Genomic DNA, 143,304 nt, shown 5'->3' with positions numbered 1-143,304 from the left:
ACTGTTCTAACTGCCTTGTCCCTCCCACCTCCATCCCATTCACAGCCCACAAAGCACCTTTGCCACGCCCCCTTGGGACCTCAAAAAGAGGGGGCCCCCGTCATTCGATGCACGCTCACACTGTTTCATGAAACCATAATTTACGGAGCAGGTGACATCCTGGCCCTGGGAAAGCAAGGATGACCCAGGCAGACAGGCCACAGGGACCCACCATCCAGCGGGAGACGCAAGCAATCAATATGTGATTAGAGTCAAGTGTGGTATTGGGAGAGGGCGGCCTGGCGGCCCGTAGGGGTCAGAGGGGCTTCTAGGAGGAGGCAACATTTAAACTATAGGTGTGAAGGATGCGACAGAGTTAGCCAAGAAAAAAGGGTTTGGAAAAGTGTTTGAGTGAATGGGAACAGCATGCAGAAGGCTCAGAGGTGAGAGAGTGCACGGCGGGTGGGAGAGAAAGAAAGGATTCAGTGTGATGGAGCACGGAGGTAGTGGTGGTGGTGAGGAACCTCAGGAGGCAGGCTCAGGAGCGTGGACCTTCTCCTGAGGGCAACGGGGAGCCACCGCGTGTCTTAATCAGGTGGTGACTTGCTCAGATTTACATGTGGGAGAATTTGGGGACAGAGACCAGAAACACCCAACCTCAGCCCAGAGAGACCCAGGATCAGTCGTCCAAGGCAAGACCCTCCTCCACCCTCTTGCAGCTCCCTTGATAGATGAGGTGCGTTAACATCGCTTGCACCCCTCCATGGACCTAGGACTCACTACCTCTGGAGACAAGTCCCAACGATGATTTACCGAGCCCTCTGAGAGCTCCACAGGCCCTGGGAATCCGGTCTGGTCACTGGGATACCCGAGGGCATTGAACTCAGCGCGGCGAGATTGGCTGGGCGGCACCACGGCTTGGATAATGGCCCGGCGGCTGGCGCTGAGAGGCTCCAGAGCCACCTACGGGGCGATTGGTTCGTGGCGTGCGAGCGCTCCCGACGCCAGGTGGTGAGCCTGTCTCAGGATGCTGAAGAAATAAATCTGTTCACGAAGATGCGCCACTCCTTCCCCACCGCGACGGCAGCCCACTCCCTCCCACCATTACTCACGCCCCTTCCGGGAGCAGCTGAACCTGCCCCGCAGCGCCATCGTGTGGGCGACGCGGGTCAGGACATCAGGAGGTCGGTCACTCAGCTCCAGGTGCGGAGCGCTGGGCAGAGGAAAGGAACCCACATCCTAAACGGCCTTTCCAGGCTGTAAGGCATACCAGGTCCCATTCTCACTACGTTTAAAAAATTTATTTCTTCAGAATAGAAATATATTTGCGGCCTGTTTGTGATTGTAATTATTTGAGTAATACATGCTTACTGAAAAAAAATGTGCAAACTCCACAGACTGCATACAAGGCAGAAATTGACAGTTCCTCCCAGCATTCACGCACCCCCTTGCTTGCAGACACCCGCTGACTGCATTTTGGCAAATAAGCTTCTAGATTTTTTTCCTACAGAAAAAATATATGTATATATTTCTGTTTGTCTCACCTATTTTCTGTTTCTTTTTTTTTTTTTTTTTGCGGTACGCGGGCCTCTCACTGTTGTGGCCTCTCCCGTTGCGGAGCACAGGCTCCGGACGCGCAGGCTCAGCGGCCATGGCTCACGGGCCCAGCCGCTCCGCGGCATGTGGGATCTTCCCGGACCAGGACACGAACCCGTGTCCCCTGCATGGGCAGGCGGACTCTCAACCACTGTGCCACCAGGGAAGCCCTCACCTTCATTTTTAAAGGGTATTTTTTCCCCGTGGATGTAACTTCAGGTTGGCAAGAGAGGGCAAGAAAGGAGAGAAAAGTAACAGAAAAAGTGGGACAAATAGAAAACAAAGAGTAAGATGGAAGACCTACAGCCGAATAGATCAGCAATTATATTAAATGTAAGCAGATTAAATACTCCCATTAAAAGTCAAACATTAACACATTGGATTAAAAAAACAAACAAAAAAACCCAGTCATATGCTGCTTACAAGAGAAAGATGTCCAATATAAAGATACAGAAACGAGAAGAGTAAAAGGATGGATAGTTACGCCATGCAAATAGTAACCGTAAGTAAACCTGCGTAGCTACATTAATATCAGCAAAAGTATAGTTCAAGGGGGAAAAAATGCTAAAGATAAAGAGAGTTATTCACAGCAGAAAAAAAATGTTCACTATAGCAGGCAGATACAACGATTCTAAATTTGCATGTCACCTCAAAAGGTATAAAGCAAAACCCAAAAGAATTAAAAGGAGAAACAGACAAATTCACAATCCCTCTTTCAGTAATTGATGGTACAAGCAGATAAAAAATTAGTTAAAACTTCAAATATCTACGGGAACATCGCAGAAGTGACGAACGGATGCTTTGGCCTCGGGGCAGAGGCCAGGCAAAGGTACTCAAGGTAGTCAACCTGGGGCTGAGTACCTTGACCTTTTGTAGACAGCACCTCCCTCCCCATCCCTGCCCCAGGTGGAAAGATTCAAACCTGGTAAAAGTCTGCTCCTCTCTGAGCTTCAGTCACCTCCAAAGAAGGCAACCAGAACTGCCTCCCAAAGTTGCTGGGGTAGCACTGGGCCAAGGGGGAATAGCACGCAGGCACTGGAGCGGACAAGGGTGGGGGTAGGTGGGGGCCCTGTGTGCGACAGGACACTCCCTGGGGTTGCGTTCTCCCAGACCTGGGGGCTCAGAGCCAGGAGTGGGGGAAGGGATGCAGAGTGGACACTGGAGACTGGCAGCTGGGGGAGCCTTTGTCATGGATGTGAAGGAGACTTGGAAGCAATCCTTGTTGCATCTTTGGGGGATGAAAGCAAAGAGTTACCATGGAAACCATCTCACAACAACCCACTCCAGTTGGAGCTCATGGAGGTTCCCTGAATAAGGATTCTCATGTCTTTAGAATGCAGTTTCTTAGCCACATCTACACCTCCGAAGGGTGTGTGTGTGTGTGAATAAGCCTGCCTCTCTCTTCTCCAGGCTTTTGCACGTTGCCGGCTCCTCTGCCTGAACACCCTTTCCCTTCCCCACCTTCACTTTTGCCTGGCGCTCTCTTGCTGATTCATTAAGAGTAGGTAAAGGAGTCTTCTCCCCTGGGAAGCCTTCCCTGAACAGCCCCCCATGTCTGCTCAGGGACCCCTCTGGTCCCACAATGCCCCACGCTGGCTTCCCTCTCCCCCTGCACTGGTCCTGCTGGGCTGTAATCTCTGGGTCTTGCGTCCATGAGTTCCTCAAGTGCAGGACTGAGTCTTGTCCATCTCCGCATCCCCAGCACAGGCAGGGACCTGGCACACAGAGAGGCCCAGAAAATGCTTGTTGAATGAAAAGAATGAGGGACAGAACAGCCACTTCTGCGGAAGGGTTTGGAACCCTGCCAAGTCTTCCTTGCTCATCTCGCAAAACCAAACTGCTGTCAGAGCTGGCAGGTCTCTCAGAGGTACATCCAAGAACCGGCAGCGTGGGCACCACCGACCGGGGGAGTTTGTTAGACATGCAGCTTCCCAGGCCCCACGCCAGACCCAGTGAGTCAGAATCTGCCTTGTAAAAAGATGCCCACGGGCTTCCCTGGTGGCACAGTGGTTAAGAATCTGCCTGGCAATGCAAGAGACACAGGTTCAAGCCCTGGCCCGGGAAGATCCCACATGCCACAGCGCAACTAAGCCCGTGCGCCACAGCTACTGAGCCTGCGCTCTAGAGCCCACGAGACACAACTACTGAGCCCATGTGCCACAACTATTGAAGCCTGGGCGCCTAGAGCCCGTGCTCCACAACAAGAGAAGCCCATGCACTGCAACGAAGAGTAGCCCCCGCTTGCCGGAACTAGAGAAAGCCTGTGCACAGCAACGAAGACCCAACACAGCCAAAAATAAATAAATAAATAAATTTATGTATATAAAAAAAAAAGATGCCCAGGTGATTCACATGCACATCACAGGGTGAGAAGCATGCTCTGTGGACTCCACCTCCCATTTTATAGACAGGGAAACAGCTGGCAGAGGGGAGGGCCTTGCAAGGCAGTGGCAGGGTTGGGACTTCAAGCCCGGTGACCTTCTCCCAAGTGCCATGCTCCTACCCCCCGCCCCACCTTCATCCCACCCCTCCTGGCATGCACCACCTTTCTGGTTGACTTGGCCTCAGATGTTAGACCCTTCCTTTTTCACCTCGAGGTCTTTGCAAGGAGCTCATACTCCCCCTGGTGGAAGGAGAAAGGGATGGGCTGGTCTGAGTGACCTGGACATTTGTCTCTGGGTTTAACATTAAGGATTAGAGTTGGGGGGTTGGAGGGCGGGGGACACAGAGAGGGGGCAGCGTGAGGCAGAGGCTAAGAGTGTGAGGGCAGGGCTGGGCTAAGACACTTGCTTTGGAGAAGGCTGAGTTCACGCTGGCTTCGGCACATCCTAGGTGTGCAGTCTGGGGCGATCTGATCATATTCTCTGAGCCTCCGTTTTCTCATCTGCAAAATGGGGAGAGTAAATAATGGTGCCCACCTCATGGGCCATTGTGAGGATTCCAAGGAATGATGTTGGGAAAGCTCTTAGAACAGAGTTAGGGGACCAAGTGGCAGGAGAGCCTGCCTGATGTAGCCCCTCCCTTTCTCCCTGCCCAGGGCCCAGCTAAGCCCTGCACCTCGCCCCTCTCACCCTCCCACCCCTGCAAGGAGGCTCTTAGAGACCACCCAGGCTACCCCTCCCTTCCCAGGGGGAGATGGAGGCCCAGTAAAAGGAGGCTATAGAAATATCCACTCCCAGATGGACCTGGAGCTTATCATACTAAGTGAAGTAAGTCAGACAGAGAAAGACAATAACATATGATTTCACTTATATGCGGAATCTTTAAAAAATGATACAAATGAACTTATTTACAAAACAGAAACAGGCTCGCAGACTTGGAAAACAAACTTATGGTTACCAAAGGGGAAAGGGAGGGGGAAGGGATAAACTGGGAGTTTGGGATTGACATATACATACTATATTTAAAATAGATAACCAGCAAGGACCCACTGTATAGCGCAGGGAACTCTGCTCAATATTGTGTAAGAACGTAAATGGGAAAAGAACTTGAAAAAGAAGAGATACATGGATATGTATAACTGAATCACATTGCTGTATACCTGAAACTAACACAACACTCTTAATCAACTATACTCCAATATAAAATAATTTTTTAAAAAGTAAAATAAAAACAAACAAACAAAAAAGAAATATCCATTCCCACTGGTCAGGGCAGGGGCTGTGGTGGAGAGGTGGTCCAGGCCCTGTCCCTGATGCCTGGAATCTGAAAGGTTGAATTCTGGAGGGAGAGTGACTTTGGGGGGACAGGAAGCCAGGAAAAACACATGCTCTGCAGTCAGACAGATCAGCCTCAGACCAGCTGGATGAACCTGAGAAAGTGACTTTGCAGCTCTGGGCCTCAGTTTCCTCACCTGGGAACATCCTTCCAGGACTGTTGTGAGGTTTACAGGAGATGGTTAACACCCACCCAGAAGGCCCCAGGGTCGCTGTTGAAACTGACGCAGAGCAGCTGGGAGGCCAAGGGAAGGAACCCAGTCACACCACAGCAGCTGCCACCCCTGAGCACAGGGTGGTAGGGTCTCTGGGTCCTTCCTGGGCAAGGCTGTGGTATCAGGATGAGGGAGTGTGGGGGTCAAAGACCGGTAACCAGGCTGAAACGTGGTCTTGGGTTAAGAAAGGGTGCCCTGGGCTGGGGTCTGCTTTCAACAGTGCCAACTTCCAAGACTGGTTGTCTGATGGTCAGGTTGGCACAGGTCAGGGGCTGTCAACCTCCCCAGGTGGGTCTTAACTGGGAACCATTCTGACGTCTGCCTCACCTACGGTGCCGTCAAAGGGAGGTCCCCCCAGGTGATCAAGGGTGAGCCCTGGCTCCAAGGAAATCCTCTGCGGGTTTGTTAGTGACCTGGCTTGAAACGATGAGCTTGGACCAAACCGACTGTCCCCCTGAGTTCTGGAACTGACCAACAGAGGGAAGAGAGAGTTAGAAGGTGAGGTGACCAACCCTTCTGGCTGCCAAGAACTTTCCTGATTCGGGCACCGAAAGTTCTGCATCCCAGGAAACAGACACTGCAGTGGGAGCAGATGCTAAAGAAACGTGAACAATGCTATGAATGTTGATCGCAGCTACTGCTTCTTGAGTGTCTACTGTGTATCAGGTTCTGTGCTAAGCATTTTTTCTTTTTAAGATTTTTAAAAAACTTTTCTAAAAATTTATTTTTAATTGGCCATTTGAATCATTTTTAAGTGTAAATTCAGGGCCATTAAGTACATTCACAGGGTTGTGCAACTCTAACCACTATCCACTTCCAGAATTTTTTCATCATTCCAAGCAGAAACTCTATTCCCATTCCACAGTAACTCCTCATTTCTTCTGCCCCCTGACCCCTGATGACCTCTATTCTACTTTCTGTCTCTATCGCCATTCTAGGTACCTCACTTAAGTGGAATCATACAATATTTGTCCTCTTGTGTCTGGCCTATTTCACTTAGCATAGTTTTTCCAAGGTTCATCCATGTTGTCATATGTCAGAATTCCAGCCCTTTTTAATTGAGGCTGAATACTATTCCATTGTCTGGATACACCACGTTTTGTCCATCCATTTTTTGTTGGACTTGGGTTGTTTTCGCCTTTTGATTATTGTGAAGGATGCTGCTATGAACGTTGGTGTACAAATATCTCTCCCTGATTTCAATTGTTGGGGGTATATCCCTAGGACTGTAACTGCTGGGTCATATGGTGATTCTATATGTGCCTTTTTAAGGGGCCGCCAGCCGGTTTTCCACAGCAGCTTGTGCTGAGTATTCTTAGTGCCTTAGCTCTGGCAGTGCCACCCAAAAGGCTGGCCCTGCTATTGGCCCAGGTTCCTAGGGCAGGACACTGAGATTCAGACAGATGAAGTAAAGTGTCCCATGTCCCTCAGCTAAGAAGCAGAGAGCCGGGATTCAAACCCACCCTGAATGACTCCCTGAGCCCACGTGGCCCAGCTCTGGGTTGGCCTGGGTCTCCAGATCATCGACGGAGGGGCTGCCACAGAAAGGGGAGGGAAGATGCCCACAGCTCTGCAGGGCCTGCCTCAGCCCTCACCAGCTCCCTGGCTCTAGCTCCTGGAAGGCCACTGATACTGCACTTCCTGTATGGAACATGTCTGTCTTCGCCCAGCATTCTCTTTTTTGGCCATTAGACAACCCCATCTCCCCCATTTTCCTTAAGGAGCTCCTAAAATTTCAGTCGAAGTGATTGGATTGGTTAGAAGTAGGCAGGAGGCCCAGACCTAGCCAATCAGTATAATCCTTTCCTACTGGCCATGGTGATTGGTTCAGAGATGGTCATGTGACTTACACTGGCCCAGTGAGACCTGAAGCTGTTCAGAACTATGGTTAGAGCTGATGGGAAGAGGGAAACTTTCTGTTCCCTGGGATGCCAGAGGGTGGCTTTGAGCCAGGCATGCTGCGACCACCTTATTCCATCAGGGGGCGCCTTCTGAGACCGGAGCCAGACGGGAGGGAAGCAGATGGGGGTACAAGACTGAGTTTTAGTGCCAGTGTTTGAGTCTCTGGATCCAGATGTACCTGATGTCAGTTCTGAACCAATTATCTCCTCCTCTCCTCTTCCTTTTTTTTTTTTTTTTTTGCTTAGGGTTTTTGTCATTTGCATCTCAAAGAGCCCTGATCTGGTTGATCTTGGGGTGTCAAGAGATTCTCAACTCCCTGGCCACACCTCCTGTGTTTGCGTCATAAACCTCCCTTTCTGTGAGCTGGTCTGAGGAAATATCTGTTTGTTTCAACCAATTCAGCCAGAGGGAAACAGAGGGGGCCTCCGCACAGCCTGGAAGGGACCCGGGACGCAAGAACCTGACTCAGTGGTTATAGGGCTGGGACCCTCGGTGGAGCCTGGCCCAGCATCCAGGGGGCAAGGCTACCTAGGCAGGGTCCCCAGAGGCATCCACTCCAGGGAGGAGCCCTGGAGCCAGGGATGCTGAAAGGCAGGGGAGCGGGACTCGGTTTTTCTCACAAGCTGAAGGGCTTAGCAGGGAGATTTAATCTCCTGGAGGAGAGACCAGGAACAAGGCTTCCACAGGGAGCCCAAGCTCAAAGTACTCACAGCCTGCCTGTAATCAAACCCTACTGAGGGGAACAAACTTGCCTGACAGTCGAAACCTCTCCAGGGGCCAGGGCAGGTCAGTGTGGTCTTGGCGCCAGCGGAAGATCTGTCCTGTCTTCTGATCTGGCGTGATGCCCCGTGAAGTGGCTCATGGGGGAAACCACCACCAAGGACATCACTCATCTTCGCTCTGTCTTCTTCCCGTGGTACCCCTCACCCAGCCTGGGAGCAACTTATTCCTATCATAGTGCCAGAGTCATTCTCCTCCTGAGAGACTGGTTCGTCTTCATTCCCAGACCGGGGATTGTGCAAGTGGCTACAGTTCCCTTTTTGTGACCTCCATAGCAAGTCTATAGTGATGAGGGAACCCAGCCCCTCACATCAAAAGAACCCCGTGCCTCGGCAAAAGTTAAAGCTCACCTAACAGAAATACCCTTAATGTTTACACCTTCTCAGTTACACTCCCTTTGTTTTTTTTTTGAAAGAATACTGTCTTTTCAAAATGTATATCTGAATCTTTTTTCATGTGAATAAATTACTCTGTTTACAGTGACTCTCCTTGTTTTCAAAATATATACCTTGAATACTTCTCAAATCCACATTATAAGGGTCTCCCCCTGCCCTGTGCATTCCAACATGATTTCTGGAAAGATGCAACGAGTGTGTGTGTTCCGTGCGTGAAATCGTGGACTGTACCCATGTATAAAGAACCTGTAAAGCTGATAGGGTGAGAACTAAATGATTGAGCACTCAGCCGTGGCTACAAGATGCTCCCCTCATTTCTTTGTGCCTTGAGTAGATGATAAAAGCCATCTACAAAATTTCCTGAGTCTCTGGTGTTATTCCGCAACAGTGAATCTTTATGGTCAGTATTTTAGCTTCATTTCTGCCTCTTTTGTGTTCCCATCCTTGTGTTTCTTTCTTCTTTTTCCACACTCTAATTTTCTGCTCTGGTTGTATATTATGCACCCTTGGAAGCTCCCCGAAATCCTTTCTGCAGCAAGGCAGGGAGCAAATCAACCAGCCAGCCCACCTACAACGAGACCGCTGGACTCCTGAACCTGTCCCTTTGTTCTTCCAGCATCAGCCAGCAGGTGGCAGTAAGGTGCTCCCAAACGTCATACCAGGGCTGGGGAGGGCATCCTCACGTATTAAGTGGGCAGTGGCCGCAGATGGAGACCTTGGGGACTGTAGAGAGAAGGCGCTGGGGTAGAAGGCAGCTGAGAAACAATAGCATCTACTGCATTATCTCTTTTTTGTTTGTTTGCCTGTGCCGCACGGCTTTCAGGATCTTAGTTCCCCAAGCGGGGATCGAACCCGGCCTCCTGTAGTGGAAGCATGATGTCCTAACCACTGGACCGCCAGGGGATTTCCACATCTAATGCATTAATTAGCTCCAGGCTAGGATGATCCTCAGGCCTCCTGGGCTAATTAATGTCAGGTCAGTATTCTAGGTCAATGTCAGCAGTAGGGGAGAGACTAGATTGAATGTGCTCAGTGCTTGGTACGTAGTAGGTGCTCAGGAAATGTTGGGACCTTCCTTCCCCCTATTGTCCTAGAGGAGTGGGTGGCTTTGCTCCTTCACGGACCAGGGTCTGGGGCCCAACCTAGGACTATGCTCTCTCCACTGCATTTCTCCCGCCATGTCACGAGCCCCTCTCTCTGCAGGACAGACCTCTGTCGGACAGGGCCGATCCTTCTGTTGTAGCTGCTCTTTCTGTGATGAGATTCAAGGGTGGAAAGAGATGGTAGGAATGGATGCAGCTTCTCCCACTTCCCCTTGTCCTCTGGCTCTTCTTCTCCCAGAAGGGGAAGCCAGTGGGAAGGGCACTTTGTCAGGAACCTGCGCTGCCCCAGCAGCGATCTATAGTGGAAAGAACAACAGACAGAGCCTGAAAATCTGTGTTGGCAGCTCCTGCTCTGGTTAAGAGCCTGGACTTTGATGTCAGGCAGACCTCAGACCTGGCATCTAAACACTGCTGCTTACAGACTTTCTAACCTTGAGCAAATCACCTATCCTCTCCAAGCCTCAGTTTCCTCATCTGTAAAATGGGCAGGGTAATACCTACCTCATAGAATAGTTACGAGAATCCAATGAATTAATGCATGTAAGGTGCCCAGCCTGACATCTGGTTCCAGCCAATGCTGCCCATCACTATCGCTACCTTTTGTGAAGTCACCTGGGGCAAGCAACTTGGTCCCACCGAGCCTTGGTTTCCTTATTCACAAAATAGGGCTATGGATAACCTCCTCCCTGGGTTGTTGGGAGGATTAAGGGAGTCAGCAAGGGTAGAGTCCCTTAGACAGTGACCAGCAGCGATGATGCCCTCTCGTTGTGTGCTGAATTGGATTCTAAGACACTGGAGCTGGAAGGAGCACTTATTTAATCCCTTTACAACATCCCCTCTACCTAGGTGCCTTATGTCTGCTTGAATGCTTCCAGTGATGGGGGACTCATCACCTCTGAGGAGCGTGCCCCTTCTTGCTCTGTTCAGCTCTGGCTATGACAACACCCTTCTTTATGTAGGGCTAAGATTCATCTCCCAGTAGTTTTCCAGCCGAGAGTTGAACGTGTTCCAAACCTTAATTTCCCATCACTAACCCTGGGGGCAGTCACTAACTCCTCACTTCCCTTCCCCATGACTTCTGCTAAATGGATTAGTCCTCTGGCCTCTGCAAAATTAGATTCTGCATCTGGCCAGCAGGGGAGGGCAGGAATGCAGGGGAGGGGGAGGGGTGCAGCTGAAGTTTTCCTGCCTTTTAGGAGGGCAGTTAACTGCTTCCATGCCAGGGCTAGGATTGTCATGCAAAGCTGGTGATCAGCGTGAGAGGCTGCTTCTGCTGGGATGGGTGATGTCCACATTCGGTGTTCTGTTCATCGAGCCACTGTACATGATGTGGCTGCCTGGCGTGGCTACTCTGTCATGGTCAGAGCAGCACCCGCTGGCCGCAGGTGGGGAAACTGAGGCTCAGAGGATAAGTGGCCAAATGGGGAGCTCTGCCTGTAGTTCATTCATTCATTCATTCAAATGTTCTTTGAGCCCTTACTGGGTACCAGGGCCTGTGCTGGGTACTAGGGATACTGCAATGAATGAAACAAAGATAGGATTTTGCGCGAGGCGAGTGGTAAAGGTAAATAAAGAGGAAGACACCGAGGAGGAAATAATTTATTCTCCCAGCAAGCTGGAAGGATGGCTTGTTCATCCATCCATCTCTCCGGCCAGCCAGCCAGCCCACCAACATGTAATGAGGGTCTAAAATCAGGGGTCCCCAGAGTCCAGAGGTGCCCAGCATCAGGACCCGGTGACAGATCTAGACATCAGTTACCTTTGCTGTGCAGCATCCTCTCTTTGCTTGGGGCAATAGTATCCTGATTTGGCTTTGGGGGACCTTGTGCCCCTACCCACGTGTTTCACAGTAGCAAACTCCATCTCCCGTCTTGGGGGTGAAACCCATCACCTAGTCTAAGCCCAACAGTGCTTTCCATGATTCCCGCCATGTCGATCAGTTCAGGGATTGAGCCTATGTCAGGCTCATCGGGACCAACAGATCTCAATCCCAGGGCTTTGATTTGAGATATAGAGGAAGAGCACTGTGCCTTCCATTGGACTTGGTGTTGAGGTGATGGGAGCTGCTGGGGGTCACGCCCAGGGAGCTGGAGAACGGAGCCAACCCAGGTGAGGCAGGCAGGGGCCAGCGACATCGTTTGAGTCCTGAATTCATTTATGCCTGAAGCCAGATCTATCCATGATGGAAGCCATTGTTTTGTTTAAGGTAGTCTGGGTTTTGTGTCATTTTCAACAGAAGAGGCCACCTGATTCCAGCACAGTCCCCGTCCTCCCAGCTGACCCTGGGCGGGCATCAGTCTTTGGTTTCTGTTGCCCACTGCCACACCCACAGTGCTGACTCTGACTCCCCACTCTCCAAGATGAAGGATGCCTCTCTCAGCCAGCCTCAGGGAGTCAGGCTTCTCAACCAAGTTCAGTTCGTGGCAGCTTAGCTTCCTCCTCTGTTCTCCTCTCTGCTGCAGAACTTGCAACACGCCCCCTGTCACGGAAGTTCCCTTCCTTGGGCTGTCCCCTGAGGATCCTTCTTGCTGAAGATGCTTCCTGTGTTGGGAAATGGCCCCTCCATTCCCACGAGTCCCTCTCACGAGAAGTCAGCCCACCACCTCCTCCCCTCCCAAAGTTTGCCTCCTAAATACCTCCAGAATCCACCCCGCCTCTTCCCGCTGAGGATACCCCGGCCCAGGTCCCATCCCTTGTTACCCGGACTGTTGCATCAACCTTCTCCTACTGGTGTCCTGGCCTCATCAGCAGCAGCAGAGGCCCATCATTTGGGACTTCATAGCTCCAGAGAAAATTCCTTCAGTTGCTTGCTTGGGGGTAGGGCATGAAGGAATACTTCCGGCTGTTGGCATTCTAGGAGCAGGACAGGGGAAGAGGGCTAGAAGTCCCATCACTCAGGATGCATATCCCTTAATCCCTGTCTCAGTCTTATTCTCTGCTGTGCCTGATATCTGCAAGCCTTTGCAGTTCCTCCACGAAGAAACTAATATTCTTATGCCTGTGGGTGAAGTCATCTATACCTATAAGACCTGAGGAACACCTGTTCTATGTCCAAGCTTCCCACCAGACCTGGTCCCTCCATGACCCGGGGCTCTGGGATGTTCAGGACCAACTGGCTGGTTCTCCCTCCTCTCCTCTGCGGGCACGTCAGGTTGTAGCCACGAATTTACATGCTACTTCTCTGTTAGCATCCCATCTTCCAAAGGTTTGTTGAAATCTTTTCTGCTCATGCCTCCTCTCCCAGCTTCTTTGTCATCATGGGCTGGTATATACCTGCTTTTCCCCTTCACTGTCAGTTTGGTGGGGCCTGAGGAGGGACAGGGGACAGATGCTTGGCTCAATACCATGTCCAAGTGGCTCTCAGTCAAAGTCCTACCTCCCACTCCCTCCTCATCCCTTCCCACCTGGTTCTGCCCCCAGCCCTCCCCTGAAACACCCCTCATCAGGTCTCTAGGACCAGACCCATAGGACCACTTTCTGTTCTCACGTGACTTGATGTCTTCGTAACGTTTGGTACTTTCAGATTTGTTCTCTTTCATCTCTGTCCTGCCTTAGCTTCCGGCAGGGGGGCGGGGGGGGCACGGTGTCACGAAGACCCTTCCTGTGTTTCTCCAAACCTCTGTGCAGATCTACTTTGCTGGCTTCTCTTCCTTCTGCTTCCTCTAAACAATTATTATGTCTCAGGGTTCTCTTCTCAGCCTCCTTTCCTTCTCACCCCATAGGCTTTCCCCGAGCACCTCTTCCATTCCCATGGTCCCAGTGGTTTTGCTCCAAAAGCCGCTCTCTTCCAAGTGCTGACTTCCAGCCCTGGCCTCTCACCTGGACTCCATCACCAGCCGTCTCCTGGACCTCTCTTCTTGGATGTCCTCATGTCGAAAGCTGGCCTTGGCTTCTCCCTGCTCCCAAACATGCCTCACTTCCTAGGAAAGGCCACCATCATCTGTTTAGTTGCCCAGAACTAAAGGTGTCGTCCTTGCCTCTCCCGTTTTCTCAATTTGCACACCCGATTGCTCACCGAGGCCCACTGACTCTACCTCTTCAATAAACCCCTCTCTGCCCACCCACTCTTCATCCCGAAAGCTTCTCTTAACTGATCTCCCTGCCCCCTGCATTCCACCATCTCCTGTTAAAATGCAAAGTTCACCACATCATCCCCCTTCTGAAAAGTCTCTAATGGCTCCCCACGACTTAGGTATTAAGTCCAAACAGCCCCCAAGGCTGGAGTTGCCAGACTCAGCGTATCAAAATACAGGATGTCCAGTTACATTTGAATTTCAGATAAACAATCTTTTTTTTTTTTCTTTCAAGTGTACGTATATCCCATGTAACACCTGGCATCTGTACCCTTTCCACACCCCAACCTCAACCTCATTTCTTGCTACGCTGTATTTCACATCTGACATTCAGGACAGACTGAACTGTTTGACCTTGCACTGCCCAGCTGGGTCAGACATTTCCTCATCAAGAGGCTCTTCTTACCTGCTGCTCCCCCAACCAGAAAGGCCATGTTCCCTTCTTGTCCTGACCAACCTCTGCTCATCACTGGGGTCCCCTCCCCCAGGAAGCCTCTGTGCTCCCTCCTAATGGACTGGGTTCCTTCCCTGGGTGACCAGAGGCCCCTGTTTCCCTGGATGGCAGCACTTTGTCAGCTGGCTTGTCCCATCGGTTTGCTCTTTTTCTCTCTCCCCTGCAGACAAAGAGCTGCCAGCAGCTCTGCCGATTTCCCCGCCCACATCTGGCCCAGCCCGCTTGGCTCCGCCCAGCTGGAGGCTCCCGTGGGCCTGGAGTGTTGGCCAAGACCCCAGCTTTCTTTCTGGTCTCTTGGCCTGGGTCCCAGTCTGATGGTTCACACTGTCTCCTTGCTTGAGTTCCCATGAAAAGTGGCCTCCACCCGTAGCCCCCTGCCCAGGGCCAGATTACAAGCTGCTGTGACAATGGAGGCTCCAAGCCAAGTTTCCGACGAGCCTGCCATGATATCCCCACAGCATCTGCCTGTGCATCTGGGGGCAGATGCTGGCAGCTGAGGCCACAGAGAGCACGGCTCCTCTCACACTGGGCATGCCCAGCCCTGATGGGGGTAAAAGGGAGGGAGCTCAGACTTAAAGTTAGGACATTGGGTTTGAATCCCAGCCCTGTATCTTTCTAGCTGCCTGGAGATGGGCCAAATGAGCACACACACACCCCCCCTCCCCGCACCTCATTTTCTTGTCTGTAAAGTGGGGATAAAAATGCTTATCTCACAAGATATGCTATCAAAGAAGAGTGCTTAACACATGCAAGAACACGCAGCAGCAAACAGGGTGCTGCTCTCACCTTCACCTGCCTTGCTCAAGGCTGGTGGTAGCAGAACCCCGGGGACCAGAGCTCTCCTGGCAGCTTTCTACTCCCAGCATCACTGACTGGGCATCACTAATTGGTCTCGAGGGGCTTTATTCAGAGAAGAGAGGAAGAGGGTAGTCAGACCCCACTCTCCACCCCCGCACTGGCTCCACACGGAGGAGACAGCATCTCCACTGTGAATCAGCAGCCCAGGTGAGCGCAGGACAGCTGAGGAAGCAAGCTGAAGGTGAGGATGACTAAATAAGGAGGTAGTAGGGCTTCCCTGGTGGCGCAGTGGTTAAGAATCCGCCTGCCGATGCAGGGGACACGGGTTCGAGCCCTGGTCTGGGAAGATCCCACATGCCGCGAACAACTAAGCCCGTGCACCACAGCTACTGAGCCTGCGTGCTGCAACTACTGAAGCCCGCGTGCCTAGAGCCTGTGCTCCACAAGAGAAGACACCACAATGAGAAGCCCGCGCACCGCAACGAAGAGTAACCCCTGCTCGCCGCAACTAGAGAAAGCCCGCGTGCAGCAACGAAGACCCAGTGCAGCCAAAAATAAATAAATGAAAATAAATAAATACATAAATTTATTAAAATAATAAGGAGGTAGTAAAGGACAGAGGACAAGGCATTGGGGAGGGAGAGCTGGAAAAGCCGGAGCCTCCTCCCTCCTCACGTTTGTCCCCCTCTGTCCTTCCTCTGTGTCCCTCTTCTCTTCCCGAGCACGCTTCAGACCCCAGCTGAGCTGTTGTTGCCGCAGTGCTGGCTATGCTGACCCGGCCTCCGCCTCGATGGGGCAGGTTCCCCTGTAAACATTCTTGGGGCACTTCTCAGCGCTCCGCACTATTTATATCATTTATTTACTGATGTCATTATTTATGTCCCAAATTGAACATGCAAAGAGAGAAAAGAATGGGAAAAAGAAGGGAACAGAATATCCAAAAACTGTGGGACAATTACAAAAGCTGTAACACATGTGTAATGGAAATCCCTGAAGGAGGAGAAGAGATTTTGGAAGTAAGAATGGCTGAGAATTTTCCAAAATTAATGACAGACTCTCTCTGCCACCCCCTTCCAAACTGTGAGTGCCTCAGGGGCAGAAGTCTGTCAGTTTGCAAATAACAATAACCAAAACTGTTTAGGATGACATGTATGAAGTGTTTTGTAAAAATTACATATATACACACAGACGTTCAGTTCCAACTCCAATGTGTGGAGACCTCAGGAGAGGACTTCCCTGGTGGTCCAGTGCGGCTAAGACTCCGCGCTCCCAGTGCAGGGGGCCCAGGTTCAATCCCTGTAGTCAGGGAACTAGATCCCGCGTGCCACAACTAAGAGTCTGTGTGCCACAACTAAGAGTCTGCATGCCACAACTAAGAAGACCGCATGGGGCTTCCCTGGTGGTTCAGTGGTTGGGAATCCGCCTGCCAATGCAGGGGACACAGGTTCAAGCCCTGGTCCGGGAGGATCCCATATGCAGCGGAGCGACTAAGCCACAGTGCCACAACTACTGAGCCTGTGCTCTAGAGCCCACGAGCCACAGCTGCTGGGCCTGCGTGCCACAACTGCTGAAGCCCGTGCGCCCTAGAGTCCGTGCTCTGCAGCAGGAGAGGCCATCGCAATGAGAGGCCTGCGCACCACAATCGCATCACTGCAACTAGAGAAAGCCTGCGCACAGCAACGAAGACCCAACGCAGCCAAAAATAAATAAAATTAATTAATTAACAAAAAATAGAAGAAGACCGCATGCCGCAACGAAGACTAGTGCAGCCAAATAAATAAATATTTTTAAAAGAAAAGAAAAGAAAAAAAAAAAGACCTTAGGAGGCATCATTTCCATCCTTACAGAAAGACCAAGCTGGAGAAACTGCAAATCTTAGATCCATCAGAGAATTGAGTTCACAGGGCAAATCCCACCCCCAAAAACTGGAGAAAAAGGAGAAAAAAACAGAACCACAACATGATTAGCCTCCTGGGGGAGCCTCTGGAGCCATGATGGGCAGAAACCTTCTGATAGTAATTGATGGATTGCTGGAGGCTCAGTGTGGACTGGGTTGAGAGTTTAAAACTCCTAGATAAAATGTGTGTGGGTTTTATCTCCAGGAGCCTAGCGGGTTCTCACCCTGAAGACAGGACAGAAATCTCCTCTTGCTTCCGGAGGGGGCAGAGGAAGGGTAACCGTTTCCAAACACACCCAGATCTTTGTCTCTAACAAAGGTATGCCCCCAAGGAAAACTGCTTAACCATAGTCTTATCTGATCTGGGTAAAGGGCAGATTTCTGTATCACATGGGGGTGGGGAGTTAAGAAGGTCACAGCACAGGCACTCAGAACCACTACAAAAATGAAACAGCTGGGTTTTAATCTTAAGACTATAGCATGCTTCCCCTCCCCAACTCCATAACACACGTCAACAGGTATAATAACTAGAGTTTATAGAGCTGCAAGACAAAGAAGTTATTTAAGAAAGAATTCTTAGGGAAACCCAAAGACAATAGGAGAAAAAACAGCCTGGAACTAGAAGAAACTGAAGCCTATGGCACCTATAGCTGCAGCAAACATTAACAGCCCAGCTCTTAGCCAGGTGAACATAAAACCTCACCCTAAGCCTGATTACCTCAGTTCCTAGTACCAGACACCTCATGGCCAGCTTTCAACAAAACATTACAAGCCCTGCTAAAAGACAAGAAAAAGCATAGTATGATGAGACAAAGCAAGCATCAGAATAAGACTCAGATAGGATACAGAGCTTGGAATTGTCAGATAAAGAATTTAAAACAACTATGATTAATATGTTAAGGGAATGCTAATGGAAAATTAGACAACATGCAAGAACAGACAGATCATGTAAGCAGAGGTAGAAACTCTAAGAATCACAAGGAAATGCTAGAAATCAAAACCACTAACAAAAAAGAAGAATGTTTTTGATAGGTTCATTAGTAGACTAGACATGGCCAAAGAAAGAGGCAGTGAGCTTGAAAATATGTCAATAGAAACATCCCAAATTGAAATGCAAAGAGAAAAAACTCTTTGCCACTTTTATTCAACGTAGTGTTGGAAGTCCTAGCCACCACAATCAGACAAGAAAGAGAAATAAAAGGAATTCAAATTGGAAAGAAAAATAAAACTGTCACTATTTGCAGATGACATGATACTATACAAAGAAAATCCTAAAGATGCCACCAAAAGACCACTAGAACCACCAATGAATTCAATGAAGTTGCAGGATACAAAATTAATATACAGAAATCTGTTACATTTCTATGTACTAATAACAAACTATCAGAAATAGAAATTAAGAACACAATCCCATTTATAATTGCATCAGAAAGAGTAAAATACGTAGGAATAAATCTAACTAAGGAGATAAAGGACTTGTACTTGGAAAACTATAAGATGACACAAATACAGTAGATGGAAAGATAGATTGTGCTCATGGATTGAAAGAATTAATATTGTTTAAATGACCAAACTACCGAAGGCAATCTACAGATTCAACGCAATCCCTATCAAAATGCCAAAGGCATTCTTCCACAGAACAAGAACAAATACTACATCAAACTAAAAAGCTTTTGTACGTTGAAGGAAACTATCAACAAAACAAAAACACAGCCTACTGAATGGGAGAAGGTATTTGCAAATCATATATCTTATAAGGGTTTAATATCTAAAATATACAAAGAACTCATACAACTCAACATCAAAAAAAAACAAACAACCCGGGACTTCCCTGGGGGTCCAGTGGTTAAGAATCTGCATCCCAATGCAGGGGATGTGGGTTCGATCCCTGGTCCTGGAACTAAGATCCCACGTGCCACGGGGCAACGAAGCCCGCGCGTCACAACTACTGAGCTCACGCGCTTCAACTAGAGCCCGTGTACCGCAACCTACAGAGCCCACGCGCCCTGGAGACCACGTGCCACAACTAGAGAGAAGCCTGCGCATAGCAACGAAAGATCCCATGTGCTGCAACTAAGACCCAATGCAGCCAAATAAATAAATACTAAATAAAATAAAATAATGGGTAGAGGATCTGAAAAGACATTTTTCCAAAAAAAGACATACAGATAGGCAACAGGCACATGAGAAGTTGCTCGAGATCACTAATCATCGGGAAGTGAAAATCAAAACCACAATGAGATGTCACCTCACATCTGTCAGAATGGCTATTATCAAAAAAAACAACAAAATAGAAGTGTTGGTGAGGGTGTAGAGAAAACGGAACCCTTGTGCACTGTTGGTGGGAATGTAAACGTCTAGAGCCAGTCAAAACAATTGTTTCCTAAAGTTGCTTCAGTTCGTTGTTTTCTTCCCTATTGCTTTCAGTGTGGTGATGTTATTCATTTGTCATACTGTTGGGTTCATCTGTTACTGTTTGAATAACTTTGGGTGTTTCCCCTGCATCCCGGTTGCATCTATTTATTTAGTCAGCTTTGGGGTATGTGAAATATTGTCATAGCTCTATGAGTCAGAGCTACACAAAAAGTCAGAGAAATTCCAATGGTCTTTCTCTTCTCCACCCTGTCTTCGTTTCCCTTTCTTTCTGCCTTGTTCACACCTACCCCCTGCAGATAACCAAGCCCATTAGCTTCTGGTTTATTCTTACTGTATTCCTTCTGCTCAAATGAGTAGACACATGCATAGTTTATTATGTCCCTTTGAAAAACATCTTTATCTTTCTTTTTATAAAACAAGCTCCGGCCAGTTTTATTAAAGAAAAATTGTACATAAGTTACTTTACACCAGCCTGTTCCGGCATGCTTCTAATGATATCAGAATCACCTGGATCAATGATAGCAAGTGTCCATACTCTGTAGTATTTTCCACACGCTGTGCCCAATTCAATATTATTGCCACTGTAGTGATGGACACCAGTTTTGGCCAACATGGCATAATACTCTATTTCAGATTTCCTCAAGGCTGGGCAGTTGTTGGCAAGGATGACCAGTTTCGCTTTGCCATGCCGGATTATTTTCAGAGTCCGCTTGTACCCCAGCACGTACTTTCCACTTTTCACAACCAGTTGGAGCCTAGAGTTGATCGACTCCAGTGACATTTTCATCTTCTTTGCGGCCACCATCTTCCTGCCTTAGGTGCGGGACACCCCCAGCCCACTGCAGCCGCCAAGATGGCCGGAGAGCAAGAAAAGGCCATATTTATCTTGATAGATATTTCTCCCAAGAAGATACACAGATTGCCAACAAACACATGAAAGGATGCTCAACATCACTAATCATTAGAGAAATGCAAATCAAAACTACAATGAGGTATCACCTCACACCAGTCAGAACGGCCATCATCAAAAACTCTACAAACAATAAATGCTGGAGAGGGTGTGGAGAAAAGGGAACCCTCTTGCACTGCTGGTGGGAATGTAAATTGATACAGCCACTATGGAGAACAGTATGGAGGTTCCTCAAAATACTGAAAATAGAACTACCATATGACCCAGCAATCCCAGTACTGGGCATATATCCTGAGAAAACCATAATTCAAAAAGAGTCATGTACCACAATATTCATTGCAGCACTATTTACAGTAGCCAGGACATGGAAGCAACCTAAGTGGCCATTGACAGATGAATGGATAAAGAAGATGTGGCACATATATACAATGGAATGTTACTCAGCCATAAAGAGAAACGAAATTGAGTTATTTGTTGTGAGATGGATGGACCTAAAGACTTCATACAGATTGAAGTAAGTCAGGAAGAGAAAAACAAATACTGTATGCTAACACATATGTATGGAATCAAAAAAAAAAGGTTCTGAAGAACCTAGGGTAGGACAGGAATAAAGACACAGACATAGAGAATGGACTTGAGGACGTGGGGAGGGGGAAGGGTAAGCTGGGATGAAGTGAGAGAGTGGCGTGGGCATATATATACAACCAAATGTAAAATAGACAGCTAGTGGGAAGCAGTCGCATAGCACAGGGAGATCAGCTCGGTGCTTTGTGTCCACCTAGAGGGGTGGGATAGGGAGGGTGGGAGGGAGACGCAAGAGGTTGGGGATATATGTATACGTACAGCTGATTCACTTTGTTATACAGCAGCAACTAACACACTATTGTAAAGCAATTATACTCCAATAAAGATGTTAAAAAAAGAAAAAAAACATATTTATCTTGAAAACATTTTGCAAATATTTCTATAAGGTAAATTCCAAGCCTGAGATTTCTGGTGTGTGTTGCATGTTTCCTGAATTATGCAAATTGCCTCCGCATAGTGGAGTAGGTGCTCAGTGAATATTTGGGGAATGAATGATTTCTTGGCTTGACACTAACACACTGTATGATTTGGGGAAAGTCTCTTCGTGCTTCTGGACTTCAGTTATTACAACTTTGTAGGCAAGGGAAGGCTCTTCCAGCTCTGATGTTACAGCACACTGTGATGAAGGTAGCAAAGTGTACAAGTGCACCTCGTTTTATTGCGCTTCGCAGATTTTCCTTTTTTTTTTTTTTTTTAACAAATTGAAGGTTTGTGGCAACCCCGCATCAAGTGTGTCTATCGGTGCCATTTTTCTAACAGCACTTGCTCATTTCGTGTCTTTGTGTCACATTTTGGTGATTCTCCCAAAGTTTCAAACTTCTTCATGCTTTTTTTTTTTTTTAACATCTTTATTGGGGTACAATTGCTTTACAATGGTGTGTTAGTTTCTGCTTTATAACAAAGTGACTCAGTTATACATATACATATGTTCCCATATCTGTTCCCTCTTGCGTCTCCCTCCCTCCCACCCTCCCTATCCCACCGCTCTAGGTGGTCACCAAGCACTGAGGTGTGATCAGTGATCTCTGATATTACTACCGTGACTCTCTGAAGGCTCAGATGATGGTTAGCATTTTTAAGCAATAAGTTATTTTTTAACTAACGTACACATTTTTAAAGACATAATGCTATTGCACACGTAATAGACTATGGTATAGTGTAAACATAACTTTTATATGCGCTGGCAAAGCAAAAAATGTGTGTGACTCGCTTTATTGCAACGTTGACTTTATTTCGCGATACAGGCTTTGCTCCAATGATCTGGAACCCAACCCGAATATCTCCGAGGTCTGCCTGTGTCTTTGGCCTTTTCCCTCCCCGCCTTTCATGATTCCCCCCCACTTCTTGCTACCCCTCTGTTCCATCTCCATAAACAATAACAAAAAAACAATAACAACCACAGTAACGATGGCTACAGCTGTTCACTGAGCACTTGCCTCGTGCACTCATCTTCAGTCCTCACAAAAACCACCTGTGAGAGGAGCTGTTATGATTCCTACTTTAGGGGTGAGGAATTTGAAGCCAGGGAGGTTTCAGTAACTTGCCTAAGGCTGCATCGTTCTAACTTGGGGAGGAAGACTTGAACTCTTAGCTGTCTGACGTCTGAGTGCACGTGGTCGTGCACTTGGCACACCTTTCTCCCTGTCCCCGTGGTGCATTCCTGTAAGCCTGGTTCTTAACAGATCGTTGGCCAAATCTCCCATGCTGGGCATTTCCCATTCCTGGTGAATATAAATGACTGCTCTACTCGCAGGCCAGTCAAAGCCTTTCTCCTTCATGGCTACTCAGGTCTGTACTGGGCTCTGTGATTTTCCACAGGGGATGTCGACTTGCCTGAACTTCTGTTAGCACGCAACTGGTTTTGTTCTTGCAACATTCGTCACATCCCGTGTATTAATTCTTTGGGCCACAGCTTAAGTAGCATCACCCTTGGGTTTTCAGAGGCCGTGTGCCCCAAGAGCGTCTTTCTTCTTAGGAACAAAGAGGCTCGCAGCCTGGAAAGCATCCGTGGACCAAAAGGTGGCTCTGACAGTGAGGACTTCCAGCCCTGGAAGAGCTGTCAGGAGAGTAGGTGAGGGCAGCAGGACCTGCCTGGCCCCCTGTGTGTAACACTCAGTCAATGTTGCTTCTGTGGCTGGTTTGAGAGGCAGACGATCCCCTTTCTGCACGGGGTGAGGGAGCTTGGTCTCAGCTGCATTTCCTGTGGCTCAAGAGGCAAGTGCTAAACGGGGTTTCACGTGTACCTACTATTAGACGATGTCCCCTGGCAAGGCAGTACAGGAAATGCACAAAGGTCCCAGAGCTAAGGGGGCTCTCTCAGGACACCTCTTTTATTTTTTTATTTAACATCTTTATTGGGGTATAATTGCTTTACAATGGTGTGTTAGTTTGTGCTTTATAACAAAGTGAATCAGCTATACATATACTTATATCCCCATATCTCCTCCCTCTTGTGTCTCCCTCCCACCCTCCCTATCCCACCCCTCTAGGTGGTCACAAAGCACCGAGCTGATATCCCTGTGCTATGTGGCTGCTTCCCACACCTCTTTTTGATGATAAATGCTGCCCAGGGCCGCTGCCTCACATAACTCCTGAGGCTCTGTTCATATAGAAGGAAGCAATTCGACTCCAATAAAGATCTGTTAAAAAAAAAAAAAATTGTACATGAAGTACTAAGAATGCTGCTCCGCTGGCCTCCATGCTGGTAGAGGCCCCGGAAATCCTGCTTCCATTTCCTGAGCCAAAACTGAAGGCTTAGTTTTGCTGAAAATGAGGAAAAGGGAGAATTTTAAGAAACACTGTGGCCTCCAAATTCTTGCAATTCCTGCATTTTTCAAAAGGTCTTAATGAAAATTAGTACCGAAAAAATTATTTGGAAAAGAAACAAGAGAGAAATGCCCCATCAGGTCTTTTCAGGAAATTCCAGATTAAATAAAATGGAACAGAGTCCTCTGCTACAGGACTTATCAGAGCCTTTCATATACTGAAGACTCTAAATCCAAGAGGAAGAGAGGGGCTATGTGCGCGTCTGGAGCCTGTGCTCCTCAACGGAAGAGGCCATGACAGTGAGAGGCCCGCTCACCGCGATGAAGAGTGGCCCCCGCTCGCTGCAACTGGAGAAAGCCCTCGCACAGAAACGAAGACCCAACACAGCCAAAAATAAAATAAATAAATAAATAAATTTATTAAAAAAAAAAAGAGAGAGGGGCTATGACATTTCTCAAACTTGTTTCACTAGAGAATTTCCTTTTTCCTCTTTTTTGAAACTAACGTTTCAGGAAACACATTGGGAAACTCTGGCGTAGGAATGTGTTTTCCCCCCAAAAGTCAACTTTCCTCAAGGATGTGCAGAAAACATCATTGTCCCCCTCGCGTCCCTCTCAGCTTGAAGCACCATTCCGTCCCTGAGACGGCCCAGCCCACCAGACCACGGGTCCTGGAATAAACTGTAGTATTTGTTGAATTCCAGTATGAATGGTTGCTCAGCTTGTCCAGTCTGTGTGGCTGAGATGCCTCAGTTCCCTGCTTAGTGCTGTAGCTCCCAGCCTGAACGGGGCTATCAGGAAACTGCTATAAAGGGCATGACTCCATAGACTTCTGTTCTAAGCGGGGCTCTGCCCCTCCCCCCCCATACCGTATGATCTACTGTATTTTTTTGCTCAAGCTTTGGCATTAAACAGAAATGGGTTCTCGTTTTGACTCTGCCACTCCCCAGCCATGCGAACTCGGGTGTTAGAAGACCCCTTCTGGGGTCTTAATTATGCCCACATTACCAGACTAGTACTAGATAAAGTGTGTGATGAGCTTAGGCCAGTGCTAGGCACACAGTAGGTCTCATAAGTCCTCTTTGGTTGAGTGATCCCAGCTACGCTAATGACGGGCTGTGTGTCCTTGTGCAATGGACTTTTTTTTTTTTTTGACATTGAAAATAGAAATCTCACTTTTATTGACAAGATGGGGCCACCATGGGCAGCTCCACAGAACACAAATCAGCAGTCCCAAGACAAGAGTATAAAATTACAGCAGACAGGTTAATATTCTTCACCCGCATCTTCTCCCTCAGCGCTATCGGCTCCAGTCCCCTCACAATCCTTCTCAAGGACAGCCATATCCCCACGGGCCTCAGAACACTCTCCTTCCTCCATGCCCTCACCCACGTACCAGTGAACAAAGGCACGCTCGGCATACATCAGGTCAAACTTGTGGTCCAGGCGAGCCCAGACCTCAGCGATGGCTGTGGTGTTGCTCGGCACGCACACAGCTCGCTGTACTTTGGCCAGGTCTCCACCAGGTACCACAGTGAGAGGCTAGTAATTAATGCCAACTTTGAAGCCAGTGGGGCACCAGTCCACAAACTGGATGGTATGCTTGGTCTTGTTGGTGGTAACGGCAGCATTGACATCTTCGGGAAACATATCACCACTGGACAACAGGCAGCAAGCCAGGGCAAGGGACTTCCTGACCCTGAACTTCAGTTTTCTAATTCCTAAGGTAAGAATGATCATGCATATTTCAGCAAGTCATTGGGAAGTTGAACAAGACGATGCGTGCAAATGCTCTTTGGAAGCTATGCAGTCCTGTAGAGTTATAGTAACCATGGTAACAACAATGCATTAGTGAAATGTAAAGTTGCTACACCACCAGGAACCCATTCTAAATCCCCGAGGAATTCTGTGTGCTTGGCACTAATTCCTATGGATTGACAACTATTCAGCCCACAGATGCTGTGAGCTGCCAGTTCTAGGCCAGATTTCAAGCTCAGGCTGGGGACACCTATCGAGAACTGGGAGAAGTATGAGATTTTGCCCTACTTATGAGCTAACTAGGGTGCCCGCAGAAAACACGAGAGCCTTGGGCCAGAGACAAAGATCTTTATTACTCACGGCATGGCAGATGGCATAAACATCAGCATATTTGCCCCAGTTCCTCTGGCCCCCAGGTCCCACGGCGGAAAGGCTGCCTGATTTAAAAAATAAACAGAGGGCACCTGGTTAAATTTGAATTTTAGATAAATGATCAATACCTTTCTTTAGTATGTCTCAAATATTGCATGGGACATACCTATACTAAAAAAGTAGCTCATTGGGAATTCCCTGGTGGTCCAGTGGTTAGGACTACATGCTTTCACTGCCGAGGGCCTGAGTTTGATCCCTGGTCAGGGAACTAAGATCCCACAAGCCTCACAGCATGGCTAAGAAAAAAAAAAATTTTTTTTTAATTAAAAAAAAAATGTAGTCATTGTTTATTTGAAATTCAAACTTACAAGGGTGTCCTATATTTTACTAGGCAAGTCTAGACGAGGATGACAGAGATGGGTCCAGCTGGATGCCTCACATGCAGTGGGTTGCAATACAAGAGATGAACACCAAGCTTTTACAGTGGGCAGTAAGCATGCCTGCCCTTCGATTCAGAGAGAAAGACTCTCCATCTTCCAAGGCTGTTTGCTATACAAACATTCTTGAAAAGATAGTCTAAGGCTTTCCTGGTGGCGCAGTGGTTAAGAATCTGCCTGCCAATGCAGGGGACATGGGTTCGAGCCCTGGTCCGGGAGGATCCCACATGCTGCGGAGTGACTAAGCCCGAGCGCCGCAACTACTGAACCTGCGCTCTAGAGCCTGTGAGGCACAACTACTGGAGCCCATGAGCCACAACTTCTGAAGCCCGTGCGCCTAGAGCCCGTGCTCTGCAACAAGAGAAGCCTGTGCAGTAAGCCCGCGCACCGCAATGAAGAGTAGCAGTGAGAAGCCCGCGCACCACAATGAAGAGTAGCCCCTGCTCACCGCAACTAGAGAAAGCCTGTGCGCAGCAACAAAGACCCAACACAGCCAGAAAAAAAAAAAAAAAAAAAAAAGATAGTCTAGAACAGTTGTCAGTGTCTCTGCTTGCAAGATTTGAGAAACCCATGGAGATTCATCTCCTAAAATATCCTGGGTGAACAGGTGTGGGGAGGAGGGCATGGCTGTGGCTTCCGTTCCCTGGAGTCAGTATCCTGAGGTAAACGCTTGTCAGGGGGGCTTGGTTCCACCCATTTCGCTCCCTAACCTCCCTCCCCCACTCCCTGTTACAATATGCCTCCTTTGCAGGAGCAAAGGGGGTTATATGATAATTCAGGTGCAGTTCTAACAAAGTAAGAGATGGATGCAGGAATTCCCTGGTGGTCCAGTGGTTAGGACTCAACGCTTTCACTGCCATGGCCCGGGTTCAATCCCTGGTCAGGGAACTGAGATCTCCACAAACCACATGGCGCTGCTGGAAAAAGAAAAAAAAGAGAGAGAGAGAGATGGATGAGAATACACATCCTCCCCCTTTCCATTCATCCAGCAACTGTTTGTCCAGTGCCTATGGTGCATGGTTCAGGTGCCAGTCTGGGCACTGGGGCTGCAGCAGGGCAGGAGACTCACCTGGTCCTTGCCCTCACGGAGCTCACAGTCTGATGTGTTTGTGAAGGGGACCGAGAGAAAAAATGACTGCTTTCTGTAAGGAAACAGCTCCACTGGTAAAGCCCCTGCTCAGTTCTCTGCTTGGGGCCCTCAGCTGCAGCCACATGGGTTTGTTCTCCGACCCCCCTCGTGTGTCTCCACTTCCCCGACTTTGCTTCCACTGCAGCCGCTGCCTGGCAATGCCTCCCCTTCACCCCTTCCCTCCTGCTGATATCCTGCTTTGTTTGGGAAAATTTCCCCTCAAATCCCTCTGCCTCCAAGAACCTTCCTCAGAATGATGCTTCCTTGCTCCACGCTCCCACTTATGTCTCGGCCTCCCTTTGAGCACCGTTGATACACAGCCTGCTCTGAATCACAAGTACAGGGAGGGGCCGAGAGCCTGGACTCTGAGGTCAGACCACCTGGGTTCCAGGCCAGGCTCAGCCATCTTAAAGCTGAGCAACCCTGGGAAAATCACTCTGCCTCTCTGGGCTCTGCCTCTCTCATCTGTCGAGAGGGGTCATAGTGAGGACTGAATACGAAAAGTCAGGAAAAGGACCCAGCATCGAGCAAATGCTAACTCATTAAGTCACAGTGAGGATGATTGTGACAAATTGCTTTACATTTTATGTCTGTTGATTCCTCACCACAGCCCTAGCTGGCAAGTTTTATAATCCCCATTTCACAGATGGGGAGACTGAGGCTCAGAGACTTGAAGTGATTTGCTCAAGCAGTGCTAGCAGGTGCTAGAGCTGGGACTCAAACCCTGGCTGGCCTGACTCCAGCGTCTGTGTTCTTCCAGCGACAGAAAACCTATGGGGCCTGGGAGCGAAGGGCACTGAGAATACTGTCTGTGGTCTCTGGAAGGCAAGGAACTATGGCACTGAAAAGATGACGATTTTCCATTCTAACCTTCTCCGTACAGAACTCTCGTTGTCTCCTCTAATATCTTTTCTTGCCGTTCTGAATCTCCAACGTGGGAGAGATGGGCCATCTGCAAGAGGAATAGACTTTGCGGACAGTTGAACCTCTGGTTGTCTCGGCGATGCTGTTCCCAACCTCCCCGGCTCCACCTCCGCCAAGATCTTCCCATAATAAGTCACTCTGAGCCTTCACAGAACGCAGGCAGCTCATTTCCTTCCACTCTTGCTCTGCCTCGCCATCCCGCCCCCTCTGTGTCCTTGCTCCGGAGCCCCAGGACACTGGTGTCGGAGCTGAGCCCTGCTCCAAGGCCTCCTGCTTGCCTGGAGCTGGTTTGCTCACAGGAGAGTTGGGGCTCTGAGTTTCCTGATGCCCCTGGATGCTGAGAGCCACACTTGGAGCAGAACTGGACAAAGGAAAGTGCTTGGCTCGGGCCGGTGGAGACAGCCTGCCCCGATCCCCCCAGGCATCCCCGGGGACCAGTACCCTCTCTCCTTCTAAGTCCTAGCAACAAATATGGACTCTTCCACTCTCTCTGGCAGCAAATCCTGTCCCATCTCCCTTCTTCAAATTTAGTGAAGCCCAGCTGCACCCCCGCTTACCCTCCATTGACAGGAAGTCCTGTGTCACACTCTGGAATTGCTGGGGAAGTCCTGGGATGCTTTGGATGGCTTGTCACTGCTGCCAACGCAGCTGCGCGGCGCTGCTAGGGTGCTGGTCTCATGTCTGTCCACTCGGGCTGCCCCATGTTCCCCGGGCTTCTGGTTCAGGCCACCGTGAGCCTCCCAAAGTTGGGGTGCTGAGCCGGCAGCTTCACCCCTACTGTGGTGAGCTCTAAACCTCCTGCAAGCTTACTGTTTTGAGTAGGCTAAACTTCTTTAGCCATTAGACCCAGAATGTAGTGACCTAACACAATGGAAGTTTATTTTTTTCTCTCATGATAAGATCTAGGAGGTTTGTTCCAGGTTGGTGGGATGGATATGGGGCCCAGGCTGATGATGGATCAGCCATTGTCAACACAGGGCCCCCAAGGTCATCCCACACACAGGAAGGGGATGAGCAGGGAGGGGCTGGGATGGGAGGTTTTCGGGGCCAGGCCTGGAAGTGGCACTCATCACATCCTACCGGCTCCAACGCCATCATTTGGCCAAACCTGACCTCGAGGAGGCTGGGGAATGTAGCGAGCTGTGAGCCCAGGAAAGGAGAGAGTGGATGTCCATGGACCCAGCGGTCTCTGGCAAGCCAAGCTTTCTCAGGTCCTTAGCTTTTTCTTCCTTGCATATGATCTCCGTTTTGTACTGCCTTGCCTCAAACAGGAAACTTAGCTCTGTCTGAGTTACACACACACACACACACACACACACACACACACACACACTCTTTGTATCAAGCACTCCTGGGACTGGCAGATGTTACTGATGATTTGTAGGTCGAGAGGGGACGGTGTTACAAACCACTTCTGGGGAGGAGTGGAGAAGCATCATCAATTCTAAAGCTCTCCTTCGGCCACTCCTGTTTACCTGGAAGTCTGGCTGGTCCCCCCTCCTTGGGGCTGGCTTTCTCCATCTTGCTGGGTCTTCTGTTTGCCCCTTCCTCTCCCTTCCTCCACCCCATCTCTTATTTTCCCTTTCAGGAACTCCCACCCCAAACAAAGCCTTTCTGTTGTGTCTTATCACACCCAGCCTCAAGAGTCTCTCCAAGATGTTTATCAAGGTATTTCCCCCAAAGACAGTTCCCAGCTCTTAAGATAAGAGCTTTGTTCACATTTCCAGTAACCCCTCATGAACTTGACGTCTGACACCAAGAGAAGGAAAGAACTTGCTTAATTAGAGAGCTGATAAGTAATAGACTCCCCACTTGGCCAATAGACTTGACTCTAGGACTGCAGGCTGCGGGCTAGGCGTGGCTAAAGAAGGGCCCTGACATTTCTTAGGAGCTCTGCGCAGTTCTAGGCCTTGACGTTTCTTATTTGACCTGGAAGTTCTCCCCATTTCACAGATAAAGAAAGTGAGCATCAGACACAGAGAAGCCGCTTGCCTGAAGTCAGCGGTGGGCTGGGCCGCTCTCTCCTGCCCAAGTCCCCACCTGGGGGCAGAAGCCTAGAAACCTGGGTCTCAGCTCCAGCTCTTCTGTTTGCTCTGTGACCTTGGCTGCATCCCTTCCCAGAGTTGAGCCAGTCCGGTTGGACGGAGCAGTTCCTCCCAGCACTGACGTTTCGGAGGCCAGGATTCTACCTCTATCGGCTCTGCTGATGCTTCTTCAGCCCAGAGACTCCCCCGCCTTTTGCAGGCTCTGTGGCTCCCAGTTTCGACCCCAGGTTGCAGGCTTGTGATGGACTTTGTAGGAAAGGAAACGGTATTCCCTGCCACCCCTGACCTCACACTTCCTCCTACCACCGTTCTATGTGCAACCAGCAAGCCCCGAGCTCTGCTGGCCCCAAATTGCTTTCCAAATAACCCAGAGGGCTGAGTTCCTGAGGAAGGAAGAAATTAGACAAATAAAGCCAATCCAAAAACTTTCTTCTTCTTCTGGTCTTGGGGAGTAGCATAAGTTCAGTGCTTCAGAATGTCCCCTCCCTGGCTTCCCAGTGCCTCTCCCACCTTTACACAGACAGAGCACTTTGCCAAAGGTAACCAAGGCGTCCCAGTTTGCCTGGGACTTACGCCGGTTTTCAAACAGAAAAGCTAGCATTCCAAGAACCCCCGCTCAGTCCTAGGCAAACCGGGATGTCGGTCACCCCACGGTCACCTTTAATATTTTCTACCTTAAGAATTGCTTAGTGATTAAGACTTCAGTCTCTGGAGTCAGATGGACCAGGATTGAGTCCTGCCTCTGCCCCTTATGAGCTGTGCATCACTGGGCAAGAGACCGCTCTTCCTGGAGTCTTAGTTTCCTCCATTATTGTAAAATAGAGACAATAAAAGCATTTTGCTTCAGAGGGTTGGTGTGAAGGTTGACCGAGATGATGTTTAGTAGCATCTAGTCCCTTGGGTCACAGAGATCATACAGATCCAGCCTCACACGTGAGCATCGAATAGATGTGAGGTGTCTGATGGAAGCTGGTACTCAGTGTCGCTGGGGCACGAGGAGGGGTTGATGAAGTCGGCCCATGGGTGACAGGAGACACTTGAGGGGTGGAGAGCCATTTGGGTGGGGCCTTGATAGATAAGTAGGAGTTACTCAGCAGGAGAATGCAGAAGAACATTCTCAGCAGAGGAAACAGGCTGGGGAAGTGTGTGTCTGGTCAAATTCAGCTGAGCCGGAACTACGTTTCTGGAATTACCTCTGGGCTGGGGTTGGCCGTAAGAAAAATCGCATGAGGCTTGGAAAGTGGAAGTGAATGTTGGAAGTGGCCGTGGTGTTTATGGTCAGATGATGAGGACGGACACTGTTGCAGCTCATGCACGCTGGCATGCCTCTACAGGGTCTCCTCTCTTTTTTTTTTTTTTGGTGTGATGTAGCAGCCAGGCCCGCACCTGCTTCAGCTCCCATTGGATTTTCTCCTTCAGTTTCTTCTTCTTGTTGTTTTTTGTTTTTGTTTTTTGGTTCGGTTTTTGGAGGGTTCTTATTTATTTTCTTAGGAGGTAATTGAAAGCAGGTTATCTCAGAGTCACTTTTGTGATTTAGCTAAGAAACTACTACCAGGACATAGAGTGAAAATTTTCTTCTTTTTTTTTTTTTTTAAATTGAAGTATAGTTGATTTACAGTGTTGTATTAATTACTGCTATACAGCAAAGTGATTCAGTTATACACATATATATACATCCTTTTTTAATATATTCTTTTCCATCATGGTTTATCATAGGATATTGGATACAGTTGTCTGTGCTCTACAGTAGGACCTTGTTGTTTCCCTTCCATTTCTTCTTCATCTCTTGGATCAATTTCTTCAATGAAGGCTCCACTTCTGCCGGTCAGCCCCTTGACGGAAGCTACAGGTTCGGACACAAGGAGAGACAGCGTGGGTTCCAGTTCCTTCCCGTAAGCACCAGCTTGCCCTTGCTCTCCCCAACTCCTGACGATTTTCCCTCTCTAGTGCCTGCTCTGCTGCACTAGATGCAGTGACCACGGCTATGCGTAAACAACTGATACGCTGTTACACTCCCATAATCGCATCAATCGCTCCCTGTAAGATACCCCAATTCTCTCCCACGCCTAGTGGTTCTTCACCCAATGGACCCAGACTGATTCACTGAGTCCCGTGTGACTGGAAGCTGGAGAACCGGCAACACGGGGGCAGCAGGAGTGGTGGGAAATGAGGATAGAGAGGTGGGCTGGAGCCCCGGGAGCTGAAAGGCATGAATGTCTGGGCAAGGGGCTTGCAATTTTTCCTGCCATTAATGAGGAGCCATGAGGGGGGGGTTTGAGCAGGGAAGTGATGTGGCCGGATTCCAGATGTTCTTCCCCTCCCTCACATGCTTGGTTCCTATGATTATATGTTTATGATGAGCCAAGCCCCAGGCTGGGTCCTGGGAGAGAAACAGAGAGGGTCAGACATGGGTCTTGCCCCCCAGGGGCTCATAGGCACATACGAGTTATTTCTCTCACTTGAAGAAGGACTTCAAGGCAAAGAGTGGTCAGAACAACAGGAGGAGAGCTGGCAAGATAGTGCATTTCCTCCGCTAGAGTATGACTTTCTTAGACCACATTTCTTCTGTACTTCCTCTTCCAGGGTTGAGTAAAAAGCAGTTGCTTCTTGGATTAACTTGAAAACTGCTGGTTCTTTCTTATCAGAGGAGACCAAAAAAAAATCTTAGGGGTTTATACTTAACAAACAGAGGTTTCAAAAATTGTCTTTCTTTTCTTTGTCTTCATTTACCTAAAAGGGTGTGTGAATCTGGTTATTAACAGGGGATGGGACAGGGAGACCATCAACCCTGTGTCCTGGGGGTCCTGACTGATCAGAGTTGGGATTCAGACACCTTAGTACGTGTGCCCACTTAGGCAACATCTTCCACCCAGCGCCATGCTGTTGTACCCACTGATTTACATGGGGTAGAGGGGCAACCTGGGAGGGATATCTGTGTTCACAATCAAGGTTCAGACGTGTACGGGTATGTGTGGCAGAGCGGGGCGGAAGAGGGGGGGATCGGCTGGCAAGGCGCGCAAGGGCAAGGGATCTGGTGTGGTGTAGCAGACTCAGCCCCAAGGCCAGGGAGGGGGACACAGGGGATTAGTGGCTGCTGTTGGAAACTGCCCTCCCCCTAGTGGTCCTGGGGGGAATGTAGGAGCTGCCTCTCTAAACCCTGTAACACTCGAGGGCCCAAGCAGCCCTGCTGTGGGTCTCTGAGCGCAGCCCAGAGAGGAAAGAGCCTTCTCCTTTACAGCCACATGACAAGCTGTGGTGGCACTCTGAGGTCTGTGAGTGTGGGCGGCAGTGCTACAGGCTGAATCGTGGTGGCGGAGCCCTGGAGAGGATAGGGGTGGCTGTGTCAGATGATGTCTTCTGCTCAGTTAGTGGCAGTGTCACCGCCGGCATTGGTCACTTTCTACTTCCGAGAGCCTTGGCCATGGCGGTGACGTGGAGTGGCAGCCAGGACTAACTCTTTTTTTAAAAAAAAATTATTTATTTATTTATAGCTGCATTGGGTCTTCATTGCTGCACGCGGGCTTTCTCTAGCTGCGGTGAGCGGGGGCTACTCCTCGTTGCAGTGCGCGGGCTTCTCATTGCGGTGGCTTCTCTTGTTGCAGAGTGTGGGCTCTACGCGCGCAGGCTTCAGTAGTTGCAGCACATGGGCTCAGTAGTTGTGGCGCGTGGGCTCTAGAGCGCAGGCTCAGTAGTTGTGGTGCATGGGCTTAGTTGCTGCACGGCATGTGGGATCTTCTCGGACCAGGGCTCGAACCCATGTTCCCTGCATTGGCAGGCACATTCTTAACCACTGCACCACCAGGGAAGCCCTACCAGGACTAACTCTTAAGCGACTGTATCACACTCCTTGGGACTGGAGTTCCTGTGTGAGCAGGTAGAAGGTTTCCAACTTGCAGAATTGAAGGTTAACTGTTAGTGGAACATTGCTCATATCCAGAGTTGGCCAGATCTGGGAACACTGGGTTACACTAAGATAAGGACGGAGGTGGTGAAAGGATAGCAATCAGATGGGGAGAGAACTGGAACTGACGTCTTGGGTGCGGGAGGAAGAGGCAGGATTTGGTGGAGCCTGGGGAGTGGAAGCAGATACATAGGTTGGGGTAGGGGTGGGGGAGAACCATCGCTCTCTTGGTAGAGAAGGTGCAGACATTCGACAGCACCCAGGGGGTGGGGAGGAGTTGGAACCAATGAGAGAAGGCCATGGGGAGGCAGATTCTCCTTCAACTCAAGGAAGAACTTTTGAGAGCCCAGATGCCTTCAGGTTACAGTGGGTACCTGGCCCCACAGGATTCTAGCAGAGGTGGGACGACTGAATGATGGGAATGCTGAGGACCCGCAGACCCAAGCTCTGAGTCTCATAAAATTTAAAACATTATTCTTGGTATCAACATGTTTAACACCAAACAAGGGAGGAAGAACATACACATAGGTTTTCCCAAGAGAAGATTTATCAATCGTATACCAAGGAGGGAAAAAAACGATACGGAAGAGAACATAATTTATGTGTCCAGTTTCAGTTCCCACAATGGACTATTACAAAGCAGTGAATATGAAGGAATTACAACTGGAAACAGCAGCATGGATGAGCCTTAGAAACATAATATCAAAGGGGAAAGAAGAATCTCAGAAGACATACAACATGATACCATGTGTATAAAAGTTTCAACATGAAGCAAAACCAAAGAATATATTGTTTAGGGATGGACACATCTGTGGGAAAGCTATTTCTGAAAAGCAAAGGTATCAGAAACACAACTTTAGGTAGTGGTTATGCAGGGTGGGGAGGAAGCCGGGGGCTGGGATGGGGGAGCACACAGGTGGCACTGACAGTATCAGCAGCTTCTAGGGTCTAATGCACGTGGTTGAAGGACAGACGTTTGCTTCGTTGCAATGCTTCATGACTTCATAATGTGATGTATGTTTTCGTCTGTGTAACATTTGCAATACAAATTAGAAAAAAAACAAAAACAAAGGATATATGCAGAATTACACAAAAATTAGTATATGTATTATTAAACTTTTTTTGGGTACTTTCATGTTTGGTAGTTTTTTTGGTAGTAACGGTTTTAAAGAATTGTTTCAGACACAGAATTCTTTCCACTTGGGCATTGACATTGACAGTGGCACAGAAACAAAGCTTGAATGTCCAACTTGTTCTATAACTTCTACTTTTGCCAGTCCTTTTCATCAATTCAGTGTCACGTGGGTATGCGGATGCCCTTTTGCTCACTTGTGCAAACGTAGGAAATTGAGGAACCATAGCTCTGGCTGGCAGAGCTGGCAGGAAGGGGGCCACAGGGCTGGCTGGGGACGCTGTGCAAGGTGAAAACGTGAACCCAGCTTGAAACTTGGAAACCATGGTGGCGGAAAGGAAGAGAGCGGCGAGGAAGGGGCAAGGGGAGGGGATTGCTAAATGACCTTCAGGGAGGTGCTCTTAGACCCGGGGCAGAGTCCATACTGTGTGCTGGTCTTCCTCCAGCTGTGCCCTCTCTGTGGGGTGAGGAGCCTCTGAGGCCAAGGGGACCCACCCTCTCAGAGCTTGCATCGTCCTTTTCTTGGAACCATATGCTGGGTACGTGGAACCCTGGAATTCTCTGCCCAGTGGTCCCCCTGAGAGCAGAAGACACTAGCCCACGTGCCAGCGTGCACAGGCCTCGGCCCGTGGTGGCTGTGCAGGCTGCAGGTGTGGACACGGCTGAGACCAACTGAGGTTGCCCGTGCAGGTAGGCAAGGCCCCTGTCGTGGTAGGGATGGGGTCATAGGTAGGGAGAGGGGCAGGGGCGAGGGCTGGGGACCTTCACTGGTATTCCTGGCCCAGCTCCACAACTCTTAAGAGTGGGCTTGTCCAAAACTGTCTCAATTTCTAATATTGTCCCCATGTCTGGGAGCCAGTCCCAATAGCTGAAGGCAGGAGGTTGGATTGAGGGATCGCTCAGGCCAACATGCCCATTGTCAGAAGCTTCAGGGGGCAGAGGTGGGGATGTTCCAGGTGCCTGTGTTAGCTCTCGTCCACAGGACAGGACAACTTAGGTATGAGCTGTTCTGTAGGTCCCAGCCAGACGTGGGTCAAGGGCCCTGAGCTCTGGGTTCTCCCTGACTCTGTCACCAACAAGCTTGGACATGTCAGTTGCCTTCTCTATACAGTGAAAGTGTAAGATGGCAGGAGCCCCGGCGGGTGCCAGGGAAGCGTTTCAGTGGGGGAACTGCTGTCCACCCAAGCGTCACCCCTCTGCAGCCACCCGTCTCTCACTCGGGTCTGCCCTGTCCCCTTCCAAGATGGCTGCCCCCAGCAAGCTGAGCCCATTGCCCTCTTTACACCCCGTCTCAGCACCATCCCGAAGAAATATTTCAGCAGCAACGATTAGATGGCTGTAGCAGACAGCCTCTAAGATGACCCCCAAGAATTCCCACTTCTATATCCATTTCCTCATGCAATCCTCCCTCTGAGTGTGAACTGCACCTAGGAACTCGCTTCTAGTGACCAGAATATGGAAAAAGTGATGGATGTTCATCTGAAATTAGATCTCAAAACACCCGTGGCTCCCATCACTCTCCCAGTAGGGATGGCAGCCCCAGCCAACACCTCGATTCCAGCCTCCAGAGAGATCTGAGCCAGAGGCACCAGTTAAGCTGCTCCTGGCTTTCTGAGTCTAGAAACTGTGAGATAATCAATGTTTGTCATTTTAAGCCACTAAATGTTGGGATCATTTTTAAGCAACAATAGATAACCAATCCAATGGCTTTTTCTGTCCTTTTCCAGCACCGATGGCCCCTGGTCTTCTACTTTGCTTACCGTCATCAGAGCAGCTTTCCAGCCATCTGTCCCTCTATTTTCTGGGCTCTTCTGGGTCAGGGTCAGAACCTGTCTATCCAACATGGTCTGTCTGTGCCAGCCTCTGACTCTGGGACATCCTACTTTGATGGAGGGTGACAGCCCAGCCCAGAGTTGCGTGGTGGGAGGGTGCTAATTCTGAAAACCTCTGCGGGTTTGCTGTGTAATGCTGGGTGCCGTCCATCCAGATCCCTCTCTCTGGGTGGCAGGATTGCCTGACCGCTCTCTCGTTACCATTGCAGCAGAGAGCACAGGAGTGTCCACAGCTTCTCTCTGGTTCACTGGTCTCCCGGGCCACCTGCTTCCACTGTTGGCACGGAAAGCAAGGATTATCAAGGGAAGCTCAGGGAAGTAGCCAAGTTGTGGGGCGTGGGGATGATACGGCCAGAGGCCAGCCTCCTCTTTTTGACCTGCAAAGGTAAGTGCCTTTTCCTCATTTCCTCAGAGATGCTCCTCTGAGACCACCTCCGCCTCATTTCTCTACCACCCTCTTCGCTGTTCCTAGCGCAGGGTCTACCTCAGAGCAGAAGGACTTTTGGAAAGAACAGAGGGAAGATATTAGGAGAAAAGGACCCTGGATTTAGAGTCAGACCTGGGTTCAAATCCCAACTCTGCTATTCTCTAGCTGTGTGATACTGGGCAAGTCAATCAATCTCTTTGAGCCTCAGCTTCCTCATCTGTAAAATGGGGTGAATCGCCTCTGCTTTGGGTATTTAAATTTTTGTATTGTGGTAAAATATATGTAACATTAATTTACCATTTTAGCCTTTTTTTTTTCATTTTAGCCATTTTTAAGTGTACAATTCACTGACATTAGTACATTCACACTGTTGTACAACCATCTCCATCCTCTATCTCTGGAACTTTTTCATCATCCTAAACTCTGTACCCATTAAATAATAATTCTCATTCCCCCTTCCTGTCACCACCTGGTAACCACCATTCTACTTTCTCCCTCTGTGAATTTGACTCCTCTGGGTACTTTATATAAGTGGAATCATACAATATTTGTCCTCTGCCTCTAGCTTATTTCACTGAACTCCTTTAGGGTGTTTTGAGGGATCATTGAAAACTATGTGTGTGGGACTTCACCGGTGGCACAGTGGTTAAGACGCCACACTCCCAACGCAGGGGGCCTGGGTTCGATCCTTGGTCAGGGAACTAGATCCCACACGCGTGCCGCAACTAAGAGGTCGCATGCCGCGACTAAGAGCTTGCGTGCCACAACTAAGACCCGGTGCAACCAGATAAATAAATAAATAAATACATATTTAGGGGGAAAAAAAGAATAAAACTGGCTAATTAGCTTTACAAGAAAAAGGAAAAAGAAAAGAAAATGTGTATGTGACAACTCCGACTGGGGGTCAGCACATTATAAGTGCTTGGAGACATTTGTGGATGAATAACTGTTGGGACTGTCACATCTGTCTCCTGTGTCTCCAGGCAGAAGGAAGAGGACTGGAAGAGGGAGGAGCCCACCCTACCTGTGGGGAATCCAAGCCCCGGGAAGGGAAGCCCAGCTGCCCAGGGATGGCCCTGTCCCAAGGAGGCCACGTGGTTGATGACGAAACCAGGGAGGTCTCTCATGCATTCAGCTCCACTGCCTGATATTCTGCCGTTAGGACTTCATTGTTCTGGGTCTTAATGGGGTTTGATTCCCGGCTTGTTCACATCTCTTTCTCCTCCTGCCTAGAAGCTCTTCAAAAGCTGGGGCCCTCGCTTCTTCACCACCGTGTCTCTGAAATCTTCAGGGCAATGCCGTGAATGGTACCTACCAGCATTAACCGGTGTGGACATTGCCCTTAATAGGATGCAAGTACTCCTGGGACAGGCCTATGTCCATTCGGGGCCCCTAGAGCAGTGACTCTTCAAAACCAGAGGCCTCTTTCACCAATCCTTCCCCTGCCTGGGCTGGAGAGGTGTATTCCTACAGCCAAGCTGGGCTGGGCACTGCGCCAGTGTTATCAGGGCTCTTGTGGGTTTGTTTTCTACTGCTGCCGAAACAATTACCAAACACTTACTGGCTTAAAACACACACATCTATTAGCCTATGGTCCTGATGGCCAATGTGTGATGCAGGTCTCACTGGGTTAAGATCAAGGCGTTGGCAAGACTGTGCTGCTTTCCAGAAGCTCTAGGGGACAATCTGTTTCCTTGTCTTTTCCAGTTCCAGAGGCTGCCAGCATCCCTTGACTTGTGGCCTCTTTCCACCCTCAGATCAGAGATGAGGGTTTGAATCCTTGCATCTCATCACCCCAACCTCTGCTTCCTCCTCAGCTGCTCTTCTGCCGCTGTCTTCCACTTTTAAATATTCTTGTCTTGGGCTCACCCAGACAGTCCAGAATTTTTACATTTTATTTTTAAGGTCAGCTGATTAGCAACTCTAATTCCATTCACTACCTCCGTTTCCCCTTTTCTTTTCTTTTTTTTTGGTACGATAGAATTTTATCGAAATTTTGCTTGAGACAAATGGAATTACTCTGCTAGGAACCTAATTAGAAATAAACTTTGAGAGAGTCAAGGATTATAGATAGATTTATACTTTAAAAAATGCCCATCTCCCCAATTAAAATTATTACATTGTCTTACTAAGAAAATACAATCTTTACGTAAACCCTTATGTGACATTTCCCAGAAATCAGAAGGAAAAAAGTTGTTAAGCCACAAGAAGTGAGTTGAGAATTTGCTGTGAAAGTTGCAAATGAGACTGTAAAAATAAATGGAAATTTTCTATAAATCTAAAACTAGGTTGTAAAAGATCTTAAATGATAAAACCACGCAGATTGGCTTTCCTTTACCTTTACTCTTAGAGTTTTTGTTTGTTCTTTCTTTCTTTGTCAGGTATATTGCATGCATTTGGGGGGGTCTGTTTTCATTTTATAGTGAGTTTATGATTTTCAAATTATTTTTGCCAAGTCTTTTTTTTTTTTTTTTTTTTTTTTGTGGTACGCAGGCCTCTCACTCTTGTGGCCTCTCCCGTTGCGGAGCACAGGCTCCGGACGCGCAGGCTCAGCGGCCATGGCTCACGGGCCCAGCCGCTCCGCGGCATGTGGGATCTTCCCGGACCGGGGCACGAATGCGTGTCCCCTGCATCGGCAGGCGGACTCTCAACCACTGCGCCACCAGGGAAGCCCAGGAGTCTGTGTTTTACACCCAGGCAGTGGGAGAAAGCCGACCAGGTGGAGCTGATGTGGGGGGCTTCCTGGTTCCATTCGCCTCCAGTGGGCCTCCTTCCCCCGTGGCCTCAGCAGCCGTGTCCTCCTCCCCCCAGAGATGGCCAGGGCAGGCCACGTGGTGGGTCAGTGAAAACCCAGGCCTTCTGTGTGTCTATGTTTTCACATGGGAGGTGGGTCATGGAGAGACAGACAGGGCGCCCAAGAGGAGAACCCCTGGCTTCTCAGGCGGGTTCTTCTGACTCCCGGAAACTTGCTTTTGCGTTCCCAGGCCCCGCATCACCCTGGTCTCCTTCAGGCTGTTGAAGAGACCTTGGCTTTCGATGCAGCGTGTGGCGGCAACAGTCATTTCTAGGTGTGTCTCTCTGAGATCTCGAGTTGCCTGTGCTCTGAGTCACGCAGCGGCAGTGAGGAGAGCCTGCCACGGGTCTGCCGGAGCAGGTGGAGGAATCCCGGTGGTAGAGGGGATGTCTCAACCAGGTGGAAAGGAGTCATTTTGTCACGAGAAGAATTGGAAGATGAGACTGATGATCTGAATGAGGAGGGCCCTGCCTAAAACCCTCAGGCCTCCTCTGCTCTCAGGGCCACACGCCACCCCCACCTTCCGACCCACCTCACTGTCTCCCTTCCAGGCCACTTGTGTGCCATTCTCCTTTCCTGCCCACCACTGGCCTTTGCCTATGCTGCTCCCTCCTTCTTTAACACTGTTCCCTCTCTCATCCCCTTGTTACTTTCTACTCATCCTTCAGAAACCAGCTGGGTCATCACATCCTCAGGAAAGCATTCCCTGTCCTCCCAACGCACATCTGGATTTCCCCACTGTGAAGCCCTCAAGGGCACCCCGGGCCCTCTCTCACACCCTGTACCTCTGTTCCCACACCTTGTAGGGTTGCAGTGTTTATCCCTGCAGTTGTTTCTCCTTGGTTTTCTCTCCCGCCAGTCCATAAGCTCCATGAGGACAGGAACGGAGCTGGCTTTAGCTCATCACTGCATCCTTGGTGCTTTGCATAGTGCCTGGCACACAGTAGGTGCTTAAAGAATATTTGCTGAGAGACTTCCCTGGTGTAGCAGTGGTTAAGACTCCATGCTCCCAATGCAGGGGGCCCGGGTTTGGCCCCTGGTCAGGGAACTAGATCCCACATGCATGCCACAACTAAGAGTTTGCATGCTTGCATGCCACAACTAAGAGTTCGCATGCCACAACTAAGAAGCCAGTGAGCTGCAACTAAGGAGCCTACCTGTCGCAACTAGGAAGCTCATGTGCCACAACTAGCCTGCTGCAACTAAGACCCGGCACAACCAAATAAATAATTTTTTTTTTTAAAGAATGTTTGCTGAATGAAGGAAAGGAGATGAATAGTTACACCCTCTAAAAGCAGAAGATGCTGCCTTGGAGGGAGTGAGCTCCCCAACATCAGGAGCATTCAAATACAACTGGACGTTTGCCTAGAGAGAACATTTGTGTAGAGAGGAGTCAAGCATGATATGCATGTCCCAGATGAGCTTTCAGGTCCCCTTTGATCCCAAGAAACTTGAGGGCTGGGGAACCCGCGATGGAGCGGCACGCTGGCTGTTGTCTGAGAGGCCCGCGTTGACAACTGGCTCAAGAGACATTTGTGGATGTCACTCTAAGCGCTTTTCCCCATTATTTCATTTTTTCCTCCATCAACTTTCATTTTCTCATCTTAAAAAGAGGATGATACCAAACATGCCCCAAACATTGGGGTGATTGTGTGTGAAAATGCTTTCATGCTGTCCTCAGCTAGGTTTCCTAGACGCAGAGCCTGGGAAGGGCTTCTTGTGAAAGCGCTTTATTAGGGGCATGTTCTCAGGAAAAGGGGGTTGAAGGACACAGGTCGGGCAGAGAAAGAAAGTGATGGAAGAGTATGGTCTTGACTGGTGGTTATCTTAACCTGTTCCCTTTGGGGACCTCTAGAGAGTGAATTGTATCGTGGAGCTGGTTGCATCTTGAGACGAGAGGACTAACTTTCTGTAGCTCATAGGAGTCAGGAGTCATTGGGTGCTGGGTGCTCTGAGGGGCGTGTGACCTCCCAGGCAAGCAGCCTGCATTTGGCCGAGGACAAGAAAAGGGCAGCTGAGACTTTAGAAGCCAGTACTCACGGAGGCTGGAGACAGGTGCACCAGAGGGTGTGATGGAGATCTGGGTGGGCTCCGGAAGCCTCCACTCTACATATTCATGGTCACCGGGACCAGAAGGGGTCAACCTTGATGTCAGGTGTCCCATTGTGCCACCAAGGAAGTGGAAGCTTGGAGACGTTCAGCCATGGGTGGAAGCTGAACTTGAAGTCAGGTGGTCTGCCTCCAAACCTCTTGCCCTGTTCAATCCTGCTCCGGACGCTGAGGCTCCCCTGGCGGTGGGAGGGACTGGTCAGCAGGGGAATCTGGGAGCACCACGGGATGGGGCACAACAGGGGCTCCCTCCTTGGGGCAAGAGCCATGGTGTTTCCTCCAGACCCTCAGCGTCAGGGTGTCAACCAGTCTCAGTGGAGCTCTTGCAAGCTCAGCCCTTCTGGTTCCCACAAAGAAGTCCAAATAGGCAGGTGAATGAGAGCTGCTAAGAGGCTACCCTGAGCCCCCATTGATATGAAAAGGGAACTGACTGATGGTACAAACCACAGGCATTTCCTGACTGAGGGGGAGGGAAATCAAGCCCAGGGCTACCGGGGTCCCTGTACACGTGGGTGCCTAGGTGCACACCCCCTCACAGCACACACGTGTGCACAGGCACGCACAGCCATACACCAAGACGCTTGCTCAGGCACCACCCTTGCAGGCAAGCTCACCACTGCACACAAGCACACACTCCCTGTCACTCAGCCCTGCAGCCGCACACACTGAAACACACACTCACCCTTCAAAGGCACCCACACACTTATGCGTGCAGACACACATCCAGACACCAATATGCATCCCTGCCTCACCTCCATCACAGGCACGAACAGGCACGTTCAGAAGGACATACAGGAACGCACACGCGGCCACACGTGCGCGCCACTCAAGGAGTCACACATGTACTCTCGTGCATATTTGTTCAATGATCAGAACCAGAGAGCAGTTAACGTGTGCCCGGCGCTGTCTAGGCGTGCGGAGGCATGGACTCACAGACACACATTCAAACGTATCTGTGCACATACACATGCATACTCAAGCATACACACAGTCTCAAAGGCAGACACATATATGCACACTCACACACACGTAGACAACAAATACACACAACTGCTCTCCAGGCACACAGCCAGGTTTTTTTTTTTTTTCCCCAGCTTTATTGAGATATAATTGGCCACACACAGTTTGATTTCTCAGTGAGTGAAAATAACAAGGGGTGTTGTTTCTTGAGATGTCTTGCCTTGGTGGCCTCTTCCTGCCGCCCCCTCCCTCATCCTTTCTCCCTTTCCTGCTCTCCCTTCCCCTTTCATCCCTCCTCTCCTTCTTTCTTCTCCCAAAGTCTGTCTCCTGTTTTACTCAGGAAATGGGTGGCTACAACCCTGTTACAGTTATAAGAAATTCAACCTGAAAATCTGTGGGCTTGGATTTCTTTCTTCTCTGGCGTTGCTCCAACACTTTTTCTTTCTTTTTTTTACTGAAGTATAGTTGATTTACAATATTGTGTTAGTTTCAGGTGTACAGCAGAGTGATTCAGTTATACATACATTTTTTTCAGATTCTTTTGCATTTTAGGTTATTACAAGGTATTGAATATAGTTCCCTGTGCTATACAGCAGGTCCTAGTTGATTATCTATTTTATATATAGTAGTGTTTATATGTTAATCCTAAACTCCTAATCTATCTCTCCCTCTCCCTCTCCCCTCTGGTAACTGTAAGTTTGTTTTCTATGTCTGTGAGTCTGTTTCTGTTCTGTAAATAAATTCATTTGTATCATTTTTTAGAGCCCATGTATAAGTGATACCATATGATACTTGTCTTTCTCTATCTGGCCCACTTCACTCAGTATGGCAATCTCTAGGTCCATCTATGCTGCTACAAATAACAATATTTCATTCTTTTTTATGGCTGAGTAATATTCCATCACACACACACACACACACACACACACACACACACACTACATCTTCTTTATCCATTAGTCTGTTGGTAGACACTTCGCCAAACCCTTTTTTGTTCAGATCAACCTGACTGCTTTTAGCTGAGGGTAGGGCCAGATGCTGATGACATCCTGGAAAAAAAAAAAAAAAAAAAGTAAAATCTGTCCTGGAACCCAAAGTTTGAAGAATTTGGTTGGAAAGCTAGAAGGACGAGAAAAGGATCTAATCTTTGGCCACAGGGTACACCTTTTGCCCCAACTGTCAGACCCAATCCCCTCACCTTAGGAAGAAAGGATTGAGGCTGTGGAAGACGCAGAAACTTTGCTTAGGCAAGGGCTTGTACCCAGGTGTCTCTGTATCCTGTTCTGAGCAATTTTCCTCACACCAGGCATACCAACCAACGGTCTAATGAGGCTGGATGATGAAGATGATGGTGGTGATAATGATGATGGTGATGTTGATAATGGGGACACTGATGATGGTGATGATGATGTTGATGATGGTGATGATGGTGATGATGGTGATGGTGATAATGATGTTGGTGATGTTGATAATGGTGACACTGATGATGGTGATGATGATGTTGATAATGGTGATGTTGATGATGGTGATGTTGATAACGGTGATGGTGATAATGATGTTGGTGATGGTGATAATGGTGATGGCAGTGATGCTGGTGATAATGATGATGATGGTATTAGTGGTGGTGATGAGGGTACCAACTCACATATAGTATCTACTTCATGCCAGGCTCTCTTCTACACTCTTTAGTAAATTATTACCCACATTTTCAGATGAGGCAGTTAAGGCACAGAGGTGACATCACTTGCTCAGGATCACATAACTAGTAATAAGGGCTGGCAAATTCAGAGAAGGTATTGCCTTGACTCATAAATGCTCCGTAGGCAGGACGCTAGACCGGAGAGGGCCTGGGGAGACCGCCCCACCCCATGGGGTCACTGTACAGACGGGGCATCTGGAGTCCAGGGGAAGGGACTTCCTCAGGTCACCCAGTAAGGCAGCAGCAGAATCTCTTTCAGGGAGACTTCCAGTGCTGACACTTAACAAAGCCAGGACTCTTCAAGATGGAGAGTCCCACTTTACAGAAAGAAGAAAGCCACAGTTACAGTCAACCCCAGTCTGGACGAAAGCACTGGCAATCCTCTAAAAATGATCCACGGTCAAGGCAGCCGTTCAGTTTTGTCCAGGACCCCAGCAAGTGCAGGTACAGCATGGGGAGAGACCAGTTGCCATAGTGAGCATTCAAAATGAGGGACTTCCCTGGCGGTCCAGGGGTTAAGGCTCCGCGCTTCACTGCAGGGGGCGCCTGTAGGATCCCACGTGCTGCAAAGCTCAGCCAGAAAAAAAAATGGAGGTCATGCCCCCACATTCTGTGCAAAAAGAGACACAGGACTGGATTCTTGGGTACCTTGGTTTTGCCTACGGTTATGATTTGAGATGACCCAAGAATGCTCATCCCCTGTATCTTCCCCTTCTAATTCCTGACATTCCACCATTTAAGGTTCATTCCTCTGTGTCCTGATAACCATCACAGCCATCATACACTGCCAGCTGCCTCACATACCTCATCTCATTGGATCCTGGGAGGGAGGCTTCCTCATTACACAAATACAGAGACTGAGGCCCTGAAAAGGGCTGCATCTTGATCAAAGACCCCAGCTAGTAATGGTCAAGCCAAGATGGGGGCCCAGGTTTGTTGGAATTCAGGAGTTTCTCTCTTTACTGGGGCAGCCACCGGTAACCTGGGGTCCTCCTGGGTATGACTTCTGCCTCTAGAAGTAGGGTGGCATGGAACATTCATGTGGGATGCCTCCAGGTGTGTGTGAGTCTGGGGGCATGAAGAATGGTAATATAGAAGGTGAAGCACTGGAGGAACTAAGAAGCTGCCTAATGGGGACACACAGAACCCGGCACAGAGCCTCAGGGCAGCGACCTCCTGACAGGGTTGCAAATCAGAAAAACAAACCAGGTTCCCAGTGCGTCTTTCTTTGACAAGCCACAGATCAAAAGACAAATGGACACAGATTTTAATCAACTTTTTTAGCTAAAGAAGGGTTTGTGTTTGGTTTTTAATTAAAAAAAAATCTAAGGGCTTCCCTGGTGGCGCAGTGGTTGAGGGTCCGCCTGCCGATGCAGGAGACACGGGTTCGTGCCCCGATCTGGGAAGATCCCACATGCCGCGGAGCGGCTGGGCCCGTGGGCCGTGGCCGCTGAGCCTGCGCGTCCGGAGCCTGTGCTCCGCAGCGGGAGAGGCCACAACAGTGAGAGGCCCGCGTACCACAAAAAAAAAAAAATCTAAGAAATACATGCTTACAATAAGTAGTGAAGTGACTATGGGTCGGGGGGAGCATCCCAGGCAGAGGGAACAGCAGGTGCAAAGGCCCAGGTTTGGATTGTACTTGACCAGTTTGAGCGACAGCACAGGGGAGGATGTGGCTGGAGCCTAGGGGGCCCAAGAAGCGTGGTGGGAGGTGAGGGACCAGGTAGCCAGGTTGTGCCTGAGCTGAGATCTACAGGGTGAGGAGGGGTTAACAAAGTACAGAGAGAATAGCATGGCCGGGGGGGTGGGGGGACCTCATTCCCACTGGGTTTAGTGATCCAAGAATTCAAAGAAAAACTTTATATAATTGATGATGGGAGCTCACATTTCTTTGATGCCTTATTATATTCCGAACCTCTTTTGTAAGAGCACGCTTTATCTCATTTTTTATCTTAACATACCCCTGGGAGGTAGAGATAATTACCCCATTTTATAGATAAGATAACTGAGGCTCAGGAAGTTTAAGTGGTTTTTTTTTTTCCCCTCAAGGTCACCAGGCTTGTGGAATTGCAGAAACAAAGCTTGAACCTGAGCTGATCCCAGGCTTGTTCTACTACAAATTTTATTTTTTAATTTATTTTGGCTGCCCTGGGTCTTAGTTGCAGCATGCGGGATCTAGTTCCCCGACCAGGGATCAAACCCAGGCCCCCTGCATTGGGAATGCAGAGTCTTAGCCACTGGACCATCAGGGATGTCCCTACAAATTTTATTTCTAATGCCCAGAAGATAACATTCAAACCCTTGAGAAGACCCAGGACATTAGCTTCTTTAAGTTGTGTTTTTATTTTATTTATGTGCTTAATTTTTAAAAATAGAGGAGAATTCCCTGGTAGTCCAACAGTTAGGAATCTGTGCTCCCACTGCAGGGGGCAAGGGTTCTATCTTTGGTTGGGGAACTAAGATCCTTCATGCCATGGTGTGCCAGAAAAATAAAAAAATTAAAAAAAATTTTTTTCTTAATAAAAAAACTATTAAAAAAATAAAAAATAAAAAATAGATAAGACATTCTCAGGGAATAACAATCCAGATGTATAAAAGGGTTTACAGTAGAAGTGTCCTCCCAACCCCTGCCCTTCGCTCAAGTGGATTATTTCTTTGATCTTTTTCGAAGGTTGAGAGGAACACACTTTTAACACTGGTGGAATGTAGCTTTATAAGTTTTGGTTGCAAAGGTAAAATTTTATTTCAACTGGTAGAATTCTTTGGCCCTGGAAGCACTAACTGTTTTCCAAAATGAACCCAAGAGCCTTAAAGTATTTGGCTTTCTCCCTGTTTCTGCCTTTTGAAATTAGACGTATATAAATGCCAGAGGTGGAATTTAATATCATTAGAAAACAAATGACTTCCAAGTACAAAACGAAGTAAAAAGGATATTTCCTCTCCTGGAGATGATGATTTTTAATAGCATTTCCTTGGATCAATAAAGGATGGAGAAGCTGATGGGCCTGAAAGGAGCCAAGTCAGCCTCTGCTCTCCTGGGCTTGTCAATTCCTCCCACCTTATTTATTGTCAAACTGGAAGGAAAGCAATTATCTGTTGCCAGTCCCAAGTCAGAAAGCCTTTCTTTCCTTCCCTCGCTCCCTCCCTCCTTCCTCCCCCACCCCCTTCCTTCCCTCAGTAGGGGAGGAAAACACGTTTCCTTTACCCTCTTATGTGCTGTTTGTGCAGCCTGCAAATTAAACTGACAAAGACAGATTAACAGGAGAAAAAGGCATATGTTCCTTCATTGATGCTAATATTTTTACACGTGTGGGGGCTTCACAGGAAAAAAAGTGAAAACCCAAAGAAGTGGTTAGACTTGAGGGGCTTATCCACCATTTTAACACAGGACAATAAATGGTGGTGAAGTGACTAGACAAAAGGGAAAGGAGTTGGGGCTACTAAGGGCGGTAAACTGCAGGAAGGTAAATATACCCAGGGTGGGGAAGCTAATGGAAGATAAGGGTAATTTCAATCAGGTTTGTTTATGCAGTCTCATCTTGATCTCTGCTGATAAAGGTTGTTCTCCTCCTCCTGGTATGAGTTGGAGGTGGGGAGGTGGGGTACCTCACAAGGAGAATTCATGTCACCTTTACTAAGGGAAATTTATGCCCTGCTTTTAGAAAGATAAGGGGGGAGGTGGTGGCAGAGAGTTTTTCCTGTGTCTGCTGCTTCTCACTTGCCTTCAGCTCAAAATAATCTTTATGCCAAAGTGGCATTTATTTTTTCTTTCTTTCTTTTTTTTTTTTTTGGCGGTACTCGGGCCTCTCACTGTTGTGGCCTCTCCCTTGCGGAGCACAGGCTCCGGACGCGCAGGCTCAGCGGCCATGGCTCACGGGTCCAGCCGCTCCGCGGCATGTGGGATCTTCCCGGACTGGGGCACGAACCCGTGTCCCCTGCATCGGTAGGCGGACTCTCAACCACTGCGCCACCAGGGAAGCCCCGAAGTGGCATATTCTTGAGGGTGGCATATTCTGATTGCCTTAACTAACTTCTTTCCTCCCTTCCTTCCTCCCTCCCTTCCTTCCTTCCTTCCTTCCTTCCTTCTTTCCTTCCCTCTTTCCTTTCTGGCTCCTGCTTTCTCCTTCCTTCCCTTGTGACCTTATTTTTCAGTGACTGTGACAGCACTGGTGGGACTATCCCTTCAGAGATAACCTCCATCATGCCACCCTCCCTTCCCAGGGATACTCCAGAGGCTCCCTTCTCAGGAAAGGGTAAAAGGCGAATTCCTGGTCCTCCCCTTCCAAGCTCCTCTGCTTCAGCCCCTCAGCCCCAGGCTGGTGGCCCCGTGGCCCCCAGGGTGGACCTCGCCTGTCCCGTCCTCTGACCTTTGCACGAGCCGCTCTCCTCCCAGCTGCCGTCCGGCATCCCCGCTTCCTCCTCTGTGCTCAATCACCTACTTCTCCTGACTAGCTCAACCACTTCTGGAAACTGCTTTAAAACGTTTTCCCACTCTAGCCCTGGGAGTTTCCCCTCCTGTCTGGGGCTGGGCAGCATGTGAGAGAATTAGGAATGAAACCCAGCTCCGAAAAGTTCTACTTAGTGATTTTGAGGCAGCCGCTCCCGCATCTGAATCTCATTTCCTCATCTGTAAGCGGAGCGCTGTGACTGGCCATCTCCTGGGGCGCCAGGGCCCTGGGTGTCTCTGGATCTGAGGAAGCTTCGCATTTCCTGGAGCCGGGATTCCTGTGGGAAGGGCTCACCAGACTCTGCGGACCCTGGTCCTCCCCACCAGACCACCCTCGCTGATAGGCTCTTCCCCACAAAAACCTCAACGAGGCAATTTTCCTTCCACCGAGAACCTTCTGGATTCACATTCCAAACCCTGCCTGCCAGAGGTCACCTCAACTCAGTGTTTCTGACACGGAGAATCTGAGGGAGAAAGGGACCTTGGCAAGAGGGGAGGCCAGGGTGACAGCAGGGAGGTTTGCTGACCGTGTGGATGAGGCAGCGTATGAAGACCCTAGTGAAGTGTCCTTCGTCTATCTGGGCACCCATCTCTCCACTCAGTCAGCACGTGCCCATCACACGTGTCTTGTGTGCCAGGTATGTGCTGGGGGTACGATGTCACAGGATAGATGTGGCCAGGGACGGATGCAGCCAAATGGAAAGTTCTGTCCATACACTGATGTTAAGTGACACGAAGGGGACACCTGGGAACCCTGACCCCGTGGCATTTCACTCAGGACCTTAACCAGGTGTGAAAACTGAAGAAGAAGATGTGTCTTTTCCTGTTTATTTGCAGGGGTTCCTTGTAGACTCTGGATACCAATCCTTTTCTGTTTTCTACGTTGCAAACATCTTCTCCCAGTCTCTGGTTTGCCCATTCATTCATTGTGGTATCTTTCCTGTACGTTTTGTATTTTAATATAGTCACGTATCCATATTATTCTTTAAGGTCAGCACACTGTGTGTGTGTGTGTGTGTGTGTGTGTGTGTGTGTGTGTGTTTAAATAAACTCTTACCTATCTGAGGTAATACTGATACTTTCCTCTGAAAGTTTTAAAGTTTCTCTTTTCTTTCAGATCAGTTACCCATTTGTCAGGTGGCGGGGTGTGTGTGTGTGTGTGTGTGTGTGTGTGTTAGGAATCTGATTTTATTTTACTTTTTGTATGGATAGCCAGTTGCTCAGAAACACTTTTTAAAATTGTGATAAAATTTGTAGAACATAAAATTCACATTTAAATGGGTAAGCCACGCTTACGTGCACAGGTCAGTGGTATTGAATGCATTCACCGTGTTGTGCCAGCCTCACTACTATCTAGTTCCAGAGTCCAGGAGGAGACCATGTATCCATTCAGCAGTCACTCCCACTCTCCCTCCCAAGCTCCTGGCAACCTCTTATTTGCTTTCTGTCTCTGTGAGTTTGCCTCTTTTGGGTATTTCCTATAAACTGAGTCATACAATACAAGGTCTTTCGTGTCTGACTTCTTTCACTCAGCATAATGTTTTCAAGGTTCATCCATGTGGTAGTGTGAATCAGTATTTCATTCCTTTTTATGCCGAATAATACTCCATTGCATAGATGTACCACGTTTTATTTATCCAGTCATTGCTTGAAGGACACTTGGGTTGCTTCCACTTTTCTGCTACTGTAAATAGCAATGCTATGAACATTCCTGCACAAATTTTTGTTTGCACACCTGTTTCCAATTCTTTTGGGTCCAGCAACACTTTCTGAAGTCTGTTCTTCCCCTGCTGATCTGCAGTCCCACTTCTGGTCGACACTGAGTTTCCACATGTGTGTGGGTCTCTTTCTATGCTCCTTATTCTGTCCCCGTGGTCCAAAAATCCATCCTGGCACCAACCCTACACTGTTAGAGTGATGCTAAGCTTTCCAGCACATACTTATGGCTCTTTTTCCTCCCACCTAGAGACTTTTGCACGTGGCTCTGCTTGGGTCACTCTCCCTCAAGTCTTCATCTAGCCAACTCCTCCTTCTCCTGGTCTCAGGGTCCTGTGCACCCTGTATTTATCCCTCAGAGCCCTGATCACAATGGTCCTGAAATCATTGATTGGGTGGGTCTTGGTTTAATGTCTGGGCTGCAGACTCCTCCAGGGCTATAATGCTGTCTCACTTGTTTGCCTGGATGTCCTCAGCTTGAAGAACAGGGGCTGACAGATAGTAGGGTCCCAATAAGTATTTGTTAAAAGGATGAAGGAGGTAAGGGAGGAAGGTCTTCTGGCCCCAGAGCACTTTGGTCATACCTAGAGAGAAGGTTGAACGAAATTACTTAAATTGCCTGTGCCTCGGCTTTCTTCCCTGGAAAATGGGGATGTGATTAGGGTGTGCAGAGGATGAAGTGAGCTCAGGTGTGTTCGAGGCGCTTGGAGCAAAGCCTAGCAAGTGATCAGAGCTACTTGTGTTTACCTGCCCCGCACTTCGCCTCCGTGAACTCCTCGAACGCGGTGATGATCCTGTAGGCTCTAAAGCCTTTTCTCTAACAGTTGATTGATCAAATCCCATTTTGATTTTGCCCCTCCCATGAACTAGTCATCTTATTCCCGTTCAGTATACGATGTAAAGGAGTCTGAGACGGGAAGAACGATTCATCTAAGGCCTTAAACCTAGACGCCCTGACCCCAGAGCTAACGTATGTAATCTTGAAGCTGTTTTCCAGCTCAGCGATCCAGTCGCTGGAACTGCCAGTTAGATTTTGAGAACTATATATAGCTCCTCCCAAAACAAAACAAGACCAAACAACAACAACAGCAACAACAAAAAACCCTTCCAGATCCATAGTATTGACTTAAATTATTTTTATTTTATTGTTACTGAAATAGGTATAAACCTGAAATTAAGCAGGAAGTCCTCATGCTCAGAGCTCTATAAACAAACCATAAAACCAAAACAAAATTTCTACGTAGATACAAACACAACCTCAAAACCAATAAGATCCAAACCAACAGCATTAAATTAATGTGATTGATGATGTGTTGCTGAAATCAAATCTCTTGCATCAAGTTTAATGGTAGCAGAGTGGTGTTTTTACATGTCTCATCTCCTGTGTCATCTTTTTTTTTCTTAACATCTTCATTGGAGTATAATTGCTTGACAATGGTGTGTTAGTTTCTGCTGTATAGCAAAGTGAATCAGCTATATGTATACATATATCCCCATATCCCCTCCCTCTTGCATCTCCCTCCCACCGTCCCTATCCCATCCCTCTAGGTGGTCACAAAGCACGGAGCTGATCTCCCTGTGCTACACGGCTGCTTCCCACTAGCTATCTATTTTACATTTGGTAGTGTATATATGTCCATGCCACTCTCTCACTTCGTCCCAGCTTACCCTTCCCCCTCCCCGTGTCCTCAAGTCCATTCTCTACATCTGCATCTTTATTCCTGTCCTAGGTTCTTCAGAACCTTTTTTTTTTTTAGATTCCATATATATGTGTTAGCATATGGTATTTGTTTTTCTCTTTCTGACTTACTTCACTCTGTATGACAGTCTCTAGGTCCATCCACCTCACTACAAATATCTCAATTTCATTTCTTTCTATGGCTGAGTAATATTCCATTGTATATATGTGCCACATCTTCTTTATTCATTCATCTGTCGATGGACACTTAGGTTGCTTCCATGTCCTGGCTATTGTAAATAGAGCTCCAATGAACACTGAGGTACATGATTCTTTTTGAATTATGGTTTTCTCAGGGTATATGCCCAATAGTGGGATTGCTGGGTCATATGGTAGTTCTATTGTTAGTTTTCTAAGGAACCTCAAACTGTTCTCCATAGTGGCTGTATCAATATACATTCCCACCAACAGTGCAAGAAGGTTCCCTTTTCTCCACACCATCTCCAGCATTTATAGTTTGCAGATTTTTTGATGATGGCCATTCTGACCAGTGTGAGGTGATACCTCGTTTTAGTTTTGATTTGCATTTCTCTAATGATCAGTGATGTTGAGCATCCTTTCATGTGTTTGTTGGCAACCTGTATATCTTCTTCGGAGAAATGTCTATTTACGTCTTCTGCCCATTTTTGGATTGGGTTGTTTGTTTTTTTGATACTGAGCTGCATGAGCTGCTTGTATATTTTGGAGATTAAACCTTCGTCAGTTGCTTCGTTGGCAAATATTTTCTCCCATTCTGAGGGTTGTCTTTTTGTCTTGTTTATGGTTTCCTCTGCTGTGCAAAAGATTTTAAGTTTCATTAGGTCCCATTTGTTTATTTTTGTTTTTATTTCCATTCCTCTAGGAGGTGGGTCAAAAAGGATCGTGCTGTGATTTATGTCATAGAGTGTTCTGCCTAAGTTTTCCTCTAAGAGTCTTATAGTGTCTGGCCTTACATTTAGGTCTTTAATCCATTTTGAGTTTATTTTTGTGCATGGTGTTAGGGAGTGTTCTAATTTCATTCTTTTACACGTAGCTGTCCAGTTTTCCCAGCACTGCTTATTGAAGAGGCTGTCTTTTCTCCACTGTATATTCTTGCCTCCTTTATCAAAGATAAGTTGACCATATGTGCATAGTTTTATCTCTGGGCTTTCTATCCTGTTCCATTGATCTATATTTCTGTTTTTGTGTCAGTACCGAACTCTCTTGATTACTGTAGCTTTGTAGTATAGTGTGAAGTCAGGGAGCCTGATTCCTCCAGCTCCGTTTTTCTTTTTCAAGATTGCTTTGGCTATTCGGGGTCTTTTGTGTTTCCATATGAATTGTGAAATTTTTTGTTCTAGTTCTGTGAAAAATGCCAGTGGTAGTTTGATAGGGATTGCATTGAATCTGTAGATTGCTTTGGGTAGTATAGTCATTTTCACAATGTTGATTCTTCCAATCCAAGAACATGGTATATCTCTCCATCTGTTTGTATCATCTTTAATTTCTTTCATCAGTATCTTATAGTTTTCTGCATACGGGTCTTTTGTCTCCTTAGGTAGGTTTATTCCTAGGTATTTTATTCTTTTTGTTGCAGTGGTAAATGGGAGTGTTTCCTTAATTTCTCTTTCAGATTTTTCATCCTTAGTGTATAGGAGTGCAAGAGATTTCTGTGCATTAATTTTGTATCCTGCTACTTTACCAAATTCATTGATTAGCTCTAGTAGTTTTCTGGTAGCATCTTTAGGATTAGAATTACTATCATAGTTTCCTTTAAAAAAAAAACAAACAAACTCATTTATTATCCAGTTTGATGGGCTGAGCAATTTAAACAATGCATTCTCAAATGCAATAATGAAAATTGGGAAATAATACACTTGGTATGACATCACTCATTGTATATTTACAGTGATACTCACCACGAATGAACTATTACAAGTGACTTCTCCAAAGACAATCATGGAGCATTTTATGCTTTTGCAAAGTATTTATTGTACTGATTGCCATGGAACTCCTCCTTCCTGAGCCACTGTGTGGGGTTGATGATTCAATTCTCCCACTGATTACTCCACTGCGCCCATCAGGAAACTTTGTTCTCCCAAGCTCCAAGACCTCACCTGGCCCCCTGCAGCCTCTGTGTATCCTTCAAGTATTCAATCAGGCCTCTGTTCTTTTCTCATTAGCACGGAACAATTAAAATTATACACCACACCCAGGCTCTGTGCCATTTTCATGGTGTCAAATTATAGTTCCAATGCATTAAAATACTTGAGAAGCTAATTTCTTAGTCTCTGAAATTGAAGTTCAATGGCAGATGATCCTGGCAAAAGAAAATGTTGAGTTTTGCACCAGCAAAATAGATGGTCTGGGAGCCCAAGAAGTGAGGTGACCGTCGTGGTTACCAGTGTAGGACTAAATGAGCCAGATGTACCTGCATCAACCCACCAAAGTGAATGGTTGTCATACAGGCCACAGAAGCACAAACTCTGAAATAGATTTTTTTTTTTCTTTAGTTCCCTTCTAAAATAATTCTAGTCGAGAACCCCAGGGCGTGTATAGAGTTCTGTTTGAGAAACTCTGGGCCCAAAGACCACTAAGTCTGCGAACAAACCTGGGCAGGGGCCGCGCTAGGTGCCCAGTGACCAGCCCCTCCAGTCGGGAGCTCAGGACTTGGAGGACTTGGGTCGGGGGGAGCTCAGAACTTGGCGGGGGGGTGGGGGGGCTCCAGCGAGAGCAGCTCCAGCCCGCAGGCCTGTCGCTGTCTACCTCTGCGCCCTTCCTTCCCCAGGAAACAAATGGTAGATCAGACCTCCCAGGCTCTCCGCTCCCCCCGTGTTTGGCGGGGCGCCAGGGCACCGGGGCCCCTTCCTGCGGTAAGGGGAGACAGACCCCACCCCACCCTCCGATGCTCCGGGTCCCCGCCACCCCTCCCCCACCACGTGCAGGCCCGGGAAGGCAAAGAGGCCCAGCCACCGTCACCAGGGATTTTCTTTTCTTTTTTTGCTGGTTTCAGGCTTTTTTCTGCCTGAGTGAAAATGAAACAAACACCCCCTGCGCCTCCCCGCCACCAGACACACACGCACACCGGCAGTCGTGCACTCGCGCGCCCGGCCTCCCAACCGCCGTGTCCGGGGCGGGACCCTCTCTGCACAAACAGCCGCGGGCCGGGCCGAGCGGGGAGCGCGCCGCCCGCTGCCCAGCGCTCGCCCGCTTCCTCGCGCCCCTGCCCGCCGCGCGCTGCCCGCCGCCCCGGAGGAGCGCCCGGCGGCCGGCCGGCCCGAGCGCAGGCGGCACACCCCGCCCCGGCACGCCCCGCCGGGCTCGGGCAGAGGCAGCGCGCCGACTGTTCGGGCAGCCGAGGACGACGCCGGGGCCGGGAGCCGAGGCGCAGGTCAGCCCCGAGCGCGCCCAGCTTCTGCGGATCAGGTGGGTCCCGCGGGGCGCCGCCCGAGCCCCCAGAGGCCGCGAGCCGAGCCCGGCCCGGCCCTGGGCGGCGGGCGCCGAGTGAGGGCGGCGCGGGGAGAGGACGGGCCACCGCGCTGGCCCTGCCCTGTTGCTGCCCTGCCTGTGTCCCCGCTTTTGTTCTTGTCGCTACCACTGCGCCCTACTCCGACCCCGTTTCTGTCCCCGCCTCTGCCCAGCCTTCCAGACTCGGGCCAGAAGGGCCGCGGGGTGGGCTTCCCACGGGGTTCGTGAGGTGGAGGCGGGAGAGGGCAGGCTCAGGGGCCGCGGAGCTGGACCACCGAGGAAGTCTCGAAAGGAGAGAGGGTCCTGCCCCCGTGTAAGGAGCAGGGTGGGGGAAGGGCTCCATCGCCCAGGACCAGATGGGAAGAGGATGCCTCCGGGAAGGGGGAGCCTGGGAGGGTGAAGTGAGGGGCGCAGGAACCCCCGAGAGCCGGGGCACGGAGCGGGAGAGGTCGGGGAGCTCAGAGAGCCGAGGAGCAACCCAACACCCAGCACCGGGAAAGTTTCAAACGTTGTAACTTTGGCAGCTACCAGGCCTGCTGCATCGGGGTGATGGGAGGCGAAGCCCTTCAGGTCTTCAGACCACCACGTTCCCACTCAAAGGGACACCACTCCGCGTTTGAAAATGGCAGAAAAACAGCTAAACAGAGTGATTGCACAAACTCTTGAAAGGCGTCCAAGAAACAGTAAAGTGGAAAAAAATGTCAGCGCGCGAAGAGAGAAAGCAGAGCGACTTGAGATTCCCCAATCTTCCCGCGGGCCAGGGAGGGAGGGAGGGAGGCGCGGAGGCTGTCGGCGAGCTCGCTCCTCCCCCAGGAGAGACCCGAGACCCCGGCGGCTGCGTTTGTAGCTCTGCTTGTGGTTTGCGCTCCTTCTGGCCGCTGAGCAGGCCTTGCTGCCTCCTTCATTTACTTAGAAATAGGTGGGTCTCAGGGGGCAGGAAGTACGGGGTGAGGGTGGGGGGAGCCCTGGCCTCGCTGCCTCCTAGCCGGGAAACCCTTTCCCAGGGAGAGCCTCAGTTTCCATAACTACGAAATAGAGATACTGCAGTGAGTAAAGAAATGCCAAGTGCCAAGGGGCTGTGTATGTGCGTGTGTGTGGGCGCGCGTGTGTACGTAGGGGAAGGATGTGGATGGTCTGTTGTACTTCTGCGCTTCTTTGGCTAAACTCAGCACTTTTTACCTTGCTCGGAGTTAATTCTGGGTGTACCTTGCCTCCCCTACCAGGCTGGGGGGCAGGTGCAGATTCCCAGTTATTGTTACATGTAACAGGTACGCAATGACTGAATAAGACAGAGCTGAAAAAGTCCCTAGGGTTTACCCGGTCAGGGAGATTTAAAACTCTGCCCCAGAGAAGACTAGGGTCCTCGCTCAAGGGGCACCATGGTGGGGGAGGGGAGCCTAGGCGGCAGGGCTCTGGTCCTTACCTTACCTCTTTCAGGCAGAACCGGTTCAGTTCTGCCTTTGCCTCTTCTATATATTAGGAAACCCCAGAGGCTGTTTTTGGTATCAGATTCTTCAGATCCAGTCTGATCTGGCCATCTTTGGTGGAGAAACTAAATCTAGAGGTGCGCACGGTGATCTGGGCAAGATCCGCCAGTGGCCAGGCCTGGCCAGGAAACCTGTCTCCTTAGTCCTAGGTCAGCAATGCCTTTTCCTGGCCCTGGTGGCTCTGAGCCACCGGCTCACCTCTGAGCACCAACCAGCCTAGACCCTAACTCCAGGGCCCCAGGGCTGCCTCCCTACCCTTGAGGGAGAAGAAGCCCAGGAGTCTCATCCTCTGAGCTTTCCAGGCCTTCAGTGGGCCTTTCACATGCAAGTTGGTTTCACAGGCTGAGGCCAAAAGAATTAGGTTCCCCAGAAACTAGTCAGCACACTGCCCCTTTCTTAGCCCAGCCCAACAGGTATCATCGACCTCCTTTATAGTTGGGGAGATGAAGGTGCAGAGAGGTCAAGTAACTCGCTCGTGGGCACTCAACTCCTAAATTGCAGCCGGGATTTGAAAGCAGCTCTGTCTGGCTCTAAGGCTTCTGCTCTTTGCATTACATCATCTCTCATGATGGCTAGAGAACAGCTAATGGACAGATGTCATTGAGATAGGGGCAAGGGTGAGGGGAGAATGGCCGAAAGGGGGGCTGGGTTAAGGGGGAGGCTGGACATTAATATAGGTGCATTCACAGCGTAAATATAATTATTGATATATTTGAACTGAATGTGTTTTCTGCCCTGTACATTGTCTTTATTTTAGCTTTTATTTTCTAGACACTTTAGAATTATTTTCTTTTCCTAATTTTTAACTGAAGTATAATTTCCATATGATAAAATCCACAGACGGTAAGTATTGGGTTCAACAAGTTTTGAAAGCTGTTTGCACCTATGTAACCACCACCCAAAATGAGATATGAAATATTTGCATCATCTTAGAAAGTTCCCATTTCCAGTGAATTTTCCTTCTGCCCTTCCAAGCAACCATTTTCTGATCTTCCTCACCATTGATTGATTTTGCCTGCTCCTGGACCTCACATAAATGGAATCATACTGTGTGTCTCTTTCACGTCTGGCTTATTTCACTCAACCTGATGTTTGTTAAATTCACCTGTGTTATTGTGTATATGAGTAGTTTGTTCCTTTTCAGTGCTGAGTCGTATTCCATTTTATGGATATACCATCATTTGCGTATTTATTCTCCTGATGATGAATATTTGGGTTATTTCCAATCTGGGCTAGTCTTTCTTTCTTTCTTTTTTATTTTTGGCTGCATTGGGTCTTTGTTGCTGCGTGCAGGCTTTCTCTAGTTTTGCCGAGCAGGGACTACTCTTCATCGAGGTACACAGGCTTCTCACTGCAGTGTCTTCTCTTGTTGCGGAGCATGGGCTCTAGACACGCGGGCTCAGTAGTCGTAGCGCACAGGCTTAGTTGCTCCGCAGCATGTGGGATCTTCCCAGACCAGGGATCAAATCTGTGTCCCCTGCATTGGCAGGTGGATTCTTAACCACTGTGCCACCAGGGAAGTCCCTGGACTATTATTTCTGGTAGAAATCTTTTGTGGTCATTTGCTATCACTTAGAAGTGAAATTGTTGGGTCATAGAGTATACCATTTTACATCCCCACAGCGATGTATACGACATAATTATTCCACATCCTTGACAATATTTGGTATTGTCTGTCTTTTAAATTTTTTTTAAACTTTTTTTTTTTTTGCAGTACACGGGCCTCTCACTGTTGTGGCCTCTCCCGTTGCGGAGTACAGGCTCCGGATGCGCAGGCTCAGCGGCCATGGCTCACGGGCCCAGCCGCTCCGCGGCATGTGGGATCTTCCCGGACCGGGGCACGAACCCGCGTTCCCTGCATGGGCAGGCGGACTCTCAACCACTGCGCCACCAGGGAAGCCCTGTCTTTTTTTTTTTTTTTTTTTTTTTTTTTTGCGGTACGCGGGCCTCTCACTGTTGTGGCCTCTCCCGTTGCGGAGTACAGGCTCCGGATGCGCAGGCTCAGCGGCCATGGCTCACGGGCCCAGCCACTCCGCGGCATGTGGGATCTTCCCGGACCGGGGCACGAACCCGCGTTCCCTGCATGGGCAGGCGGACTCTCAACCACTGTGCCACCAGGGAAGCCCTGTCTTTTTTATTTTAGCCATTTTAGTACCTGGATAATGGTGTCTTATACCTTCTGTTTTTTGGGGGTTTTTTTTTTTGCGGTACACTGGCCTCTCACTGTTGTGGTCTCTCCCGTTGTGGAGCACAGGCTCTGGACGCGCAGGCCCAGCGGCCATGGCTCACGGGCCCAGCCGCTCCGCGGCATGTGGGATCCTCCCGGACCGGGGCACGAACCCGTGTCCCCTGCATCAGCAGACGGACTCTCAACCACTGCGTGACCAGGGAAGCCCCTATATCTTCTGTATTTATGATGGAATTATAAGAGTTCTTGAGGAACACAACATGATCGGGGCAAAGAATATGAAACAAGATGGTGGTGTGGAGGCCACTGTGAGCCATGACTCCAGAGGGAAGGAACCAAATGGTGGCTGGAATTGTGACCTTAGGAACAGGAATTTACGAGCTCTGGAGAGCTCTCTATATATCAACTGAGATTTAAAGATCTGGTCCTTGTGCTCTATAAATACACAAGCTGACTCATGCTCATGGCTTTAAATGCTACCTGTATAGCAATCATCTTTACCTCCAGTTCAGATCTCTGTTGTAGGCTCCCAAGTCACATGTTTTTCTTGTTTTTTTTGTTTTTTTTTTTTTGCGGTATGCGGGCCTCTCACTGTTGTGGTCTCTCCCGTTGCGGAGCACAGGCTCCGGACGCGCAGGCCCAGCGGCCATGGCTCACGGGCCCAGCCGCTCCATGGCATGTGGGATCCTCCCGGACCGGGGCACGACCCTGTGTCCCCTGCATCGGCAGGCGGACTCTCAACCACTGCGCCACCAGGGAAGCCCCCCAAGTCACGTGTTTAACTGCCCTTTGGGTATCTCTTCTTGGATGTCTCAAAGGCACTGCAGACTGGACAAATCCAGAACAGAATTCATTATCTCCTGTTGGCATTTTGTCGTGGGTCATTGGATGGTGCCACTAGCTGAAAGAATATGGAAAGAGGAATGGGCAGGGAGACACTGAATTTAGTTCCAAGCTAAATGGTGTGGAGCAGTCAAGGAAGATAAAGACTGGGTTGCACTGGGCAATTAGGAGATTACTGAAATATACTGCGAGTGGTTTTGGTGGAGTGGAGGGCAGGTAAGCTAGATTGCTGGTAGGTGAGAGAGAAAGAACTGGAGATGGTGAGTAGAGTCAACTCTTTGAAGAAGTTTGTTTGAGAAAGTCAGAGGAGGGATTGAGCTATAGTTGGAGGAAGACAAGGTGAAGAAAAGGACTTTAGGATGGAAAAGATAAGTGAGATATAGGCTCAGGGGAAGGATTTAGTCCAGGAGAGTGAAGGAATGGCCAATACAGCAAGGTGCTGGGAGGAGTAGGGGGAGTGGGGAGGGTTGGCTTTGAAAAAAGATGGAGAAGCTTCATCAACTACAAAATTCTCTGTTGACTCTCCATGTGGACAACTCCTAATCATGACGTGTGAGGTTCTTCACCACCTGCTTCCGTCTCATCTCATATATATAGTGTATATCAGTTAGCTTTTGCTGCATAACAAACATCCCCCCCAACGCGTAGTTTATGACCACAAAGGTTTATTTATTACTCACACTACACGTCAGCTGGAGGGCAGTTGCAACTGCATGGTTTTGTAGATCTGCTCTGGGTGCCAGCCAGCCAGAATATCTGCTCCCTGTATCTTCTCCTCCCGAGACCCAGGCTGAAGCTGCTGCTTCTACCTGTTATCTGTTATTTTATGGTGAGAGCTGGAGGAAGAAAGAGATGATGTGATGCTTCTTAAAGTCTCTGAACTGGCTCATGATCACTTCTACTCATACTCCTTTGGTCATAGCCAGTCATATGACCAAGTCCAAAGTCAGTGGGACGGAGATATATGTCCTCTACCTATTGGCCTGGAGTGGATACTTGGGAACAGCAATCCACATATATTTGTTAGAAACTCCTTCACACAGGTCCCCACCTATCTTTCTCTCTCCAAACTAATCCCCATCACACTGCTCTTTGGTACCATTGTTCCCCTTTCCTGAAGCATGGCAATGGCCTTTCAAGTCTCTATATCCCTCTCTCTAGGCATCATCACCCCCGCCCCCACCCCTGGCCCAGCTGCCCCTGCTGAGTTGTTGTGCAGCTCTTTCAACCTGGACCCTGCTGCTGTGTGCTCCCTGTTCTCTGCTCCAGACTCGCGCCCTCCCGCACACCCTCTCCCTGCAGCCCAAGTCCTCTTTCTAGACACCAAATTGATTGGCATTTTCCATCTTTCCAAGACTCCCCTCTGCTCTCAGGATAAAGCACATATTCCTTTAGGTGACATCCAAGGTCTTTGAAATTCTCATCCCTCACCACCCCACCCCTTGGAACTTCTGCTCCAGCCTGAGGGAATGACTGCAATTCCTGAAACCCGCTCTGGGCTTTTCCCCATGCTGCTCCCTCTGCTTAGAACACCCGCCCCGCCTCCCCTGCAAGCCCACTCACAGACTCCTATTCATCCTTCAAGAGCCCCACAAACCTACTCACAGAATCCCACTCATCCTTCAAGACCCAGCTTAACCATCACCCTCTCTGAGATGGCAGTCTCTTCATCCTGCCCCCCATGAATTAGGCATTCCCTTTCCTCCCACCAGGTCTCTGGGCATCCTGCAGTACACACCCCAGATACATTCTGTCGCATGTCATCATTCCTCCCCTCCTCGACTATAAGCTGCTGGAGCACACTGTGCACATGACCACAGTGCTCTTTACCTGACCCACGCTGCTGGCTAAGAGTGGCCTCTGGAGGCCCACTGCCTGAGTTTGCACCCTAATGCCTGTCAGACCTGGGGCAAAATACCTCCCCTCTCAGCCTGGGCTGAAAGGTCTGCTGATAAAAGCTTCACCCTCAGTCCTGCGAGACGGAGGCCATGTAGGCCAGTCAGGGAAAACAAAAAGTAATGTACAGGGCTTCCCTGGTGGCGCAGTGGTTGACAGTCCGCCTGCCGATGCAGGGGACACGGGTTCGTGCCCCTGTCCGGGAGGAACCCACATGCCGCGGAGCGGCTGGGCCCGTGAGCCATGGCCGCTGAGCCTGCGCGTCCGGAGCCTGTGCTCCGCAACAGGAGAGGCCACAACAGTGAGAGGCCCGCGTACCGCAAAAAAAAAAAAAAAAAAGTACATTTGGACTGTGGACTGAAGGCAAAGGGGTCATCATTTAGTATACTTAACTCAATTATTTATAAAAGTCCTTGCAGGAACTTCCCTGGCAGTCCAGTAGTTAAGACTTTGCCTTCTAATGCAGGGGGTGCGGGTTCGATCCCTGGTCGGGGAGCTAAGATTCCACATGCCTCACGGCCAAAAAACCAAAACATAAAACAGAAGCAATAAGAAGAAAAAAAAAAAAAGAAGCAATATTGTAACAGATTCAATAAAGACTTTGAAAATGGTCCACATCAAAAAAATCTAAATAAATAAATAAAGTCCTTGCAGTTCTAAAAAGGGGAAGTAAAAATATGTCATCGAAATCTCCAGCCAAGGAACTAATCTGCTCACCTTGTCTCAATGCTGGCGTGGAGGCCACAGACCTCAGCTGCCTACGGTCAGGCTGTGGCTCTTGCCAGGACTTGGGCTCTGCCCTTATTGCCAAACAGAGTCTCTAAAGGAGAGGTGGCGAGGGCAGCAGGTTGGAGACCCGAGGCAGTGTGCTTACGTTTTGTGTCCCAGGGGAAACCGCACCCAGGCGTTCTCCAGGGAGCTGGTGTAGGGCCTGTCTTTCCTGCAGTGCCTGTCTCAGGCCGTGTGTGGTGGGCAGATGTGAAGGGCAGGCGAAAGCGTGGAGCTGCTGCTTGGGCCAGGTCCTAACTGGAGAGTGAGTGATCGGAGACAGAAGGAGCACATCCGGGAAGGCAGAGGGGGAAAGGATTTCTAGAAGGATGTGGTCAAGAGGGTTGCATGGCTGAGAGGATGGATAGAGGATTGGGCCCTGGAAGAGGTCGGCTGGCTATGGGTTGATCGCAAGAGCCTGGAGGGAACGGAAAAATACTGTAGAGTTGTTCTTACCAGAGGTCCCTACACTAGTGGACAGTTAGACAAGTGAGATCGTATATCCACCTTGCTTGAGGCTCACAGAAGCCCTGTGAAGTCGGCAAAGCAGGAATTATTCCCCCCATTTTACATGGGGGGAAACTGAGGCTTAGAGTTTTGATCTTTTGGCCAAAGTCTCTCAAGAACGAAGTGGCAGAACTGAGGCATGAAAGCCCAGCCTTGACTCCACACCTGATTTGGCTTGGAGACTCTGGTGGGCTGCGGGCAGGGGGAGTGAAGGTGATTCTGAAGGGGGGCCAGGGTGCTGGGGCACAGATCCATGCCCAGCCCAGCTGAGGGCTCCTGCCTGGCTCAGCCCAGAATTAGCCAGAGAGAGTGAAAAGTAGCAGCTGGAAGAGGTTGGAGAGAGAGAGGTAAGGTCTTGTAATTAGTTTTATTTATTTATTTATTTGGCTGTGCTGGGTTTTAGTTGTGGCATGCAGACTCTTAGTTGCGGCGTGCGAACTCTTAGCTGCGGCATGTGTGTGGGATCTAGTTCCCCGACCAGGGATCGAACCCGGGCCCCCTCCATTGGGAGCGCGGAGTCTGGACCACCAGGGAAGTCCCTTATGATTAAGGGACTTATATTAAGTTCTTCATAAAAGTTTCAAACTCCTTCCCACTCTGGGTGTTCTTATCTTCTGTAGACTTGCTTCACGTGCCCTGGACTTGGCCCCATATGGGGGGTGGGAGGGACACTAAAAAGAGCTTTGGGCTGAAGGTGAGCTCGTCTCGCCCCACTGAAGCTGGTGCTGCCAGCAGCAGGAGCTGTCGGAGCCTCAGCTTCTCTGTCAACAAAACGATACAAGGCTATGATCTGGCCGACTTCTCTCTGAGCAATATCTGCTGTTAAACAAAATGCAGACAAGTCCAAACCAACAGGAAGTGAACATTCAAACTAAAAATGTGCAAGGGAGAAGCAGCTGCTTTGGGCAGAGGGATCAAGTTTTGAGCCCCCATTTGTGAGTTTGGGTACCAGGAACTGGTTCTAAAAGTTACACCTCTTGCCAAGACTCATGCTTTGAATCACATATTCATTCAACATTCACTGAGCTGCCAGAACTTCATTGACTCATTGTTAAAGCATCCAGAATTTATTGAGCGTCTGCTACGTGCCCTGCGAGACACCTGAGATTAGCAGTGAATAGAGAGGTACCATCCCTGCCCGTGCAGAGGTAGAATTTAGCTTGGGAGACAGTCATTCAACAGCCAAGTGCACAGAGAGAGCCAAGAAGGAGAAATACGGGGTGGAGGGTCACAGGGGCCTGTAGCTGTCGGGGCAAGTAGTCAGAAAGGGCTTCCCTGAGGAAGTGACCTTCAAACTGCAGCCTGCAGGGGTTAGAGGCTGAAGGGGGAAGAGTATTTCAGGCACAGGGAGGAGGCTCTGAGAAGCAATCATCCTGATCTTCCCCATGGCCGTTCCAGAATCCAGATGGCCCTGGTGTCTGGAGCGACACCGAGGAGGGAGCGAGCCTGGGGCAATGGGTCAGCTGCCCAGCGGTGTGAGGTTGTGTTTGGTAGCATCTGCAGGCAGAAGCGCAGCTGTCCTTTCTCCTCCGTCAGGGAAACCACGAGTCCTCAAGCGGCCGGCCAGCTGTCTCCGAGAGGAACTTGCCCGGCATCTGTGGGGAACGACAAGACACTTTGCAAAATCAAGGGCGGGGTTTTCTCTAAGGGGAATATGGCTCCCGGAGAGCAGGGACTGGGTCTGGATTTGCTCTCGGTTGATCGACGGTTGTTTGTAGATTGGTATTTTTATTGCAAACTCTTATTTTCATATGTTAACCAGAGCTGTGCAGAGGAAGGGGGAATTAATATTCTCATGTGCAAATTGAGTGCTTAGGAATTCATTCCCTGGCATGAAAAGGCTTAGTAAACGTTTGCGGCTGGTATACTAAGAAGCACCTGAGAAGAGGCGCCGGTCAGGAGTCGTGGCTGCAGGCAGCCGAGGGAGCTTACGGCTCACCGGGGCAGAGGAGGCACGCATTGGAAGCATTTTTTGTTGTTGCTCACAGTATCCCTGGGGAAGCTGGAAAAGCAAGTTGCGCAGAACCAGTAGAGGTTGGACAACAGACCACACAGTTAGGCTCTCCCAACAGGAGCTAATTGTAGCTTTCGCTGCCACCGGAGCTGCCGTAACATTTCACTGGCATCTGAACCTTAGCGCTGCTTCCTTATGTTGCAAAGCTGACCAGGCCTGGGTCACTCTCCTGCATTCCAGGTGCAGATGAATGACCAGGGGGAGTGTTCGGCTCGTTCTGCTCTGGTGGTGGAAGAGGGTTCCTGACGCTGAGAAGTCACAAAATCCTCCAAAGTCACCAGAGATAGGGGGTCCAGTAGTGTCACAGAATCCTGCAGGTCTAAGGAGAGTCACAGGACCGCAGCTATGGGAGGGAAAAGTGTTCTGGGGAACTTCCAGAGGGGCAGCCTGGCCTTAGTCAAGTTATTGAACCCTGAACCTCAACATTCTCTGTGTAAATGGGTTGGCGTGGATTTAAGAGATAACCTGTGTGTCTAGTGCCTGACATGGTGCTTGTTATCATTATTATTGGTAGAAGTAGTAGTAACGTCACTCCGCCGTTATCAGAACAGTTATGTTCTCGAAGGAAGAAACCCAACGTACGAAAATCTAGAGGAATTCAGAAGTGACCGCACACTTTTACACAAACAGATTCTCTGCAGGGTGTTCCTTTAAATTTTTACCTCCCCAGTATACTTAGGATAGGAGTTAACTTATCAAAAATAAACCAGAGGAATGAATGCATCACCATCTTACAGACCCTTGTTAAATACTGTTGAAGAGAGCAGTTCTTTTGCAGGAATTGACAGATCTGTTTAGACTTCCGAGACTCGCTTCCTCCCTGTGGAAGCCTTAAAAAAGGAAGAGGGAAGTTCATGGCCACAGGACTGTAGCCACCGCCCTCACACACAGCCCCAGGAGGGTTGGGCTGCACCACCATACACTCTCCCCAGAAAAACAGACTCCCACAAACACAGAAGGCCTGGATTAGAGCTGGAGGCCATGGTATGCTGGTAAATGTTTCATGACCAGTTGAAAAATGAAAGCCCAGGGACTTCCCTGGTGGTGGAGTGGTTAGGACTCTACGCTTCCACTGCAGGGGGCACAGGTTTGATCCCTGCAAGCCACGTGGCCAGGCCAAAAAAAAAAAAAAGAAAGCCCTGATACATGGGATTTGCCAATTCCCATAGTATAGATATTTCCACTGTGACCAGTTTCTAGCGAAACTGGAGGAGCTGGGAGCATGCTGCTGTGGAGTATTTCCCACTGTGTCTAGATACAGCAGACATAATAACCTCAAGGGTATAGCATGTAGTAAAACAATTAGGAAGTGATAAGGTTTTTTGTTGTTGTTTTTTTTACATCTTTATTGGAGTAGAATTGCTTTTCAATGGTGTGTTAGCTTCTGCTTTACAACAAAGTGAATCAGTTATACATATACATATGTTCCCATATCTCTTCCCTCTTGCGTCTCCCTCCCTCCCACCCTCCCTATCCCATCCCTCTAGGTGGTCACAAAGCACCGAGCTGATCTCCCTGTGCTACGTGGCTGCTTCCCACTAGCTATCTATTTCACGTTTGGTAGTGTATATATGTCCATGACACTCTTTCGCTTTGTCACAGCTTACCCTTCCCCCTCCCCATATCCTCAAGTCCATTCTCTAGTAGGTCTGTGTCTTTATTCCTGTCTTACCCCTAGGTTCTTCATGACATTTTTTTTTCTTAGATTCCATATATATGTGTTAGCATACGGTATTTGTCTTTCTGATTTAGGAAGTGATGAATTTTGATGATTACCTTTTTTTTTTTTTTTTGCGGTACGCGGGCCTCTGACTGTTGTGGCCTCTCGCGTTGTGGAGCACAGGCTCCGGACACGCAGGCTCAGCGGCCATGGCTCACAGGCCCAGCCGCTCCACGGCATGTGGGATCCTCCCGGACCAGGGCACGAGCCGGCGTCCCCTGCATTGGCAGGCGGACTCTCAACCGCTGCGCCACCAGGGAAGCCCCTGATGATTACCTTTTATCTTACTGTAATTCACTGAGTTGTGAGTTTATAGAATTTAATTTTTAATAATGGCTGTGTTTAACAACTTGCTCGCCAAGTTCCTGAAAATTTAACAACTGGCTCTTGCAAGCCAGCATGAGCCAGCTCCAGGATGCTACTGGCTTGGGAGGTCCTTGGGGACTCCAGAGGACCCAGTGAAAATAGGCCATCCCCCCAAACAGCAGTTCCCCTACCCTCAGGCAGTCTCTAACATGCCAGCCTTTTTATTGGCTTTGTTACCCTTTTCCCCACCTGAAATTATGTCTTTAATGACTTGTTAATTATAATTATTGATTTTGTATATTTGTTTACCAACTAGAATGTGAGCTCTGTGAGAACAGAAGACTTTCCTGGGTGGTTCGTTGCCGAATCCCCAGTGCTTAGAACACTGCGTGCATGTAGTTGACCCTCAATAACCATGGATCAACTGCACGAGCAGAGACAGGGCTAGGACCCTTCGAGGGTTCAAATCCTGCCTCTGCTATGAAGTGCATCTTTCTTTTTTTTTAATTGAAGTATAGTTGATTTACAGTTGTGTTAGTTTCAGGTGTATAGCAAAGTGATTCAGATATATATATATATATATATATATATATATATATATATATACACACACACATGTTCTTTTTTCCTTATAAATTGTTGAAAGATATTGCGTATAGTTCCCTGTGCTATTCAGCAGGTCCTTGTCAGTTATCTGTTTTACATACAGCAGTGTGTATATGTTAATCCCCAAAGGGTGCATGTTTCCTTGAGCCTCTTCATCTGTAAAAGAAAAGAGTTTGAGCAGAGACCCCTAGGGTTCCCTTCAGGTATAAAAAGTCTCTGTACCTGACAAAGGCGTCCCTTCCCCACAGTGCAGCCAAACAGGGATTCTCAACTGAGCATCCTCAGGGGTAAAAGCCAGTGCACTGGTTGTTAGGACCGTCGGTTTTATTCTTTTCCTCCGAGGACAGCGTTCAACACTGAGTGCAGCATGGCTTCCCTTGAGCTGCCGTGACTGGCCCCATCCAGCTGTGAAGAGAGAGCGCCAGGCCCTGCCTGTTAAGGGGCAGCAGATATTTTGAGGCCTGTGGCATTTGCAGCTGGGTGAAATGCTCTAGGGTGAAGGAGGGAAGTCTTCCTGGGTGAGTCGTTCCAGCAGGATGGGCGCCCACAGCTCCACCAGGAACACAGAGCCCACTGGAGCCAAGTGGGGGCAGCCCTAGGAGGGAGGCAGGACAGGGACCCTACGTGTCTCCTGCATCGTGCTTTGCATCTTAGGACAGTGAGGTAAAAGACCGATCCTTTCCTTCTTCCTTTCTTTCTGGTCTCCCGTGGACCGGTCCTTTGGTAAAATACCGTAAACGCGAATTCCTCTCAATTTCTGTCCCTCCTCGTGGAGGAACAAACAGCATCTGTCCGCAGCCCCGCTTTGAGACTCACAGCAGCTGGTGGAAACAGGTGTTGGAGTCTCCTCCCTTTGCAGGTGAGAACACTGAGCCAGGTGGGGCTCAGGACCCTCCCTGGGTCCCTGAGGAGTGGAGGGAGATGGTGAGGCCCACACCTCCATGTCCCCAGGGGAGAGGCCACCAGCGCTGTCCGAGGGAGTCATCCTCATCCCTTCTCGAGGCTGAGATGACTGAATCCAGCCTCCTCTTCCCTGGGAGTTTCCAGGCAGAAGTAGGAACAGATAAACCCAATCCGCATCTTCTTCTGCATCTCATTGCCCTCCTCCACAAGGTCGTCCCCCTCCAGGGCAAGGTGGAGATGGTCCGGGACCCTCCCTCTACTACTGACTCAGTGCAGCTGGAGGCCTTCTGGTGCCCAGCAGCCCCAGGGAGCAGCCGATGCCCCCAGTCCATCTGCTTTGGGGCAGCATCGTAGGTTTTTCCGCCTTTCCCTGCATAGTTCCCTTTTCCTATGGTGTTTGGCCCACACTGAGATTCAGATTTGCTTTCCCTGAGGGATGGGGCTTGGGCGTGGACTGCCACTGCTGGGCAAGTAGGGCTGCCTGGGTTCTGCCTGCCCTTCTACAGTCAGCAAACTGGGAAGGGGAGTGATTCAGAAACCAGAGATATCATCAAACAGGAACAACTCACGCTTACTGGGCACTTACTCCAGATGCTGTTCTAGTAGCTTTACGGGAGCCCTGCCTTTTCATCACCCAGAAACCTGTTTTTTATAAATGAGGCAAGGAAGCACAGAAAGGGTTAGCTATTTCCCAGGGCCACATGGTAGGGGAGAGATCTGGGACTCAGATACCGGTGAGATGATGGGAACCTTCATCAGGGCCGCGTACTGCCTTCGTAAAGAAGATGTCAGAGCAAGCAGGGAGCTGGCGTAGCCCTCAATCCAACCCTCTCACTCCAATGGATGGGGAAACCCAGGCCCAGAGAGGGGTGGGGGCTTCCCTAAGGTCACACAGGGCCTGCGCTGGAGCCCAGGAGTCCTACACGCACCTTTGGCTCTGTCCTGAGGTTTTACCACCTTGGGTCAAGCATCAGAGTAACAGTTACAAGGTAACATCGCCAAGACGGCTCATCTGCTGGTTCTGTGCTACGGGGGCCCCCTGTGGTTACGTGGGGGCGGGAAGGGCATGGGAGGCCCAGCCAGACCCCAGCAGCGCCCTCTGCCTGCACTGCTTGAGAAAGGTCTTGGGCATGGAGTCCCGGCATTAGTTGGAAAAGTTCAGACTCTTTGCTCCCCCGCCAGCCCCCCATGCTGTAGAGAAACAAGCGGCCCATCCGCTCCTAGATGTCACATTTCCTGTTTGTGAGCCTGGATTGAGGTAGAGTCCATGGTGAAGGGCAAGGGGAGGGCGGGGCCTTCCTTTCAGGAATTAGAATAGTTGGAGGTGGAAAGAGCTGGAAGATTTTGCCTACATGCTTCATTTTGTAGATAGGGACACTGAGATCCCCCAGATGTAAGAACCTGGCCTAGGTCATAGAGGATGCTGGAATCACCCTGGCTTTTGCTTTTTGATTTTTGGAGTTTGGTTTGTTTTTTCTTTTTGAGACAACGCAATCATAGAATGTGTGAGCTGAGCTGGCAGAGATCTATTTAGTCGGTGCCCCAGTTCACCTCTCCAGGTTGCATAGGTGAGAACCTGAGACTGGGGTGGAGGTGGGCGGGGATGGAGGAGTACTTTCTTTTTTTTTTTTTTAACTGTGTAATGCTTTATTGTACAAATGTTTTCATAATATATTTAATAATTACTTTATTGTTGAAAATTTGGGCCACTTAAGAAACTATTGGGTTGGCCAAAAGGTTCGTTTGGGTTTTTCCATAACATCTTACAGAAAAACACGAATGAACTTTTTGGGCAATCAAATATAATTTTTTAAATTAATTTTTATTGGATTATAGTTGATTTACAATGTTGTGTTTCTGCTGTACAGCAAAGTGACTCAGTTATACATATATAATACATATGTCCCCTCTTTTTAGAGCACTTTCTTAAGATCCTAGAGCTGGCTGCTGGCAGAGCCCTGAGAAGAACTCGTTTCTTGAATCAATGTACAACAAATACCATTGAATGCCACCTCTCAGCCTGATGCTGATTAGCAAGGAACTTTCCATCTGGTGGGGAGGTGGACATTCATCAAATAATCATGCATTTATGTCCAAAGACTGATCACTGCCCTCAAGGAAAAGAACAGGAAGCTACAAGGAGAATAAGACTCTTCCCTTAGGAAGTGACGTTGGAGCTGAGACCTCAAGGACACGGAGGGAGGGGGTAGACGGGTGTGAGGGGGGTGGGAAAAGGTGTCCCAGGCAGAGGGAAGAGCACGTGCAAAGGTCCCGAGGCAGGAAGTGCCTCATTTTATAAATGAAAAAACCGAAGCCCAGAGATTGGAGACCCATCTAGCTTAGTGCCCCAGAGAATCTTTCTCTTCCCCCACCCCCAAGTTCCTTAAAACTTTTTTAAAGGAAAGAGACAGAAGATAAACAACTAACTAAACAAGTGAGTCAGTGGCAGAGCTGAAAGTACTGGGACCCACCCCCCTCTGCCTTCACGCCAAGGGAATTTTAGAAAACCCTCAGACTGGCTGTTTACGAACTGTGGGACCTTGACTAAGACAGTTAGCCTCTTTGAGCCCCTGTTTCTCCATTTGTAATATGGAGCCCACCTACCTGCTCTGTGGATCCCACACAGACTTCTTGTGAAAGGGCTCCGTGCTGGCCAGTGTGGGAGGGAGACCCAGGACAGCGGGACTGCTGGTTCCCCTCCCGTGTCTCCTCCAGGGCTGGCCCTGGGCCCCAGGTCTGAAGGAGCCTCTCTCCACCCCATCATTTGACTGTAATCCTATAATCCACCAGTCAGCATTAATCACATATGGTACCAATGCCCCACCAAGACACATATGTGTCTTGGACAGTGAACTTATAGGAAATAAAGGAGGAAGCTTGGGAGCACCTGTTATGCATCCAGCATCTCAGTAGACACTCCACACAAGCAGCACTGTTTAACCCTCCCAGCAGCCCTGCAAGGGGGGTGCCCTTCTGCCCACTGGCTAGGGAAGGACATGGAATCTCTAAAGGGCACTGCCTAAGGTCACATAGCCGGGGAAGGGCCACTCCAGGGGTAGCCCCAGGCTGCTCATCTTGGAGGCTACCTTCTGGTCTGTCTGCCCTTGAGCCAGCCCGGAGCAGAGGGCCCAGGCCCCAGGAAGGTGGACCCGCGTGACCTAGGGCAGAGGGCACCCTGGCCGGCAGACACATTGGCTGCCCTTCAAACCAATAGTCTTTCTATCTTTGTTCGACATTTACCTGGGGTGAGAGGTGCTGGAGGAAGTGGATTTGCAGTGAATGCAGATGGTGAGGCTCTCCTGGATTCTGAATTCATTCTACACCAGAACGTTTTCCAGAAGCAGAAGGGATAGAAATTCACTGACAAAGTCACTTTCCCAGCTGCAGTGAGTTAATGTCCTAAAAAAACACCAGCTGTTCCCCATTTTTCTTTCTCTCTTCAGTTTGCCTTTGAGCTTTTCCAAGCCAGACAGCTTCTTGGGAGGCTCGTTAGAGGATTTGTTTTGGTTCCTTTTTTATTTGAAATTTATTTAAATATAGAAAGAACAACCAGCCTTAGAAAGGGGGCCTGCTCTGCCTGTAGTTTATTTTGACTGAGCAGCTTGGTGTATTCTTCAGATGGCATCCTTGAACTTGGCTGCTTTTATTAAGTACAGAAAGTATTGCTTACATTTGCATAAAAGACAACAATGCATCTTGGGAAAGTACCAGAGAACCACTCGTTTTATGTAATTAAATCGCTCTTCATCTGGCTTTGCTTTTTTTGTTTTTGGTTTTTTATGGGGGCCACACCGCTCAGCATGCAGGATCTTAGTTCCCCGGGCAGGGTTCCGCCAGGGATCGAACCCGTCCCCCCTGCAGTGGAAGCGTGGAGTCTTTTTTTTTTTTTTTTTAAAGCGTGGAGTCTTAACCACTGGACTGCCAGGGAAGCTCCCGCTTTTTGTCTGGTTTTAAAAACAACGTATTCTCATTGTAGAACATTTGAAAAATGCAGAGAAGTGGAAAGAATAAAGTGATCCCTTTGCCACAATCTCATTGCACAGAATTCACCGCTTTTACCACGTGAAGCTAGGTTTTGTTTTCGTGGTAAAATAGAACATAAACCGTTTTAACCCTTTTTGAGGGTACAATTCAGAAGCACTAAGTACATTTACAAGTTGGACAACCATCACCAGTGTCCATCTCCAGAACTTTTCCATCATCTCCAACCAATGAAGCAAATAATTTCCCAATTCCCACTCCTTGCAGCCCCTGGTAACCGCTATTCTACTTTCTGTCTCTATGAATTCGACTACTCTAGGTACCTCATCTAAGTAAAATCATACAATATTTGTCCTTTTGTGTCTGGTTTACTTCACTTAGCATAATGTTTGCAAGTTTTGTCCATGTTGAAGCATGTGTCAGAATTTCATCCCTTTTTAAGGCCAAATAACATTCCACTGTGTGTCTAGACCACATTTGTTTATCCGTTCGCTCATGGATGGACATTTGAGTCGTTTCCATCCTTTTGGCTATTGTGAATAATGCTGCTTGGAATCGGTGTACAGGTGTCTCTTTGAGTTCCTGCTTTCAGTTCTTTTGGGTATATAACCAGAAGTAGGACTGCTGAGCCATATGGTAACTCTGTGTTTAATTTTGTTTAATTTTTTGAGGAACTGCCCTACATGTCCAGTAATTCTGATGTATAATATCCATAGTGTAAATCATAGTCTCTGTGCAATTTTGTATCTGATTTTCTTACTTCATTTTCCATTGTATCAACTATTCCTCAACAACGTTTTTTAAAGGTTGCATAATATTCCACTGTGTTGTCGTACCACATTTCCTTTTTCTCCACTCATTGATTTCTGGGCCACAGCAAAAGATTTTAAAATACAATGGTAAAATAGATAACTTGCTTCTGATAAACAGCCTTATGTTCTGTTCGTACTTGTTCAAGAAATACTCACCAAAGAGAAGTTGCTGCCCTCAAGAAATTTTTAAATTTCTCCTTGGGGATTCTTGGGGATCATCCAATTCAGTGGTTTTAAAAGTTCTTTGAAGCCAAGGAACCTTTACTACAAACAAAACAGCAAAGAGATGAAAGGAGAGATGGTCTGGAGAAGGGTGGATGGGGCTCAGAGTCCTGTTCTCTCAGCCTCTCCAGCTCCTCTCTGTGTCTCTGAGGGACTTGGGAGATTCTGGGGTTTTTTTGGAACAGTTTGAAAACCACCAGGCTGATCCAGCACCTTTATTTTAACAAAGGGTAGGCATCTTGAGAGAGGAAGGGACTTGGCTGAGGTCAAGTTCATTTTTTCATTCATTCATTCATTCATTCATTTCATTCATTCTTATTTTTTCTCAACCCTTAACACCTGCTGCATGCATGTCAGTATCACTTAGGGAGCTTGTTAAAAATGCAGGTTCTGGGGGCTTCCCTGGTGGCGCAGTGGTTGAGAGTCCGTCTGCCGATGCAGGGGACACAGGTTCGTGCCCTGGTCCGGGAAGATCCCACGTGCCGCGGAGTGGCTGGGCCCGTGAGCCATGGCCACTGAGCCTGTGCGTCCGGAGCCTGTGCTCCGCAACGGGAGAGGCCACAGCCATGAGAGGCCTGCGTACCGCAAAAAACAAAACAAAACAAAACAAAACAAAACAGGTTCCCAGGACTGTTCCTTCCAGACTCCGAAGCAGTAGATGTATGGAGAGACCAGGACTGGAAACCCAGCTCCACCGTCCACACTGGGCTCCACTGGGGGTCTTCCCCTTCCAGCCCCTGCATTTGCAGATGCTGGCTCTTCGACCCAAGTGCCCTTCCCCACCCACCAGACTCCTACTCACCCTCTGAGGCCCAGTTCAAATGTAGCCTCTTCTTCTTTGAAGCCTTGCTACACAGCCCGTGCACCATGGCTTAGTCCTTCCTCTTTGGCCCCAGAACACAACACAGGGCCTCCATCCCCTCTCAGCCACTCACACTTAAATCTTTCTCTTGTGCATAATAGTTAATTGCTTCCAGGCCTGGCTCCCTGACTAGAATGTCAGCTCCTTAGGGAGTCTGTATAATCTCTGCGTTCCCCACAGTACCAGGCACAGAGTGGGTGCTTTGTTATTGTTTACTGGCTGGACTTGGATCTAGTACAGCCCCATATTTGGAGGATAAGAAAACCGAGGCCCAGATACAGCCTGCAATTTATGGAAGGTCATACAGCCCATGGGGGCAGTGCCAGACTGCCACCCGGGTGTCCTGAGTCCCAGCACTCAGCCCTGGCCAGCTGGCCAGGAGGGCAACTAGCCGTCTGCTCTGGGCAGAGGGCCCTGGCCCCACTACCTTATCCCTGACTCCTATAATAGCCCCGGTTTTCGGAAACCCAGAGAGCTCTCTGCCTTGCTTCTGATTCAAGTGTACATGTTTGGATGCCTGGAATTAAGTAAATTCTAGTTTCAAAAAGTTTTATAAAGTATAAAACTTCAACATATACTGTATGGGATATTATGTGAGTGCTGCTTGGACCAAGCCAGCGCTCAGAAGCTATGAAAGCAAATCTAATAGGGACTGTCTGGGGGTAGGGCCAGCCAGCATTCTGTCCAGAGGGGGCTGCTACAAAGCCCTCCTGTTGTCCTAATTTGTGATCAACAACTGATGCTTTTCTAATTAGCACGCGGGATGCTAAAAATAGTGTTTTTTTTTTAATTGGGGAAACAGGTACCTTGTTTATTATGATGAATGTTGTACATGGGCTCACACTGCTGAAATCAAAGTAGTTATGTTATTTATGTATTTATGCTGTGGGGGTGGGATAAAGCAACACTTATTCACTCCCCACTGTTGCATGAAGATGGTGTAGGGTTCCTTACCCCATCCCAGCCAGGAACTCTGGGTTTTATGGGACAATGCGGGACAGAACCCAGCCTCTGGAACCCTGGCATCTGCCTCTGCAGGGGTCCTTAACCTTTATTGTGCTCCTTCATGGACTCCTTTGGCATCTGGGGGAGCCTATAGACTCCTTCTGGGAATGTTTTAAATGTGGAAAATAAAATGAATAGGATTATAGAGAGAATGACTCAAATTGAACTATAGTTACTAAAATATTGGGTTGGCCAAAAAGTTTTTCCAAACCGTCTTACGGAAAACCCATACGAACTTTTTGGCCAACCCAATATTAATATTAGGGATTGAATTTCAGCTCAACCGAACTGAGATGCTTCCTCATCTGTAAAATGAGGATGATTCGGTACCTTCCTCTCAGAGAGCTCAGTGAGAGTTGAATAATGAGTGTAAAGTGCTTAGAACCCGGCTCAGCATTCAAAAAGTAGTAGCATAAGCTGCTGTTCCTGCTTTGTTGCTGTTGTTATTATTATTATTATACAAGGTACAGATTCCTGCTCTTCAGGAACTCAGTCTGGACTGGGATATATGTAATTATATGTAAGTAATTAAAGGTGGAAGTAAAGGTGCAGAAAAGAAGCCTGATAAGGGGCTAAGGGGAGCTCAGAGGGAGTGAAATGTCTTCCGGCTGAAAGAGCACTGGGTGGTGGCTAAGCTTTTGTGTCAGCCAGACTTGGATTAGTTCTGGCTCTGATCCTTAGCTTGAGCAAGAGATATCATCTTTCTGAGCCTTGGTTACCCTCCCTGTAAAATGGGAATACCAGTAGAATCTACAGGGATGCTGTGAGCGCCACCTCCTTCCCTCCCATGATCAGCCAGTTAAAGCATACATCCTTCATTGCCTTGAAACCACACCCCCTCCTTGTCTTTCTAGCCACCCTCACTGCCGCCTACCCCGGCCAGACAGTCCCTAACTGGGGAGGAATCCAGCCAGTTGCCATCCCTACCACTGTCCTTGGGCTGGCGTGGCTGGCTCGGTTACAGCCCCAGCAGGGTTGCAGAGCTGCTTGGCACTGTGTCCTCATTCCTGGTCAGTGTCCTCTCCCAGTGCCCAAGGCATCTGCTCCTAACCTGGGTGGCTGTCACGTTGCAAGCCTGCAAGACGTTCTCATGAGTGACCTAACTTCCTATCTCATAGGAAAGGGAAGCCACAGAAGATAACACGCTGAACTTCCTTCTCATTCCTTTCAAATGTAGCTGAATCTTCAGCCATCTTTGAAACCTAAGGAGGAAAAAATTTCTGCAGGACACTGGAGAGATGCTCTTGCCTCCACTTCATTTTCCTTTGTTTATGCAAGGCTCTCATTGAAGAGGAGGGTAAAGATTTTTATAGGGAAGAGGGCAGATTAATATCTAGAGAATATCATATTCTGTGTGAGATGGGCAGTGTATTAGTCAGGATGGAGTATGGTATGCTGCAGTAACAAACAACCCTTGAATCTTAGGGGTCAAACCCATAAAGGTGGTTTGTCTTTTTTTTTTTTTTTTTTTTTGGCTGTGCCTCCCAGCTTGTGGGATCTTAGTTCCCCAACCAGAGTTTGAACCTGGGCCCTCAGCAGTGAGAGCACAGAGTTCTAACCACAGGACTGCCAGGGAATTCCCTAAAGGTGTATTATTTCTTACTCTAGTTAATATGGGCATCTGGGGTCAGCTTGGGGCTGTGTTCCTCATTCAAGGAATCAGGCTGATGGAGCAGTTACCTCCTTGAATGTACTTCATGGCACTGAGAAAGAGAGCCCTAGAGGGTCTTCCCCTGGCAATTAAATGCTTGGGCCATCTCGTATCTTATTGATCGGACTAGTCACATGGCCCTACTCAACCACAAGGGGACCAGGAAACGAAAGCCTACCATGAAGGTGGAGAGCAGGGACTATTTAGTAGAACAGCATTAACGACCAGCCCAGGTGGGCCACTCCTTTTTTGTGTGCTAGGTCAACTCTGCAAGCGGAGATGACCAGGCACGTGGCACAGACAGAGTGGGCTGTAGGCTGTCCTTGGTGAGTGCTAGGGAACCACACCCAGAGAGAAAAAACCCTAAAGGCACCTCTTAGCCCCAAGTGCTAAGCAGAACAGAAAGGCCTCCCCGGGGGAATGAAAAGCAGAAGTTCAGTGAAGAAGGCAGCAGCCCTGACGAGGGCAGGTGATACCTGCTGGGAGCTCCAGGTGCTAAACGCACAGGGAAGGCAGAGGCGATGGTATTGAACTGGGGTTCGCAAGCCACATTCTTCATCCCAGCCCCATATGACGTTTTGTAAGCGTGGCACACATCTAGGCGTTCTCCCTCCGTTTCTGAGCTATTTGATGTTTATGAGAGGGACGTTCTTTCTGAATTGGATGCCTCACTTGTCTCCAGCCCACACACGATGCTCACCTTTTCCCAGTTGCATTTCTGTATCCCATCGTGGCATCCAAAATCAATTCAAGGGCAGTGAGGGTAGAAGGGGGAGGGAAGGACAGAGACATGGCCCTCCCTGGCAGAGGCTTTTGGGGTTTTCTTGGGCATAAATAAGGAAACTCTGGGAGAAGACTACCGACTGCAGCCCTCAGCCCCTTCCCTGAGTTCTTGATTTCCTGTGCTGTAGTTAAGAGGCTTCTCGTCCTCGTCCTGGAGAGATGCCGGACACCTGGCTACTAGCCCCAGCCTCCTCACTTCATTGCTGAGTGGCCCTGGATAAGTTATTTCCCTGCCTTGGTGCCTCAGCTTTCTCATCTATAAAATGAAGCTGCTCAGAAGACTGAGGCCAGGCCTGAAAGGAGAGTGACCCTGGGTGGCGGGGGTGTTCCTGCAGCCACATGGGCGAAGAGGCAGGTGAGATTGCTCTCTGAGTCCACCAGAAGTCCGTGGAGCCTAGAGTAAGGGGGTGACTCATTGCTGTCACAGGACACTCACCTCGGTTGCAGGATGTATGTGGTGGCATGAGAGTTGGATTCTGGGCTCCACTTCCCACTACACTGAGCTCAGTGAGAGGGAGGCCGTATTGGCTAATCCTTGTTGACCTAGCAGCCCGGACAGTGCCTAGCACTTGGTAGGTGCCAATGTTGACATTAAATAAATATTTGCTTAATGAATGAATGAACAAACGAACACATCATTCCCTTCAACTCTGAATCATTGATTTGCAGACTTCCTTTGGGACAGGAGGAGGTTGAAGAAATTCTGGGCTCTACCCAAACCCAGCTTCCCACCTTGGGCAAGTCACCAGACTCCCTCTGTATGCAGGGACCCATCCTGCCTCACGGGCTGTGTCAGAGGCTCCAGCAAGCAGGAGGCCTCCTGAACACCCCGTGCCAAGGAAGAGCTGGTTGTTTTTAGGACGTGAGGACAAGTCGTTGTTTGACACAGAGCAGGTGGTGCTGGAGCCTGTGAGGTGGAGAGTTCTGGAATAATCATCATTAGGAACTGAGTAGCTGCCGTCTATTGGGCACTTGCTCCAACATCAGGCCTTATGCCAAGCACTTGATGTGCACTATCTCATTTAAGATGGTCTAAGAGAGACATTGTTATTCTCATTTTACAGAGAAATCATTTTACAGAGAGAAATCAAGTCCCAGGAGGTCAAGTGACTCACCCAAGGCCACACACTTAGTCAATGCCCAGGCCGTGCTCACTCAAGTGCAGGCTCTGACCTCTATGCTGTACGGCCTCCTGCTGCTATGATGAGGTAGGGACAGTGCTTGTCTCTTAGGAACCGGTGATAATAATACAAGTTGCCTTTTCCTAAGTGCCTATGAGGTACCAGGAACTTTACAGATGTTATTGTTCATCCTTTCAACAACTCAAGGAGTAAGGAATTATTATCCCTGTTTTACAGATGAGTAAACCAAGGCTCAGAATGTGAAGTGACATTTCCAGGGTCACACAGCAAGAAAGTAGGGAGCGGGGCTGGAATTTGAACTCAGGACTGGCTCATCCCAAGAACAGGCAGAGAAAAAGTCATCTCCATTGTGGGCTCCATTAAGAGGTTGTTTTTTGGTTTTGTAGCTGTTGCTGTTGTTTTTTAGCTTCCCCCTCTAGGTTCCTAGAACGTCATCATTAGAGATTATTTCTTGGAAGGCCTTTTACGCTCAACTTACTACAAGAAAAAAATCTAGTGGAGGGGAAAAAAAAGAAGCCCGAGACAAAAACAACCTCAGGATTTTTCAGTAAATTCTTAGACTCTTCATACCTCCTAGCCTACACAGGGGAAGCAGGGTGAGCTGAGATGATCTCAGCCACAGGCGCTAAGGGGGACAAGTTGGGGGTGGGGGCGGAGATGCGTCTGGAGGGACTGGGCTTGTGTCACCTCTTGTGCCACAAGCGGCCTCAGAAAAGAGTATGGCGGCTGAAGCCGGTATCCCGAGGCACTGGTTGGTAGTAAACACAAGCTCTGCATCCTAGAGGGTCCGAGGGGACTTCGCTGAAGCCTCTTTATTTTATTGAACAGTTTTTACATAGAGTGACCCTATGATTTATCCCCCAGACCTACACACCTTTGAGAGTGAAAGGGGGCACTAAAACATTGACCTGCAAACTGATCCACGACAAGCATGAATCAGAAGTGTCAGGGAAAGCACCTTGATTTCACAGGCCCTGAGAAACTACCCACACCAGGAAGGGTTGCTGTGAAAAGCCAAAGCCCAGATGTCAAAAACAGGAGGATGGCAACACAGAACAGGAGAACAAGACGAGGGGTAGAGAGGAGCAGGGACGCCCACCAGGGGACACCCGTGCAGCCCTGGCTCTGCCAGCACCAGCCTGGTTAACACAATGGCAGCAGCTGAGGTCCGCAGAGAGCACTTGGCGTTTGTGGGCACACGTGTCCCTCTCAGCAGACTTGGGCTTGACAAGCGCAGGCAGTGGATGTGATTCATTCTGTGCGCACCCCAGTCCCAGCAGTCCCAGGACTGAGTAAATGTCCTCCAAGTGTTTACCGATGGAATAAATGCTTGTGGGTACGGCTTTCCTGAAGTGTGCCAGGGAAGATGATGTTTTGCTTGGAGAGGAAAGAGTCAAGGGTCCTATCTCTGAGGAGCCGTTAGGGTGAATGGGAAAGGCAAGGCTACACGGACAGGTAGAACTTATGGGTTCTGCTATATCTGCTGGTCTGTGTTACTCAACCTCTGAGCCTCAGATTCCCTGCCTGGGGAATGAAGGGCTCATTAGTGATTGTAGAAAGGGTTAAATGAGATGGTGTATGTAAATGAAAGGTAGTCCTTATTATTAATAATAACATCCTGGGAAGCAGAGCTCAGTTCCACACTGAAAAGATGTGTCTTACAATTAGAAAAGTCCAGAGGTGAACCAGACTACTCGGGTGGGTGGTAAACTCCCCCTCACTGGAAGGCTTCAGGCAGAGGCTGTTCGGCATGGATGCTGTAAATGGTGTGGCCACCTTTAGGAGGGGGGCTGGGCCAGCAGGACACCGGGAGAGGAGAGCTGACAGATTACCACTGGCGTGAAAGCCTGAGGGACTTGAACGCCTTTGCATGAGAGTGACTTGTTTATTTTATTATTTTTTTTTTCTGTACGCGGGCCTCTCACTGTTGTGGCCTCTCCCGTCGTGGAGCACAGGCTCCGGACACGCAGGCTCAGCGGCCATGGTTCACAGGCCTAGCCGCTCCGCGGTATGTGGGATCTTCCCAGACCGGGGCATGAACCCGCGTCGCCTGCATCGGCAGGCAGACTCTCAACCACTGCGCCACCAGGGAAGCCCGAGAGTGACTTGTTTATGTCACTGTTCATGTCACCTGGAAGGCTGTGCTGTCGGCCAGCCAGGGGAGCAAACGGGGTCAACAGGCTGTGACTGGGAGCTGGCCCCTTGAGGCGGGGGGATCTCCTTCTAGGAGGGAGAACAGGAAACAGGCAGAGGTCCCTGAAAACTTCCACTTCTTCCCACATGAAACGGCCCCTTGCTGGTTCCAGGGCCTCGCATTTTGGCTGAGGGGGAAGGAGCCTTCTTTAGACCCTGACTGCTCAGCTGTTCTGATGGGAACCAGGTAGAGCTTTGGATTCCGCATGGCTGTTGGCTCGGGCCACCGGCTCCCTCCCCAGAGTGCCCTCCCTCCACCCAAAGGCTGTCATCTCCCCTCTGACTCTGGTTTCTGGAGCCTCATCACATGCTCTGAACGCACCAACTGCTCCTCTGGGGGCGTTATTCGCTGAGAGCGTGTGGCTGGGCATGACGGGTGCCGTGAGCCCCCAGAGCTGGCATGCGATGCAGAGTCCGAGACACCAGCCCCACCTTTTCATCTGATTGGGGAGGGGGGTGGGAAACAGCGAGGCACACACAGGGAGTTGCTCAGAGTTGGAGGCACAGCAGGGGACAGGACCTCTGTCTGTTGCCACCCCTCGTTTGCCTGGCAATCCCACTCCTTGGGATTCTCAGGCCCCAGCACCCTTGCCCCCGGAACACGACCCTCCCTCCACAGCCTTCCCTCTTCCGGGGGCAAGTGAGGCCAGAGGCAGCCAGAGGAGTGTCATGGGGCGGAGTTGAGCTGAGAATTCAGATGGGGCTAATCCCAGCATTCTTTTTGTGTGTGTGTGTGTGCGCGCGCACTACGCAGGCCTCTCACTGTTGTGGCCCCTCCCGCTGCGGAGCACGCTCCGGACGCGCAGGCTCAGCGGCCATGGCTCACGGGCCCAGCTGTTCCGCGGCATGTGGGATCTTCCCGGACCGGTGCTCGAACCCGTGTCCCCTGCATTGGCAGGTGGATTCTTAACCACTGCGCCACCAGGGAAGTCCCCTGTCTCCTCACTTTTTGCACAAGGGGAAGCACCTTCTGCCTGTCTTGGTGGCATCCCCACCTCCATCCTCCCTGAAGCCTTCCTCCACACCCTTCAGCTCTTCCTCCACAGCTCTTCAGCACCTGTCCTTTCCCTCCTCTGAACCTACAAACCCTCCTCTCCGTGGCTCTGTCTCATCAGGGGTTTCCCATCGTCAGCAGTGTACTCAGGAGTATTTCCCTTTTTCTCCATGGCTTCTCTAACTGGACCCTCTCTCCAACCCTTCCCAAGGCAAGTTGCTGGCAAGAGGTCCTTGCACTCACTGACGTCACTTCCTCGCCTGAGGTTCTTTCCTCGACACACTGCAATCTGGTACCCGACTCCAAGCTTCCATGGGTTTTTGATGCCAGCTGCTCCCGGGGGCCCCCTCTTCTTTCACATCTTTCCCCTCCTAGGGTGATCTTATCCACTCACATCTCTATGTTGCCCAGAGCTGAATGTTGGCTGACCTGCAGCATCTCTACTGGGCATCCCACAGAGCCTGTCTCAGGGAGGCGTTTCTCTTCTTCCTATAATCCTGATCAAATAGAGATGCTCTAAGGATTCCATCCACTTTCCTCTCTCTCAAGACCACCTGCACGTCCCCACCTGCCTCCAACCTTTGGCTTTCAGCTCTGTAATTGTATGCAGGTGGTTCTGCGAGTGTTTACAGGCTCCCAACCAATAGCTATTTGGATAACTGTCTCTAGTGGGTAGAATTGTGTCTACCAAAAAGATGTGTTCAAGTCCTAACTCCCAGTGCCTATGAATATGAGTTTTTTTGGAAATAGATTCTTTGCAGATGACTCAAGCTAAGATGAGGTCACACTGGATTTGGGTGGGCTCCAATCCAGTGACTGGTGTCCTTCTAAGAAGAGGGAAACTTCGACACAGACACACACACGGGGAACGCTGTGTGGCGCTGTAGAGCGCTGGGTTATGCTGTCACAAGGAACACGCCAAGGGTTGCTGGCAACCGCCAGAAGCTAGGAGAGAGGCATGTTGGGTGCTCTCTCATGACCTTCAGAGGGAACCAGCTCTGCCAACACCTTGACTTTGGACTTCTGGCCTCCAGAATTGTGAGAGAATAAACTTCTGTTGTGTTAAGCCACCCAGTTTGTGGTACTTCCTTACGGAAGCCCTAGCAAGCCAATATACCATCCATCTGTCCGTCCATCCACCGATCCTCAGGACCGCCTCTGTACTGGACCCTGTATGAGGACCACCAGGGACCTTGAGTTAAAGCAGAGCTCCCTGCTGCCCTTGAGAGCTTGCACGCGGAGGGCGAGATGGACACTTGCACAGCAACCTGTGCTCCAAGTAGGCTGCACAAGGGCAGTGGGAATTTGGGAGAGAGGATCAGCTCCAGCCGGGAAGCAGATCTCAGAGGAGGTGATGTTGAGCTCTGAAGGCTGCACATCCATCAGCCAGATTTGCAGAGCAAGTGAGAGCAGGATCTTCACAGCCAACCGAGCCCACGTGGGTCCCCTCCAAGGAGCCATAGGGATCCTGGGGAAGTGCTGCTTCCGCTTCGGTTAGCGCCCACATGGGGTGTAAGGCCCAGATGGGGAAAAGGATGTGCCTGGAGCCACACGGCCTGTGGAAGCAGGTCACTGGATTTAGAAAGCACTTTCTTGGGCTTTCTTTTATCTGGTTGTATTATTGGTCTTGACTTCAATTTTTAAAACATTTTCTTCACTGCAATCCAACCCCTTCCGCAGGCTCTTTGGAAAGAAATGCTTCTGGGGCTGGGCTGGGCTGGGCTGAGTGGGGCAGGCCTGCCTAGCCTCCTTATCTTCACGGTTGCGTGAGTCCTCACCCCGGCCTTGCAGTGAGCCGGGTTGGGAGAAAGTTCTCTGTGGCTCTGCCAGCCTCGGAGTCCCCTCTCTCAAAAAACTGGTTTCCCTTCTCTTTGCTTGGCTGAGTTTCTCTGTTTTGGGGCCAGAATTGTGCCCCATTTCCTCTTTTCTTTCACCGGTGTGTTTGGGGCCTCCTTTGGGAGGGTTCAGAAGGGCTCCTGAGTGGCCTGGAGGTTCTGTGGCATCCTGGCCCCTGCCTCCAAAAGCCAAAGCTGGTTGGTTCATAAGATGACCCCCACAGGACCTCCTGGGGGGACCGGGCCTGAGCAGAAGAGGACTTACAAATCCTGAAGGGGGGGGCTGCCTGCCAGCCTGTCTTTAGTGAGAAGGAAGAGAGGGGTGAAGGCCTGTGCAGACAGACATGCCAGGTCGCTGGGAGGCAGGAGAAGCCCACCTGAAAAGGTCCAGTCACATCACCTCCTCCATGAAGGCTTCTGAGATTCCCCTGGTCAGATTTCTATAAGAGCCCGATCCACAGCTGTACCCCCAGATTCAGGCTCAGGCAGGGCAGAGTGGAGTTGGGAGGGACCGTCCACTCCACAGATGAGAAAACACAGGCACAGAGAAGGGAACTGGACATGGCTGCATCACACAGGCTGGTGATAACGGAGCAGGGGTTCAAACAGTACTTTTAGTTTCTGGTACAAAATGATTTCCCTTAAAAAAGGAGTCATCTGTGGCCAATATACCACATTCCGTAATCAGAGAAGTGCTGTTTAGGTGCAGTTATTTTTCTCTTATTATTATTATTATTTTTTATTTTTGGTCGCACTGGGCAGCTTGTGGGATCTTAGTTCCCCGACCAGGGATCGAACATGGGCCCCCTGTAGTGGAAGCGCAGAGTTCTAACCACTGGACCACCGGGAAGTCCCAATTTTTTTGTCTCTCTTTTGAAAATCTGATTTCGATCTGATTTGGGCAGAAGTTCCCCAGTTTACCACAGACCCCATCACTCCCTATGGCATTATACCTGGTCAAATTCACACAATTCTGCTGCCCAGCTGGCTCCTGGCTTTCATTCAGCATTCATTCAACATATATCTATTGAGCGCCTAATAGGTGCCAGGTGCTGTTCCAGGTACTGGGAAGACCCGGAAGTGACCAAGATGGAAGACAAGCACCCCCCACCCCCCAATAGCTCTTGGGTTCCAGTGGCATTTGGTTCACAGCCCCTGCCTTCTTCTACATCCGTTAGCATCCCCAGTTTGGTCTGGCTTCACCACCATCGGGGGTATAAGAGGTTAAGGTGGGATAGAATCATGGAAAAACCCTAAACTTGTCTTCCATTCCAGGGTTAATGACTCAGACCGTACACTTCTGTAAGGTTCTTACTTTATCCTCAGTTCCCTTCCTTATAACTTGGGACTGTACTCTTCACCCTACTTACCCTCCTAGGGTTGTGTAAAAGTATATGGGTCGTTGTAGACAGCAGTGGGCTCTAAACAGGGCATGATGGTGACCTTGAGGGACGCTGAGCTTCTCACCTGTTCAGGAAGTAGTTCTGCTCTGAGGCAGGGCACTGGCCTACTGGCTTCAAGCCTCTCTCCATTCAGGGAAGGGTGAGAATTTCTAGGGGAGTCGAGGGCACCCCCTGGCACCCACCACCCGATTGTGATAAGAACAACCAGGTGCCTCTTTTTCACCTCCATCTGGGGCCAGCAGCCTGAGAGGAAGCCAGGGAGGGTAGAGGGGGAGGGGAGACTCCTCGGTTGGGGAAATCCAGCCACCTGTATTGGGGGCTCAAGCCCAGGCTGTCCTCAGAACCCAGTCCTTGCCCCTCGGTGGAAGCTCCTCGTACCTTCCAAGCTGTCAACAAAGCCAGCATCTTCCTTCTCTAGAAAGAGTCTGACCTACAGCATGAAGAACCAAGGTCAGCCCCAGGGAGGGGCTTCCTGGTACAAGGGGTGTGGCTGAGGCTCAGGACGGAAGCTTCTGGAAGCAGGGGGAGCGCCCCAGCACGGCTTTGGTGGAGTCTGTCCTGGAATGATGACCCCCATGATACCCTTAGAGCAGGGTAGGCCACCATGCTCTAAGCTCCTGGCCTACCCTGAGAGGTGGGGACTATGATTACCCCCAACACAGAGAAGGGGAAACCAACCAAATTGCTCCAGCACTCACGAGCATCAGCAAGAATGTCTTTTATAGGGCTTTCCTGGTGGCACAGTGGTTGAGAGTCCGCCCGCCGATGCAGGGGACGCGGGTTCGTGCCCCGGTCTGGGAGGATCCCACATGCCGCGGAGCGGCTGGGCCCGTGAGCCATGGCCACCGAGCCTGTGCGTCTGGAGCCTGTGCTCCGCAATGGGAGAGGCCACAACAGTGAGAGGCCCACGTACCGCAAAAAAAAAAAAATGTCTTTTATAACTGCCCTGAACACATTCAGGATTCAACAAACAGTGACAGCCTGAAACTTTTGTGTCTGTAGCATTCTTGGCCAAGAACAATTAATCCTCACACTTCCACAGAGGTAAGCAGGGTGGGGGTCTGATCCTTCGTGATTCCCGGCCGGAAGGGGTCTGGGATGTGAAGCCAGGGCATCTCCACACCTGGGCTGCAGCTCTGAGGCTGTGTGAGCCTCTAGGTTGGGGTGTGGCAGACAGACAGGCCCTGAATGCTGGCTGTCGTCTGACAGGCCCGTGGACTGTTAGGGCTGGAAGGGACCTTGGTGACCATCGAGTGATGAGATTAGTCAGCCTGGCCGGGATGCCAGGCTCTTAACCTGGACAGCCTCTGGCCTCCTTTGATCAGCAGAGCAACATGGCCTGAGGCTCCCTTGCTCCAGTTCCCCGCCTCTCAATTAAAAACCGACCACAAGTATGTGCTCCTTTGTTTTGAGAGTCTGTGCTTCAGGGAAGGAGGAATTTCATGTTGGATCCTCTGGAAGTTGAATTTTCTGCCTTCCAGGTTTGCATGCTCTGTCGAGCTGTGGTTAACCAACCTGGAGCTTCTGATTCCACTAACCTGTAGAGTGTCCCCCGGGGGCAGCTCAGGAGGAAGGGCGGCATGAGACCCACCAGCTGGTGACCTCGAGCAAGTCGCAGAGGCTCTCAGAGCCTCCCTCCCTTCCCTGACCCCTGGGTGGGTGAGCCTGAGGACTCACTGAGCTAAAGGCGAGAGGCTGCTTTGTAAACTATAAAACGGAAGACCCGTGTGATCAGTGCTTGCTCGTAGAAAGGACCGGTTTATCTTAGCGCAGCTCCTTAGCCTCCAAAGGCTGTCATCTTTCCCTTCCCTGTTGACCACAGTACAGATGCCTGGATCATTTAATGCAACAGATCTTCCCTGAGCCCATAGTGAGGTGCTCCGTGGTGCTCGGTATTGGGAGGTCCACCCCAAGAGAAGGAAAAAAGCAAGGTCTATCCGTGACCCTGTGTCCTGAGAGCCAGAGTCAGGGAAAGACAGAATGCCCCAGAGAATGCAGTTTCCAGCAGGAGGGTTTCTGTTCACTTTTGCTCTTAACATACACACAGAGAAGGGACATTTGGGATGAATTTTCACAAGGTAGACACACCTGTGTAACCACTACCTGGCTCAAGAAACAGCATGGAACTCCCCCGGGGCCCCTTCCCAGTCTCTACCACCCCCCTCTCTGACTTCTAGCACCACAGGTTGGTTTTGCCTATTTCTGAACGCTCAATGAATGGAGTCACCCAGGCCTGCTTTCGCTCAGTGAGAAAGAAGTGTGTGTGAGACGCATCCTGCTGCTGTCAGTGGCTGTAGCTGGTTACTTCTCGCTGACGTACGTGGACTCCCACGCTCGATCGCACCCGATCTGTCTGATGGTGCGCCTTGGGGTCGTTGCCAGTTTTTGGTGCACTGTGAATGTTCCAGTCCGTGTCTCTGGGTGAGCTTATGTGTACTTTCTTTGAGGTATAGACCTGGGTGGAATAACTGGGTTGTAAGGTGTGGCTGGGTTAGCTGTAGTAGATGCCGGCAGGAAGGATTTAAGTAAGTAGTTAAGCAGCACTTCCAGACCCTGAAGACTGGTCGACTAGCTCATGCCCGCAGAGGAGGGGGCCGTGAAGGCTCTGGAGAACAAGAGGAAGAGGCTGGATTAGGCATCCCTTGGAGGCTGGGGGGCAGTCCTTGGCCCCTTTCCATCTGGTTTTGGTCCCGTCTCCTTGGTCTGTCTGGGGTTTCCAGTCTGTACTCCCAAGGAGGTGTCCAGGGCCACTTGGGAGAGATGGGTAGGGGGGCTTTAAGCTTCATTTCCCTGCATCAACCACAGCTCCCTGTGTCCTCTGTTTCACATAGGGGTTCTGAGAATGACTTCATGTGCTTTTTTTTTTTTTAAAGCTTTCGCTGTTTCAATATTTGAAAATCCACCGCTGTGAGGTCCCTTCCAGCTGGGAAGTTCTATTTTGGGAGCTGGAGGTGGGTGTGGGAAGGGTTAAGCATTATTCAGCCAAAGAGCAGGGTTGGGCCTCAGTGACCTTTTAAAGTTCTTATAGCTCGGCTTGCAATGCGGGCGATCTCAGAACGTTCTATAAAAATAGCGCTCAAACAAAACAACTTCTGAAGCCTAAAGGATGTGGAAGAGAGGCTCGATGTGGAGGAACGTTTAGGTGGCTGACAACAGGAGTCTTGAGGACTCTCTCCTTCAAGCACCCCTCTCCATTTTTTTCCCTTCCTTTTTAACTCTCCATCAGCTGTTCCTGGTAGCTGTCACTTGGGGTTGTTTGGGTTCAGAACGGTTCTCATTTTCGCCCAGGAGCGGGTGACGCAGGTGGCCTGTACGTCTCTCCCAAGGGTGGTGGCCTTCCCTCCTCCAACACCAGCCCTAGTTTGGACCTGTAGTTTCGCTTGGTGAGGGAGGCCGGGCCGTTCCCGGGCCCAGAGAGGAACGTCTCTGCCTTGGCATGCAGCTCTGAGTCAACAGGCCTGATAAACGGCCCACTTCGCAGGGCCAGCAAGGAACAAAGCCCTGACTGCTGCTGCGGGATCCGTCTGCCCCCCTCTTCCCGAAACAGCTGTTTATTCTTTTGACAGGAGTTGGAACGGAGCACCTTCCTTTCCTCCCAGCCCGGCCTCCTTCTGCAGAACGGAGCTCAATAGAACTTTGTTGTTTTGCCTTTTACTCTGGGGGGGAGAGAAGCAGACGATGAGGTACGTGATATGTTGAAATGATTTACCTCTGCCTTGTCGGGGTCACTGGGGGTTTTGTGAGCCAGCTGCGGCGTGCATGCCCCTGGGGGAGGAACCGCGCTCTCCCCCGAACTGCTTGCTGGTCCCCTCGGTAGTTCTAGAAGAAGACAGAGTCCTCCTCTCCCCGGCGTCGGATCAAGTGGGTGCTGGTGGGATGCTGGTCCAGTCCCTGTTAGTTTTGCTGCCCCTGGCAGGACCTCACAGGGCGTGGCTGCAGCCTGGGGTTTTCTGTGCAGGACTCAAAGTGCCATTGCAGGGGCAGGAGGGCGAGTCTTGGGGCCCAGGACCTGCGTTGCGGGTGGATGCAGAGCCCTCTCAGGGCAGCGCCGACCCTTCATTTACCTCCCCTTCTTTCTCTTGGAAAAACTCTTGCACACTGATTTCTGGGCCAGGCAGCAAGGAAAAGCTGGCTGGATCCAGGCTTCAGATTTCCTGAAGGGGATTCAAGAAAGGGCACTACAAGACGTCCCTCCGAGAACAGGTTGTTCCGTCTGTGATGGCTGGAGCGACAGCTAGTTGTATATTTAGTCTGAAGCTTGTCTCTTGTTTTCCTCCGTCTGTGTTTACTCTGACCCTTGTAATGAAAGACATAACTGGAAACAGCCCTCCATGCACTTTTTTTCCCCCACGAATTATAACATGTTTCTCCCAACAGGGAGCATTTCCCCGTAATGCCCACCAATTTAGAGAGGTTTTAGGATAAAGCAGCATTCTCCCTCCTCACCCTCAGCACCACCCCCTGCCAAAGCTGGGCCTGGGAGGCACAGGGTCTGCCTTTCAAACACACCACCCACCTGTGGGTGAGCCCAGTGATCTATCTCAGCCTTTGCCAAAGCTCAGTTTCCTCAGCTAAAAGCCGCCGTGCTGACCAGGATGAGGGATGAACAGGATGGAGTGAGTGCGGAAGGCTCCCACACCAGGCACACAAGAGGCACCTGGAAATGGCAGAGGAGTTGAGCCAGTGCTCACCAGCTGGTCCAAGGAGAAGCTAGTCCCTCAGTGAGTCTAGCCTGTGATTAGCTGGCTTTGGGTCAATTGCTAAGTGGTAATCATGAAAGGCAAAATGAGAGGATGTTGCAGAGACACATGGGTGGTTAGTCCATGGGTAAGCCTGCATGTTTACTGAGAACAAAAGAGTTAAAAGGGTGGACACTAGAGGCCAGCTCTCTGGACCTGAATCCTGGCTCCACCACTTTATGCTGTGTGGCATTAGGCAAGTCACTTAACCTTTCTGAGCCTCCATTTTCATATGTGTAAAATGAGCATGATACTAGAATGCCTTCACAGGGTCGTTGTGAGGCTTACCTGAGAGATTACTGGTAAAGCATTTAGCCTGGGGCCTGGCCTGGTTCAGTTGGGGGGCATCCAAGTGTTGCAGGGCCAGAAGCTTATTCAATTTTCAGGGTCCGCTTTAAGAAAAAGAATGCAGAGTTGCAAGTATAATATTAGTGTGGAAGTGAATGCAGTCGTCCCTCGGTATCCACAGGGGATTGGTTCCAGGATCTCACAGACACCAGAATCTGAAGATGCCCAAGTCCCTTACATAAACGGCATAGTATTTGCGTATAACCTACACACATCCTCCTGTTCACTTTAAGTCACCTGGAGATCACTTACAATACCGAGTATGATGTAAATGCTATGTAAATAGTTGCATGGACGCAGCAAATTCAAGTTTTGCCTTTTGGAACTTTCTGGAATTTTTTGTTTTTTAACATTTTCGATCCGTGGTTAGTTGAATCCGTGGATGTGAAACCCATGGTTATGGAAAACTATTTAGAATGTGAGGAGACATCCCAACAAATAACAAAAATTGACTAATACTCCACATAGGACAAAATCCAGAAAACATCCTAATAAAATGTGAAAGTAATAGAAAATGATCAGTATTGCTCAGCTGTCTGATGCCCCTGTCATACTTTGGCTGCGTACTCCTGGGCTGCCTCTCTGCTGATTTTGTAGTATCATTTTTAACAGAGACAAAGACCAATCCGTTTTGCCTCTAGCATGGTTAGTCAGTGGTTGCTTTTTATAGCTGCGAGTTTAGAAGTTTCTTTCAGCTTTACAACTTGTTATCGGTGATGCCACGGCTGTGAACCTTCTGGCACTTTCTTGCTCAGCTGGCGCCAGCCAGATCTCTGAAGAACTCAGCTCTTCGATCCTGGATGGCGGGAGGGGGGTGTGGGTACCAGGTGGCTGTGAGGTCTGGATCACTGGGACCCCTGAGCAGGGAGCAGAGTAGCAGCTAGTTCAGCTCCTTCTCTTGTGGATCAAAGTGGGGGGCTCCTGGGAGCTCAGCAAGGCCTAGCTGGGGCAGGTTGTTCCTGGGACCCAGGTAGGTCTGCAGGGAGTGGGGTCAGTATTCAGGCCCCACCTGCAGCCCTGGGACAGGCACCCAGGCTGGAGTGATTCCCCCAGGCAGGAGCAGTGCCTCGCCTCGGGGCAGCGTTTGGGCTTTCCCCACTCTCCACCCCAGTGGGAGAGCAGGCCCAGTCTTGCCGGGGGTCCTGACTCAGAGGTTTCATAAACTTCTGGATCAGTTGGCCTGTGGGCTCAACATGAGTTGCTTGGCCGTCCTCTCTCTTGATCATCACTTCCAGGAATCTGCGGGCCATTGCAGCAAGACGAGCTCCATGTGGCTGAGTGAACTTGTCCTCATAAAATGAGACTTCCAGCCCTGTGGCTGATTTCTCATCCAGGTCCTAGGTCCATCAGGAAAGCCTGAGGACTTGTTTCAAGGCTGGGGAGACTGAGGCCAGAGGAACCCGTGACCCTGGTTCCCAAAGCCGCTCTGTGTGGGAGCTGGCGTGACGTTTGAGCCGCCGCTTCCTTCACTGCCCATGGTGAGCCACGGGGGCAAAGGCCATGCACAGCGGCACCCCGAGCTGGGGGCGGTGGGGAGCCGAGCTGACCGTCACAGCATCACCGCGTGGCGTGGAGGGCTCTCGCTTGACTCTTCTGTGTGGTGCTGCCCTGGAGGGCCAAGTCTCCTCTCGGAGGGAACCACAGCTCTGCCCTCAGAGCCACGCCTTTCTGAATCTCTCCCTTGAGAAAGCGTCATCCTTGTTTCCACGGCCATTGGTGGAGCAGTTACTGACCACCAGTCACAATGTGCTGTGCAAACATGTCTCCTTTTGTCCTTTCAAGAACCCCAGAGGAGGGCGTTTGAAGCTCCATTTTTGTCTATGTAAATAGAGGCTCAGAGCCAGAGAACTTGCCCCGGGTGGTGCATATAGGGCTGCAGGTTCTTAGCGGAGTTCTGTGCAGGGTGACTAACACCCAGTCAGCTCCTGAGCCCTCTCCCCACCCCCTTAGCTGCTTTGTTTTGTTTGCAACACTTGTGGGTTCCAGGGGCAGCGGGAAGGATCGCGGGGAGAGAGGAAGATTCTTCAGCCTGCAGGAAGGTTTGGTTTCCTCTGCCGCTGCTGTTGCCATTCTCTCCCATGGTTTCCTCTGCCGCTGCTGTTGCCATTCTCTCCCAAGATAATGGCTTTTCCAGGGCTTCTGAGTGCTGTGATTCAGCTGAGATGCTCACCTTTTCCCGACATGGGATGGAGAAAACAAGGGCCACGAGAATTCCTTTCAGAGAGGAATTCTATCTGGAAGGAATACCTTGACTTAGATCAGTTGGGGTGAAACTAGGAGATTCTCTGAAGTCGTGGGTGTGTGTATCATTCTGTGTGGAAGAATTAATTTATGGGCCACATGGAAATGTCTGACACTCCAGGCAAACAGAAGTGGAAGAGGAGGCGGGGGGAGGGGGCGAGGACGGCGGAGGAACGACAGGCTTACAGTGTGACCCTGCCTTGCGAAATGCACCCAGGTTTTTAGCAAGGAGTGGGGACGGTTTCCTGTGGACTGAGTTCTGGGAGTGGCCCAGGAGCAGCCTGTGCCAGTGGTGGGATGGATTCAGAGGGAAATCGCAAACACCATGACAAGAGGGCCTGGGAGATGCTGGGAGGGCTCAGGTGGAACTGCGCCTGGCTGGGCTCACATGATCCTCTGAGGGGTGGGGTCCAGGTGACTCAGCTAGTTACACTCTCCCATATAAGGCAGGGTGCTAGTACTCTGTAGGTCCTAATTCTGTGCTCAACCCCTTAAATGGGATATTTGGAAGCAACCCCAACTTTCCTACTTGGTGGGTCAGAGAGTCAACCACGAATCTTCAGAATGACACAGTTTTGAAAATTCTGAGAGACAAACACATCAGCGAAGGGCTTTTAGGCCCCATTGGCTGCCAAATGCCTCATTTTATCCAGAGAGAAAAATTAAAATGTTTTAAAAGACCCGCTGGCCACCCTGCCAACCTTTCTGTCCCCAGACACTGGGGTTCCAGATTCCAGGAAGCGTGTATACACCCATTTCCAGTGCTTTGCTAAAGGATGTGAGATCGGCTCATTTGCACAGCTTCCAACTGTAAGTTTCCAACAAGAGTGATGCCTGGCCGCAGCAAAAGTAAGCAGATTCATGTCATTTATAGAGTCCAGAAAGAAATGGGCTTCTAGAGTTGCCTCTGAGGCTAATTTCTGAAATTAAAAAATCAAACAGCTGCATTTGGAGAGGGGATTAGGGGGTGTGTCTGATTTTATATCAGGCTCTCCCTGATGTAAGCGTCCATGTTCTCTACCATGAGAGCTTGTGCGTTTCTCTATTTAATGTTTCTTACACCAGGAGAAAATTTGCGTTTGATCCTCAGCAGGTGGGGTTGATAAAGCTTCGGATGGCCTGGGCTTGATCAAAGAAAATCAAAGTCGCCTGGCATTGCCAAGGGGCTCTTAATCAGGCTGCAGCACAGAACAGCTGGATAAACCTTTCGAGTCCCGAATCTGCATCAGTTTGCACTTTATTGTTTAACATGTTCTTATTCCAAAACCCTTATTCTTTTCTCTCAAATATGCTCTGAGCTCTTGCTAACTACCAGGCACTGTGCTGTCTTCACTGGATCCTCCCAACAGCCTGTTTTATGGATACCACTAGTAAGAACTAGCTTTTTTTTTTTTTTTTTTTTTTGCGGTACACGGGCCTCTCACTGTTGTGGCCTCTCCCGTTGCGGAGCACAGGCTCCAGACGCACAGGCTCAACGGCCATGGCTCACGGGCCCAGCCGCTCTGCGGCATGTGAGATCCTCCCGGACCAGGGCACGAACCCGTGTCCCCTGCATCGGGAGGCGGACTCTCAACCACTGCGCCACCAGGGAAGCCCGAACTAGCCTTTTTTGAGCATTTATATGGTGCCAGGCACGATGCTAAATATTTTATGGATGCCAACTCTTACAGTCATCACCATTTTTAACCCCATTTTAGAGACGAGGAAACCCACCTAAACGTGATCCATTACAGGTCCACCATCCCTTTTCTGAATCCCTAGGGCCAGATATGTCGGAATTCAGAACTTTTTACATGCCGGGTACTTATCATATTATGTAATGCACCCGTGCAGCAGGAGCAAGCACGTAACAAAATACATCAATATTTATGCAAAGAAACATTTAAACAGTCTCACTAAGTGGGATAACGTTTATAAATAGCCTCATGTCCGTTAGGGCCTGATGCCAATTGAATTATAAACAGGCTTTTGGTTCTCAGAGCTTGGAGTTGGGTGAGGGTCTGAAAAGATGCTTACATGTTCGGAGTTACCCATTTTCATGTGTCTCAAATCCCCGCCTCATTCCCAAGCTCCTGTGTTCTATCACCATCCACACTTCTCTGGGGCTGAAGACAGTGGCAGAGAGAGATGGCCACAGTCTCAGTCCAGATCTGTTTGCTTCCACACCCAGGCCTTTCCTTGCACTCAGTGCTAATGCTGTTGACATAGAAATCAAGTGGCTTCTTCCAGCAGCGGGGCCGAGTTGCATGCAGCCCTCTGCATTTTGTAACTTTGCTGTGGGCCCCGGGCTGTCTGTGCAAGCTCACGAGGTATTCACAGGGAAGAAGCTTGAGACCGAGGTTTCCCTGTGGCCCAGAAGGCTCATCTTCTCACGGTCTCTGGAACACCACCGATCACAGTTGTATCTGAAAGCTGGAGGTTGAGTTATGACCTTGAGTTCAGCCCTGGCTTTTCCATTTCCAAACAGAACGCACCTTTTAAGCAAGAAGGAATAGAGGGCTTCCCTGGTGGCACAGTGGTTGAGAGTCCGCCTGCTGATGCAGGGGACATGGGTTCGTGCCCCGGTCCGGGAAGGTCCCACATGCCGCAGAGCAGCTGGGCCTGTGAGCCATGGCCTCTGGAGCCTGTGCTCCGCAGTGGGAGGGGCCACAGTGGTGAGAGGCCCGCGTACCACAAAAAAAAAAAAAAAAAAGAAGGAATAGAGTGTCATGGCTGATCCCATACCTTTTCTTCTTTAACTGGATTTAATAATAAAGGTGATGGAGCATGTGAGATCCAAGCCGGGAATCATCTCAGAACGCTCTTTGAAAAGAATTGGAGAATAACCTGTCCCCTGAAAGGACACATCTCAGTGCCATTCTCATTTTATCTCATGCGCTCACCAGACATTTATTGACAGCCCCGTCTGCTGTCTGTGGGGCACTGGGGATTCAGGGTTGAATAAGAAGACATCCTTCCTGGGACTTGCCTGGCAGTCCAGTGTTTAAGATTCCATGCTTCCAGTGCAGGGGACATGGGTTCCATCCCTGGTCAGGGAACTAAGATCCCACATGCCACGTGGTGTGGCCAAAAAAAAAAAAGAAGACGACGTCCTTTCGGCCCTCAGGAAGCTCAAACGAATGATTAGGGGAGACAGCCAAAATGTGGACGTTACCACATGAGCCGCCTCCCAAGGTGATGTGTACAGCAACGTAAATAAAGTGATGAGGGAGCTGGAGGAGAGAAAGGGGGCTTCGCTGGTGGTCAGGGGTGGAGCTGGGAAGTGGCTTCCCCAAGGCGATGACATTGGCTCCCACGTGTCCACTCTTGTGTTTTCTCCACCTCCTGGTCCTCTCCTTCTCGCCCCCTCTTCTATCCTACCTCTAAGTGTTGGCATCTTCAAGCTTCAGCCCAGGGCCCTCCTTCCTTTTTTTCTCTCTACATTCTCTCCTTGGTAATCGAATTCATTCCCTTCACGTTAAATACTGTCCTGGGTCCGTGGACAGCTCCTCCAACTGCACAGCCTGCCCACATCTCTCCCGTGAACTTCAGGCTTGGAAGTCCACTTGCTTACTCGTCTCCATTCAGGTGTTCACACACTCCTCAAAATACACACATCCAAAAGGCAATTCATGGTCATTATCCTTCAAGCCTGTTCCTCCTCCAACCCATTTGAGGAAATGCTACAACCCGCCTGCTTAAGCAGAAACCTTGTTTCTTCCCTCATCCCTGATGACTAAATTACCAGCCAAATCCTATCAGTTCTGTCTCCAAAGTATATTTTGAATGAAGCCACCCTTTGAGGCAGGCCACCTCCTCTTTGTGACCATTAAAATAGTCTGCCCTTGTCCTTTTATCCGTTCTGCATACCCAGCGCCCAGATGGGTCTCTCTGAACGAAGTTGGATGAAGTGATTCTTCAGCTTCAGATGCCTTGGTGGGTCCCCACCCACTTTCCATGCCTTTCCAGGCTCTGACTGCCCCTGCCCACCCTCTGACTGCCTCCTACCACCACCCCGCCCTCGTTCCAGCCGCTCAGGTGGGACAACTTCGCTATTTTCTTCTTGTCCAGGTTTTTTGCTTTTGTTTTATTCCAAACACAAGAAGCTTTTTCTCGGTCAGTCTGGTATAGATGCTGTTTCCGAAATATTCTCACCCTTTCTCATGGCACTTTTCATCCTTTTCCATCCTATCTTCATCCCGTGGGAAGCTTTAAAATCACCTCCCCAGTGAGGGCTTCCCCGACTACCCAAATTGAGGTACTTCCCAAACCATTATTCCATACCCATCACCCCTTCCCCCTTCAATCACAATTTCATGCGGCAATCAGGAAGTAGTTATATACCTACTGTGTGTCGATTGTGTGGGTGTGGAGAAGAAGAGCTGGCTGGGAAGTGGTTGAGTCTGGATTGTAAAGGACCAGGGAGTTTTCCCCTCTGAGGATGGGCATATAGGCAGTATATCAAGGGCAGCAGAGCTCAGGAATAGATGGTTCCCCAAAATCACATGCCAAGAGGTGGGGCGATCTGAGTCAGAGGCAGCTGGCGTCCATGGGAAACATTAGCTAGACCCTCACTCTAGAAAAATGGTACAGATGAACTTATTTGTAAAGCAGAAATAGAGTTACAGATGTAGGGAATAAACCTATGGTTACCAAGGGGGGAAGGGGGGATGGGATGAAGTGGGGGATTGGGATTGACATATATACACTACTATGTATAAAATAGATAACTAATGAGAACCTACTATATAGCACAGGGAACTCTACTCAATGCTCTGTGGTGACCTAAATGGGAAGGAAATCCAAAAAAGAGAGGATATATGTACACATATAACTGGTTCCCTTTGCTGTACAGCAGAAACTAACACATCATTGTAAAGCAACTATACTACAATAAAAATAAGTAAATAAATAAACAAACAACCCCCACTCTCCCACGTCCATGGTGAACCTTGTGATCAATCAGGGTACTTTCCCTCTGAGCCTCAAAGTGGCCTTAGCGTCCTTCCCAACCCAAGCAGCCCCGTCAATTCACTGAACTGGCTAATTTGCCATCACAGGCCTATGCAGTTTAAGGTAGAACGTGCTCCTTAGCTCTCGTTAAATATTCATCAACTTTTCATTTTAGAAAGGATATGGGTAGAAGCATTTCTTAAAAACCATATCCCATTCTCAACATTTAATCTATTTTTCCCCCTCTTCTTTTCTTTTCCCAGGAGAAAATAATGAATGTCAAAGGAAAAGTGATTCTGTCAATGCTGGTTGTCTCAACTGTAATTGTTGTGTTTTGGGAATATATCAACAGGTAATTATGAAACACGATAAAGTGATGTTAATGAAAGTCTCCTCTAATCTCCAGGTATCAGCCAGGTCAGCAGGTTGAATTAAAATTAGGATTAACTGACACCATAAAGAAGGGGTTCCATCCTTCCTGTATCCCTGAGCCCTAGACTGTCTTTAAAATCATTAGATCTTTTTTTTTCTTTTTTAAAAGATTTATTTATTTTATTTTTGGCTGCGTTGGGTCTTCATTGCTGTGCACAGGCTTTCTCTAGTTGCGGCGAGCAGGGGCTACTCTTCGTTGTGGTGCGCGGGCTTCTCATTGTGGTGGCTTCTCTTGTTGAGGAGCACGGGCTCTAGGCGCGCGGGCTTCAGCAGTTGTGGCACGTGAGCTTAGTTGCTATGCAGTATGTGGGATCTTCCCTGACCAGGGCTTGAACCCATGTCCCCTGCATTGGCAGGCGGATTCCTAACCGCTGTGCCACCAGGGAAGCCCAGAATCATTAGATCTTCATGCACCTTCTAAGTAATTAATTATCTTCCTTCCGCCATGTTCCTAATGTCTTGATTTTTATACCTTTGCGGTTCTGGGTAGGCTAGAGCCAGAAACAGTAAGGTCATATTCAGACCAAAATGTCATATTAAATTATTTATATGACCAGATATGGAAATTACCTTAAGAAATTTCAGACAGGAATTCCATGAGAAATCCACCCTGATTTTTGCAGTCCTAAAATATTTGCTAAGTTTAAAGGAACAACTCAAGGTTGTTGACTTTGGTGCAAAATACACTCTGAATTGCTGGTGATTCATTTGTGCCTGGCAAAACTTTGGGGTATTTTGTCTTTCTTTTAACCCTGGAAAGCAAGATGAATTAAATATTTCTGAGTTTTCAAGTTCATCAGTGGATTCACCCCAAATATTTGAGCTGCTTCTGTGTTTTTGGAAACTACCAATGCCTCGGAGATTCCAGCTGCAGAGGCCTCTGACAGAAAGGAGTCTCCGCAAGTGGCTACAAAAATGCATGATGGTTTTGACTTAAGAGGCATTGGTACAGCTCAGCCTTTCTTTCAAAAAGGCCACCTTAGGGCTTCCCTGGTGGCATAGTGGTTGAGAATCTGCCTGCCAGTGCAGGGACATGGGTTCGGGCCCTGGTCTAGGAATAGCCCACATGCCGCGGAACAACTAAGGGCGTGAGCCACAACTCCTGAGCCTGTGCGTCTGGAGCTTGTGCTCTGAGACAAGAGAGGCCGTGACAGTGAGAGGCCCACACACCGCAATGAAGAGTGGCCCTCGCTCGCCACAACTAGAGAAAGCCCTCGCACAGAAACGAAGACCCAACACAGCCAAAAATAAAATAAATTAAAAAAAAAAAAAAAAAGGCCACCTTCCAATTCTGGGCCAGGAGAGCTGTCTCGTCACCATTGTTTTTTTTTTGTTGTTGTTGTTTTTTTTGTGGTACGCAGGCCTCTCACTGTTGTGGCCTCTCCCGTTGCGGAGCACAGGCTCCGGACGCGCAGGCTCAGCGGCCATGGCCCACGGGCCCAGCCACTCCGCGGCATGTGGGATCTTCCTGGACCAGGGCACAAACCCGTGTTCCCTGCATCGGCAGGCGGACTCTCAACTACTGTGCCACCAGGGAAGCCCACCACTGATATTTTCATGGTGAAGTGTCTTAGAAGCCTCCCAAGTTCAAGATGATGGCCTGGATGAACATTAGAATGTCTCTTTCAATTATTAACTTCTAAGATTTGATGAGCCAGCAGGACAATCTTGGCCGCTTATAAAGGAACTGCACTTTCAGGTACATCAGTAGAAGGAGGATTCTCTGGACTCCAGAGCTATTATTCCCTGGGTTGCTGCATAGATCTCACCGCTTCTGGAGTGTTATCCTGTTTCATTCTGAACAACTCATTTTAAGAAAAACAAGACAAGCTAGAGAGTGACCCTGTTGAAGTGGTCTATAAACCAGATCTTTTGAATTGAAACTGTGGGTACTTAGTCCAAAGAAAAGATGACTCAGTCAGTGTTGGATGCAGGGAGTTCCCGGGGCTTCCTTAGATACTTGAGGGCTGAGGAAATATCCTCGCTGAAGTCTGGAGCTAGGCTGCCTGGGGCTGGTCCTGTGCCACCACTTACCTCCTCTGTGACTTTGGGCAAGTTATTCAGCCACACTGTTCCTCAGTTTCCCTATCTTTAAAAATGGGAGAACAAATTTATGGTTACCGGGGTGGGGGGAAGGGTGGGGGGAGAGATAGTTAGGGAGTTTGGGATTGATGTGTACACACTGCTGTATTTAAAATGGATAACCAGGGCTTCCCTGGTGGCGCGGTGGTCGAGAGTCCGTCTGCCGATGCAAGGGAAACGGGTTCGTGCCCCGGTCTGGTAAGATCCCACATGCCGCGGAGCGGCTGGGCCCGTGAGCCATGGCCGCTGAGCCTGCACGTCCGGAGCCTGTGCTCCGCAGCGGGAGGGGCCACAGCGGTGAGAGGCCCGCGTACCACAAAAAAAAAAAAAAGGATAACCAACAAGGACCTACTGTATAGCACAGGGAACTCTGCTCAATATTACGTAACAACCTAAATGGAAAACGAATTTGTAAAAGAATAGATACACGTATATGTATAACTGAATCACTGTGCTGTACACCTGAAACTATCACAACATTGTTAATCAGCTATACCCCAATATAAAATAATAAGTTAAAAAAAATAAAGAAATGACTGATGAATAGGGGGGCTGTTCTCCCTGTCTTAGTGAGTGTATTTGTGGAGCAGACCAGTTTGTATACCTGTAAAAGCTTTAGTAAACCTGGATTATTTTTTCTTCTAAATGGGCATAACAGTAGTACCTGCCTCATAGGGTTGGTGGATTCAATAAGTTACTGTGTATAAACCACTTAGGGCAACACACTCAGTAAATGCTAGCTGCTCTCACCATTATCATCACCATCCTTACCGCCATCCTCATCGTCTGCTCAGAGGGCAGAATAGGACAGGGGATTTTGGCAAATAATAGAAGGAAGAGCTCTAGCAGTTGGAAGATTCCAACAGAAGAGCAAGCGCCCTTCGGGTTCCTCCCCTGAATTGAGTTGCTTGTGTAGGTAACCTTCAAGCTCTGAACGCTTGGTTGGATAACCTTGGTGTTTTGAATTGCAGCCAGAGTCATACTTCCATATTTTGGGTACTTCACAAAATTAAATTATGGGAGCCAAAGGCCCAAATGTGCATCTTGGCACTAGCCTCCCATAAAGAGGGTTATTTCTCAGTGCTGGGCACACTCTTCTCTGCACAGTAACTGGAGCAGGTTCTGGCCGCTCTTCAGGGCCATAGTCTGGCACCCAGACGGCTGCCACAGAATTCTTCAGTGTGAGGAATCTGTTTGAATGTCTGCAAGAGGTTTAAAAGGCAGCAGATTCTTTGCCACCCTGTGAATTGACCATGTGATGATCTGAGGTGAGCTGAGGGCACTAACCTTAGACAGGTGGGCAGCACTGTAGCTAAAAAGGGTTGTAAAATAACTCAATCGGACACATCAACTGATTAGGAAAGAGAACTATTGTCAGGAGAGCATCCTGAAAGAATGTTTGATTTGAGGCTGGATAAGAAAAAATTCTTAGAATTTTAGAGATGGAAGAAACCTTAAAAGTTGTAATAAAGTAATGATAGTGAGGGTGCTTTTGATGATAGCAGCTACTAGTTATTGAGCATTTGCAGGTGCCAGGAACTGCACTGTGCATTCCCTCCAGTTCTTAAAATAGGCCTGCAAGTAAGTATTAGTCAGCATTTCCAGATGAGGAACACTGAGTCTCCACAGTGTTAAAGGTGAATTTTCAAAGTCACATTTTCAGGAAGATTTAGGTCCGGGGCTGTCTGATTGCAGCCCATTCTCGACCCACGATTACAACCCTTCCTTTAGCTGAGAGTTCCCATTTTTCAAGTGACAAAATGGAGACCAAATAGGTGAAATGACTTAACAGTGAATTTATGTCCAAGTTCTAACTAGAACTCAGATCTGATTCATCGTCTGGGGCTCTTTCTTGAGCTGGTTGTTCATGCCGAGTGCTGTGAGGGATACAGTGTGAGCCATGGAGAATTCCTACCCTCAAGGGGTTATGCTTTGGATGGAGCAAGCAGACGTACACACCAATAAACCAAAAATGCAGGACTTCCCTGGTGGTACAGTGGTTAAGAATCCACCTGCAAATGCAGGGGACATGGGTTCGATCCCTGGTCCGGGAAGATCCCACATGCCATGGAGCAACTAAGCCTGTGCACCACAACTACTGAGCCTGTGCTCCAGAGCCCGTGAGCCACAACTACTGAGCCCGCGTGCAACAACTACTGAAGCCCGTGCATCTAGAGCCCGTGCTCCACAGCAAGAGAAGCCACGGCGATGAGAAGCCCATGCAATGCGACGAAGAGTAGCCCCTTCTCAACACAACTAGAGAAAGCCCGTGCGCAGCAACAAAGACCCAACAACACAACGATAAATAAATAAATAAATATATTTTTTAAGTTAAATTTAGAAAATCAAACCAAAAGCCTAGATAAATTTAAATTAAAAAAAAAAACCAACAATGCGAGTGAAGGAAGGACATCAGAGGGAGAGAAAAGGGGCCATGAGAGTTCAAAAAGGCAAAGATTATGTTTGGCTTAGAGAGGGATCTATTTTTTTTGCCTTCATTTACAAATATTTATTGAGCATCTACTGTGTGCCAGGTACTGTGCTAGGATCGTACCAAGGAAGACACAGAAGAGGTGGCATTTGAGCTGTGCCTTGAAGGATGAATATGTGTCAAATGCCATACACTGCAGCGTGGGTGTTGCTGTGACCTGAGATGTCGAAGGCTTCTGGGAGAGGAGGGTGCAAAGGGCAAGATGGCAGATTAAAAAGTTGGGACAAGGTGGCGAATCTGAATCTGCAGATTGATGCCCTGAGTGCCAGGTGGGGGTCTGAGTGCTGAGTTGCAGCGGGCCCGCCCCCTCCTCTCCCCTCTCCCTTCCTCCTCTTGTAGGGCGTGGAGTCAGATTCCCCAGGTTCAAATACTGTTTCTTCTCCTAGCAGTACGACCTTGAACAAAACCACTTAATGTGTAGGTGCCTCTGAGGAAGAATAGAACCTCCTTCACTGATTGTTGTGAGGATTTAATGAGCTAATACATGTCAATCTCTTAGAACAGTCCCTGGCCAAGTATTAGCTGTTATGAATATTGTCGGATCAATAAACAGATTTAGAAACAAGGGACGTTAGAGCTTGGTCCACAAGTATTGAGCTCAGAGGGGAAACATGGGTGGAAAGAGGGCATGCATTTTACTCCTACCAGGAGATGTGGACTCCCAGCAGGGGCAGAAGGCAAAGTCTGAAACAAATATTAGTCATTTATTGTTTTCAGAGATGAGGGCAGCTGGGGCCAGAAAGGCGCTGAGCCAGGGCAGGTACCTGAGCCCAGGTCCAGACCTGTTTCTACCAAGCTCTCTCCTTTATATTCACAGGGAGGAGAAGTGAGCAAGTAAGGTTTAGCCATTGGGCACAGCTTCCGTGCACAAAACAATGGAGGAATCTAGTACTATAAGTCCTGTCCCTTTGCTCCCCAAATGTCTCTCAAGTCAGTGCACTCCTCTCCCTCCATCTCCCTGGCTCCCTTGACCTGGGCCTGGACCACTGCCAGCCTCATGGCTAGTCACCCATATCTACTCTCACAAGGCCTACAGATAGGACCCTATTCGTCTCCTGCCTAAAACTCTTCAAGGGCAAAATCCCCAGCAGGCCCCAGCGAGGGGACGTCTGGCTACTTCTCTGTTTATTTCCTTGCACATTTAAGTGCCTCCTTCCTTTCTCAGGGCCTTTGCATATTTTTGTCTCTGTTAGGGACATTCTTCCCAGTTCCTCTTCCCCTGGACTCCTATTTATCCTTCAGAACTCAGCTAAAACATTATCCCCTCCTCTGGGAAGCCTTCCAGGTCTTCCTGTTAAGTGCTCCTGGTTACTTACGCTTTTTTTTTTCTGCTGTCCCCAGTAGCTTGTCTGCATCACAAGGACGCATAGGGACTGTGTCTGTCTCAGTCAATGCCATATCCCCAGCACTTGGCATGTAACACACTGTCAGCAAGTATTTGTTGAATGAAGGGAGGTGGTCCCCTAGAGCAGTCATACAGTCGCTGGTCCAGTCTTGTAGGTGCCTTCAGATGGTCTCACTGCCTTCGTTGGCTAAAGAAATGCCCTTTGAGGCTGCTCTGTAGAAGGCTCTGAGCTGGTGGTATGCTGGCTCTGCAGTCGTTGGTTTTAAGATAATCCTGGGTGATTCCTGAGCAGGTGGCAGGAGGGGACCTGTCTGTGGAGCCTCTCCCTCAGCAAGGCCACCCTGGACAATGGAGAGCTGCCATCTTTTTTTTGTTTTTAACTGAGATTTGAGATTCTCCAGAGACCTTCTTCCCACCCCTTGTTCTGAGTAATCCAGAAGTGACTGAAGTCCCTTGATATCATTGGTTCTATCTCAGAGGAAGGTGGAAACCTGGGCGTAGACAGAACCCAAGCTCTCAACTCAGCCCAGGACTTCAATGATAATGGTTTTCTCCAAATTAAAAGTAACATGATATGTTTTTATTTCTCATTTGCTTTTAGCCCAGAAGCCTCTTTGTTCTGGATAAACCAGTCAAAGTAAGTGCTTTGAATTCTAGATATCTATGGGATGCCTCCCATGTCCACTCTGGCACCCCTACAGTCCATTCTTAACATGGCAGGTGGTGATGCAGCTGTGGTCACAGGTGGAGGGGAGGGGTCCCAGGGGTCTGGCCTGTACTCCTCCAGCCCCCTAGTCTTGCCTTTATAGAGCCGTGACTCTTGTTTTGTCCGTGCTTCTCATCAACTATCTGTCTCTTTAAGTAGTGTTGTCTGGAGAACATTCCTGCCTTACTCATAAAAATAATCAGGGTAGATATTGTCCATTATGCAGCCCACTACATGTTGTATAAAGACCCCTGCAAGAAATTTTGTTGAGACAAAGGATCAGGAAAAAAGTTTGGGTTTCCCAGTGAACCAGTGTGTGGAGGAGGAGGAGGAGGAGGATGATTGGCAGTTAGGACTCTGTAAGCCTTCATTTTTCTGTCTTTGTCTTGGTTGCCAAGAAGCTCAGAGCAAAGTGTTGTGCTTAACTTGTACTTTCCTCGGCCTTCATTTCTGATATAATTTCTCCCCTGGTGTTAAATCCTGGCTTTTGTGCTTACATGCCATGGGATCTTGGCAATTTGCTCAAACCCACTCAACCAATATCTCAGCCATAAAATAAAAATAAAGGTAAAACTTTTATTCTCACAGAGTGGCTGAGATGACTCAAGTCATGTGAAAACACCTACCTGAGTGACTAAACTGTTCCTCTGTTTCCTTTTGTTTTTGTTTGGTTTGTTTAGTTTTGTCTTTATTCTTGTATTGTTTCCCTATTTATTGTAACCATACCTTCTTTTTTTTTTGAATTTTGGAAAATTTATTCATTTTATGCAAGTGGGAAAAAGAAAAAGTAACCATATCTTCTTAATCATAGACCATCTCAAGCACTTCTTGAAAGTAGATGGGCTTTAAAATAGGTTTCTTATTATTTATACCCATTCATGCCTCACCACCTTATTTGTCCAACCGAAGGGCATTGTATCCCCTGGCTTCCCCGTCTTTTCCTGCCTCCGGAAGGTGCCCACCTTGGAGAGACTCTCACAGTGAATGTGGACACTTCAGCATGTGTGTGGTGAAAGTGGTTCTGATTACAGATTGCTGAGCTTCTTTCTGGTTTAGAGACCCTCAGATTTCCTGAGTCTGTCACTGCTGACCTTTGTAGCAACTCAAATTCTCCTCGTTTAGCAAAAGAGATCATTCTTGGAAACGTGCACTGTTTTCTTGAAAGACGCCGACTTGGTACAGTCATTTTCAACTTAGAAAGCTCTTTTACGTATGCTACTTTGTTTAGTCTTCAAAGCCACCTTCATGGTAGATTTATTATTGTTGTTGTTATTAGCATCTAACTTTTCAGAGGAGAAGATGTCCGATCACAGTCACACAACTAGTAAGTGGCAGATCCAGGACCCAGAGTTAGGTATTAGTTACCTCCACATCTTGTCATTCTTCTCTCCTTCCCTCCCTGCTAGGGCTCCCTGGATGAGCTGAGCGCCAGGGGACGCCCAAGGGAGGGGAGATCCAGGGAGTGTCAGGTCCATCTCTCATTCAGCTAGAGCGGTGTCGCTTCGGCTCATTTTATGAATTAGTGATTTAAAAAAAAATTTTTTTAAGTGACCTGCCATGAAAAGAGTTTGGAAAACCCCCAGTTTGGGACTGCCTCATTTTCTAAAAACATTTGTCATCTTTTTCATTTCTTAGAAACCCAGAAGTTGGTGACAGCAGCATTCAGAAGGGCTGGTGGTTTCCAAGCTGGTTTAACAATGGGTAAGGCAGTCAGACGATGGTCTGTTTATCCACCCGACGCTATAGAGTCCAAATAAAATGGTTTCATAAGGGGATATTTATATATGTAGAGCTGATTCACTTTGTTATACAGCAGAAACTAACGCACCATTGTAAAGCAGTTACACTCCAAAAAAGATGTTAAAAAAAATATTAAAGACTTAAAAAAAAAAAAAAGTGGTTTCACAGCCATAAACTCAGTCACTTGTCTTTCTGGCCTATTGGAAGCACACAAGGACTCTATTTCATGGTTGGGACTGGGACATTAAGTTTGGTTTTCATGTTTTTGTTTTTTCCCATTTAACTTGAGGATGACTGAAATTCAGGCTAAAGTTGGGATTGCAGGAAAGACTGTCATACGCTAAAACGTTTTCATGAGGACGGTTTTATGAAGTTTCCCTCCCCCTGAAATAACCTGATGGTTGTTGGGTCATTAAATTGCTAACTGTGCTGACCTGGGAGGATAATAAGAAAGGTGAGTACTGCACCTTTGCATCAAAAGTACGTCTTTATGAATAAACGTATAGTATCATGAACCTTTCTCCAGACATTCACTTGGTGCACATGTTCTCTGCCTTGGCACCCGTTTTTTTTTTTTTTTTTTTTCTTTGCGGTACACGGGCCTCTCACTGTTGTGGCCTCTCCTGTTGTGGAGCACAGGCTCCAGACGCACAGGCTCAGCGGCCATGGCTCACGGGCCCAGCCGCTCCGCGGCATGTGGGATCTTCCCGGACCGGGGCACGAACCCGTGTCCCCTGCATCGGCAGGCGGACTCTCAACCACTGCGCCCCCAGGGAAGCCCTTGGCACCCGTTTTTGCAGGATCCTCACTCACCTCCCTGCCTTCCTCAGCTTGTTTTCCCTTTGTATGTAGGACCCACAGTTACCACGAAGAAGAAGAAGATACAGACAAAGCAAAGGAACAAAGAAAGGAGGACGAAGAGGAGCTTCAGCTCTTGGACTGGTTTAATCCACAGTAAGAAAAGAAGCATTGCCCCAAGTTCAGTAAACCCATAGCTCAGCAGCGGTGGGGGCTGCATAGGCCACAGTGCCGGGGAGAGCGTTCCTGACTGAGGAGACAGGGTCTTAGCATCTATTAGACTTTGAAAACAGATTAGATGAGAAACTGAGAGGCTGGATATTTTGACTTAAATGCTTGAGCAATAACTACAGTGATTCTGACAGCAGTTAGCCAGCGGCAGCAAATGAATCGCAAAATACTGGGGCTGGAGATGTTCTCATAGGCCACGGGGTGTTGTGGAAAGCCACAGAATCTAGAGTCAGAGCAAGAAAATTCTGTGATTCGGTTAACTCATCGGTAAAATGGCGGTGATGATCCAGAATCTCAGAGGGCCATGCACGCATTCTTTAACATACAACACATGTTTATCAAACACCTATGATATGCTAGCTGGTGTTTTTCAAACTACCAGTCCCTGCCCATTAATGTGTTCAGAAATTAACTGAATGGGTTAAAAACAGCTTTTTAAAAAATTGAAATCAAATAGAAAATCAGAAGGTATCACATGAAGTAAGGATAGGTATTGTTTAGTGGAATTTTTGCTTCCGTATATATGTGTACGTGCATATGTGTTTGTGACAGAAGATGTATTTCTCACTATGAGTCATGGTCAAAAATTCTATACTAGACATTGTGTTAGGCACAGGAGACAGTAGAAATCAATCAGTATGGTTATATTCAAGAAGTTCACAGTCCTGTAGGGGTACTAGGTTTGCAACTAGTGTTTGCCATGATTAGTAAGGAGGTGTGATCAACCTGACTTAGAAGGATGCGGTTTGGGGGTAAGGAGGTAAGAGCTGTCCGGGATGACCCTGAGGCCTGAGAGACTGGTGGGTGGTGGTGCCATTGACCAGGAAAGGGTCTGTTAGTGGTGGTGGGGGCGTGAAGGACGATGAGCTCAACTGGGGATGTATGTGGATTCAGGTACTTGTGGGGTATCTGGACAGAGATTCACAGGGTGCCTGTCTTTGTCATTCAGGCTGCTATAACAAAATACCATAGACTGGATGGCTTATAAACAACAAAAATATATTTTGTACAGTTCTGGAGGCTGGGAAGTCCAAGATCAAGGCCTCAGAAGATGTGGTGTCTGATGAGGACCCACTTCCTAATGTATACACGGTCATCTTCTCACTGTTTTCTCACGTGGTAGAAGGGAAGAGGGAACTCTCTGGGGTCTCTTTTCTAAGGGCACTAATTCCATTCATGAGGGTTCCACCCTCATGACCTAATCACCTCCCTAAGGCCCCACCCACTAATACCATCATGTATGGGATTAGGTTTCAACACATGAATTTTGGGGGGACACAATAGTCAGTCTATAGCAGTGCCCATAAGTGTGGCAGAAGATACGTAGTAGAGATGTAGGAAGAGGAGCCATCAGAGTACAGGTGGCAATGGGATCTACAGGCCAGGTGGATGTCTGACATCAGCCTTTACAGGGCCAGTGGAGGAAGGAAAGTCTGAAAAGGAGCAGGAGTGGCTGTAGAGGTAGGAGGATCAGGGGACAGTAGTATCTGTTCCAGCATGAGGGGGCTTGGGCTCTGGAAAGACTGAACATGTTCTGGCAAGTTGTCTTACTGTTTTGGGATAAGGGATCCATGTCAGTGTGAAAGGATGGGGAATTTTGGCCTCCCATGTGTCATTTGAAGAGCTGGACAATGACATAGGGTAGCCATCTATGAGATGCTAAACCATTCCTGGAAATGTAAGAATATGGTGGCACTGTAGCTTTGATAAACTCCTTAGATGTGTGTGTTGGGGGGTGGTGAGACACCCCCGCCCCCGTGCCCCGCGCCAAGGGCCAGCTAGATGAGCTACAGATGGTCGCCAAGCTCCCTTCAAAGGAGGGCGGCACACTTTTACTGTGGTACTTGTGCTTTGCGGAGTGAGACTTGGAAGGCGGGGCCGGGGCTGAATTACTGGGGTCAGAGAAGAGGAACAGCTCACAGCCACCAGCTGTCACTCTCTCCACTCTCCCCCACGCACGGCTCAGTTTCTCCTCAAACAACCGGCGAGCAGATATTTAAAGAATATTGATTTGTAGTGACACCGAATCTAAGCCTTCTCAGGAACTGAAGTATATTTCTTGCATAATTGAATGAAAGATGAACAATTGAATTAACAAATATATTTATAGAAATGTATCCTCTTCTGCAAACTGTCTGAAACATCTTAAGTATATTGTGTATGCATTTTTACATCAATATCACTTACTCTCTGTATCATCACATCCTCTTAATTTTCCTCCTGCTTCTCCCATCTCCCTTCTCAGTCTCCTTAATTGGGGCCTCTCCCTCTTCCCAGCCATCAAATATTAGTTTCTGGAGGTTGAGTCCAGTATCCTCATCTCTTTTCTTTATACCATCTTCCAATGTGCTCTCACCCATTTCCATGGCATTAGACGCCGTCCATGGGGGAATGACACCCACATATATATCTTTAGTCCAGAGGTTTTCCCTGATCCCCTGCTTGTGTCTTACTGCCTACCTGACACCTCTGTGTGTCTCACGTGACCCAGATGGAGTTCTTGATTCTGCCCCACCCTCATTCTTCTCATTCCCCATCTCAAGCCAGAGTCCAGGAGACCTCTCTGATTCCTCCTTCAGCCTTTCCTTCATCCATCCCACAGTCTAATTCATTTACATGTTCTGTTAACTCTTCCCCCCCAATTTTTCCCACATCATCTCCTTCTCGCCCTCCCACAGCCACCACCCTTGTTCTTGTCACATCAGCTCTTGTCTACGTGCTGCTGCCTGGAAGGAGTCCAGTAAATAACACGTTGTATGCATTCCACACCTGTTTTGAACTGCTGCATGATTCATAGAACTTTAACACTTCCTCTTCCCCATCCTTGGGGACCACAATGTACCCATAAATAAGTACACAGAATGTAAAAGCTACCAATTACCTAGCTAGGTGTGTGTTTGCGTTATGGAGGCCCTTTTATCTTGTGGGAAACCTTTAGCCTGTGCTGGTGGAACCCCACAAGCTGAAGTAACACAGTGGGTGCCCTGCTTGGAAGGAAGGCATTTGGGCAGTTTCCCATCTTTCCTGGTACTTTTTCCTCCTTTTAGAGCCCCATCTTGGTGACCTTGGACATCTTTTGCTCTTACACATGTGTGGTTTGCCTGCTGTCACTTGTCTTTTTTTTTTTTTTTCAGGGTGGGGTGGGGTGGGGTCTGAGCAGAGGTTCATCCAGGAAGCTGATCTCGATCATCTTCCCACCCCCATCTTCCTCCCCACGGCCTGCGTGTTCAGCCTGTCGTCTGGCTTCCTGGTCAGGGTCGCTGACACGTTGGAATTGCCAGTGGAATTTAATAATTAACAGCTGGGAAATAGAACATTTTAATTTTTAATGAAACGTTAATTTTAATATTACTGCTTTTTTTGTTTTTTTTTTCCTTCTCAAAGGACTCTTCCCAGCCAAGTAAGCAAACTGGACACTGGTGTCCTGACTCAGTCTTTCTAGAAGGTGTAGACTGAGTGGTCGTGCAGTGGAGGAGCACGTGGTAGGCCACCTGTCAGGACTGTGAGACTCTCAGGGGTAGGACAGGTCTCATTCCCCCGATCTCCGTGCTCAGCTCTGGGCCTGGCACAGAGCAGAGACTTAGCAGATGTGCGTGGTGGGGCTGAGGGCCCTGCTCTGGCCCCTCCTGTTGATTCGATGGCGAAAGCTGTAGTTCTTTCTCCTTCTCGCCTACCCCTGCTTTCTTTAGTTGTGAAACGGGTGAGGACAGCACCCGCTCTAGAAGGTAGTTGTGAGGATTCAATGAGAGAATGAAAGTCAAGGACAGCCCCTGTACCCAGAAGTATTAAATAAGAATACCGTCCTTTCCTCCTTTTTCTCTTCCTTTTCTTAAAAATAATATTACCGGCTTGCCAAATGTTCAGCTCACGCGTGGCTGCATGGCTTAGCTGATGGGCTGGGACAGAACTGCTAAGAGATCCTTGACAGGCAATGGATGAGGTGACAATGCATGGAAGGGTTTACGTTCAGAAACATAGGTTATAGAATGATAAGCCGTGTGTGTGTGTGTGTGTGTGTGTGTGTTGGTTTGAAATGCAGTCATTCAACAAAGCTGGGAGTTTTATGTGACTAAAAGCATCACATAAGCTTCTAAAAACAAAACAAAAAAACCTCATCATTTCTCATTCTGCACTGAGAAAAAGTGCTGAAGTAGTAAGTTGAGTGGAAATGACTGACAAACCTGTGTTTTAACCCCATTTCATCAGCCTAGCAAATAAATATGCAATATAAGAAGCAATAGATATAGTGGTTCAGAGCACAGACTACAGAGTCAGGTTATCTGGATTCAAATCCCAGCTTGGCTTCTTACTAGCTGTGTGACCTCAGACAAGTTATTTAACTGCTCCGTGCTGCAGTTTCCTCATTGATAAAATGGGACTCAACATAGCACCTACCTCTGAAGGGTGAAGCCCTTGGTGCTGTGCCTGGTTCCATAGGAAGTGTCCAGTGTGTGTTAGTTACATCATTAGCTGTTTGGCCTTGGACATGTTAACAAGCCTTTCTGAGCCTTGGTTTTCTTAACTGTACAATGAACATAATACATGGCAGGGCTTTTGCAGGGACTACATGAGAAAGTGTATGTGAAAGTGTCTCACAGGTTGGTGCAGAGTCCAAAATAGCTTCTTTCATGGTGGAAGGAAACCAAGAGCAGCTCTCCCTGTGCAGCCATGCAGCTGTCTTACCCGGGGTGGGAGGGCAGAGCTGGGGTGGGGTTTGGGACCCCAGGCAAGATGGGGAGGGCCGCGAGAGCAGCCTGGCAGTGTCCCTCCCCGTCTCTGGAGGAGATTCACTGTGTGGGGAAGAAGGAAGCAGCCCTGAAGCAGGGCACAGGGCAGGGGTGGGAGGGCTGAGTCAGCTCCAGAATAGGAGTGCAGAGCTTGGGGACAGAGGGACAGGAGGCATGAGTGAGACGCTACTGGGAGTTGGGGTTAGCAGGGCGTGACCCAGCCTTGCCCAGCCTCACTGGAAAAACTCAGCTTCGTCCATGGGGGTTGAGTCTAAATGACTGTGTTTTAGTTTCTACTTCCCAACAGGCAAGCGCAGTCACTTCCAGAGCAAATGGGGGTCAGAGCTGAGTCTCCGCCATCCCACTCCCATCCCCCCACCCCGCCTCGGGCTGGGCCCCAGCTGGTACTCAGCCTTTCTGCATTTACTCTTCACAGTTTGGTGTTTTGTCGTTGCTCTTACGTTGTTTCCTGTGTTTGTGTTGGCTCTGCCAAGTCCCTTTCAAGTGTTCTGAGTGCAGAGAACATCCTCCCCTCCCACCTCCCCCAGCTTTGTGCCTTTAGTAAAGAGGCCACGTGGTCTGAGAGAGGTCGGAGCAAGAACCCCAGCCTGCAGGGTCCCTTCTTTCCTGGGTGACTGTCTCCTTGTTTGTCAAATGAACGATAAACACCAGAACCCCCTTAGTCTGGGGCCCTTTTTGCCCTATAACCAGGTTCCAACCCAGGGATCCCCTTCTAGCAAAACGCAAATTGAAACAGCGGCTTCTTCCTCTTTCAGCTCTCGTGGCACTCTCTGGTCCCCCTGCATCAAGCACTAGGGCTTTCTCAGGGTCAGAGGGCACCCACAGGGATGAAGAACACCCAGAGATGCCACTGGAAGCTTAGGAAGGGGCTGGGGAGACCGCAGGAGAGATTTAGAAGGAAGACGAGGACAAGGAAAGCAGGAAGGCGGGGGGACAGAGGGTTTGAGTTGTACAGGTAAGATCCCCACAGGCTCCCCCAACGCAGCCCTCAGAGACACCTGGGCCAGGGTCTCCTGTCCCTCACCCAGAAGATGATGCAAATGTCATACCACCAGCCGACTGTTGGAGGTTAAACTGTAGTCGGGATTCAAGGACCGTCACCATAAGCCGTGGCTGACCCGTTTTCCCTCAGACCGTCTCTGCCCTACCTTAAAACCATCCTGATTCATGGACTCTGTTTTGTCACCAGTAAACGCCCAGAGGTTGTGACCATGACCGGATGGAAGGCGCCGGTGGTGTGGGAAGGCACCTACAGCAGAGCTATCCTAGAAAATTATTATGCCAAACAGAAAATTACCGTGGGCTTGACGGTTTTTGCTGTCGGAAGGTAGGTGTTGCCAATAAAACTGACTTTACTTTTTTTTGTTCCACTGTCAGAAGGTTGGCGAGGGGTCCCCTGGGCGTACGGAGGCTGTCCGTGACGTGTATGAATTGTTAGACAGGAGAATGGAGTAATAGGACCATTTCAGGCTCATTTCTGCTGAGGCCCCAAAAGGCTGAGAACAAGACAGTGATCGGGGAGTCGACAACTTCCCACCTCATTGAGGGCCTCGGGTGCAGGTAAGAATGTCTGCTGCACCCACTGAGCCCGGAGTCTACAGCACGCCCACAGCCGCCTCTGCCCTGACCTCCACAGCTCTCTGGAAATTCCAAAAATGCCAGCTGTTAGACAGCCCGAATGGGCGTCATTGTTTCTCCTACGCTCTCAAGACCCCGGACCAAGGATCAGGGAGAGAAGTGACCTACGTGCGGTGGTTTCCCACATCAGCATGGCTGACCACTCCTCCATGGGTTCCTGGGCTGCTTCCTGCCCCATTCATCCTGGAGGCTTTGGCCCCAGGAGATTTGGCTGGTCAGAACTTCCTCTTCCAGAGGTTGGATAGGTTCCTGTTTCAGCTTCCATTTCCTTGTTTAGAACATTGCTCCCCAAACTGCAATCATTCCTACTTAAAAGTAGTAGCTGTAATCTTAGTTTAAAATACAATATAACCCATTTTGTTCTTTTGGGTTATATTGAATTTTTTTTTTTTTCCAAAACAAAATTAAAAGTTCACTTTTCCTATTAGCCTCCTCCCTCCCCCCGCACCCCCCGCCCCGTCATGGGCCTTCCCAACTGTACCTTTTCCAAAAGCCACATGGAAAGTTGACCTCTCGCCTGTACAAAGAGGGGTGAAGGCCCAGGATGATCTGAGTGAAGATCTGAGTGTTCTCCCGAGACCTCCGACCCAGAGCCCAGAAGCCATTGCCATCATCATACTGATCAAGTCCTAATGTCACTAAATGTGCTGATCCCAGGGGCCTAGGCGGCATCTCTAATTGAGAAGGGTGACTGGAGTTTTGACATTTTTACTAGAAGAATCTGTACTGTTATGAGGCGGGAGCAGATGCTCAGCTCGCCTTATCCTTTGGTACGAGAGGGGACAAGCCAGCCACACTGATGACTGATTTAATCCTGATGTTTCCAAAAAGAACAGAACGTTGCCGGCGGCTCCACAATGGTTTCTGCCATCTCCTTGCAGCTTCTCAGAACTAAACTGTAAATCACATATCCTGGTGAAATCCATGTGCTCTCCGCTCGGGGGCATGAGAGGACTGTTTGTACTCAGCAGCAATAAATCCTCCCAAGAGTGGATTTGGGCTTTTAGGAGGTATGATGTTTGGTTTGTTTTCAAATAACAGTGCACAGAGCCAACCGCAGTGCTTTAATCTCTAAACAATGTTAAACCTCACAAAGGCCCCCTCCCTTCCCCTGGGATTGTCTCCCAGGCTTCAGGGTGCAATAGATTGTTCTTAAAGTTCCAGAGTATGGAAGAATTTCCTGGCCACCAGCCCCAGAGCCATGTTGAAGTCCCTCTTAATATTGCTCCGATATATTCTCTCCGTTTAAAAAATCAATAGTGTCAACGCTGGGGTTTCCAGAGACCAATATTAAAAGCACAGTTTATTTTTGTAGTAACAAAAGGGAATCCAAGCAGCAACCAAAAAGCAAAAAGAGGTGCCGCTTATTATTACTCACAAAACACCATAATTGGCCGTTAGTGTGATCAGCAAATTACACTTACTCCACCTTCGCTGAGCATGAGTCTGGGGGTGGCATGAGTTGTGTTAAGCAAGCCAACCACTCCTTCTTCCCCTTCTCTATCATCCCCATGGCTTCACAAGATAGCGTGTAGCTTGGCTTACAGAAGACACGAACATGATGTTCTGTTTTGTTTTGTTTTAATTTATTTTTTTAATTTTATTTTTGGCTGCGCTGGGTCTTCGGTGCTGCGTGAGGCCTTCCTCTAGTTGTGGCGAGCGGGGGCTACTCTTTGTTGTGCGCAGGCTTCTCATTGCGGTGGCTTCTCGTTGCGGAGCACGGGCTCTAGGGGCACGGGCTTCAGTAGTTGTGGCGCGCAGGCTCAGTAGTTGTGGCGCACAGGCTTAGTTGCCCCACGGCATGTGGGATCTTCCCAGACCAGGGATCAAACCGGTGTCTCCTGCATTGGCAGGTGGATTCTCAACCACTGCACCACCAGGGAAGTCCCAAACATGATGTTTTTTGAATGAATAAGTAAATAGCTAAAATACCACTGCACATCTATTAGAATGACCCAAATCCAAACCACTGACAACACCAACTGCTGGCGAAAATGTGGAGCAAGAGGTACTCACACTGCTGGTGGGATGCAGAATGGTGCAGCCACTTTGGAAGACGGTCTGGCAGATTCTTACAAAACTAAACATGCTTTTATCATACGGTCCGGCAACTGCACTCCTTGGTGTTTACCCAAAAAAGTTGAAACTTTATGTCCACACAGAAACTTGCATACAGATGTTTATAGCAGCTTTATTCATAATTGCCAAAACTTGGAAGTAACTAAGATGTCCTTTAGTAGGTGAATGGGTCAATACACTGTGGCACATCCAGATGGTGGAATATTATCAGTGCAAGAAAAAAAAAACTATCAAGGCTTGAGAAGACATGGAGGAACCGTAAATGCACATTACTAAGTAAAAGAAGCCAATCTGAAAAGACTACATACTGTACGATTTCAACTATGTGACATTCTGGAAAAGGCAAAACTATGGAGAAAGTAAAAAGATCAGTAGTTACCAGGGGTTGGAGTAGGGAAACGGATGAATAGGCATAACACAGAATTTTTAGGGCAGTGAAAATACTCTGTATAATACCATACATAATGAAAGATACCTGTCGTTATATATTTGTCCAAACCCATAGAATGTAAACGGTGGACTTAGCCTGATAACGATGTGTCAATGTGGGTTCATCGACTGCAATGCATGTGCCACCCTGGTGCTGGATGTTGATATTGGGGAAGCTGTGGGAGGGACAGGGGAGCGGGGGGGCATACGGGAACTCTCTGCAATTTCAGCTCAATTTTGCTGTGAGCCTAAACATGCTCTAAAAAATAAAATCTATTTTTAAAAAAGGAAATGAGATAGTTAAAATAAGGTTAAATCAGAGCTTGTTTGCTCTGGTATTGGGATGGGTCTTATAATGGCAGTATCTGGTTAATGGATTGGTGTTTGGGGTGGCCAGAGGGAAATTCACAGGGCGAATGTGTAATATGGAAGGATATCCATGTCCCATAACCCATTCTCTGGGTCCCAGAGAAGGATAAGAGAGTGGCGATGGTTAGACTTAATGCATCCCCAAATGACCCAAGGGTCACGTCACTCTTGCATCTGGTAGGGCAATAGCAACATTGGAGTATAGGTTGGGGTTTTCAAGGGAGGCCTGAGAACTAGTGCCCCCTGATGTTGATTGAAGGGTACATACCTGCAGTTATCAGATGAATAAGTTCTGGGGATCTAACATACAGCATGGTGATTATCGTTAATAATGTTGTATTATAGACTTGAAAACTGTTCAGAGAATAAATCTCAAATCTTCTTGCCACAAAAAAGAAATGATAATTCTGTGATGTGATGAAGGTGTTAACTGATGCTACAGTGGTAATCATTTTGTAATACGTGTGCACCAAATCAGCACTTGGCACACGTTAAACTTACACAATGATACATGTCAGTTATATCTCAATAAAAGAGGAACAAAAAAGAACTAGTACCCCCTCTGCCTGCCCAGAGTCTGAATCAACTGATAAATAAGACAAGGGGCTAAGTAAGGCAGGTGGTAGTGAATATCACCTTCATTACAGTTAAAGCCGATACTGCAGAATGTGGCTTGTATCTGAAGGCCCTGGGCCTCCTAACGTTGAACCACAGAATTAGAAAGACTTGGGCATCCAGGCACCTACAGCACAAGAAACTGCAAGCCTCTGGTTGTGGGAGCAGGGCCTATACCACTAAGCTACCAGTACAAGGCCCAGAGCAGTTGAGAACACATGTTCTTTCCACCTGGCCGGCTTCCAAGAGTGAGAGAGGAGGGGGCGGGGCTGGGCATGCCCAGTCACCCTTCTAGAATCATCAGTCAGGTAAGTCACTCCACCTCCCCAAAGTTGAGTGACTGAATGGTGGAGAGTGGCCAGGAACGTCCCTCTGTGTGAAAGCACTTGTCTTGGATGGGGGGAAAAATAATTCCTTTCCTAAACTGCAAAATACAGACAAGATGATGAGAATAGAATGTCGCCTCCTGCAGAAATCCTAGAGGTTACATTTATCCCATTCTTCTTTGTTTCAGATACATTGAGCATTACTTGGAGGAGTTCTTAACATCTGCTAATAAGTTCTTCATGGTTGGCCACAGAGTCATATTTTACATCATGGTGGATGATGTCTCCAGGATGCCTTTGATAGAGCTGGGTCCTCTGCGTTCCTTCAAAGTGTTTGAGATCAGGCCTGAGAAGAGGTGGCAGGACATCAGCATGATGCGCATGAAGACCATCGGGGAGCACATTGTGGCCCACATCCAGCATGAGGTCGACTTCCTCTTCTGCATGGACGTGGACCAGGTCTTCCAAGACACCTTTGGGCTGGAGACCCTGGGCCAGTCGGTGGCTCAGCTGCAGGCCTGGTGGTACAAGGCAGATCCTGACGAGTTCACCTACGAGAGGCGGAAAGAGTCCGCAGCATACATTCCGTTTGGCCAGGGGGATTTTTATTACCATGCGGCCATTTTTGGGGGAACACCCACTCAGGTCCTAAACATCACCCAGGAGTGCTTCAGGGGAATCCTCCAGGACAAGAAAAATGACATAGAAGCCGAGTGGCATGATGAAAGCCATCTAAACAAGTATTTCCTTCTCAACAAACCCACTAAAATCTTATCCCCAGAATACTGCTGGGATTATCATATAGGCCTGCCTTCAGATATTAAGCTTGTCAAGATATCTTGGCAGACAAAAGAATATAATTTGGTTAGAAATAACGTCTGACTTTAAATTGTGCCGGTAGGTTTCTGAATTTGAGAGAGTATTATTCTGGCTACTTCTTCGGAAAAGTAACACTTAATTTTAACTTAAAAAAAAAATACTAACAAAACACCAACACAGCAAGTACGTATTATTCCTCCTTGCAACTTCAAGCCTTGTAATATGGGAGAATGAACCTATGGTAATCCGATGTAAATTCCTAGTGATTTTTTATCTTTTCTGGATTGGGGGGATACACTATCAGCTAAACAAAAAAAAAAAAAAAAAAAGAAAATTGTCATGGGCAAAGAAAAAGCCAGAAACACTCTACATGCGTCAGTTGACCTACCAGAGAAAAGTATGCATAGGGAAGTGTTTGGCAACAAGATACAGTTGTGAGCGGTTGTCCTCTTGATTTCAGTGTCTTCCTGTCTCTGCTGAGTCTAAAGCAACAGAGTTGCTTTGCAAACAGGAGAACTCTTAGTCAGACACAGTTAACCTCGGCAACCCTCAAGTGGTTTCAACAGCAGAGTACTTCAGGCCATTTGTAGTCCACGTCCTTTTCTTATCAGGACGTTGTTTGGCTTCCATGCAAAGACTGGTCAAGACTCCCAGTGGATATCAGTGACGAATGTTGGGAGTCACAGGGAATCGGATGAGCCAGTGGGTGCTCAGCATGAAATGAAAACAAGCCTCAAAGTAAGTTTGCCATGAAATAGCAAAGAGAGAGTAGAGAGACGGGGCTGATCACTGTGGGGGCAATGCCACCTCTGAGGGGAACAGGGCATGGGGTTGGCACATAAATACAGCAGCATGGATCCAGGCACTGAATGGGAGGCAATGTGGGTGGTCTCCAGTCTCCTCACCGTTATGACACCAAGAGAAGTGTTGTCTTAGAAGATGCTTCTTGTTTTGGCCAAGTCATATTCGGTCCACCGTGCTCTGGACCTTGAGTCTTCAAATCCTTGGCCAGAGGAAGCGGGTGGTGTCAGAGTAGACAAAGACCTGCAGGGGACTGAAGAGGCTTGCAAGGGGTTACGTTTCCCAGACCTGGGCTTCATTTCAGGACAGTCAGTCATCAGCAAATCCTGCCACCACCTGTTCTAACCCTCAGCCCATCATGCCCCAACTTGGAGGGCTGACATCAAGGAACCTCTTGTTTTCCCCTGCCCCATCTGCACTACTGAAGTGTAACAACCAGATGTGTATAATAAAACAGTTCATTGATTTTATATCAAAAGTAGAGGGAATGGCAATGGGAGACCCAGTCTTCGTGACTGAACAGCTTAACCTTCAATTCCTTTCTCTAAGAGAAGCTATGAAATCTTACATATTATTTAAAGTTAAGCAATTCAACGTAAAGGGAGTTAGGAGGCAACATTTACATATGCAGGCACGTTTATATTTGCTTGTGTTCCAGTTTAGGTCACTGGTTTCCATTTTCAAGCAATTTACTTGAAGAGCCATTGCACTGGCCTGATGTTCAGCACCATGGGCTTCTTTGATAAAATCGAACCTCCATTTTCGCTACTGTTTCACTGTGCCTCCTAGTCTTCAATTCTTGCCAAGAATTTTCACAACCCAGCAGAACAAAACAAGACCAACAAAAATCCTGAAGAAGTGCCCTTGTAAAAGACAAAGGAGATTGCAGGTCAGTTAGGACTCTTGCTTCTCTATAACTCAAGTTTTCTGGGGTCCATTCTGGAGTAGGGAGAGTTCATGGTTTAAGTCCCAAAGCAAAGAAATGACCTATCCTCAGATTAAAGGACTGATGTTTCCTTTTGAAGGAATCTTGATTTTTTATAATTCACTTAAATTCCAAATGGACAAACTCAAGATGTTATTGATAGTTCAGTATTAAAAAAATAAATAAAATTCCTGATTTACAATTGAATAAATTATTTTCTCAGTATATTCTGGTCCAGTCATGGAGTGTGCATTTTCTCCCAAAGATGTTCAGAATTGTCAATTGCAGAATTTTAAATACTTAGATTCCAAATCGTCCTTGTGTCCTTCTAAGAATTTGTCCACTGTTACAAAGATAGAAAGAACATGGTTGAGATTCCCTCACTTTTGTAACAATGAGTGCTTATAAAGAGCTTCCCAAAGTGATACGCTGAAGTAATTAAGTGCCAGTAGAATGAGGCTTGCCCCTGAAGGTCTGGGTGGGGCACAAGGGCAGAGGGAGGAAACAATGCCATAACCATATCTGGTGGTTACTAGTCCTGACCTCTGGGGAATATATCTGGCCAAGGGAGCCCTGGGAGAGACTTGCTGAATTTCCAGCAGGACTGGGTGGGTGTATTTATAATAAATACAAAAATTGAAGTGGAGCAGCCTGATGTAGTGTGGTGCATGGGATATGCAACAGGGCATGATTCCCTCATAGTAGAGAATTATTCCCATTTTGTAGATGAGCAAAGTGAGGTTCAGAAAGGTTAAGCCACCCAGCTGGGAAGCAACTGAGCTGAAGCTCACACCAGAGAAGCTGATGAGGGCAAATGTGATGACACCATGCATATGGAGGGCCATGTTTCCTAGCAAGGAGAATGCGGCTGTATAGAAGAATCTGATAAAGGGGAATTTTTGCCATAAGTAATATTTTAAAAGCTAGGTATGCTCCTAGGCCTGTACCACTTCCCACTTTTTCTGCACAAAACCTGCCCCAAGTGCATTAAATTAGTTAAAATGGATCATGTAAAAATAAATAAAAGACTCTGTGGTCATTCTCAACTTTACGTTGTGCCTGCAGGGCCGCTATAAGCCCAGTGGGCACTCATAAGCTGTTATACCAAGGAAGTGCCTCAGAGGGCAAAGCTGGGTGAGGGGGTGGGTGGAAGGGACAGCCATGCCTCCTCCTTCCACTCGGGGGGTTCCATGCAGCTGGAGGGGGAGAAGTTTCTGTAAGGCTAGAAGGGCCTGACTTCTCTTGTCCTTGTAATGACTCATTTTCTCTCTCTCAGCCAAAGTCACTGTGTGATTTACTGATAGCTATGGCACTACTTACAGTTATAAGAATTTATTAAATCACTGTTTATTAAATGTACCTTATGTAAATGAATAACACAGGCATGGTAGCATACTCACAAGTGTGAAACACAGAAGGCATGAATGTACAACACAGTGCATACTTCTTTTAAGGTGAGAAAGCTGGGCCAAGTGGGGACCCATTGGTCAAAGCCTCAGGTCTATAAGGGTGCAGAGGTAGGATTCAAACCCAGGACTGTCGGACTCCAAATCCTTTGCTCTTCCCACAGCTCCAGTCTGCTTCCCTTACTGTCTCTCACATATGTGCACACACACACACACACACACACACACACACACTTTAACCATCCTGTTTTTGAAATCTGTGGACAGCAGGGAATCACCACCAAAAGCTCTCAATCCTTGTCTTAGGAATTAAAGAGAGAGAACTTAGTAGACCCAGACTCTTCAGAGGCAGGAGGTAGGTCTAAACTCATGCTGGAGCCACGCTGGAGAAAGTCAAATGGAACCTGAGCAATACGAGGCCCAGGAAAGTTCAAGGGCCAAGGGCGTACAGAGGAGGAAAGGATGTCTGGGAGGTGGAAATAGCCTCAGAGGGGCTGCCTCTGAATTGAGCTTTGCGAGAAGAGAAGGGGATCGCTGTGACGAGTGGAGATGGAGTGAGGCTTCGGAGGGAGGTGCAGCAGACACGCAGCACAGAGGACTGTGATGAGACTTTCACGGAGACCCACCCAAATGGTGCCAAGGCCTTGGGACTGGGTGAAATCTCATAGCAGAACCTGTGTGAAAAGCAGCAAAGAGCTGGAGAGGGCTTTGGCTGGTTGAGGGCTGCACATTCACCCAGCATCTGTGGCTCTCTTTCTCCCTCCCCAGCGAAGCCTGGTCTGCTCTATGGAGTCTGTGTGATTTCTATGGAAACTAGTGCCATAGTTGGACCAAGTGACCCAGACTAAGCCAATTAACACTTTCCCTCCCCGTGGTGGCAATGAATGATTCGGGGGTGGGCAGGTGATCTAAACTAATGCAATCAAATTGAATCTCAGGTCTTTTACTGGAAATACAGACACATGTAACATTAGAAGCCACGAACACTTCTGGGGATCACAAGGGAGGTCAGCCTTAGGATGAAACTGACAATAGGACAGGAGGAGCAGGGACACCGAAGGAACCACAGCCCTTGATGACAGCCCTGAGCCACGGGCTCCAGCCTTACCTAAAGCCTGAATTGCCTGTGGACTTTTCGAATGTGTGAGCCAATGAGGTCCCATTATTAAGTCACTTGGAATCGGGGTTTCTCTTACAACTGCAAGTATCCCCATTGAACCCTTCTAGAACTGTGAGTTCCTTAAAGGCAGGACCATAGTCTGCCTTTGCATCAGCTCCAGCACCCATTACATCACCTCTCTCAGAGGTGCTGCTTAACGAATGAATCGTTACATCCACTCCCGTCATGCCTCATAAGAAGTGCTTTTTTTAATTAAAAAAATTTCTTTTTTGACTGTGGACTCTGTGTCCTACTACAAAGCAGATGCTTTTCTATCACTATGGGAACTCGAGTCCAGGTCTGAGCTTCAGGCTCTAACCGGGTACCCTAACCTACTGAGCTCAGTGCTGCTTAAGGTCCGTGATGCACGGGACGAGCTTACTCCATCAGAGTAGAGCCGTCGTTCTCAACCAGGATGATTTTGTACAACCACCGCCACTGCTGCGCACCCACGCCCCACCCCTGCACCGACCCCAGGGACATTTGGCAATCTCTCAAGATATTGTTGGTTGTCACAACTTGGCGGGGGTGGGGGGGGGGGGTGGGGGGGGCGGTTGCTATGCAAATCTAGTGGGCAGAGGCCGGGGATGCTGCTAAACATCCTACAATGCACAGGGCAGGCCCCACACCAAATAATCATCGGGCTCAAAATGTCAATCGTGGGCTTCCCTGGTGGCGCAGTGGTTGAGAGTCCGCCTGCCGATGCAGGGGACGCGGGTTCGTGCCCCGGTCCGGGAAGATCCCACATGCCGCGGAGCGGCTGGGCCCGTGAGCCATGGCCGCTGAGCCTGCGCGTCCGGAGCCTGTGCTCCGCAATGGGAGAGGCCACAACAGTGAGAGGCCCGCGTACCGCAAAAAAAAAAAAAAAAAAAAAATGTCAATCGTGATGAGCTTGAGAAACCTGGTGTAAAGTTCCCTTGAACCTTATGAAGAAAGAAACGTGGGGAGCCAATCTGCATAATACCCACCTGTCTATACCCAGGGAATAGTCCCTAATGGGTGCCGAAAGCTTCGAACTCACCTAGTCTTAGTCCCCCTGTAACATTTCACAGCTCAGACAAAAGTAGTTCCCCATACTGGACACCAGAGGGCAGGAATTTCCCAAAACAACACTGTTATCCTAAGCAACCGCTTAGGATGAAAACATCAAAAAGGGTTAAAAATAGTCTTTTCCGGACCTGGCGAGGACTGCACATTTGTAGAAATAGATATGAGTTTTGCATATAAATGAATATAGCTATAAATATTTAAAAATCAGCCAAAGTTAGAACACACTTTTAGTAAGTTGACTGTGTTCAGAATAAAAGGTGGTTATGCTAGCTAGGTGTCTTAGTTAAAGATACTTTGGTTGCAAAGAACAGATATTCCCCTTGATCTGTATAAACCCAAAAGGGAGATTAGTGTGAGGCTACTGCAGAGTTCTACTAAATACAAGGGAGAGTTGGCAACCAGACAGTGGTATACTGCAGCTGGTTCATACCTGCTTGTGAGAACGTGCTGTGCGCAACACTTCCCAACCCTGTTCAGTGACTTCACTGTGGTAGCTTGATATCGGCCATGGTGGGAATGTTTGCACCATGGGAATCAGCAAACACTAGAAATCAGGGTTCCATCCCCTTCCCTTCCCTTCCCTTTGCATCTTTCTAAGGAGGCGACTGTGTAAAAATTTACTAGCACATCACTACAACCAGGCCATAAGCAAGAGCCAGGGAAGTACAAGGGCTTCAACAGTTGAAAATTGTAAACTTCCCCTAAAGGTCTTCAAATATGACCAAGCTCCAACTATCTCCAGATTCAAGATTTCTTCCTTCAAAACTCTAAATTCCTGGAAAAGAAAACCCATATGGCACGGCATCCACTCATGCTCCCGGCAGTTGCGCCATGGGGTAGGTTTACTGGAGGGTAGGTTACACTCTGGGGAGGTTCTCAGAGAAGGATATACTGTTGTGAGCTTGGTAGATGCCTCTAAAAGTGTCTACCACATTCACTTATAGCTGTCTGGCTGTCAATCACTTCTTTCCACATATCTAAAATATTCCCTGCTACCATGATTCAAAAACATTATGCACAACTCTAGCACAGACCCCTCTCCTAACAGCAGGCCACAGGATCCACAGCAAATGTCAGAGGGCTAAGCTTCTCAGAGCCTACTATCTCCAGGTAATAACTATTTATCCTTTGGTTCCTTAGAAAGCCCATCTGACTATTCTGCAATCTGTGAAATAAATGGTAAATTTAGCTCACACCCAAATACACAAGAGTCAATAGTGAGAGACAAGGAAGGAAGAGGGGAGAAAGTTACAGTAACTCCTACTTAAAAGGAGGGGAAAAAAATGAAAAATAAAAGGAGGGAATGATGGTTACCTGCTCAAGGGGCATTTCCTTACTCTGGAATTCAGTTGACCTCTGCTGTTAAGTTTTCTATCAAGGCTAGCAACAGTCTTCATCCATCATCCCAGTCTACTTCAGACCCTTTTAGCTATGTAAGATATGATTGGTCACAAGAGTCCAGTGGCAGGGTAACTTGTCTGCAACATGGACCAGCTGGAGAGCTTTCTCTTGTCCAAGGTCCTACTGGAAGATCACTGCTTTTACACTTATCAGACAAGTGGGAGGTAGCTGGATACCCTTATGTGTGGGGACACTGCCTCCAAAATCCAAAGTATCACATAAGAGTTATGTGTCCCTTTAGTAATAGGAGACATAAAGCTGCATTCTGGTTCTCAAACTTGGCTGCATTTTGGAATTACCTGGAGAGCTAATATTGATGCCTAGTTCCAACCCCAGAAATTCTGATTCAGTTGGTATGCGTGGGCATTGGGAATTTTTTTTTTTTTGGTACGTGGGCCTCTCACTGTTGTGGCCTCTCCCGTTGCGGACCACAGACTCCGGACGCGCAGGCCCAGCAGCCATGGCTCATGGGCCAAGCCGCTCCGCGCATGTGGGATCTTCCCGGACTGGGGCACGAACCCGTGTCCCCTGCATCAGCAGGCAGACCCCCAACCACTGCGCCACCAGGGAAGCCCGGCATTGGGACTTTTAAGGGCTTCCCAGGTGAAGAGGATTCTGGTAATATGGTGGAGTAGGAAGCACCAGGAAGCTGTCTCTCCACCTAGACTGGCAGAATTGTCTGATGTAACTATTTTGGAACTCTGGAGTCTATTGAAGGCTTGCAACTTCCAGAGGAAGACTTGAATGGTAAATTAAGGTTAATTGCAGTCAATTTCAGCTCTTAGCACAGTAGCAGCCACCCATCCCCATCTTCCAGCCATTTGGCAGACAGCTGTGCATGTGTTCCTGCAGTGACTTACCCACAGCTTGTGGAAGCCAGGGTGGACAAAAAGACCCTGTCCTCCAAATATTGGGTATCTGTGCTCTGATTGCTGATTGATGCTTCTGATCACAGAGGCGCAGACAAAGAGATAGGCATTCATTGTTGTTGCAACTCCCCTCATTGTTGCAAGCCCCTCCCCCTCCGGCTGAAGTAACTTCCAGGGGATTTAAAGGGTCAACACCCATTACCTCTCCCTTCATTTTTCTTTTTCCCTCTTTGGGACCAGATATTAAAGACTAGGACATTCAAAAACAACACATATAATGGGAAAATTAGTAAGTGACCTCCTTTGGAGGAGCCCCAGAAGGAGAGGAGAGAGAAAATATTTGAAGAAATAACACCTGAAAACTTCCCAAGTTTGATGAAAACCATGGCAGTATACATCCAAGAAGCTCAATAAACTCCAAGTAAGAGGAACTCAAAGAGACCCACACTGAGACACATTATAATCAAACTTTTGGAAGACAAAGATAAGGACAAAGGGAAAATCTTGAAAGAAGCAAGAGAGAAATGACTTGTCACATATGACAGAGCCTCAATAAGATTGTTGGCAGATTTCTCATTGGGAACTTTAGAAGCCAGAAGGGAGTCTTGCAGGGTGAAATGAAAGGACATTAGCCAGTTACGCAAATCCATATGGAGAAATAAAGATCTCAGTGAAAGTAAATATATGGGCAATTATAAAAGCTAGTATTATAACAACTGTTTGTAACTTCACTTTTTTTTGCTACATTATTAAAGAGACAAATACATATTTTTTTAAGTTACCGGTCTAAAAGGTAGTATTATTATAACTTTGGTTTGTAATTCCAAATTTTGTTTTCTACATAATTTAAGAGACTAATACATTTAAAAGAATTATTAGTTTATGTTTTGGGGCACACAATGTACAAAGATGAAACCTCATGACATCAACAACCACAAGGGATGGGGACAGAGTTGTAAAGGAACAGAGTTTTGGTGTGTTATTGAAGTTAAGCTGGTATAACTTCTAATTTGAGTGTTATAACTTCAGAATGTTAAATGCAATCCCCATGATAACCACAAAGAAAATAGCTGTAGAATGCATACAAAAGGAAATGAGAAAGAATTTCTAATATTTCACTACTGAAAAATCAACTAAACACAAAAGATGACAGTAATGCAGGAAATAAGGGACAAAAAAAGCTATAAGGCATAAAGAAAGCAAATAGTAAAATGACAAGTAAGTCCCTCCCTATCAGTACTTTATTTTAAATGTAAATGAAAATAAAGGTAAAATCTTTATTCTCATGGAGTGGCTGGGATGAACAAAGTCATGTGAAAATACCTACCTGAGTGACTAAATAGACGTTTCTCTCTCTGTTCCTTTTTGCTTTTTCTGCTTGTATTGTTTCCCTGTTTATTGCAAGCACACCTTAATTGTAAGCTGTCTCAAACACTTCCTGAAAGGAGATGGGCTTTAAAATAGGTTTCTTTATATTATTATGCCTGTTCATGCCTCACCACCTTATTTGTCCAACTGAAGGGCATTGCATCCCCTGGTTCTCCCCCTCTTTTTCCCTCCTCCAGAAGGCACACAACTTGGCAAGATTCTCACAGTGAGAGAGTGTGAAAACTTCCATATGTGGGTGGTAAAGGTGGATTCTGAATACAGTTTAAATGTAAATAGATTTTAATTTCCACTCTTTTTCACAATGGATGATTAACATTGATCTAGCTTTCATTTCACTGACCTTTCCTTCTATAGTATTCAATCTGTTTGTAAGCCTACCCACTAATATTTTCATTTCAAATATAGTATTTAAAGTTCTAGTATGCCATTTTTAATTGCTTCCATTTATTTGCTGATCCTTATCTGTTCATTCATTTTGACCAAGTTGTCCATTAAATTCTCAAACATTTTCATAATAGCTGTTTTAAAGTCCTTGTTTACCATAACCAACATCTGAGTTATACCGGGGTCCATTTCTCATCACTATGTGTCACATATTCCTGTTTCTTTGCATGTCTAATAACCTTTTAACAATATATGTCTGACATTATGGATGACATGTTGTAGAGACTCTGGATTTTGTTATTTTCCTCTGTAGAGTGCTGGTTTTTGTTTGAACAGTTAGTTAACTGGTCTGGACCCAAATTCCAAACCCTTTTTCTCCTGTAGGGAACATCAACTGAAATAACTAATTTTTATAGCCTCTTAGATGTTGGTATTTCCTGGGGAAACTGAAATCTTTCCTATGCATGGACAGTTAAGTTGTCATCCAAGGTTTTGGTCAGAATTTTTTTTTTTTTTTTTTTTGGCTGTATTGGGTCTTTGTTGCTGCACATGGGCTTTTTCTAGTTGTGGCAAGTGGGGGCTACTCTTTGTTGTGGTGCACGGGCTTCTCATTGCAGTGGCTTCTCTTGTTGTGAAGCATGGGCTCTAGGTGCGCAGGCTTCAGTAGTTTCAGCATGCGGGCTCAGTAGTTGCGGCACGCGGGCCCTAGAGCACGCAGGCTTCAGTAGTTGTGATGCGTGGTCTCAGTAGTTGTGGCACACAGGCTTAGTTGCTCTGCAGCACGTGGGATCTTCCCAGACCAGGGATCAAACCCGTGTGCCCTGCATTGGCAGGTGGATTCTTAACCACTGTGCCACCAGGGAAGTCCCTTGGTCAGAGTCTCTATGCCAACTTTGGGATACCCCATTTTGTGTATCCCTCTTTCTGGGATTTCTCTATTACTTTTCAGCCTCCTTTACATCTAACAACTCTACCCTCTGACTCCTCAAGTCTTTCGATGTGAGTTCTAGCCACCTAGCTCTGTGTGAATTGAGAGATAACCTCAAATGAAAAGCTGTATAAATGTGAATTTTACCCAATACCTTCCCTCCTTTCAAGGACTGGTCTGTTTTTGTCCCTCTCCTTTGCCTTCAGATAATTTTATTTAACTTTTTCTTTAAATTTCATCCAGAGCTTATGACTATTATCTATGGGAGTATTAGTCTGGTATACTCTACTCAGCTGTGACCCAAAATAGATTCTAATTCTGCACTAATTTAACCTAATTATCCTCCTTCACCACCTTCTTTTTTTCTTCTAGGAAGAATGGAAATCAATAGAAAATTTCCAACATTGATATGGATTTTATTTCCTGTATGGATCATGTATGGTATATATTATTTCAGGTAACTATAAACCATTGGTGAATAGTAATGGCTTCCTTATTCTTTTTCTGAATGGTGTCTTTTGAAGAGCCGAAGTTTTTCTAATTTTGATGAAGTATAGTTTACCATTTCTTCAGCTGTTGTTTTCTGTCACCTAAGAGACATTTATCTACCCCCAAGTTACAAAGATTTTCTCCTATGTTTTTCTCTAAAAGCTTGTGGCTTTAGCTTTTATGCTTAGATCTGTAATTCATTTTGAATTAAGTTTTTGTATGGTGTGAAATACACACAGCAACATGGGTGAGCTGCAGAACTTTGGAGTGAAAAAAGCCAAATGCAAAGAGTGCATCAGTACAATTCTATCTATATGAAGTTTTACAGCAGGACTAACTCAGCTATGGTAATAGAAATCAGAAAACTGGTTTCCTGGGTAGGGGAAGGTAGTGACTCCAAGGGGCACAAGAAAAGTTACTGGGATCATGGAGATGTTGATACTGTAAAGTGGTTTTTACATACACATGTACATTTGTTACAAATCCAATGAACTGTACACTTAAATTGCATGTGTTTTACTTTATGTAAATTATACTTCAGTTAAAAATGTATTATGAAGCTTTAAAAAATCCCCAAGGAAAGAAACTTAAGTTATCTTATTTTTTTTTCTAATTGGACAAAATCTAGTCCCCTGGTAATGACAAAGAGAAGCTACTGGCATATGAATTGTTAAGGCTACAAGTGTCTAATTTTTTCATCATCAAAAGAGAATCTGGGGCTTCCCTGGTGGCGCAGTGGTTGAGAGTCCGCCTGCCGATACAGGGGACACGGGTTCGTGCCCCGGTCCAGGAAGATCCCACATGCCGCGGAGCGGCTGGGCCCGTGAGCCATGGCCACTGAGCCTGCGCGTCCAGAGCCTGTGCTCTGCAACGGGAGAGGCCACAGCGGTGAGAGGCCCGAGTACCGAACAAATACTAGGTTATCTGATTCACGATTTTTCAAAGGTCTCAAAATGTCCTGCTTGAAAACCGTCTACCCTCTTAGGATTCTCTACATGAATTCCCAACCCATTATACCATAAATGTTAAATCTCCAAGAAGAAGCTGTATAAAATTACTATGTGATCTTTGTAAAACGAAAGGTAAGAGTTTGTCCTTAAGTTCAACCATCAAGCCATATCTAATTCCTTTCTGCACACAGAGAATTTCATATTCCACAAATTACGTATCACAAAGGAGTTCTGTAAACTTGATGGCTCAAATTCCAAGGCCAATGCACAAATAATCTAAAAATTATAGTTTAGCCTCCAGCCAGTGGTCTGAATTCAATTTTGTATTCAAATACTTTTGAGAAGGGGCACATATTTTATGCTGTTAGCAGTCCTATCACCTTTCTTAGAATGATCTTCATAATATTGTTTAATTAAAAATAATAACTTCCTTCATAACTATACAACTCTTTAGAGTCCAAGTAAGTATTTTCATAATGATCTCTTTCTCTGACACCCACCCTGTGAGCTAGGGTGGCTTGGAAGTGGCATTTATACTTTTCTTTTCTGTAGGAAAAGCTCTTTGTGCTTTAGAAAAAGACAAATAAAGGTTGTAAGAGCTCTTGTATCAGGTCAGCTTATGCCAGCTAATGTCCTAAGTCTTGGGGCAGCTAGCTCAAATAAACAGTGTTTCTACTGACTTAACTCTATTTTCGTATAGACAGATATCCAAGGAGCAGAGGTGCCTTACATCCCAGCCAATATCTATTACCTCATCTAGTTTAAGTCATGGAGAGGTAGGATTCAACGCAGCATACTCGGTGTACATTGTGCTTTATTTAATCTAGTTTTATCTGTTTTTTTTATCGTTCCAGGAAAGAATGAGATACCAAAGGAAAATAATTCAATTGTTATTAATCTTATTGTTTCTGTGGGCCTTGCATAGAGCGTATCATTTCAGGTAACTTTAAAAAATTAATGATATTTTATTCTGGTGTTGGTAAGGATCTGGCATGTCAGAAAGGTGATAGGTTTCCCCCCTGAATGGATCAGCATCTAAATATATTGATCCTAATATACCCAATTATATCCAAATAATATCCAAGTATGTCAGCATAAACATAGCCTTGGCATACAAGCTCTTTGTTTCTAATGTAATCAGAGCTAAATGTCAATTTTATAGGCCCCTGTGTGTGAGGAGAAGCAATGTTAAGCCACCAGACAGTTTCCACGTAATTATGGCAGTGTAACGTTAGTACGTGTTATAGAGAAACTGCCGTTTTTAAATAGGTGGCATTTTTAAAAAAAAGAAATATCCCTAATATTGTTGACTTCAGACACTAAGTGTGGTATTTGCCCTCCCCATATTTGAGGAAGAAGAAAGTCTTCATTGGCAATTAGCAAATTTCACTGGGGTTTTTCTTGTTGGTTGGTTGGATTTTTTGGCCTCGCCATGCAGCTTGCAGGATCTTAGTTCCCCTACCAGGGATTGAACCCAGGCCCTCTGCAGTGAAAGTGCTGAGTCTTAACCACTGGACCACCAGGGAGTTCCCCCAAACTTTGTTGTTTAAATGTTATTAAGTAAGTTTATCTGTCATTTGTATCTCAAATAATTACTTTATTTTTTCAGATATAGCATATGAGGTCATAACTACAGTGATTTTTATCATGTTTATTACTGTATCTCTATAACCAGCAATGTATTTGGCACATAGTGTATGTCTTAGTCTATTCAAGCTGCTATAACAAAATACCATAGACTGGTTGGCTTATGAACAACAGAAATTTCTCACAGTTCTGGAGGATGGGAAGTCCAAGATCAAGGCACCAGCAGATGTGGTGTATGCTGAGGACCTACTTTCTAGTTCATACACAGCCATCTTTTCAATGTGTCCTTCCATGGCAGAAGAATCTCTGCCATGGGAATCTCTTTCCTAACAGCACCAATCCCATTCATGAGGGCTCCATCCTCATGACCTACTCACCTCCCAAAGGCCCCACCTCCTAATACCGTCACACTGGGGGTTGGAACTTCAACATATAAATTTGAGAGGGACACAAATATTCCATGCATTAACATTATATGTTCATTAAATGTTTGGTAATATTAAGTAGTAAAATTAGGTAATAAAATTAATGGATTTATAGGGGTATAACTCTAGTCATCTTAAATGTGGAAGCCCATTATTTTAAAATTAATACAATGCTTTTCATTTATCCTAAGCACAAAGAAATTACAAAGGATATATCAGTGCTGGTAAGTCTTTATCTACAGATATGCTATGACCTCTTCTTTGAAGATGACATCAGTTGGAGGGCAATGGACTACATGCAAGTCCTTGGTTCCGAGGGACAGGATAAACCAAAGCAATTGTACAAATAGGCATTGGAGATATTTGTTTAAGGTCAGAGTACTAGGAGTCAAAGAAAGAGCAGACTGGCAGAGCGCCACCTCTGATTAGAGGAATGAGACCTGGATAGAGGAAATGTGTTACAGAAGCCAGAACCCTGCCTCCAGGAACCTTGGGTCCTTTAAAGGACCCAAGCTTTAAAGCTCTGGGAAAACATGCAGGAGCCCAGTGTTGGCTAACAGACTCTCAGGTATTAACCACATACCACCTACAAAATCATGCCATCAGAATGTGTACAGAGAGGAAATTCCCCAAAGATTGCCCAAGATTCAATATCATAAGATGTTCTTCAACTTCTCCCTACAGTCATGGGAACAAACATAGTGAAGTGAAAGCAACTTTCCTTTCTGTTGCTCGTTGTGTCCAGGGACTTGTCTCTCTGAGGGTTCCATGATTTTTAACACCCCCACTAAGACCAAGACTCCATACTTGGGTGAGCGGTGCTCTGCATGAAAGTAATAAAGAAGGTTTTCATGTACCAGGCAGAGTATGTTTCCCCTATATACAGCCATGGCTAGCAGGGCACTGGAACTTTCAACCACCTGAAAAAAGCAGGAAAATCCTAGGCAAAGGTGGGAACATTCAAGGAAAGTCTGCTACAGCAGACACTGATAGAAAGAATGGATTAAAATGTTTTCTGCCAAAATGTATTTAATGCAATACAACCTAACAATCATTCTCTCTATTATTAATGTTAGTTCTCCTTAGCATCAGGATTCTATAGCCCTAGCATAGTAATACTCATCATCCAAGGCATCACTATCAGTGGAAGCTGGTGCCTGGTAGAATGTCATGTCTCAGCCACACTCTGCCATAGCAGTTACTCCCATCTGTGTACATAGGCACAAAGACAGTCTCATGACATACGACTCAGCTCCATAGCTGCCTCATTCCCTTGTTAACTCAGCCCAGGATCAGCTCTCTAAGGGTGTCCTAGCCAGGGTGCTATTAGAGTATTTAGGAAAGAGGAAGAGTAAGGACTCAGGCATGACTGCTTGTCTTTTCACCTACTGTGCAACTATGGACAAGATAATAAAAGCTCTCTGTGCCTCAGTTTATCTCATAGTGGTGGATTAAATTTGATAATATAAGTATTCAATAAGTATTAGCGATTAGGAATCGAAGCTCATCTGGCAGATTAGGGAATTCTCCCCTTAGGAAGTGATATTTAAATGAGACCTAAAGGCTATGTGGGAATTAGCTGGTACAGCTGATACTACAACTGAGTATTCAGCCAGCCATTTCATAAAGTTAGCTGCTTCTGGATCATGAGTCACATGGTAAAACCAGTGAACCCCATGGACATGAGCCTACTGTAGCACTTACTTGACAATAAAATCTATCTCCCCATCAGAGGCAATGGATAAAGCTTTCTATTAGTCCACAAGTGGTGGTGCTGACAAAAGCACTGTGGGAGGACTTCCCTCGTGGCGCAGTGGTTAAGAATCCACCTGCCAATGCAGGGGACACAGGTTCGAGCCCTCGTCCGGGAAGATCCCACATGTCGCAGAGCAACGAAGCCCGTGCGCCAAAACTACTGAGGCTGTGCTCTAGAGCCCGCAAGCCACAACTACTGAAGCCCGCATGCCTAGAGCCTGTGCTCCGCAACAAGAGAAGCCACTGCAATGAGAAGCCCGTGCACCAAAACAAAGACCCAAGGCAGCCAAAAATAAATAAATAAATTTTAAAAAAGAAGCACTGTGGGGAAGAAAGGCAATCTGTATTCAGAATATATTTGTTTGAGGACAAATTTCTTTCCCTTCCCTGATGGAAAAGATCCAAGGTAACCAATAAGCCACTGGTGGCCAGCTGGTCCCTCAGAAGAAAGGCGCCATATGAAGTACTCTGGGTGGCCTCTGCTGTTGGATGGCTGGGCATTTAGCAGTGGAGCAGAGGCCAGGTCATCAGTGATGAAAGTGATACCAAGCAGGGCCCTGTGGGCCTCCTGGACACAAAAGCCTTTCTGTGTCCCCCATTTCTTTGATTACAGGAAATAGGCTTCATTCCAATGGGCAGATTCAAGCAGTTGTTAATTAGGGAAGAGAGGGGATGCAAGACAAGGGAGAAACACACAGTCAAGAGAAACAATATTGCAGCCTTTGGGCAAGGTCCTGGTTCCCCATCAAAGGATACACACAGTATCTTTGAGCTGTTTTGCAGATACAGAAACCTCACTAGGTGGAAGGAGTTAATGGTTAACGATGGTATGCTGCCCACAAGCATGTAGACCCCAGACCAGTTGGAACCTGAAAGTTGATGTTGCTGACTCCTACTTACCTCACCACCAACCAATCAGAAGAATGTCCACGAGCTGATCACACCCTCTTTGAACAATTACCATAAAACTCCTCACTACTCTCTCCAAGTGGGGACACACAGTTTTTTGTTTTTGTTTTTTTCTTGGTGTCAGAAGTGGGATTCAAAGACACACAGTTTTGAGGGCATTAGCCTGCTGTGGCTCCCTTTGCCTGGCAAAGCAATAAAGCTATTCTTTTCTACTTCACCCAAAACTCTGTCTCTGAGACTTAATTCAGTGTCAGGGTGCAGAGGCCAGATTGGGCTTCAAATGGAAGTCAGTTTTACTAAGCCCGTGGAGAGCCTCCATCCCTGCCACTAAAGCCATTTCGTACACGGGCCCCTCCAGCAAGCACTGGGGTGACTACAGAAAGAGGCTGACCAACATCACAGAACAAATGATCTTCTCTATTTGATTACTGTGAACCTCCTCTACTGAGAGCACTCTTTGGGGAGCATTTTCATGGGATACACATAATCCTTACACTCTGTGCCTATTTCAGCCCCTACAGGACCTCCGACCTTCTTACCAATGTTCCAATCTGCCAAGGTCCAGTCTCCTAGAAATGACTTCCATTTGATAATGGATTGTAGCTGCATATAGCTAAGCTTTTAGTTTGTTGGATCAGATAACATTAAGTTCATGGTGGGTAGGAAAGGTCATAACGCAAATTTAGAATCCCGTGTGTCCAGCATTCATCTGCTACCTGAGCTATGCAAAATGTTCCATCCAGTGTATTTTCCACATGAATCTGCTAAGGGGCACAGAAGCTTCCTCTGCAGATTCTACCTTATAGAGAGCCTTCTCTCGCCCTGGGCATCACTCAGAATTGTCAGGGTTACCAATTTCTCAATAAATAGGTCAGAGCAGTGCACTCAAATACAATATATGTTTCCTCCAATATCCAAACAGTCCCACTGAGCTTGATGCCCCTGGTTTGGTGGTAAGTGGTGCAATGAGCAGGAACTTGTTTAGAGCAGATACACCCTGCATGCTTCTCAGAAACATCAGTGGTGTGGCAAGCCACTGAACTTTGATGGGGTTTTTCTTCCACCTTCTGGTATACATTTGTATTAGCATGACCTCTGGGATTCTTGCTCTTTTCTGCTCAAAATATTCAGCATGATGCTAACAATGATATCCTGTGAGTTGCCCAGGTGACCAAGGACCCTGTGGATTATGTTATGACAATGCAGGAGAATTCACATAGCTCTAAGGTTTATCGATGTCTCTGCCAGGTAAAAGCAAGCTGCTTTTGATAATCCATATAACTGATATAAGGAAAAACATCTGTCAGCTACAGACCAAATACCAGGGACCATGTTCATTCGCTCCAGGAAAAAGATGCAACACCTGGAAAAGTAGCTGTAATTGGAGTCACCACGTAACTAACTTTATAATGATCCACAGGCATTCTCCAAATTCATCTGGCTTTTATACTGGCCAGACAAGCAAGTTAAACAAGGATGTGATAAGGATGAACAGCCTGTAATGTTCAAGTCCTTAATCGTTGCACTAATCTTTACAGACTCCACCTGATTTATTATTTAGTAGGAGAGCCTTTTACGTTGGCTCCCATTTGACCCTGCTCACCACAGTAGCCCTTACACCATGGGTCAGAGACTGATGTAAATATTCTACCAGTTGCTAAATATCAGTATTTCAACCGTGAATTTGATAGGGACACACAATTAGATTTTGAGCCTTATCCTCAGCTCCTGATCCATATCCTCATGAGGAACACTTACACGTACACATGCGCACACACAAAAATGACACCGTAAGACTGATCTTATTCTGTGCCCATGCCTTGAACTGAGAGTTTAAATTTCTAGACTTATTATTTTATTTCTCTAAGCTCTCATCCCACAGACCTTGTCCTCATTATAACCATGAGGGCTAGTACAGCAGCTACATAATGTCTTCCCTTTTTTTTTTTTTTTTGCGGTACGCGGGCCTCTCACTGTTGTGGCCTCTCCCGTTGCAGAGCACAGGCTCAGCAGCCATGGCTCGCGGGCCCAGCCGCTCCACGGCATGTGGGATCTTCCCAGACCGGGGCACGAACCCGTGTCCCCTGCATCGGCAGGCAGACTCTCAAGCACTGTGCCACCAGGGAAGCCCATCTTCCCTTTGATTGACACTTCCTACCAAGCAATAATAGGTTATAATTTAAATAATTGTGATGCCACTATATACCACAGATTTCTAGTAACCCACAAGTAGAACAGGGTTTTGATAGGGACAGAGTAAAGGGACAAAGTAGATAATTAAATACTTATTCCCACTAGGGGATTGTAAGTAAAGAAAAAGTATGGGAGAACCATGTAAGTTAATGATCACTCCAGAAAGCAGGTTTGCTTAACCACAAAACCAAGCAGGCTTGCTTAGCAACAAAACCATTCAAGAGAAGCATGAGACATGCCCCAAATCAATAAAACAATGGTGGCATGAGACCCACATCTTGCCCAGTGAGCTCAGTAAGTTAATGACCCATAGGACATGCTCTCTGCACACATAAAAAACAATAATTTGTGGAAAGGTGACATTTCAAAGTGAAAGACCCTCATTGTACTGAGACGTGAAATAATTTTTCCATAGTGCCCTGACAGTCCTAGCTTGACCACGCAGGGACAAGAAAACTCCCCTGCCCAACCTGGAGAAGGAGCTGATGATGGAAGTGTGATGTCTACTCAAGAATGAGGAAGTGGTCTTTTCCCCCTCCCCCCTTTTGTTTTGACTATAAAACTGTAGCCCACTAAGTTCTCGGGGCATGGCACCCTCTCACCTGCCCGCTTGTAAGCCTCACATGTGTCTTATTCTAATAAAACACTTCTTATCTATCACTTTGCCTCTCACTGAATTCTTTCTGCACTGAGACATAAAGAACCAGAGCTCCTTGGAGCCCCCTGAAACGCCACCTAGTGGTTTCAGTTTCATGGTAGTCAAACTTAAATAGGTGAGCAACCCAATACCAGAATCCCATTTTGAGAGACAATTGCTTAGGGTCTTTGGCAGATAGCTTGCAAAATTGACATTATTATCCCCTCTCTGTATCCATGGCCTTTTTGCATTGCCCTAGCTAATGTGCTGAACAGCCAGATACGTGAATATAGACCAGCAATCCCCAAACCAACCGACCAGAGTATTGTAGATACATGAGTGCTTTCCCAGCTGAGATCAGCTGAACCTGGCTCAGATCAGCAAAAATGATGCATGGCCTCATGAGCAAAAATCAAGCATTGTTGCTTTAAGCCATTAAGATTTGGGGTGGGTTTTTATACAGCAAAAGCTCTTTGATACCAGAGTACCCCAAGTATATACTAGGAACTATATCAATCAGGGTCTAGTCAGAAAAATCTGGGTTTTTAAAATGAGGGATTTTAATTCAAGAATTGGTTACACAGGTGAAGGAATTGCTAGGGAGCTCAGTGGGACAGTGAGGTGACTGAGAAGCCGTGACCAACCCAAGATCCAGAAGGAGGTGGTCTTACTAAAGGCCCAAAACCAGGGCCATCAGGAGAGTTGGAAACCCCTGCAACTATGAAGGGCACAGCTATCTGATGGAAGGTGGAATCACAAAGGAGATTTTAACTCCAGCTTTGTGATTTTTCTTTAAGCTCTCTAGTGCCTTTAGATACAGCCATTTAACCTGCCAGTTGGTCCTTGATCTCTTTATGTCCTTCATTTCATTATATAAGTTAATATATGTATGTAGTGTACTGCCTGGCCCATAAGTCAGTGTTATACCAGTTATCATCATCATCATCATCATATTTTTATGGCAGGAACTGTTGTTCCCCAAGGCCTTTGTCATCAATGAGCACCTCATTCATGGGAGTCCAGGGATAATTCAATTAGCTGTTTAATGCCATATTTCATAGCCTGCCACATACCTCTCTCTGAATACTAATGTGATTTCTCAGTTGCCTTTAAGCCCCAAACAAGGCCTAATAACCAATTCTAGAGTCCCCCAGTTTCCCCAAGTTTATGTTGCCTACAACCCCTCTTTCTTGTACCAGTACCCGAATTTGTCAGGACACTGAAAATGATTCTGATTCATCTAAACAGAGAAAAAAATTATGGAATGGCATGTTGGGTGGGAAAGTTGAATGCTCAAATCTTAGTGACCTTAACACAAAAAAACCTTCCTTACTCACCATACATTACCAGTGAGGGTTGGAGCCAAGCAACCTGCTCCATATTGTCACTTGGGGACCCAGAATGGTAGTGGGTCCACTATTTGTGATATTGCTAGTCACAATGTCAGTGGAAGAGACACTTTTCAGTGCCTCAGCCTGGACTTATCGCACGCCCCTGCCAAATGCAAAAGGGCTAGGAAGTGCTATATGCCATCTGCCTGGGAAGGAAGAGGGAACTAGATCGTAGTGAGTAATAGCAATGTTTACTACAGAATGGTAGGAAGCAGTTCACAGTTCTTAGCAATCAGCAGCTGAAGAAGTACAAAGGGACTTAGGAAGGAAATGCACAGATAAGATTATGCCATAGATATAAATCTCTTTGAGCACCAACCCTGACCGCATCACTTACTCTCCCTGCTGACCTCCAAACACTTGGAAACATCTGCCATAATGTTAGTCCTTGACTGTATTACAAATAATCTCAAAATGAATTCCCTTAAGTCTCAGAGTTCCAGGTAGCAGAATCTGATTAGCATGGCAGGCAGTTTAGATCATGTGCCCATGTTTTAGCTGCAACTGGCAGGGAAAGGAAATTTCTGCCTATTTCAGTTTCCATACTGGACAGAAGGATGCTTTTGCTTCTTGAATTTAGGATTCCCTCTAAATGAAGGGTGTTCAGGTTTGGGGCAGCCAAAATATAAAAATGTGCATTGTATAGTTTGAATGTTTTGCATATTTAAGGATATTATATAAGTAGAAGCACATAATATATGTTCTTTTTTGTCTGGCTTCTTCCACAGTATAACTATTTTGAGGTCCATTCATGTTGTTGCATATATCAATACTTCGTTCTTTTTTATTGCTGAATACTATTCCATTCTATGGACATTCCATGCCACAGTTTGTTTATACATTCACTTGTTGTTGAACATTTGGGGTGTTTCCACCTTTTGGCTACTACCAAGAAAGCTACTGTGAACAGTCATGAACAGGTCTTTACATGGCCATATGCTTCTGTTTCTCTTGGGTAAATATCTAGGAGAGGAAATGCCAGATTGAATGGTAAGTGCTTGTTTAAATTACTAAGAAACTGCCAGACTTTTCCAGAGTAGTACCATTTTACTTTCCCCCCAACAGCGTATGAGAGTTCCAGTTCTTGGAACCTCACCAACACTAGGTGTGGTCAGTTTTTTTAAATTCTAGCCATTCTAATAGGTATGTGGTGGTAAATACTGGGATTTTAATTTGCATTTGCCTAAAGACTAATGACGATAAAGACTAATATGGTTTTTTCATATACTTATTTGCCTTCTGTGTGTGTTTTGTTTTATTTTGTGGTGAAATGTCTGGTCAAATATTTTGCCCATTTTTAATTGTATTTCTCCCAATCTCCACTTTCCTTTTCATTGTCTTAACTGCTTTTTCTCCTATATATTTTATTGTTTTAAATTTTACATTTAGGTCAGTAATCCATTTTGAGTTAATTTTTCTTGTATGGTGCAAAGTGCTGATCAAAGTTCTTCTCTTTTTTTTTTTTTTCCTTTTGGGATATGGATATCCAATTGTTTTAGAGCCATTTTTTTAAAAAAGACTATCCTTTCTCCAAAGAATTGCTTTTTCCTATTTGTCAAAATCACTTGTACATATAGGTATAGATCTATTTCTGGACTCTTGATCCTGTCCCAGTAATCTTTTTGTCTATCTTAAAACCATATGGTCTTAATTACCTTTAAATCTAAAATTATGTCTAAAAAAAAATTTATTTAAAAATATAAAAATTCAGAGATCTAATAGAAAATGAACAAAGGTATGGACAGTTTACAGAGAAGGAATTACAATGGCTTTTAAACATGCAAAAAGATGCTCAACATCAACCATAATAAAATAAATGCAAATTAAAACTCCACTGAGATACAATTCCCACATTTCAGACTGCCAAATACTAAAAATTATAACAACACACTATGTTGATGAGGGTGCAAGGAACTGATTACTTTTATCCACTGATGGTACAAAGTTAAACTGGAACAATCTCTATGAAAAACAATTCAGTAACATTTATTTAAATTTTAAATGGGTTTAACCTTTGACCCAACAATTCCATTTCTAGGAATTTATCCTGCAGTATAGTTCAACATGTGCTCATAGAGCATGTTCAAGTATTTTCACTGTGGCATTTCTTAGAATAGCAAAGACAATAAATAACCAAAATCTCTAGCAATAGAAAACTGGTAAAATAAATTATGATATAGTCATATAACAAAATACAGTTTACCAGAAAAAGAATGAGTCAGATGTATGAGATGTACTGGTATGATCTTCAAAATATACTGATGAGTGATAGTTTGAAAGTACTGAAGAGTGTTTTTAGTATCCTCACATTTGTGTGAAAAGGGGAACTGTATACTTAAAAATGTATATATGCTTTCAGGGCACAGAATAGTTATGGAATAAAACCCAAGAAACTATGAATAGTGGCTGCCACTGGGGATGGGATAATAGGAAAAATCAGATGTTGAGGTAGAAGAAGAGTTAGTGTACATTATATAACTTTTTCTTCTGTTAGAATGTGTGTCTTTCTCTTTAAAAAAGAAAAACTATAAAGAAGGCAAAATAAAGATGCATGCTTATCTCAAACGAAGAATGAATATCTCAGAAAGTGTGAGATGATTTGATCGTTTTCTTCTTTGTGCTCTTTTGCACTTGAAAAATTTTATAACATGAAAATGTGTTACTTCCTTAATCAGAAAAATAAGTACTTTTACAATATTATTAGAAAGCGTAAGAAAAAATTAGCTTTACCTGAGATAATTAGACAATGCCTAAAAGAAGATGCTGCACTTGTTCTGTCATTCATATACACACACCGCTCAAAATCTATTTCCATAAGCAAAAGTCATCGAAAAAAATGTAAGGAAGTATAACAAAGGAAAGTAAAAGCAGACCATTCTTTAAGTCCTTTAGTTTTTCAAATAAGACAAAGTTCTACCATCTGGTAGCCTGAGAAAAACTTCCTACCAAATGTATCATTATGACAGTATCATTATGACTTTCTTATGTTCTCATCATCAAAAAGAGTGGTGACATCACCATTAGTATAAGACTCAAA

General features: G+C 47.8%; 2 protein-coding genes across 7 annotated transcripts; one reads left to right on the top strand and one right to left on the bottom strand.

Moving 5' to 3' along the window:
* Window positions 1-19,709: 19,709 nt before the first annotated feature.
* On the bottom strand, window positions 19,710-20,142 carry LOC307189423 (large ribosomal subunit protein eL30-like). Its single transcript, XM_079927483.1, has one exon. It carries the CDS (start codon window positions 20,087-20,089, stop codon window positions 19,742-19,744), a length of 348 nt encoding a protein of 115 aa, XP_079783609.1. The 5' UTR covers window positions 20,090-20,142; the 3' UTR covers window positions 19,710-19,741.
* A 35,872-nt stretch (window positions 20,143-56,014) lies between these two features.
* GGTA1 (glycoprotein alpha-galactosyltransferase 1 (inactive)) lies at window positions 56,015-122,448 on the top strand. 6 transcript variants are annotated; one of them, XR_013829030.1, is made up of 8 exons: window positions 56,227-56,348; window positions 99,035-99,123; window positions 105,723-105,758; window positions 107,463-107,528; window positions 108,420-108,521; window positions 114,534-114,671; window positions 118,989-120,357; window positions 121,079-122,448. XR_013829030.1 is itself a non-coding variant. In XM_079926020.1 (8 exons), exons 3-8 carry the CDS (start codon window positions 99,044-99,046, stop codon window positions 119,680-119,682), a joined length of 1,116 nt encoding a protein of 371 aa, XP_079782146.1. In that variant the 5' UTR covers window positions 56,235-56,348; window positions 90,078-90,194; window positions 99,035-99,043; the 3' UTR covers window positions 119,683-122,448. The 6 variants fall into 6 exon arrangements, 5 of the variants coding, with proteins under 5 accessions (XP_079782149.1, XP_079782150.1, XP_079782146.1 ...); XM_079926020.1 differs by adding an exon at window positions 90,078-90,194 and having other exon boundaries at window positions 56,235-56,348; window positions 118,989-122,448; XM_079926023.1 differs by having other exon boundaries at window positions 56,015-56,348; window positions 118,989-122,448.
* The last annotated feature ends 20,856 nt before the right edge of the window (window positions 122,449-143,304 follow it).

Source organism: Stenella coeruleoalba (genome assembly GCF_951394435.1).
Source record: "Stenella coeruleoalba genome assembly, chromosome: 7".
NCBI lineage: Eukaryota > Metazoa > Chordata > Mammalia > Artiodactyla > Delphinidae > Stenella > Stenella coeruleoalba.
Note: the sequence above shows the minus strand (reverse complement) of the source record. Positions and strands in the feature narration are given on the sequence as shown.

Coding starts and splice junctions, on each gene's coding strand:
- GGTA1 (XM_079926023.1), top strand. CDS start 99,044: ATGAATGTCAAAGGAAAAGTGATTCTGTCAATGCTGGTTGTCTCAACT. Junction 105,759..107,462: donor TTCTGGATAAACCAGTCAAA/GTAAGTGCTTTG, acceptor TTCATTTCTTAG/AAACCCAGAAGTTGGTGACA. Junction 114,672..118,988: donor ACGGTTTTTGCTGTCGGAAG/GTAGGTGTTGCC, acceptor TCTTTGTTTCAG/ATACATTGAGCATTACTTGG.
- LOC307189423 (XM_079927483.1), bottom strand. CDS start 20,089: ATGGTGGCCGCAAAGAAGATGAAAATGTCACTGGAGTCGATCAACTCT.